A 143,397-nucleotide genomic window follows, 5' to 3' on the forward strand; every position below is an offset into this window, starting at 1 on the left:
ATATATATATATAAGATGTTGTGGTGCTAGGGGAGTACCTACTCCCACATATTATAAATCATGGTTGTAGATTGTATATTATCATTTAAACCTTATGGATGTACTCACCATAGTTTATTTGATAGGAATCATGCTTTGGATTATATTTTTTGGACATAAATATAGGATTGTTTAAGTAATAAAATGTTGATACATTGTGTTGTTGATTTTTGATGGTCTCAAAACGCACACACACACACACACACACACACACACACACATATATATATATATATATATATATATATAATCACATGATCCAAAACTTGTTTTGTAGCAACTTATGCTTAGCAATCTAAACCTTCTATTGGGTGGGAGTAGGTACTTTGTGAGCACAATATGGTTACTATATATATATATATATATATATATATATATATATATATATATATATATATATATATATATATATATATATATAGAGAGAGAGAGAGAGAGAGAGAGAGAGAGAGAGAGGCTCGTAACAGTGGACACACAAAGCATCCAATTATCGGATGCTTCTCCGCCACTGATCTGGTGCACATGAGCGACTACATGTTTTTTAATGTATAACAATAATTAGTGGTGATTGTGACAGTTGCTAATGGTTGTTTTTTTGCCTAAGTCATTAGCGGCATCGTGACAGTTGCTATTGACTCTAATTAGTGGTCATGTCCCCATTAATAACTCTAAGAATTGTTCGATGCTTGTTCGTGGAGTCTGTCCACAGTTACAAGCTCATTATATATATATATATATATATATATATATATATATATATATATATATATATATATATATATATATTAGTAATGATAGGATGCTCCCAGAACACCTAAGTTTCAAATATTGATCAAACCACCGATATGATATAAAATCATTATTTAGTGAAAAACAAGTTTTGAATCATGTGATTATGGCATACATGTAGGTTTTTAAGATCGCTTATAATGTACTAATATTTTATGACTTAAAAAATTTAATTTATGTCCAAGAAACATGATTTCTATCAAATAAACTATGTTGAGTACATCTATAATTTGATTGAGAAGATGCAACCTACAACTATGATTTCTAGCAATTGAGAGCAGGTGCTTGCACACAGTAGCATTATATATCAAACCTTATAGATGTGCTCAACCTAATTTATTTGATAGGAATCATACTCCCCGAGTACCTGCTCCCACATAATAGAAGCTTTAATCTTTTTAAATTTTTTGGGTTTTTGTTGATAAGATCTTATAGATATGATCTACAATTATTATTTAGTGGAAAACAAGTTTTGGATCATGTGATTATGGCATACATGTAGTTTTTTAAGATCTTCAACATCAACGCCTTACAATGTACCAAAATTTTATGACTTGAAAATCTTATTTTTATGTCCCCAAAACATTATTCAAAACATGATTCTTATCAAATAATATATGTTGAATGCATCTATAAGGTCTGATTGAGAATATCAAACCTAAAACTATGATTTCATATATTTTTTGTTCTTTTCTCTTGAAATCTCTGCATAGTTGGTTTTATAAGAACCTGCTATTGAATCATCTGGTTTTGATGCATAAACTAGATTTTTTTAAGGCTTTAAAATCAATGACTAATAACCATCGTAAATATTCAAGTGTTAAAAAATCACATTTTTTTCATCCAAAACACACTATCCAATGGTTGATTCCAAGCACATTCCTACTGTTGGATTTGAAAAAAAAAAGTGTTGGAAATGCTCATCTTTCTAGTTCTCATGCTTCCGTTCTCATATTCTAGCGGGATAATGCGGACCATGCTTTGATATGCATTATAACGATAACAGCAGTAAAAACAATATAAAAAGGATGACGAAAAAGGATGGTATCGATGTAGATGGCGACTAGTAGCAGTATTACAGCGACGATGACGCAGGGAGAAAGAAAGAGAAAGAGATTGTAGCTCCACTTAACATGTTGCTAATGTAACAGTTCAGGACTCGTTGAAGACGGACCCTCAGATTCTGTGGAGTTTCTTTTAACCCTGTCGGCTCACCCAACTCCTTTGGAGGCAACCCAACAGGACAACACGCAACAGAACTGGCCCCATTCCCTCCTCCTCCTCTTCTTCTTCTTCTTCTTACTTGCTAAGCAAATTGTTATAACCAAAATCTGGTGTCTGAAAAATCGTCCGACATGCTCTGTGGAGGCAGATTCCTCAGATACACCGGTCCTTCATCGTCCCCGTGTCCTCCGTATCCGTCTATTGGCTTGCCGGGATTGCTGCACCTTAAGCTCAAGGGAGCAATCCGGGAGCCGTCCCTTCGATGGCGGCGATGCGGTGCCGCCATCGATCCCGACTCCTCGTCTCCTTCGACAAGCCTGCAGATGGATTCCGACGCAGTCGACAGAAGCTCAGCCGGGTACGCTTCTTTTTTTTTTTATGCAAAACCCGCATGCCCCCTTCCTTCTTTCTCTTTTCTGTTGGTTTTCATCCCACCAACATGATTCAGAGTGTTTTTTCGGTCGTTTAGTTGGTCGCCGCGACAGCCGAGACCGATGGAAAACGGGGAAATTTGTGAAATTAGGAAGACTTTTCTAATGAATTTCTTTGGTCTGATTTTGGTTTATTTCTTTGAATACGTGTGGGATGGTTGTTCTCCCGATCGTGCTTTCACGTTGAGCGTGTGATGGGGCTTGATCTCACTCTGGTAAATTCTCAGATTTTGAGGATTTGTTGCACAATAAAAAAGTATTGGGCAACAAGATTTGAAGCTCCTTTTATTTTTCAGTGAACGATTATTTCTTCTTTATTTTGCGTGAAGTGCATTACTGAAATCGTCTTCCTTTCATCAAGGACTCTTTTTATGCTTTGGTGGTTTGGGTTTAAATTTCTTTTGGTAGGACGAATGTGAATTTCTTGGTTTGAGATGGAAAGAAGAAAGAAAAAGTGACGGTTGTTTTGGTTCATGAGCGGTCTTTACTAGGTAGACTTGGTAGACAGGTCTTGTTGCTTTTAGTCTGATGCGAGTTTGATGTGCTTCTTCTATTTGTAGATCGTTTTACAGTTGAAATTCACCAGGCTGACATGATAACCACCATTCGAATGTTCAATCTCTCAGTAGGTGTTTGTTTCTTCTGTCAACTGGCCTATTCAATATCTTTCATTACTCTATTCATTAATTTGTAGGCTTTTGACTTGGTATTAATGATTCTGAGCATGTTTGTTAACGCAATCCGTGATCCTTTTTCTGTTTTTGGTTTTTTGATAGCAACATGACATGATAGTGTTGTTAAGTTTAGCAAAAAGAGAATTTGACAAACTCCATCCGATCCTAAAATTTTCTTGCAAGTGGCTTGAAAGTAATTTGCATTGTTCTTAACCTTTGTATTTGTCGCTCTAGAAGGAGAAACAGTATTTTCTTTCAGCTGACTATGTGCCGTGCACTTTTTACTGGATTTAAGTGATTTTGAGGATGCATGATTTGATTATTTTGTTTGTAATGGTGGTATATTTGAATGTGGCTGCAGTTTTTGTATCATAGAAGGACCTGAAACAGTCCAAGATTTTGCAAAATTGCAGTTGCAAGAAATTCAGGGCAATATTCAAAGCCGGCGAAACAAAATCTTTCTGCACATGGAGGAGGTAGGTTTTTAGTGATCAAAAACCTTTTTTTGCTGCACAGTTATTATTGTGCATAAGAACGGACAGCTAGGTATTTTCATGTTGTATTAATTCTGAGGTGTTACTTTTGCTTGTACTTTGTTTTACCTATTCCTGGTAGATACTAAACTGTAGCTACTCACCTTTAAAGAGGTTAAAAGGTGTTGTTTATGAATCTACTTTAAACTCGGTAAATTTAGATGTGGGACATCTTTTCCTTGAAGATAAGTGTGACAGTCCGTTAACTTGTGTACAGCACCAGCGGTAAAAAGAACATGACATTTGTATGTCAGTTATATTCTGTGCCCTGCCTATGTATGAATAAACTCTTGGAGTTGATCGTGTGCTAGGTTAACTTGGCACATATAGTAAGATCTATATTGAATGAGAAGATGAAAATCTCACATCGTGCCATGAGATGTTAGTCATCTCCAAACTCTCTCTAAAGAGTAAAAAATGACCACTCTTATCAACTATGTCACATGGGTGCGGGGATGCGGCACTTCCAAAAAACCTGGGTGCGGGGGTGCAGCAAAAAAAAAAAAAAAATATATATATATATATATATATATATATAAAGTCCAAAAGTTGGACATAAATGACCCTGGGTGCGTTGACTGCACCCAGGGTCAGGTTGACCGCATTGGGTGCGGGTGAGGCACCTAGTTGGAGAATCCCTGTGACATATATTAAAAAAAAAATCTTGGCAATTTTTTTTTTAAGTCCGAAAAATTGGACCAAAATGACCCTGGGTGTAAAGCCCCTGAAGAAAAAAAAAATCGTGTCCGACTCGCGTCAGACACGTGTCCGGCACGTGTCAGACGCGAGTCAGGGTCTGAACCCCCGTGTCGGGCTTGGATCCGGGCTGGACCCGAGCTCGAGCCGACCCGCGCCCCGGGTTCTCGAACTCTCGAGAACCTGCGTCTTTTAAAAAGACGCAGGTGTCTCGGGCGAGGGGCAAAACCCTCGCCCCTTCTCTCTCTCCTCTGCTCCGATCTCCCCCTCCTCACGCTGTCGCCGGCGATCAGAGACGCCGACGAGCGTTCCCGTCAGGCCGCCTCCCCGACGACCGACGATCCTCGCTGCCGACCTCCATGCGGCTACTGCAGGGAGGTGCTGTCTCCCCTTCGGTTGCCGGCGACTCGCAGCCGGCATCCTCAGCCGTCGACGACCGACGATCCTCCCTGCGGCCACCTCTTCGCCTTCGCTCTGAGTTTCGGCGACCTTCGAGCCGACCCTCCACCTTTGCTGCTGCCGACGATTAGAGTCCTCAGCAACCCTTCAGCCTTCGTCGATCCTCGGTTGCTGGCGATCGACGCAGGCGGCCACCTTTCCTCGATTCGGCAGGTTTCCCGACGGCGCTGGCACCTGCGTCCCTCCCCTCAGTCGCTGACAACTCGCTGCCAGCTTCCTCGGCCCTCCAGCCTGCAGACTCCCCTGTTGCTTTCGTTCTCGGAGGTAAACCCTCCCCTTTTCCTTCTTTGTGCAGGGTGGATCGACACGGGGGCTGGGCCCCTGTCGTTAATGCTTGTTGGCAGGGGGTTAAAAACCCCCTGCCTCCCATTTTGCTGTTGGTCGACAGGGGGGCTGAACCCCTTGTCGATTGACTCTTCTTGGCAGGGGGTTCCACCCCCTGTCATTTTCCCTTGTTTCTCGGTAGGGGGCGGAGTCCCCCTGCCTTTGTGATTACCTTCGGCAGGGGGCTTCGCACCCCTGCCTTCTTTTTGCTTCCCGGTGGGGGGCGAGCCCCCCTGCTCTCCTATCATCCCTCGGCAGGGGGTTCTGCCCCCTGCCTCCTTTTGGTTTGCTTGGCAGGGGGTTCCACCCCCTGTCACCTTCTCCTTTTTGCTGTGGGTTAGCAGGGGGGCTGAGCCCCCCCTGCTCCTTTGTTTGGTTCTCGGTAGGGGGAGGGGTCCCCCCTGCCTTGATGTTGCCTCTTGGCAGGGGGCTTTGCCCCCCTGCCTTCTTTTGTTTGCCGGCAGGGGGCTGGGCCCCCTGCCTTCGTTTGTTTCCCCTGCAGGGGGCGGAGCCCCACTGCACCTTCTGTTGCTCCTCGGCAGGGGGCTCTGTCCCCCTGCCTCTTGCATTGTGCCGGCAGGGGGCGATGCCCCCTGCCTCCTGCGTTGTGCCAGCAGGGGGCGAGGCCCCCCTGCTTTCTTGCTTTTCGGGCAGGGGCTTGCCCCCTGCATCTTTGCTGTTCTCCGGCAAGGGGCTTTGCCCCCTTGCCTCGTTCTTGCTGCCGGCAGGGGGCTGCGCCCCTGTCTCATGATTCTGACAGTGGGTGTTTCCTCCCCTGCCTCGTTGTGGCAGGGAGCTCCTGCTCCCTCCCCTGCCTTCCCTTGTGCTAGCAGACAGGGAGCTCCTGCTCCCTGCCTCTGCTGCTGTTGCCAAGCAGGGCTGAGGCCCCTGCCTCTGGCACCCTTGTCTGCAGGATGCAGAGCTCCTGCCTTTGCCTTCTGCAGGCAGGAGACCTTGCTGTGTTTGCTTCTCTTTTCTTATATAGCATATACTAATGTTCTAAGATCTCCAGGTTGAACGGTGAATCCAGCTCGCCCTCTGTGGCTCGAGCTCTTCTTTGCCTACGCTGCATGCGTACGAGGACCCGCAACCCCTTAAGGTAGGGGATTCTTGCGTGAAAGGACAATGAACTGATAAATGCTAAAATAAGGAAGATAACTAAAAGAGGATGGTATATGTATACGTATAATATATATACGTATGTCTTTACCTTCAAGGACGCGGTTTCGCGATCCTTGTCCTCTTTACTTTCCTGCACTTTCCTTTCTGTCGCCGCCGCGCTATATGTGCCTAGGCTTTCTATTCCTGTCTTTACATTCCATGTCTTTTAACTCAAGGACGCGGTTTCGCGATCCTTGTCCTCTTTACTTTTCCGCACTTTACTTTTCTGCTGCCCCGCGCTTTGCGCCTTGGCATTTACTTGCTTATGTCTGCTCTGTTCTCCAGGATGCAAGTCCTGGTCCTTCTTTACGTTCTTGCACTTTACTTTCTTGCATTTACTTGTTGCCCCGCGCTTCATGCGCCATGGCCTTTGCTTCTCGCTTTACTTTCTTGTACTGTCGTGCTTGCTCTTGCACTTGCCTTTTTCTTGTGTTCGTCCTTACCTTGTGGTTGTCTTGCTCATGCATGTATTCTTATCTCTGTCGCATGCTCCTTTTCCTGCTTGCGCTTATTGATCTATCGAGGTGCAACCCTATGCCTCGTGAGTCGTTCTTTACACTTGCGTAGTCAGTATAGGATCTCTTACCTCACGAGTCGCTTGCGTAGTTGCCTGCTTGTGCGTTACGATGATCGAGGTATGATCTCATACCTCGTGTGGAGCTTTAGCGTTCTACCCTCGCGGTGCGGCTTCGCCCACCGAGTCTTGTCCCTCGTTTTGCCCTGGTATGTGCATGAGTTTGCCTCTTGTCAGCTTGCACTCCCTGAGTGCAACTTCGAGTGCATAGTGTATATCGTCTCACTTGGCTTACAAGCCATGACACACCCTTATGCACTTCAGTTCTCAAAAGACATCATCATAGGTGTAAACCTATTTTCAAGATGTACAACTTGTAAAGCAGAGGTAGCGGTCGGACCTCCCAAATTGATGTATTTGGGATAGATGTGTTACAACCTTAGTTTGCCTATTCGATACGACTTAGATAACCTCGTTTAGGATCCTGTGCACGAATAGGGGCGGGGATCCTAGCGAGGTACTTGCGCCATCTCTAGATCGGCGTTACCTCACCTCTGATGTGAGACTTAGTTTCTAGGCTTTCTGGTTCAACCATGATTGTAGCGCCTTCCTTCGTGAAGGTATTGCTGGATCTCTTACCAGAGAACCATGTTCTTCCTCTTGTAGTTATACCTTTAGTTACGTATGATATGTTTGGACTACGAAGAGAAGGACGAGAGGTTTATAGTAACCTCTAAGCGTGTATTGACACATTAAGCTAATCCTGTTACGTTGCTTTCGCTTAATAGGCAGTTTGCTCGCGATTGTCCAAAGGACCCGAGCACGATCAGTTGGAACTGGAATGAGTTCATTGTAGGCTTCTATAAAAGTAGAAGCATTGGGATTTCCTGCGAGAGATCCATACCCCTCTCATCGTGGTGGTACTTTTGAACAGGTACGTTGCGTACTACGATGAGTAGGATGAGAGGCCTATGTCTGCCTCGAACATGCAATGGCATGTGTTTGAGATCACAAGAGTGATGTTTCTATCCTCAGTGGGGATTGATCCCTTTCATCATGATTATACATTTTGCATAGTCACGATGCGTACTGCGGTGAGTAAGATGTGAATTATGTGCTTGCCTTGAACGCGCAATGGCGCGTATAACTCACCTAAATAATAATCATGCGCCTTCACAGGCAAGATGCTCGTTTGGGTTGAAAGACCAGAGCATGAGAATGGGACGGCGGTTAAGAAACCCTCCGTCGTGCTCATTTGGGACGGTTCATCAAGAGAGAGGATGGATGGTACAAAACTTCGATGGACAGTCATATATGGCAATCTCGGGCAAAGATCCGACCTTCCCCAGTCATCGGAGGTCAGGGGAAATCCTTCGGGCCATTTCTGCAGAAGTACGAATGCGCATCCATTGGGCCTTTGTTTGCCTTTGGGGATTTACTCTCTTGGTCACAGACCGTCCCCTTAGGAAGCGGACTCAGTCAGTCATTCGGGGTATAATAAAATACATAGCATAATGGACCCCCGAATCGATCTCGACTGTTTCTACGTTTTGCCTTGTGCGTACCCACAACGGCCTGCTCAGTAATGAGACAAGATATAACTTATACACATGATCGTGAGATACACATGTTGTGACGTACTTTGCTTGCTTGCTTGTTAGCTCGGTAGTTCGGTATGCTATTCGTTGAGCTAGGTACGCCCGTCGAGGCGTTACCCTTGTTGGTTAAACCGCTTACGCAGTTCCTTGCTTGGTAATAACTAGCTTCTCATACTAGTTGATTGCTTATCTTGTATTGCTTATGAATTGCTTATGATGCAATAGCTGGTGCCTCACTATTAAGGAAATCACTTGTCGATGGACTGAGCCATCCTATGGTACTCGTATGTATTACGAGTGTTGTTATGAATACCTGTCTTATGAAATTGCTTTGCTTGGCTGGTGGATAAAGTTAGTTATTCTTCACCTATTATATCAGTGGGATTGCTATAGTTGTTTGTTTAGCACTTTGATCCTCCCTGCTCTTGTGTGTAGCTGTTTGCTTTACTAGAGCTTTGCTTACTCCACAACACATTTGGTTAGATCTGCTAGTCTTGCTTGTTTTTGTTTGAGCTAGCGTTTATCTTACTTATTGCAGCTTCTGCTCTTTCTTGTCCTTTGCACCCCTACTAGTCTGTTGTGTGACTGACCCATTTTCATGGGCAGGTGGTGAACAGGTTGAGACAGCTTGCGATGGCCTGATGACGCGATGCATTCAAGGCAATGCCCTTTCTTGACGTTGCGCTCCTGGGGATACTTTTGATAGATGCGGTATAAGGTTTCTTTGAAAGTATCTCTTTTGATTATAACTCTGGATTTCTAAAATTGTATTACCAAAATGTGGTTCTTCTTTTCATTTCAATAAAATATATATTTGAACTGCAAATCGGTTTGTAAGGGGGAATCTGCTTTTGGTTGTAATGTGCCCAAGGTCTAGGGACTTGTTGTTTTGAACCTGATCTTCCGCTAAACTTCTGTTTTTTTTTAAACTCTGATAAATAATTGATTTCAAAGCTTTAAACCTTTTTAATAAAAGGTTTCAAGTCCATGATTTTGGGGCGTTACACTGGGTGTGTTGACCGCACTGAGGGTCGGGTTGACCGCACCCGGTGCCACACCCGCACCCGCACCCGCATCGCGTCTCATCGACGTGGGTGCGGCACCCTGCTAGCCGAATCCCTGTGACATAGCTTATCAATATGTGTGCTTTTCTATAATGAAAATTTTCACAATGTTGTTTTGTAGGCTTGTTGTATCCATTCTGCTGAATGTTGGCCTTGAAATTGGAATGGTGATTCTAACTGCGGTGTAATGGTATGGTTCTAGTGAAAAGTGAGATCTTGATCAATTTTTTTCTGAAGATGGATGTTTCCTTAATATTGAAGGACAACTACAGCAACACACACAAAGCAAATATACTAAATACAAAAGATAATAATGTCCCCGACAAATAGCAAAAGGACCAAAATTATGAGACAACAATACGCATAAGCACCCTGTGAGATATAAAGAATAAATAACTGTACCTTTTAACTTACAATATATATACTAATACTTTGCTTCAAACACATGATGAAACCAACAATAATTTGTTGAGAAGAAATTGAAAAATGAGCATAAACTATAAAGAACTTGGCAATGAAATCAGCTATCAGTAGGTTGCTTCGTATATATATCAAGGTAATAAATCCATTCAACTTCTTTCTGACAAAATTGCTGTCCAGGTAAATGTTCTGTGATGAGCAACTTAGGTGTTATATCATCACTATGCAATGGATGAGTGATGAACTATGTTACTGCAACACGGCACTTAGGGTGCCGTACCCGTGTCGACACGGGTACTGGTACCTGGACACAACATTTGCCGTGTCCTATATTATATTACATATTATATTTCAATATATATATATATATATAGCCGTGTCCCCGTACCCACATTTTTTGGAATTGCCGTGTCGTACCCTCCGTACCTGTACCCGCACCCGTACCCAGGTGACATAGGTGATGAAGGTCATCCCAAATCAGTAAATGTTGTAGATGAGTAACTTCAACAGTACTGTGAGTCATAACTTTGTCTTCTACTTTTGTAAATGAGTGGGATGCATGATCTTGTGTCTTACACCACCATAAATCAAGGGTGATAGACTGTCAATCAGAATTATCTTCTTCCAGTCCACAGTTAAATATGCTGACAACTGTAAATAAGAGGAAAAAGTAACAGTGCATCCTGGCGATTACTATGTATATAAGTTGTAGTGGGAGCATGTTGAAATTGACTAACAGAGTGAACCATGTGGCCAATCTGCTGATGAGTAATTGTATAGTATATACATCACCAGCTGTCAAAATGTTGTAGGATATTCAAGGATCCTATATTCAGATGCTCCCTTTTCTACATTCAGTTGCTAAGGAGTATCAGCAATCTTATTATCCAAAATACATGATCATGTGACAAGATCAAAAGCAAACTTCATCTGGGACAAAAGATGTCCTCCAAGAGAATATGCCATTTCAATCTCTATGAGCCACCAAAACCAAAATTAGTCAAATCGAACTTCATGACAGGACTATTTTTTTCTTAAGCTAATTTCCTCCTCAACTCCAATAATTGTATCTTCAATAATCACCAATATCCAGTATGAGAATAACAATCACAGTAGAAGATAATTTAACAGATATAGCTATAGTGGGTTACATAAGCCAACTTGCCTCATATCAGAGATGAACCCCTCAAATCAAGCACAATGTGCCTACTCAAGACCTTACGAAGCTTTCATTGATGGAACAATACAACTGGATACAATTGGCTTTTAGAAGTTTGGTTTTGTATTGCTAATATCTGTGTCATACAATGTCCGATGTCTGTATTAATCTAAATGTCAACTAATTTAATGCTGAAAATAGAAATTCTATATTAAGATAGATGTCCTTACAAAATGTAATGTGTAGAAACATGGTCAAGCAACATGGAAAATGAGATTTTCTGTTTCTGTTTGTATATGCCATTATGTGAGATAACATTGTGCTAGTTTATTTAATCCAAAATTTGTTATTTTAAGTCATGCAGTTTTTTTCTCATCCTAACATGCATTTTTTAATCATTTTCTTTTGTTTTCTTCTGTTTCATTTTTGGGCTGTTGTAGGTTCGTAGGTTAAGAATCCAACAAAGAATTAAAAGTGCTGAGCTTGGTATTTTGAACGAGGAGCATGAAAGTGAACTTCCAAATTTCCCATCTTTCATCCCCTTTCTGCCTCCATTGGTGAGTTTTCTCTTTTTTTTCCTCAAGGTCCAATAAAGCAAAAAGCAAAAATATCAAGGCATGTTTCCAGATGTGTATTTTGTTGGATTCCTGATTTATATACTTTGCTCTATCAAATGCTTTTACTTCATTTGAAAGTGTGTTAAATTCAGAGAACTGTGTGTTAAAAGCAGAGTGCAGCAAATCTGAGGGTGTACTATGCTACTTGTTTTTCTCTCATTGGTGCAATTATTCTTTTTGGTGGCCTACTTGCTCCGACTGTAAGTATTTTTGCAATTGTATTATACATCATAGATATGGAATTTCATGTTGTACTTCATGTGTTTCATGTTCCCTTCTTGTTTCTACCATTTGGTTGAGCATGTCTTTTTCTGTGGCGACCTGGCACTATGATATTTTCTCTTTTTTTTGCATTATCATTCCTGTCTTATTGCAAGGTTTTGAAGCATAGGATGGCATAACTTATTTCATATGTGCTTGACTAGATCTGAGAGCAGCAGTTATGATGCAAAACTTTTGCAACCCAACTTGCTGAACACTTCTTGCATTGTTTTTTGAGTCCACATTAGAGCATTGAGATTTTCATGTAGTTGAATTCAGCAGTATCAATCATTAGTTTTTGTATATCTTGATAAACTGCAAAATATTCATCAGCTGTGTCTTGCTACATAGGAACTGCATTTAATATATTGTGGATTCTTTCCTCGTTTACTCAATAGAATGCCCAAGTGCTTGTTCATAGACAATGCTAAAGTGTACATATATATACATTTATGTATATGGTATTGTATATACGTCTATGTACATATATACATGTATATATATATATATATACTTGTATATACATACTATATGTATATATTTTCTTTTTGTAATATATTATATATAATATAGTTGGGGGGAGTCAAACTGATTTGACTTTGACCCCAATGGCTAGAAATTCTAGTCGTTGGAGCAAGTTAAATCAGTTTGACTTGCTCCCAATGGCTAGAATTTCTAGCTGTTGGGAGTCTCTCTCCCACCTTGTAATGCTCTCTCTCTCTCTCTCTTTTCGAGTGCTCTCTCCTCTCCTTTTTGTGTATAAATAGGGATGTTCTCCCTTTTGTAATTTATGCTTTTGGGTACATTCATTTTATTGAATAAAATATATATTTTTATATTGTGTGCCTGTTATGTACTCTCTTTGTAGGATTTGTGAGTGTGTTCTTTAGAACACTTGTGTGGTTCACTTTATGGGATTTGTGGGTGTGTTCCTTAGAGAACACTTTTGTTGTTACCCACTCAAGTGGAACATTGGTGGACATTTTGGTTCGTAATTGAAGGCTCTTTGGTTCTTTACATGGTACCAGAGCTTGGCTCTTTCTTATGCTCATTCAAGTGTGATGCAGCCCACGTCGGAGGAGGAGTGAAAACAGAGGCCCACCGTGAATCGGTGTGGCTGAACTTCTTTATTAATCTCAATAAGTTTCAATAAACAATGGGAAACAACTAACAGTAAATAAATTAAGGAAAAACAAGGATGCAAGTAATGAGGAATAAACAAAATGCAGAAAGGGAATGACGGCTGAAGCTTTCAGAAACTGTCCCCCACGCAACCCTAGGAGTGGGCCTTTTAAAGGCTATTTACTGGACCTGGGTCGCGGGTCCAGACTTGGATCCGAACCGCGATCCAGGTCAACTTCTATCTGCAGCTGGTTCTGGGCGTGCGAACTCCACCACACCTGGAGTAGGTGCGCAGGGGTACCTCCCTGCGTCGTGGCTCCATCCCTGCAAGTGAGTCATACACGCGAGGTTGCTCATCTGCCCTTTGTGGCGGATCAGGTGGCACGATGGGCCCAATCGAATCCTGCCCTGCATCATTCTCCCCTGGTTGGGAAAAAGTCGGCTTTGACGACTTGTTGTTGCCACAGTAAGCATATAGATCAGCCACGTTGAAAATAGGGGAAATATGCCAATCATCGGGTAGCTCAAGGAGGTAGGCATTCGAACCCAATCGCTGAAGGATCCTAAAAGGGCCATACTTCTTAGGACTTAATTTGCTATAGGTGCCTACAGGAAAACGCTCTGGACGCAGATACACCCAAACGAGTTGACCGACCTGGAAATGGACATCACGACGACCCTGATCTACGAAAGCTTTGTAGGTCTCGTAGCTTTCAACAAGTTTGTCCCGGACTTGTCTGTGAATGTCACACATGCATTCGACGGCATCAAAGGCATCCAGAGCTGGGGCTGAGAGATCTGACAGAGGGGCTAGGTCAACGACATGGGTAGGTGACCGACCATACACTATTTGGAACGAAGATTTACCAGTAGAACGGTTAATGGAGTTGTTATATGCAAACTCTGCTTGGGGTAATACGAGATCCCAAGTTTTGACATTTTCCCCCACTAGGCTCCGTAACAAATTTCCTAAGGTGCGGTTCACAACTTCGGGTTGGCCATCAGTCTGGGGGTGATACACACTACTGAACTGAAGCTTAGTCTTCAACAGGGCCCATAACGATTTCCAAAAGTGACTCATAAAACGCGTGTCACGATCAGAAGTGATTGTGTGAGGTAGACCATGGAAACAGACAACGTCCTTGAAATAATATGAGGCGACTAAAGAGGCATCGGTGGTTCGCTTACACGGGACAAAGATAGCGATTTTGGAGAACCGGTCAACAACTACTAAAATTGAATCAAAACGACGTGGTGTGCGGGGAAGGCCCACGATAAAATCCATGGACACGTGCTCCCACGGCCGTTCATGAATGGGTAACCGAGTATACAGACCACTATTCTGACGATGACCCTTGGACACTTGACACACATGAAACCCTTGGATGAACTTGACAACATCTTTGCGCATTTTGGGCCAAAAGTATCGTTCATCTAAGAGAGCGAACGTCTTATCATGCCCGAAATGCCCCGCTAAACCTCCTTCATGTAATTCAGAAATCAACTGAAGCCTAAGGGAGAAATCGGGCACACATAATTTGTTCCCACGGAAGAGGTAACCATTATGAATACAAAAACGGGGGTCGAGGGTGCGATCTGAAGAGATGCACCCTTCCCAGACTTTGTGAAAATCAGGGTCCGTGGGGTATAATTCCTTGCATTGTTCGAAGCCAATGACCTGCACTGACATAGTCATCAGAAGGCTGTTCTTCCTACTAAGAGCGTCAGCCACCTTGTTCAGGGTACCAGATTGATGGCGAAGCGAAAAGGTGTACTCTTGCAAGAAGCTGACCTACTTGGCATGACGAGCACTCAACTTCTTTTGACTATTCAGATACTTCAAAGCCTCATGGTCCGTGTACAAGACAAATTCCTTATAAATGAGATAATGTCTCCAATAACGAAGGGCTTGTACCACGGCATAGAACTCAACATCGTAAGTGGAGTATTGGCACCTGGCCTGAGTCAGCTTCTCACTAAAGAAGGCAACGGGTCTACGATTCTGACTCAAGACAACTCCAATCCCTACTTTGGAGGCATCACACTCAACCTCAAAGATTGCACTAAAGTCAGGGAGAGCTAAGACAAGAGCATTGGTAATTTTTTCTTTGATGATCGTAAAGGCTTTTCCAACCGCGAGCGTCCAATGAAAACTAGTACCTTTTAGGCACTCCGTGATGAGGGCCATGAGGGTACTAAAATTTCTCACGAAACGTCGGTAAAAAGTGGCTAACCCGTGGAAGCTACGGATCTCTCCTATAGTCTTTGGGGTAGGCCAATCGACAATCACGCAGACTTTTGCGGGGTCGGCCTTGACGCCATCAGATGACATAATAAAACCTAAGAACACGACACTGGACGTCATAAACTCACACTTTTTTGCATTGGCATACAATTTTTCCTTCCTCAAAATACCTAAGACTTGACGTAGGTGACTCAAATGATCGGACAATGATGAACTATAGATCAAAATGTCGTCAAAGTAGACAACAACAAACTTCCCAATACACAGACGCAAGACTTGGGTCATCATGTTCATGAAGGTACTTGGGGCATTAGATAACCCAAACGGCATGACTAACCACTCGTACAATCCATCACGTGTCTTGAATGTCGTTTTCCACTCATCCCCTTCACGTATACGAATCTGGTGATACCCGCTTTTTAGATCTATTTTAGAGAAAATGGAGGCACCAGATAACATATCAAACATATCATCCAAACGAGGAATGGGAAAACGGTATTTGACTGTGATGCGATTGATCGCGCGGCTATCGACACACATGCGCATGGACCCATCTTTCTTAGGAGTGAGTAAGGCAGGTACTGCACAAGGGCTAACACTCTCGCGAATGAAACCCTTTTTCAGTAATTTCTGAACCTGTCTTAATAACTCGGTGTGCTCGGAGGGGTTCATGCGATATGCGGGAAGGTTGGGTAGACTCGACCTTGGCACAAAGTCAATGGCATGCTGAACTACCCTTGTCGAAGGTAATCCATCAGGTAGGTAGGTCATCCGGCATAATGTCGCGGAACTCCTCTAGAAGAGGGGCAACGTCCGCGGGAATGAATACTGACGAACTCATCACCGGCTTTGCCACCAGGGCATAACAATAGCCATCTTCCTGACAATGGTTCAGGAAAAGCCGGTACGAGAGGCCTGCTAGTCGGGGGACTCGCTCAGGTTTGTCCACGGTGGGAAAACTAGTCTCCTTGATAGGTAGAAGGACTATCTTATGGCCATTAAAGATAAAAGAGTATGTGTTCTTGCGGCCATCGTGAGTTGTCTGGCGATCAAACTGCCAGGGACGTCCCAAAAGAATGTGACACGCGTGCATAGGGGCTAAATCACACCACACCTCATCGTGGTAGTGTTCCCCCATGGAAAACCGGACTAGGCATCGCTGAGTGATGGGAACCTCGTTTCCTTTCTTGAACCAAGCCATCTTATAGGGTTGGGACAACTTCTCGGTGTTGAGTTTCAAGGTAGAAACCACACTCTCAGACACCATGTTCTCGCATGCTCCGGTGTAAATGATGACATCACAAGCGTGTCCCTCACAGTTGCACCGGGTCCTAAAAATGTTATTCCTTAACCATTTCGATAGGGCCGATTCTCGGGGTGTAGTCAACACATGACGGATGGACAACAAACTTTCGACGTTGCCGTCGAACTCTATAACTCTCCTCTCATCCTCGTCTTCAACTAATGACTTGTCATCACTATCACTCTCACTTGTGGATGCATACTCTACAATTCCTTCAACAAGATGGGTGTTCCGGCTCACGGTGGGACACTTGGACGCGACATGCCCTAACTCTTGACATCTAAAACAACGAAGGGTCGACTCACTAGGTTTGGCTTTGGACTGGGTGTGGAAAGCTGGGCCTGACTGGTCAGGTTTGCTAAGGTCTGTTCTAGGCTTGGAATCACTAGGGGAGCTTGCTCCCCTGGTTGGGAAACCCGACTTAGGTCGACTGGTGGGTTCACTATGGGTCGTCCTATATTCTTGCCTCCGCTTCAGCTTGTCCTCGATGTTCATGGCGTAACTGCTGGCTTGATTTAATGTCTCAACTGTGACACAACTAAAATCATCAGAGATAGCAGGACGGAGACCCGAAATGTACCTTGTGACCTGCTGACGAGCTGTTTCCTCGATCTGCACACGCAGGGAAAGTCGATGGAACTTCGCGGTGTACTCCGCTACAGTTCGGGAGCCTTGGCGCAGGGTCAGGTATTCCTTGTAGGCTCGCTCAGCGTGATCCGAAGGCACGAATTTTGACTGCATCAATCTTTGCATTTCCTCCCACGACTGTACGCGCTCTAATCCCTGCCGCTCCCTCGATCGTTGTAGCTCCACCCACCATGTCTGTGCTAGGCCTCTCAATCGAGTAGACGCTAGAGAGACACGACGATGTTCAACAACGGTGTGATAGTCGAAGAAGAATTGCACGGCATAAGACCAGTCGAAGAACTGCTTCGCGTCGAATCGCCCCGTAAACTCCGGAAGATCCAATTTCACCCCATAAGTGGAGGAGTGGTCTGGTGCTCTCTGTTGTCGCGGCTCCACCATTCCTGCAGGATGCTCGTTCCAGAAAATATCGTCGTCCCATACTGCTTCATTGTCCGTAGTGCGGGATTGCTCGTCGGGATGTTGGTGCTGTCGAACTCTCCCGATGGGGGGTCGGCGGTCAGGGTGCGCCGGTTCCTGCTGACATTGCCTCGGTCTGATTTGCCCGTGGGCGGGCACCATCTGCGGCCGATATTGTGGTACTGGTATGACGGGAAGTCCAAGGTAGGGTGGAGGGTGCGGGTGGGGTTTGGGTTCCTGGCGGGTAGAGTTGGTATAATATGGTTGTGGGTTAGGAGTATGGTGTTGGGTCGGATGTTGTATTGGGTTTTGGGCCAGGGTTGGGTAGACAGGTGGGTTTGGGTATGGGGCCTGGTGGGTATATTGATGGGTTGACTCGCCCGATGGGATATGGATCGGGCCCATTCCTACACTACTCGTCGGACCCAGATATGGATGGGCTGGATCGAGGTTCGAGCTGTGGGGATAATAGGCTTGGTTTGAACTCGATCCCCGATCCATAAGATTATGGGTCTGGTTTTGACCCGGCTCAAATCCAAACTGGAGCTTCGTCCGGGTCCGATATGGGTTAGGGTCGGCATGTGGTCTAATTTGAGAGTCAAAATTATTGGGTTGGTTCTGGTTCTGGTTCTGGTTGGGGGCTACCCGCGAACCTGAACCAACTAGGTAGGTTGGGTAAGGGTTGTCTAGACCCAAACCTGCTCCCTGAGACCCAACGGTTGGTCCCAACGAAACGGGCATGTGCCCTGCTGTAACGAACACTGGGCTGGACCCTCTTGGGTCAGGTCCACCCCAATGGGTTTGGCCTGCTCCTGCTCGTAGAGGTGCAATCTCGGAGCCTCCCCGCGTGGGATCGGGAGAGAGAGATGGATCTCTCCTGGTTTGGGCAGACGAACCCGGGTCTACAACAGGGCCCAGCGTGATGCTGGGGCCCTGCCGACTCAGCTCCATCTGCAGCGCCCCTTGCGTGGTGCCCTGCCATGAGCCAGGGCCTGCAGGTGGGCCCAGCGCAAGGCTGGGGCCCTGCAGGCTCGGGTCGACCTGCAGCGTGGCCACAACGCACTGCTGGGGTCCTGCAGGCTCGGTCCCACCTGCGAGCCCAACACAGGAGGACGTTGTTTGGGTTGAGGAGCCGTTACCAGGGAGTTGCTGCTCATCAGGGCTCTCTGGTGTTGCTGCAAGTTGCCCAGATCAGGGGCGATGCCTGTCGCCAGCAAGAACGTAGTCACGCAACCCTGCTGGAGTTGCGTCGGCTGCAGGGGTGCGGTAGCGCTGGGAATCAAACCTGCGGCTGCGCCCTCGACGAGGTCTGTGCCCGGTATTGCGCACGGCTCTTTGGGTGATTCGAGTGTTGTTACGCGCTCTTCAAACCCATCCATCCTCTTTGACAGGCCGGCGAGATCCCTGCTCATTCGCAGCATGTTCTCTTGGATTTTCGTCAACATGTCCATTACGCGTAGTAAGGGGTCTTCGCTGCCAGCCTCCTCACGGTCCTCGCCTCGCACCGGATCGGTCCCTGCTTCAAGAGCCATCTCGCTGATGAAGATGGGCGCAGACTCTGATACCACTTTGATGCAACCCACGTCGGAGGAGTGAAAACAGAGGCCCACCGTGAATCGGTGTGGCTGAACTTTATTAATCTCAATAAGTTTCAATAAACAATGGGAAACAACTAATAGTAAATAAATTAAGGAAAAACAAGGATGCAAGTAATGAGGAATAAGCAAAATGCAGAAAGGGAATGACGGCTGAAGCTTTCAGAAACTGTCCCCCACGCAACCCTAGGAGTGGGCCTTTTAAAGGCTATTTACTGGACCCGGGTCGCGGGTCCAGACTTGGATCCGGGTCAACTTCTATTTGCAGCTGGTTCTGGGGCGTGCGAACTCCACCACGCCTGGAGTAGGTGCGCAGGGGTACCTCCCTGCGTCGTGCCTGCAAGTGAGTCATACACGCGAGGTCGCTCATCTGCCCTTTGTGGCGGATCGGGTGGCACGATGGGCCCAATCGAATCCTGCCCTGCATCAAAGTGTCCTTGGTAGAGACATTGGTAGAGTGGTTCGAGAGGCCGTGATTGTGCAAGTGCCTGTGGATCATGGTCGTGCATCATTTGAAGATTAAAGTGCTTGTGCTATAATGGTGGAGTGCTCGTATTCCATTCTTCTTGTTTTATTTTTCTTTTCTTCTCTCTATTAGGGGTGGCAATCGACGGGTTGGCGGGTCGGGTTAACGGGTTGGCAGGTCAGAATACCTCAACACGAACACGGCCCATTTATTAAACGAGTAACCCAACACGACACGGTTAACCCGTTTAATAAACGGGTCGGGTCGACACGACACGATTACACAACACGGCGACCCGTTTATTAAACGGGTCGACCCAATAACATAGACACGATAACCGACCCGAGTAACTCGAATAACCCGAATAACACAATTAGAAACACAAAAAAATACATATTATACTTTTTTTCTGCAAATCTCAATATGGAATTGTACTACCAACATTAACATAAAACTTCAACATAAAGTCATAAACATAAAGACAACATCAACATAATTGTCTTACAAGTTACAACCATACTACAAACATATCCACCAAGTTGTCTTACAATCATTAAGATAAACATAAATAATTAAACGGGTTGACCCGCCCGCCTAACCCGTTTATTAAACGGGTCAAACGGGTTGGCAGGTTGGCATACCCCTAACACGAACACGACCCGTTTACGACACAAACCCGTTTAAGCCAAACCCTAACCCGGCTAAGAAGCGGGTTGGCGGGTCGGGTCAGATTTTTCCACCCTTACTCTCTATCCCTCTCTGTCCATTCCTTGTAAAATGGATGACAATGAAAATGTTACCATTAAACCCATAAAACTCAATGATTTCAACTATGTAACATAAACTTCTATTATGAAGCACCTTATTTAGGGAAACAAGTTGTGAGGACTAGTAGATGGGTTCGATTCAGAACCCAAGCTAGTTCTCACCAAGGTAGAAGGCGAGAAAGAAATTCCACTTACCGAAAGTGAGAAAACCAAAATCATTACCAACTATGAGAAGAAGTCAAAAGAATGGAGAATGAGACATGCCAAGAACATGTCTTGACTTATTAGTAGTGTGGATGTTAAAAAATGCTCTAGCCTTGCAAAATTCGAGCATGCAAACAAGGCTTGGGAGTACCTCAAGAGAATGTATTCTCTTAAAGATATTGCATACGTGTGTAATGTGCAAGATAAAGTTTGGACTATGACCGAAGGTGAAAAAAGTATTAGAGAATACTATAATGATTTGTCCGAACTTTGGGAAGAATTGACTCTTTTAGAGCCAAAATAGCATTGCCCCGAAGATATTGAATTCCGTCAAAAACAAATAAATAAATGCATAACACTTTTATCAATTTATCAATGGTTTAAGACCGAAATTTGAAGCCACTAAGTCTATTCTCCTTCATGGAGGAAAAGTTTCCTCTATTGAAGACACTATAGAGGAGTTGAGCATGGAGAAAAATATGTTGAAAAAGCATGTGGCAAGAAATAAAGATGACTCGGTCTTGGTCGTCTCTAGACCGAGAAATTATGTTCGTACATATAAACCACCTCACTATAGAAGATAAGGAAATGACTAATAAAAAGAAAGTCATTTGTTATTATTGTCGTGAACCTGGACATACTAGACCTCAATATCCTAAACTAAAATGGACATTTGAAAAGAAGGTTGCTTCGGTTGACTCTCCACAAGAACCAAGGTACATTCTCATATCTCAAGAATCATCCATTGAAAGCATGTCTCTAGCTCAACTAGTGGAAGTTCTTCAACTTCTTTTCAAAGGAGCATCGTCTTCAACTAGAGTCGCAATTTCATCTTTTTTCAATTTTGGTAAATTTCCTTGACTTCTTGATTCCAGTGTATCGTTTCACATGACCCCAATGTTAAAATACATGTAATCATGTATATATATATATACTCCATTATACCCAATTGAGGGTATTTCTGCAATTTTGCCCAATAGGGGCATGTTAGTCTTTTTTTTTATTTTTTTTTTCCTTTATTTTTTCTCTTTTTACTTTTTGTTCTTTTTTAAACATGCATTTAATGCATGTGACATTGGGGGTCCCAACTAAGAGTCGTTGGACCCCCAACGATCACAAATGTGATCGTTGGGGGCCCAACGACTCCCTGTTGGGCCTCCCAATGCCCTCACTCTCATCTTTTCTCACTCCCTCTCTCACTTCTTTTGCTTATAAATAGTGGGGTAAACCCCTTTGTAAAACCGTGGCTTTTACAAGCCCATTCTTGCTTTATAAGATTTTTCTCTTTTGCAAGTCGTGTATGTCAATTGTGGACTTGTTCTTTTTGTTTGCTTGTGAATGTCTATTATAGGACATTGTATTTATTTCCGCATATTTCATTACATGGTATCAGAGCGAGATTGTGCTCTTGTTCTTTAGTTCGGTTTTTACTTGTGTCTTCTTGAAGTTTAGCTCTCTTGTCTAGTTTCTCCTATTTCTATCTCACCATAGAAGGTGAACAAAAGATCGACCTCTCCTTCAAACTAAATGGTACCAATTACTTGGTATGGGTGTCTGCTATGGAGAACAACCTTAAAGGCAAAAAGCTTTAGGGTTATGTAATGGGTACTAGGGGTGGCAATCGGGTCGTGTCGGCGGGTCAGCATACCTCAACATGAACCCGACCCGTTTATTAAACGGGTCGGCTGTGGTAAACACGAACCCGACCCATTTATTAAACGGGTAACCCGACACGACATGGTTAACCCGTTTAATAAACGGGCCAGGTCGAGTAAACGGGTTGGCGGGTCGGGTTCGGGTAAACTGGCGGGCGGGTTGGCGGGTCAGGTACGAGTAAACGGGTTGGCGGGCGGGTCAGGGTCGAGTAAACAGGTTGGCGAGTCGGGTTCGGGTAAACGGGTTGACCCGCCCGCCTAACTCGTTTATTAAACGGGTCAGCCGGGTTGGCGGGTTGGCATACCCCTAACACGAACCCGACCCGTTTAATAAACGGGTTAGGCGGGTCGACCCGTTTACGACATGTACCCGTTTAAGCCAAACCCGAACCCGGCTAAGAAGCGGGTTGGCGGGTCGTGTCAGATTTTGCCACCCCTAATGGGCACCATTCTGGAACCGCAACTTCAACTCACCAAAATGGAGGGAGGCCAGGAAAAAGCTTTAGAAGGAGGAGCTCGAATTAAAGCCATTGAAGATCACCAATTCTTGATTGAAGATTGGGAGAGTAAGCATGCAAAAATTCTTGCATGGTTTATGAACAACGTGGAGCTAAAAATTTGTGCGAACATTGCCAAATTTTGTAAAGCTAATGAGACATGGTTCTTCATGAAAGGTATGTACACATAAAAAGACCTCGTTAGACAATTTTTTCTTCAAGAAAAAATTCACACCATTAAACAAGGGGACATGAGTGTCTGTGACTATTTTAGCTCTCTTAGTCCCGTATGGGATGAGCTATCCCTCCTAGAACCCAAATGGGTAGATAATGAGGACGTTGAACTTAGAACACAATAAATGGAAAAAGAACACTTTTTCCATTTTTTGCATGGGCTTAAACCCGAGTATGAGCAAGTTAGATCTTCTCTATTCCATAGATCTAAGCCTCTTCGCCTAGAAGATGCGGTTGTCGAAATATGCCAAGAAGAAACTCGTTTTGGTACGGTAAAAGGAAGAGATGAAGTTTTAGCTGTCTCCAAACCCGAAAATCATGTTAAGACATAAGCCTCCTCATTTTGGGAGGCAAAATGGCTATGGAAAGTATAAAAAAGTCATATGCCATCATTGTCAAGAATCGAGACACATAAGGCCCAATTGTTCAAAGATAAATGAAGCCCCCAAGCCAAGAGTTGCTTCAATTGATTCAACAAAAGCAAAAGATTCCTTCTCTTTAGCTCAACTATCCGAGGCACTCCAACTTCTTCTCAAAGCTCCATCAACATCGGGTGTCGCAGTTGCCTCCTCATCTTCTTCTACTCCAGGTATGTCCTCTTGGATACTTGATTCTGGAGCTTCATTTCATATGACACCTCATGAGAATGGGTTATCCGACTTATGTTCTAATTAAAAAACCTCTTATGTTTCAGCTGTCGATGGCACGTCTTTGCAAGTTAAAAGTTTTGGAACCTTAAGTTTTTCAAAAAAAAATCTCGTACCAAATGTGAGGATAGTACCTTAACTTAATTTAAACCTTCTTTTTGTTTCTCAAATATGTGATCATGGATGTCAAATCTCTTTCTCAACTAAGGGTTGCTCTATACAGGATCTCCAGTCCGGGAAGCAGATTGGGCAAGGCCATAGGAGGGGAGATCTCTATTACATGAGCAACTTGAATCTCCCTACAAACTCTTTTTGTAACTATGTTAAAGAAAAAAATATTGAAACTTGGCATCAAAGACTTGGACATCCAAGTTTCTCAAAAATGTACTCTTCTCCTTTTGGAAAGAAATTTTGTAATGAGAAACATTTTGTTTGCAAGAATTGTATTTTTGGAAAGATGAAATCTACCCCTTTGCCAAATAGAAACTTTGTGTCTAAAAGGCCTTTTGAGTTGGTTCATTTGGATGTTTGGGGCCCTTCACTCGTCATATCAAAAGGAGGATACTTCTATTATGTTACCTTCATTGATGACTTTACTAGGTATGTATGGATTTATTTTCTTAGCTTAAAATTCGATGTCTTCACCTTTTTTAAGAAATTTCATATGATTGTCAAAAATCAATTTTTAAGTAATATCTCTATACTTAGATCCGATTTGGGTGGAGAGTACTTATCAAATAAATTTCAAAACTATTTAGAAACAAATTGAATTTGCCATAAAAAATCATGTCCTAGAACTCCTCAACAAAATGGTTTAGCTGAAAGAAATTCCAAAAAGTTATTGAGCCGAAGCCGCTTTAACATCAACCTACTTAATAAATAGAATGATTTCATCATCCTTAGAAAATACATCTCCATATGAAAAATTATTTGAAAGAACACCCGATTTTAATAGATTAAGAATTTTTTGATGCAAATGCTTTGTTCTTTCACATAAAAGAGATAAGTTATCTTCTAAGGCTATTGAATGTGTATTCTTAGGATATGGAAAAAATAAAAAAGGATTTAGATGCTTTGATCCTAAAAGCAACAAATTGTATGTTTCGAAAGATGTAACCTTCTTGAAAAATGAAAGTGTTTTTGAGAAAATTAAATATATTGATGAAAGCGAATATGCTTTCTTATTTGATTTTCTTCCTCAAGAAGAAGTGACTCCTCAAGAAGAGGAGATTTCCAATGAAAATTTGTTAAATGACCAAGAGGATATTCCTCTTAACAATGTTGAAAACGAAAATGATGTCATTGATAATAGACCAATTCAAACATATGTTCGGCGTGGTCAAAGAAAAATATTCTCAAGGTTCCAATATAGAAGAAACCTCTTTGAGAAGATCCGGTCAAGTCTCCAACCCTCCAAATAGGTTTGTCTCCTATGAGTCTCTAGCATCAAACTATAGGTCATGTCTAATTGCGTTACACTCTTTTCATGAACCATCTCACTATAATGAAGCCAAAAATATTCCCGTGGGTTTGAAAAGGCAAAAAAAACTTGAGAAATAACATCATTGCCCACTGGAAAGAAATCTATCGGATGTAGATGGGTCTATAAAGTCAAAACTAAGAGCGATGGGTCATTAGAACGCTACAAAGCTCGACTTGTAGCAAAATGATACGCTCAAGAATACGGTATTGACTATGAGGAAACTTTCTCTCTCGTAGCTAGAATGACCAGTGTTAGGACTCTCATTGCTGTTGCTTCGGTTAAAAAATGGCCTATCTATCAATTAGATGTTAAAAATGCATTCTTAAATGGTGAACTAAATGAAAAAGTCTATATGGATCTTCCACCGGGAGTATGTATTGGTAACGATAAAATTCTTAAACTTAACAAAGCATTATATGGATTAAAACAAGCTCCAAAGGCTTGGCATGATAAATTTAGTAATGTAATGACAAGTTTGAATTTTGGTTCTTGCTATACTGATACTGCTCTGTTTGTGAAAAGTGCAGGGACTTCAGTAGTTATTCTCCTGCTTTATGCTGATGATATGATCATCACCGGAAGTGATTCTAGCTACGAGAGACATAGTTTTGTGTATGTCCATTGTGGACTTATTCTTTGTGTTTGCTTGTGAATGTCCATTATAGGACATTGTATTTATTTTCGCATATTTCATTACACCCAAATCATGATATATTGCTCGAATATCATAACAATTTAAGTGTATCAAATGTTTTTACGACCGAATATCTCTTCAAATTGAAAGAATAGGGAATTTTGAAAAAGATTCTTCAAAATCCAAAAAGCTTTTTATTCTAAAAATTTGACACATTTTTAATTTAAATCTAAATCTTTTATCCATATCTCAAATATCTGATTATGGTTGTAATATCTCTTTCTCTTCAAATGAATGTTTGGTGCAGGATTGCCAGTCAGGGAAGCTGATTGGGCAAAGCCATAGAGGAGGGCTATACTATATGAATTTTTTAGAAATACCTAAAGTTTTTTTTTGTTGTAATATCCAAAAGTTAGATTTGAATGTATGACATAAAAGATTAGGACATTCAAATATATCAAAATTCCAATATTTTTCGAAACTAATTTTTTTTTATAATCTTAATGATTTCTATTGTGAAGACTTTGTTCTTGAATAAATAAAGAGATTACCATTTAATGATAGAACTTTTGTTTCATCTAAACCAATTTAGCGAGTTTATTCGAATGTTTGGGATCCAACATCTGTGTTATGTAAATATGCATACTATGTCATATTTGGGGATGATTTTACTAGACACACTTGGATATACTTAAGCATAAATCTGACGTCTTCTTCCATTTTTAAAATTTTCATAAGTTGGTTAAAAGTAGTTTTGAAAACAAAATTTCTATACTTTGTACTGATTCAAGGGGAGAATTTATATCAAATGATTTTAAAGATTATCTTAAACTTCATGGCATCACACATCAAAGATCTTGTCCTCACACACCACAACAAAATGATTTAGCCAAAAGAAAACATAGGCACATCATGGAAACTTTAAGAACCTTGCTTATTGCTAGTCATGTGCCTAAGATTTTTTGGGGCAGAAGCTGTCTTGATGGCTGTTTATCTTATAAATAGAATGCCTTCATCCTCTTTACAAAATATTTCACCTATTGAAAAACTTCTTAAACTCTCTCTTGACTATGCAAGATTAAGATTTTTTTGTTGCAAATGTTTTGTATTAACCAATAAAACTGACAAGTTTTCTCCTTAAACTATTGCTTGTGCTTATTTTTGTTATGTCGACAACCGAAAGGGGTAAAGGTGTTATGATCTTAAGACTAAAAAATTGTATATATCCAGAAATGTAACTTTTTTGAAAAAAACATTTCTTTGATAAAGTTCAAGCAAAAGAAGTAATTGAATACTTGTTTTTATTTGATCTTGGTTTCAACCAAGATATTGATGATTGTAATTGTGACTATGATTTTGAAAATGTCATTGAATCAAGAGATAAGGAGACTCTTAATGTAAAACCCGGAATTTTTATTATAAAATATTTCAAATTATGCAAATAGGGCCTAGATCCACATTTCGGATCTAGGACCCATAAAGGGGTATTTACGCTTAAATATTTGCGTTATACTAAAATAATATTAATATTGGTAATAAAATAGAAATATACATATATATATATATATATATATATATATATATTAAGCAAATTCGAGGATCCACAGTTGGATCCACTTGGATCCAACTTGCGGATCCATTTTGATGGGGGTAAAATTTTATTCGGATAGAAAAGATAATTTTGGGACAAATACTTAGACAATCTAAAAAATTCCCAATTTTTGGGAAATGATAGAGGAATGGGTTAGAAACAACTTTGGTGTTGAAAGTTTTGATAGATGACTTATGGGTTGAGCGGACACAGCACATTAGGGTCGGTCTATACCCTGACAAGGAAAAATCAAGGTTTTCCCAGAGGTCTGAGAAAATCAATTTTTAATAGAGGTCAAATCTACATATAAAAATCCCAAAATTTTCAGACAATTAGTAGATTCTATTGTGAGTCTACTGCAGTTTTTAGGGAGAGATCCAGATCTCCCATCTAGGAAATCTCAGGCCGACAAGTCTGCTAAAACAGAACTTGGAAATTCTTGAAAATAGAAAACCCGATTCAGGGTTTGATTTGCTAAAAGGGGTTCCAAAACCCAAATTGAATCAAATTTTTGACAGTAGATCACGTATAGATATACACAATTATAATAAAAATTCCAGGATTTATTGATAACATTTTTTTTACATAAAATGATGATTGAACTTTTACTCATAAAATCAAAACTTATAGCAATAAATGAAATTTCAATAGGTTAAACTAAATAAATGGGATAAACATGAAATCTATATGAATCTAATGATGCAACTAAAAAAAATGATCAGAAAGGGATGAATTTTCATTTTTTGTTTAGATTAGTTGTTGAATGAGGGGTTCAATCCATTTGGACGGATGAACCACCTTATTCACCTAACCTTGTCATAACAAAAACCAATATTTTCATATTGTTTAAATCCTTAAAGCAAAGTTTTTCCTTAATTTTTTTGACTGATGTGAACCCAATTTCAATTGATTTCACGTTGTATTGGTAACATAATACAAAAAAAAGAGAAACCTTGTAACGACCCCAACTCATCCCCTTTGAAAATGCAGAATTTTTTTTTTCTAAAACAGTGCGAAAAACTTCCCAGAGACCCGGGGTCCTCACAGTTCCAATTCCAACTGGATAGCCACAAACCACAAAAGAACTTGCAATTAACATCCATAACTAACCATTACCTTTATTCATGAATTAAAAACTAATCTAAAAAATAAAGTGTCTGACTCAAGTAACTACTGATGACATTAAGCAAATAACCAGAACACTAGACTGAAAAACCGAAATAAAGAGCCACTCTGTCCACAAAGAAGACTGTCAAACTCGTTGTGACTCTCGCGTCCTCGCAGTAGCTGTCGACTTCACTGATCACCTGTTCCTGCGAAAAACCAATGAAGTAGGGTGTCAGAATCGAAATCCTGAGCACAGCTACTTCTTAATTAAACAAGTGAGATAAAGAGTCAAGATGAGATATCATGCAACAATTAATGGAAATACATACAAGACAGTTTATAACAATTGAGAATATATTAATGCAACAATCCTAATTGCTAAGCACGCAGAGACAGTAAAGCAGTAGCATCTACTAAAATTTCAGCATGCAACAAGAATTTAACATTCAACATCTACCCTCATGTACTGAGTAAGGAAACCATTAAAGTATGCATGATCTAATGCATAACAGGAAAAATGCATGTCTTTTATGCAATGCATGAATCATTTTATTATCTTCCATTTAAGTCTTTTGTTTCCTTATGCATGCCCTATTAAATGCATACAACTTTAAGTTTCTCTTTTTAATTACCGTTGCCCGCGGATACACCAAACGGGTACAAACCCCGAGGTTAAGTTAGGTTCCCAGGGTAGCTTAGCACACAATTTATATTTTATTACTGGGTTCCAACTTATCCCTCGACCGAATCACCTTTGGAACATTAGACCTCCACATCTAATGTCGGGGACACAAGGGACACCCCACGCCCACAAGTGTCACTTCCTTGGTACCAAAAACAACAAAAATACAACCTACACTAATGGAATCACGGTGGAAATCGAGGGTCCACTGTTCCTCTATGGATTTCCACTAAAAGAAGCATGGAAAATCCAATCTTTACCCTATTTCTCATTTATTTCAAGAAGAAGTACCCGTACCTTTTTGGAAAAAGAAAAGAATAGAGGCTATGGGGGCGTGTGGCTGAGCTCCAATGCTTCCAACCTCCTCTTCTACCTCCTTCACTCCTCTTTGCTTTCTCCTCTTTCTCTCTCTCTCTCTCTCTTCTCTCTCTCTCTCTTTCTCTCTCTCTCCTGTTTTTTTTTTCTCTCCAGCCAAAAGAAAGGAAAAGGGCTGCCCCCCCCCTTCCTTCTCCTATTTAATGCTGGAAACTCATTAGTGAGTTTCCAGATTTGGGTCTCCCACATTAGGGAGTTTCCAAATTCTAGACTCCTTCCCTAATGTACATTTGGTTGACTATTTGACCTCCTAATCCTAAAAGGTATGGAATCCTCAATACCCTTTTTTAATTAGGGAAGAGGGCTAACCCTAAACCCTCTTAACTCTATTTCCGAAATTAATAAAAATCATTAATTTAATAAATACAATTTTTTTGAATTTACTTATTAATGGGTACTCAAAAGTTCCCAAAATTGGTCATGTTGACCCTGGAGACTTTTTATATAATAATAACCCCAATTTAAAACTCCCAGCTGAATTTAAAGTCATAAAAATGTTAAGCTTGGATTTTGGATCGGATCCGGATCCAAGATCCAAACCCATACTCATACAAGATTTGGATTAAGACTTATATCCATTCCAGATTTTTGTAGGACCTAACTAGGACCCAAATCCATAAAAATTTGGATCCTATACCTTGGATTCAATCCGATCCAATTTCGGATCCGTCCCAACAAACTGCTAAAATTTTAGAAAAACGTGATTTCTGGGCCAACCGGAACTCGGATTTGAAAAAGTAAAATACCATTGCACTCAGAATTTCGAGACGCATCCAACGATATATTACATGAATATCAAATTCCGAATTTCGCCCGAATATAACCTGAACTTCGCTTGAATTTCGCTTGAATTTAAAGGTTGAATTTAAAACTCTTTGCCACACATCGATTGGCTTGTCTAGACCCTGATGATGAGACTTGGGTCAAACCCAAACTCTAAGACCTTGGTCTAAACTCAAGCCTCAAACGATTTTCTTACCAGACTTAGCCAAATTTCAAAGTTTTTCATGAAGTGACTAAGGTCTGAAAACACGAGATCTTACAAACCTTATGTTATTACATAACAAAAGAGATAATCAAAATGATGAAGAGGGTAAGTGCTTTACCTTGGAAAAAGGGGAGTTTGGATGGGTTGGACCGGCTGTCACCAATGGAGGGGCTACAATTTGCTTGATGGAGATTGTACTGGTTTGCTGCCACGGTTGGAGGTGGAAGCAAGGTTGCAGCAGTGGAAGCCTTTGATGTGCTACCTTGGTGAAGATAAAGGTTGGAAGAGGTCCGGCTGGTGACGACAACCAAGGGAGGCGTTGGACTTGAAGTTCCTGGCTGGATCATTGGAGGTGGAGATGGTGGCTGCTGCACCTTGTAGATGAGGTGGCTGCTATTTGTAGATGGGGTAGCTGCTGCTGGAGCTAAAGGGGGAACCAAGAGAGAGAGAGAGAGAGAGAGAGAGAGAGAGAGAGAGAGAGAGAGAGAGGGGGGGGCTGAGCGTGAGTGCCTCTTGACCAAAAGCCCACCGTATGACTTTTCTTTTTTTTGTCATCCCTTGATTAATTTTATTTTATCATGTGAACACCCATGCATGTAGATTCAAGCAATAAAGCATTAGTTTCATGATTGCTCATGCCCATGAAAACAACTAGACAACGATATCCAAAATCAAGCACAACAAATCAAGTCTAAGCATATTAGCATTTTCATTCACCTGTATGCAAATAGCCAGGTCTAACACGATTAGCTAGTATTCTGCAAAAATTAGAGTGCTAAGCTAAGCTTCCATATGAGCCATACTATACAAGAACAAGGATTTAATCGACCTGTCCTTTGTCCACAAGCATGGACAGGTTAAGGGAATAGCATTTATTATATTTTCCTTTGTAAAAATATAATCCAACACCAATCGGCTGGGCTTGGCAGGGTACCACACAACCCATGATCTTATGCTCTCCTCCCACTCAATACTTATAACAAAACAACAAGACTAAAATTGTCAAAAACTGCACAATGGTCATGATAACTGGTTCTTACGCTAGTCAAAATAGACATTTCAGCGAGCAATTCCTTTGTCATTAAAAGATCAGCAATCAAATTACTGCATCAACAACAGTTAAAAAGAAAACATCTACAATTCAAACAACACTTCACAGCTAGTACTCCTAAATCAGTTGAATTTCTTTCCTCTCCCTTTTCAACTGATGGAAAGCTTTTTCAACAGGTTCAAATGAAGTTTAAGAGAATATAAACAATATTTTTGAAACTTTGACTTTAGTATGATAAGAGGTGTGCTTCCAAGTAAGTTCCAAGAGTGTATTTTACAACTACTTAATTTGTTGTAAAAAGAAAAGATGCATGGTTGGCAACAGTATTGCAAGAAACCAAAAATGCAATGCAAGCATAATAGTTTTTCTTTAATATTGCCACTTAGTATAAAGCCATTGATCTAGCCTACTGTAGTCAAATGTAAAAGAATTCTATGCATAAAACGATTTACAGCTCATTAACAAAAATATACCCAGCAACACGTTGGATTTTAAGGATAGCACAAATTCCAAATTTAATGGAAATCAACAAAAATTTCCTATATGCAGGCCATCAGACAACCCCTTTTTCCTCCTTTCAAAATACAGGCATAGACACTATGTCCCAAAAAAAACAGTGAGTGCATAAACAAACAGTAATAGGAAAGACAGGTAATGATTCAACCCGAAATAATCGAGTAGCAACAGGTCTGTAAATAGCTATCAACGATCCAAAGATTTAAAGATTTACATAGATGAATTTAAGCGATTTGGCTAACAAATATTCTGCCATTTAAGTTATATCCTGCCAACTTACTAAAATCATTCAAGAACCTCCAGCTTGAGATTTCACCTTTCTTTTTCTCATCTTACGCATGTTCACGGTATCGATTTAGGGCTGCACTCTAAATTTTTTTTTCTTTCCAAATCGGTTACCAGACCACCGAAAACCCCTTGCCACCCTTTTAAAAACGAAAGATACATGCATCGATGGGGTTTCCTGTGGACAATGTCTCAAATCACACACTGTGGGGTTTTCGGAAGCCATAACCCCCACCCCACCTTCGGGTTAGGGTTATACACGAAAACCCCCAAATCTGGGTCGTAACCACCGAAAAACCCGATACCCTTACCACCTAAGGATTTTCCGGCAGCCAAGAACTCCCACCTCTCAAATCGCAACCCGAAATCGAACTCAGGTTCGATCCCCCTCCCAAAATCCAAGAAGCACCGTACCTTATTTTCTCTGATTTTTCGGCAATTGGAGGCTGAAATTGTAATGAAGTGCCAAATGAAAAGAGCAACGTCTCCAAGCGAAAGCACGGAAGCACGCACATACACAAGATGCCACTAAAGGGCAAAATAAACCACAAAAGTGGTCAAGCACAAAAAGAAGATAAAAAAATATATCTCACTTCATAGAATGCTTCAAAAGAAGCTTAAGGAATACATGGGGCTGAGCCCCTTATTTATACACAGCAAGGGACCCAAGGAGGGGCTCACATAGAGTCGTTGGAGCCCCTCCAACGGTCATATTTATGACCGTTGGAGGGGTCCAACGACTCTATGTGGACCCCTCTCAAATGTAAAAAAGAAAAAAGTAAAAAATACAAAAAAAGGAAAAAGAATAAAGGAAAAAGAAAGAAAAGAAAAAGCATATCAAGGATATGCGTGTACAGGTGAAATGACAGAAATACCCCTGTGGGGTTTTACAAATATATATATATATATATATATATATATATATAGACACGTAGACATATATATATCATATATATGTATATGTGTCGTAATCGATATATATAGATATATATATATATAAATATACATCATATTTTAACACCCCCCCTCAAACACACGGTGAAATCACCGAGAGTTTGCTAAGGAGGAAATAGAAGCGAGGCGAAGGCAAGGCTTTGGTGAAGAAGTCCGCCAACTGATATTCGGTAGGAACATATGGGAGTTGAATGGTGCCACGTAGGAACTCATCTCGAACATAATGACAGTCCATCTCAATATGCTTCGTTCGTTCGTGAAAAGTGTGATTGCTAGCGATATAAATGGAGCTCTTGTTGTCACAGCATAGCTTTGAGGGAGTTGAGAATGAGACACCCATATCTTTAAGTAAGCTTCTTAACCATATAATCTCGGTTGTGGTAGTGGCCATCACACGATATTCAGCTTCAGTAGATGAGAGAGAAACTTTACACTGCTTTTTACATCTCCAGGAGATAAGTGACTCCCCAAGAAACACACAATAACCTGTGGTAGAAATACGATCATCGGGGTTACCCCCCCAATCAGAGTCAGTATACGCAAGTAAAGTAAGAGGTGAAGAAGAGGATAAGAATACTCCCTTAGTTATGGAATCTTTTAGATATCTGATAATCCTCATTACTGCTGCCATGTGAGTGGTGGTAGGAGCAGTCTGAAATTGGCTTGCACTATGAACTGCATGGGAAATGTCAGGCCTGGTAATAGATAAATATGTTAATGATCCAATCAATTGACGATAAGGCGTGGGATCTGCTAAAGGAGTGCCATCATTGGCTCTCATCTTGGCATTGATCACTTCTGGAGTCTCCACCCTTTTGTCATCTGTTAGCCCAGACCTAGCAATAATATCAGAGGCAAGCTTCATCTGAGATAGGACATACCCCTTGGGGGAGTATGCAACTTCAATTCCTAAGAAATACCTCAAAAAACCCAGATCAGACATATCAAAATTTTTCTTAAGAATATTTTTAATAAGATTAATACCTTTCTTATCATTACCTGTGATAATCATATCATCAACATATAATAACAAAATGGTTATGTATTCATTAGAGGATTTAACAAACAAAGCAGTATCAGTGTAACATGAGGAGAAACCATTATCAAGAACTACTTTGCTAAAAAGATCATACCACGCTTTTGGCGCTTGTTTTAACCCATAAAGAGCTTTGTTTAATTTTAGAATATTGCCTTTCCCAATTTCAAGACCCGGCGGAGGATCCATAAGAACTTCTTCACATAAAGTTCCATTTAAGAAAGCATTTTTAACATCAAGTTGGTATATAGGCCATTGTTTGATGGATGCTAAAGCAATTAAGGTTCGTACACTAGTCATTCTGGCCACGGGAGCAAAAGTTTCTTCATAATCAATCCCATATTCTTGGGCATAGCCTTTTGCTACCAAACGAGCTTTGTATCTTTCAAGAGACCCATCACATTTAGTTTTGACTTTATATACCCATCTACACCCAATTGCCTTCTTCCCTAAAGGTTGTGGAATAATGCTCCAGGTTTGGGCCTTGTTAAGAGCCTCTAGTTCGATTTTCATGGCTTCAATCCAATGTGGGTGATCTTTAGCTTCCTTAAAAGATGTAGGTTCGTGATACAAATGTATTAACATAAGACATGCCCTATAATTCGGAGAAAAAGATTCATAGGACACAAACTTTTGTGGTGGCCTATTGGTACGAGAAGATCTCCTAGGTAGATTGTTGTCAGTAGATTCTTCTAAAGAGAAGTCTTGAGAGTATCTGTCAATAGCAGGTTGATGTTCATTTCCTATCCGTCGGGTATAAACATTTATATCATTAAGGTTTTCATTTTGGGAGGTATTGTCATGTTGTTGTATATCATTATAATGTGAAATTCCATCACAACTAGTATCACAAGAAATAGCCTCAGGAGACTCAATTCTAGGAGCTAAGTCAAATAGAAAAGAATAATCGATGTCTTCCTTAGATGTGTGGATATCGAAACCATTTTGTTCTTCAATAAAGTTTACATTTCTCGACACATATAATTTATTGTTTCGAATATCAAAACATCTATAGCCTTTTTGATTCTCACCATAGCCAATGAACACACATTCAATAGCTTTAGGTGACAACTTATCTTGTCCTAAACTAAGTACAAAACATTTGCATCCAAAGATTCTTCAACTACAACAACAAACAACAACAACTACGCCTTCATCCCAAAACAATTGGGGTCAGCGATATGAACCAAAAAAGAAATTCATTTTGGGTCTTCCACATGAATCCTTTTCCTCCAATCATTTCTATCCAACGCCATGTCCTCGGTGAGGTTCAAAGCATTCATATCCTTTCCTATCATCTCCATCCAAGTCTTCCTAGGCCTACCCCGACCTCTTTTAACTAATATATTTTCCCATTTCTCCAACCTTCTAACTGGAGCATCATTAGGCCTTCGCCGAATATGTCCAAACCACCGTAAACGATTCTCTCGCATCTTATTTTCAATGGGTGCAACACCTACCTTCTTACGTATCTCTTCGTTCCGAATCTTATCTTTTATTGTATTTCCACACATCCATCTAAGCATCCGCATCTCAGCTACACTCATTTTTTGAATATGATGTCTCTTGGCAGCCCAACATTCCGTACCATATAGTAAAGCGGGTCTAATAGTCGTCCTATAAAACTTTCCCTTCAACCGCAATGGCATTCTACGATCGCACAGCACTCCAGTAGCACTTTTCCATTTCATCCACCCAACCTTTATCCTATGATTTACATCTCCATCAATTTCTCCATACTTTTGAATGATGGATCCCAAATATTTGAAATAATCATTCACCGGTATATCTTGCTCACCAAGCTTCACTACACTCCCATCACTACTTCGTTGCTTACTAAACCGACATTCCATATATTCAGTCTTACTCTTACTCAACTTAAAACCTCTAGCTTCCAATGTCTGTCTCCATAATTCTAACTTAGCATTAACCCTAGCTCTAGACTCATCAATCAAAACAATATCATTAGCAAACAACATACACCACGGTACATTTTCTTGAATTGATCTCGTAAGCTCATCCATCACTATCGCAAATAGGAAAGGGCTTAAATCAGATCCTTGATGTAACCCAACCGTTATCGGAAAATTGGTTGTCACCCCTCCACAAGTGCGGACATTGGTTACTACTCCTTCATACATATCTTTAATTATACTAATGTACTTGAGAGAAACACCTTTCTTCATCATTGTCCACCAGAGAACGTCCCTAGGTACTCTATCGTATGCCTTCTCTAAATCAATAAAAACCATATGCAAATCTTTGTTCCTCTCTCTATATCTTTCAATAAGTTGTCTAAGAAGATGTATAGCTTCCATAGTTGATCTTCCAGGCATAAAACCAAATTGATTCTCCGATATCATGACAACCTTCCTCAACCTAGACTCAATCACCCTCTCCCAAAGTTTCATAGTATGACTCATGAGTTTTATACCACGATAGTTTGTGCAATCTTGAATATCACCCTTATTCTTATATAAAGGCACCAAAGTACTCTTCCTCCACTCATTAGGCATCTTATTTGTTCGCCAAATCAAGTTAAAAAGATTTGTCAACCATTCTAAACCTTTCTCTCCCAAGCATTTCCAAGCCTCGATAGGTATACCATCTGGGCCAACTGCCCTTCTTGATTGCCTCCACTCATTAGGCATCTTATTGCATCCAAAGATTCTTAATCTATTAAAATCGGGAGTAATTTTAAATAAATTTTCAAAGGGCGAAACATTTTTCAAAGAGGAAGAGGGCATACGATTCACAAGATATGTTGCGGTAAGAAGAGCTTCGGCCCAAAAGTTTTTAGGAACACATTTAGACACAAGAAGAGTTCTTGTGGTTTCAATTAAATGCCTATGTTTCCTTTCCGCAAGACCATTTTGTTGCGGAGTTTTAGGACAAGATCTTTGGTGCAAAATTCCATTTGTTTTAAAATAATTTTGGAAGTCTTTAGACATGTATTCTCCTCCTGAGTCGGATCTAAAAATGGCTATATTGTGTTGAAATTGATTTTGAACAAGAGCGTGAAACTTTTTAAAATTAGTGAAGACATCAGATTTATTCTTGATAATATAAACCCATGTGTATCTAGTAAAATCATCAATAAAAGAAACATAGTAAGAGAAGCCTCCTTTGGACATAACGGGTGCCGGTCCCCATACATCGGAATGCACAAGTTCAAAAGGCCTTTTTGACACAAAATTGCTATGAGAATATGGAAGAGAGTGAATTTTCCCAAGAATACAATCATTGCATGTAAATGTATTTGTATTACAAAATTTTTCCAAAAATGGAAAAAGGTACAATTTGGAAATACTAGGGTGCCCAAGTCTCTTATGCCAAGTCTCAATATCTTTGGATTGAACATGATTACAAAATGATTTGGATGGCAAAGACAAAAAATCCATATAGTAAAGGTCCCCTCTTCTATAGCCTTGCCCAATCCGCTTCCCGGACCGGAGATCCTGCACATAGCAATGGGTTGGTGAAAAAGAGACATTACACTCAAAATCGGTGATTTGAGAGACGGAGAAAAGATTTAGATTAAGTTTTGGGATGATTCGGATTTTGGGAACAAAAAATTCTTTGTTTTGGTCATAAATTTTTTCAAGGTTTCCAATACCCTCAACATTTAAAGAAGTTTCATCAGCGGTGGATACATATGATTTAAACTTATTGAGACTTGGTTTTGACAAAAGTGATGCATTTGGAGTCAGATGGAAAGAGGCACCCGAATCAAGAATCCAAGAAGACATACCTGGGAATGAAGAGATGGCGGCACCGGAAGTGGAAGGTGAGGATGATGATGTAGAGGCGTTCATCTTCATAAATTGTTGGAGAGTTTCGGTTAGATGAGCGATGGAATCCTTTATGTCACCATCCTTCTTTGAATCTTCATTGATGATTGAAGGAGTTTCTCCCACGGAAGCTACCTTCTTGAATTTAGGGCAATCGGGACGAATATGGCCCGATTCATTACAATTATGACAAATGATTTTCCTTCCTCCACCATTGTTCTTCCAAAAATGTGGTGGTTTATATGATCTTACATTGTTGCCGGGTCTAGACACGGCATGTACTTCATCAACATCTCTTTTCAAGGCCAAACGGGTTTCTTCTTGACATAAATCGGCCAAAATATCGCTTAGAGGAGTAGAGGCTCTATGAAGTAGAGATCCTCTAAGTTGTTCAAATTCGGGACGAAGCCCATGAATAAATTGAAAGAACCTCTCTTTTTCCATTTGCTCTTGTCTCATAGCAATAGCACTTCCTTCCCATTGCGGTTCGAGAAGGACAAGTTCATCCCATAAAGAGGATAGGGCACTATAGTAGTCCCTAATGCTCATATCACCTTGCTTGGTAGCTCTTACCTTTTCTTGAAGAAAAAAATGCCTAGCAAGGTCTCTTTGAGTGTACATACCTTTCATGAAAAACCATGCTTCATTAGCCTTCTTGAATTTAGCAAGATTTGCACAAATCTTCAATTCGACGTTATTCATGAACCATGCTAAGATTTTAGCATGTTCACTTTCCCAATCTTCCATTTTAGAAGAGTAATCAAGAATAGCCTTTTCTTTTTCTTCTTCATTCAAGGCCTTTTCTTCACCTCCTTCAAATTTAGTTAACTTAAGTTGTGGTTCCGGAATGGTTCCACATACATAACCCCAAAGCCTTTTACCTTTGAGATTATTCTCCATAGCGGCCGCCCACATGCGATAATTGGTCCCATCCAATTTGAATGAGAGATCGATTTTTGCATCTTTGTTGGCCATTAGAAGAAAAAAATTTTAAGACAAGAGAGAGGAGAGGTATTACTTGTCAATGGAGGATCCAATGAAGCCTTCTTAGCCAAGGCTTTGATACCATGTAATGAAGTGCCAAATGAAAAGAGCAACGTCTCCAAGCAAAAGCACGCACATACACAAGATGCCACTAAAGGGCAAAATAAACCACAAAAGTGGTCAAGCACAAAAAGAAGATAAAAAAATATATCTCACTTCATAGAATGCTTCAAAAGAAGCTTAAGGAATACATGGGGCTGAGCCCCTTATTTATACACAGCAAGGGACCCAAGGAGGGGCTCCCATAGAGTCGTTGGAGCCCCTCCAACGGTCATATTTATGACCGTTGGAGGGGTCCAACGACTCTATGTGGACCCCTCTCAAATGTAAAAAAGAAAAAAGTAAAAAATACAAAAAAAGGAAAAAGAATAAAGGAAAAAGAAAGAAAAGAAAAAGCATATCAAGGATATGCGTGTACAGGTGAAATGATAGAAATACCCCTGTGGGGTTTTACAAAAAAATATATATATATATATATATATATATTTATATATATAGATAGACACGTAGACATATATATATCATATATATGTATATGTGTCGTAATCGATATATATATATAAATATACATCATATTTTAACAGAAATCACGTGGGTAAGGCCGGCTGGGGCTGCTCCTTGCTGCTGCCGTGACGGGGAGCTCGCTGGAGGTCGGCGATGGCTGCTAGTTGCCGCAGCTCGCCGGCGACCTCTTCTTCTTCCGGCACGCCGAACTCGACAGAGAGAGGGATAGAGGGAGAGAGAGATGAGGGAGAGAGATGTCGAGTGATGAGGGAAAACCCCTCCTCCACTGCTTTTATCAGCCCAGACTCCCCCTCCTCTGCCGAGATGGGCGCGGGGTCGTTACGCTCTGCGTAACCCCCCTGCCCCCCTCCCCCTTTCTATTTCCTGTTAGGTTTTATCGGGCAACCCTTATCGGGTTGCCCTTTTTATTTAAAAGGCTGTTATATGGGGCTCGGGTCCGAAATCCTTGCACATGAATCTTTGAAACCATGCTTGTGAGTGTTGTTGTTTCATGTCCATGGTTATATTGGCATATGTGGATGCGCATTTGGAAACACTTGTCGTGGAGGTTTATGCTTTCACTTGACTGTTATGATTATGGTACTCAGGAGTGTGAGCATGATTCAGTTATTAGTAATTCTTCTTGAACATGTATGCTTGATTTATATGTGAAATGGTATATGTACACTCACACACTTAAAGAAACCATGGATTGGTTAATACCCATATGTGATGTAGGTAACACATACATATTGAAAATGCATATGAAGGAATTATGACATGCATATGTTTGGGTGTATGATTGCATAAGTGCACATGCTTTTGGTACTATTGGCCTAGTGTTACGAATGAAACACTAATTTGGTTTGTGATGTGGTGCATTGATGACCTAAATGGACATCATCGGCCTGGAGAGCCGTGGGTTTGGTTTTCTGTTACTTATGTTTTTAAATGCATCACTTGAACCACATAAGATGATTTGGCACATTACTACACTGTTCTACTGGTTTATACGGGCTGGAGTCCCGAATGAGTCCCCGCAAGGGAAGATGCGGGTTTTTCACTTTACTTTTGCATATTGTGTTGCAAACTTAAAGAATGGAATTAAATAAAAATATAATGAATAAGAACAATGTAATATACATTCTGGGATATCTCATCTGGAGTATGAGAATCTTAGATATCTAGTCTTGGGGAGACTGTGAGGATACAAAAACTCCGTGTGCGTTGTTGCCCCTGAACCCGATATTGAGGTTCTTCTCCTGGCCACGGTTTTAGGGAGAATCCGCCACTTTACCCGGGAGTGGTGTGTTAGTCACAGCTGTGAGTTTGTTTGGTATACCAAGAAAGTGGCGCCAGTGGATGCTGTTTTCCATGGTGTCCCTGACTTTGGATGCTGTTTTCCAAGGTTCCGATGGATGGTGCTGTTTCCTGATATCGGTCGAGGGCTAAGTTTGGAACCCGATAATAAAATACAAATTGTGTGTGAAGCTACCCCGGGAACCCTACTTGACCTCGGGGATTGTACCCGTTTGGTGTATCCGCGGGCCACGGTAATTAAAAAGAGGAACTTAAAGATGTGTGCATTCAATAGGGCATGCATATGGAAAGATGGAACTTAAATGAAAGATAACAGAAGAAATCATGCATTGCACATAATCATGCATTTTTCTGTTATGCATTAGATCATGCATGTTTGAATCATTCTTGATATCATGACATGATTTGGTAGTAGCATATGATTTACTTCTTGAAATCATGCTGCAAAGTTTAATTATTTAGTTCCTGATATATATACTGTTTTACTATTCTTGGCTGCACTCACTCAAATCACCGCATGAAATCTTATCCATGTTCTTTATCTCACCTGATTTCTTTAGAAGTAGCTGTGCTCAGAATTTCGGTTCTGACACCCTACTTTGTTGGTTTTTCACAGGAAATGGTGAACAGTGAAGTTGGACATGCATCTGGGGATGGATGGGTTATACTTGGGCTTGTCAGCTTCAGTAGAGGACTTAGTGGATCTTTCTTTTGTCTTTTAGTTCTTTTAATTTCTGCAATTGTTACTTTACTTTTAGTTGACAAAAACCTTGTCTTTGAAATTTTCTTACTCATTAATAAAAGAGTTTTAGTTGGTTGATATGGATGATAATTGCAACTTCGTTTGTGGTGTGTGGTTATCCAACTGAAATTGGAACTGTAGGGACCCCAGGTCTCTGGGAAGTTTTTCCGCAACTCTTAGAAAAAAAAAATATTCCGCATTTTTAAAGGGTCTGGATTGGGGTCGTTACACTTAATGAAGCTCCTCATGATGATCAAACTTGTTTACAATACTCTAGACGTGAATGTCCCAAACCTCCATTGCACTTGAAAAAATTTCTAATTTAGATAAAAAGCTGCAGACTAGGAAATCATCTAGAGTTTCAAAGCCTCCATCAAAATTTGTTTATATGATTCCTTTTTGTCTAAATATCAAGCATGCATAGCCTTAATTCACTCATATGTTGAACCTTCATCTTATGTTCAAGCCAAAGAATACTATGAATGGGTTAAATCCATGCAGATAGAACTAGATGCATTAGAAAATGCTCAAACTTTGTCTATTCATAATCTTCCTTAGGAAAAGAAACCTATAGGTTGTAGGTGGATATATAAGATTAAAACCAAGAGTGATGGGAATCTTGATAGATACAAAGCTAGGCTAGTTGCTAAATGATATGCAAAAATATATGGTATAGATTATGAAGAAACCTTTGCATCTGTTGCTCACATGACCACAGTTAGAACCCTCATTGCAGTTGCTTTAATTAAAAATTGGTTCATATACCAAATGGATGTCAAGAATGTCTTTTTAAATGACAATCTTATGAAAGAAGTGTACATGAAGGTGCCTCCAGGTATTTGTATATCTTAAGGAAAGACTCTTTATCTGCATAAGGCAGTATATGGTTTGAAACATGCTCTCAAAGCTTGGTATGATATATTTAGCAATGTTATGCTTGATATTGGCTTTAGATCCTGTGTGACTGATACTGCTTTATTTGTTAAGAATTCTAATGCAGTTTTTGTCATTCTGCTGTAATGAAATATGCGGAAAAGCAAAGATTGCATTAAGCACTTACAACATCCACTAAGGAACAAACAAAAGGGCTAACACCCAAACCCACAAGAGACAACACAACATAAAAATATAAAAGTCTCTTATTAAAAGAGAGAGAGCTCTCTTAAGTGAAAAATACAAGAGGGGTTCACCCCTGTTTATACACAAGAGAAGGAGAGGGAGGATGGCCAAGAGGCCTTAAAAGGAGAGCCACCTAGGGGCTCCCCATGTAGTCGTTGGGAGCCCCCAACGGTCACAAATGTGACCGTTGGGGGCCCCATCGACTATATGGTGGGCCCCCTTTTGTGTGAGCAAAAAACATAAAAATTAAAAATATAATTTACAAAAAATAAACATGAAAATAAAAAAAGAAAAACAAGTACCCCTATCGGGTACTTGTGAAATGACTAAAATACCCCTATCGGGTATTTTAGACAATTACATATATATATATATAAATATATATATATATATATATATATATATATATGAATTACATGTATTTTAACACCCTCCCTCAAGCTTTACGGGGATATAACCGAAAGCTTGTTAAGGAGAAACAAAAAGCGAGGAGCAGCAAGAGCCTTAGTGAAGAAGTCCGCCAACTGGTACTCTGATGTGACGTAAGGTAGTGCTATGGTTCCTCTTAGGTATTCATCACGTACGTAATGACAGTCCATTTCAATATCTTAGTGTGCTCATGGAAGGTGTGATTGCTTGCAATATAGATTGCGCTTTTGTTGTCGCAACACATCTTCGAAGGAGTAGAGATGACAATGCCCATATCACTGAGGAGGCTTCTTAGCCACACAAGTTCCATGGTTGTAGTGGCCATAGCAAGATATTCCGCTTCCGTCGAGGACAATGATACTTTGTGTTGCTTCTTGCATCTCCAAGAAATCATAGAGTCACCTAAGAAAACACAAAATCCGGTAGTTGAGACTCGGTCATTGGGATTTCCTCCCCAATCTGCATCAGTATAAGCAATTAAATCAAGTGACGAGGCAGAGGAAAGAAAAACTCCCTTAGTTATGGTATTTTTGATATATCTGACGATTCTTAAGACTGCACTCATGTGCACGGTTGTAGGTGCATGTTGAAACTGACTGACAGAGTGGACGACATGAGCAATGTCTGGCCGAGTGATGGATAAGTAGGTTAGAGACCCAACAAGTTGCCGGTAGGGAGTAGGATCCTCGAGAGGTGTTCCATCTTCCAACCTTAAATTTGCATTGATGACTTCTGGGGTTTCTGTCTTCTTATCATCGGAGATACCAGATTTGGAACAGATGTCAGCAGCAAGTTTCATCTAAGAGAGAATGTGCCCTCGAGGAGAGTACGCCACTTCAATTCCTAGAAAATATCTTAAGAAACCAAGGTCAGACATATCAAAATTTTCTTTCAAAACCTTCTTAATATCATTAATGCCTTGCTCATCACTTCTTGTGATGATCATATCATCAACATAAAGTAGTAAAATAACTACTGAAGACCCTGCACTTTTCACAAACAACGCAGTGTCAGTATAACATGAACGAAAATTCAAACTTGTCGTTACATTACTAAATCTATCATGCCAAGCCTTTGGGGCTTGTTTTAAACCATATAATGCCTTTTTAAGTTTGAGAATTTTATTTTTACCAATACATACTCCTGATGGGGGATTCATGCAAACTTCTTCATTTAATTCACCATTTAGAAATGCATTCTTAACATCGAGTTGATAGATAGGCCATTTTTTCACTGACGCAATAGCAATAAGAGTCCTAACACTAGTCATTCTAGCAACAGGTGCGAAGGTTTCTTCATAATCTATACCATATTCCTGAGCATATCCTTTAGCTAGTAACCGTGTTTTATAACGTTCTAATGAACCATCACTCTTAGTTTTAATTTTGAAGACCCATCTACATCCAATTGATTTCTTTCCAGAGGGTAACGAAGTTATTTCCCAAGTTTTTGCCTTTTCAAGGGCACTAAGCTCTAAGTTCATGGCTTCAACCCATTGGTGAATATCTTTGGCCTCATTATAGTGTGAGGGTTCATGAAATGAATGCAACGCAATTAGACACGCTCTATATCTTGGAGTTAGGGACTCATAGGAAACAAACCTATTAGGAGGATTGGAGATCCGATCGGATCTCCTTAAAGAGGTTTCTTCTATGTTGGATCCTTGAGAGTATTTTTCTAAGGCGCTCATCTGAGTTTGTTGACCACGCCTAACATAGGTTTGGATTGGTCTATTATTTTCATCTATAACATTATCAAGAGGAATTTCCTCTAGGTCATTCAAAGACTCATTAGAGATTTCCTCTTCTTGAGGAGTCTCATCTTCTTGAGATAGAAGATCAAATAAAAAAGCATATTCACTTTCGTCAATATCTTTAGTTTTCACAAAACCATTTTCATTTTCCAAAAATGTTACATCTTTGGATACATAGAGTTTGTTATTTTTCAAGTCAAACATCTAAAACCCTTTTGATTTTCTCCATATCCCAAGAAAACACATTCAATAGCTTTAGGAGATAATTTGTCCCGTTTATGAGTAAGGACAAAACATTTACATCAAAAAATTCTTAATCTATTGAAATCGGGTGTTCTTTCAAATAGTTTTTCATATGGAGATGTATTTTGTAAGGATGAAGATATCATTCTATTTATTAAGTAAGTTGAGGTTAAGGCCACTTCGGCCGAAAAACTCTTTGGAATTTCTTTGGAAATAAGGAGTGTCCTAGTGGTTTCCATGATGTGTCTATGCTTTCTTTTGGCCAAGCCGTTTTGTTGGGGAGTCCTAGGACACGATCTTTGATGACAAATTCCATGTACTTCTAAATAGTTTTGAAATTCATTTGATAAATATTCTTCACCCGAATCGGATCTAAGAGTACAAATATTACTTGAAAATTGATTTTTAACTATCATATGAAACTTTTTGAAGAAGTCAAAGACTTCAGATTTTAAATTAAGAAAGTAGATCCATACATACCTAGTGTAGTCATCGATAAAAGTGACGTAATAGGAGTACCCTCCTTTAGACATGACGGGGGAAGGACCCCAAACGTCCGAATGGACTAACTCAAAAGGTCTTTTGGACACAAAAGTTCGGTTTGGAAAAGGAGTAGATTTCATTTTGCCAAAAATACAATTCTTGCAAACAAAATGTTTCTCATTACAAAATTTTTTTCCAAATGGAAAGGAGTACATTTTTGAGAAACTTGGATGTCCAAGTCTTTGATGCCAAATATCAATATTTTTATCTTGGACATGGTTACAAAAAGAGTTAGTGGGGAGTTTCAAGTTGCTCATGTAATAGAGATCTCCCCTCCTATGGCCTTGCCCAATCTGCTTCCCGGACCGGAGATCCTGTATAGAGCAATCCTTAGTTGAGAAGGAGATTTCACATCCATGATCACATATTTGAGCAACAAGAGGTACAACTCTCACGTTTGACACAAAGAAATCTTTTGAAAAGTTTAAAGTTCCAAAACTTTTTACTTGTAAGGATGTACCATCGGCAGTTGAAACATAAGAGTTTTTATAATTATTACATAAATCGGAAAGCTCATTTTCAAGTGGGGTCATATGAAAGGAAGCTCCAGAGTCAAGGATCCAAGACGACATACTTGGAGGAGAGGAAGAAGCTATGGCGGCACCCGAGGTTGATGGTATCTTGAGTAGAGTTTGTAGTGCTTCCGATAGTTGAGCAAGAGAAAAAGGTTCCTTTCCTTTGATGGCTTCCTCTTTCTTTTGAGTAGCTTCTTCAACGGAAGCAACCTTATTTTTAGGTGTTTCATTCAACTTAGGGCAATTAGGTCTTATATGACCCGACTCTTGACAATGATGGCAAATGGCTTTTCTATAGTTGCCATTATAACTATTTTGCTTTCCAAAATGTGGAGGTTTGTAAGCTTTCATATGGTTGCCGGGTTTTGATATGACCAAGACATCATCTTCTCCTTTAATCATGCCAAGACGAGTTTTTTCTTGGCATATTTCGGCAATGACATCTTTCAAGGGAAGAGGCTTAGATCTATGTAGGAGGGAAGATCTAACTTGTTCATATTCGGGCCTAAGCCCATGTAAAAATTGAAAAAAGTGCTCTTTTTCCATTTGTTCTCTCCTTAATTCCACATCCACACTAGAAACCCATTTTGGTTCTAGTAAAGATAGTTCATCCCATAGAGGACCAAGAGTGCTAAAGTAATCCCTTACACTCATTTCTCCTTGCTTGATAGTCTAGATTTTTTCTTGAAGAAAGAATTGACGAGCAAGGTCTTTTTGAGTAAACATACCTTTCATAAAGAACCATGCTTCATTCGCCATCCGAAACTTGGCAATGTTGGCGCAAATTTTGAGCTCCACATTGTTCATGAACCAAGCAAGAATCTTGGCATGCTTGCTTTCCCAATCTTCCACTTTAGATTGGTGATCTTCAATGGCCTTCATGCGGGCAATGCCTTCAAGAGCTTTTTCTTGATCACCATCCATCTTAGTTAGTTGGAGTTGTGGTTCCGGAATGGTGCCCATAACGTATCCCCAAAGTTTCTTACCTTTGAGGTTGTTCTCCATAGCGGCGGCCCACATCATGTAGTTGGAGCCATTGAGCTTGAAGGAGAGATCAATCTTTTGTTCTCTTTCTATTTCAAACACTCACAAGAGGGTAAATGGAGAGAGAAACAACAAGAAAAAAATATAGCTATACGACTAGCTATATTAAGAAGAACATAAACAAGGCTCTGATACCATGTAATGAAATATGCGGAAAAGCAAAGAGTGCATTAAGCACTTACAACATCCACTAAGGAACAAACAAAAGGGCTAACACCCAAACCCACAAGAGACAACACAACATAAAAATATAAAAGTCTCTTATTGAAAAGAGAGAGAGCTCTCTTAAGTGAAAAATACAAGAGGGGTTCGCCCCTATTTATACACAAGAGAAGGAGAGGGGGGATGGCCAAGAGGCCTTAAAAGGAGAGCCACTTAGGGGCTCCCCATGTAGTCGTTGGGAGCCCCCAACGGTCACAAATGTGACCGTTGGGGGCCCCATCGACTACATGGTGGGGCCCCTTTTATGTGAGCAAAAAACATAAAAATTAAAAATATAATTTACAAAAAATAAACATGAAAATAAAAGAAGAAAAACAAGTACCCCTATCGGGTACTTGTGAAATGACTAAAATACCCCTATTGGGTATTTTAGACAATTATATATATATATATGAATTACATGTATTTTAACATCTGCTTCTCTATGTTGATGATATGATAATCACTTTAGGGGACATACATGGACTTCGACATATTAAAAATATTCTTAAAGCTAGCTTTGAAATGACTTATTTGGGTTTTCTGCATTACTTTTTAGGAATAGAAGTTGCTTATTCACCTAGAGGGTATTTATTATCTCAGCCTAAATTTGCTTCTAATATTGTTCTCTGGTCTGAAATATCAGATGATAAGAAGGTTGACACTCTTAATGTAACAAATGTCAAGATGAAAACCGATGGTGGGGAGCCTCTCAATGATCCAACTCCTTATAGACAACTTATCAGATCTTTGAGTATCAATAGATTTGATATAGCACACGCTATACACACAACTAGTCAGTTTCGACACGCTTCCACATCTATTCACATGAGTGTTGTTTTGCGTATTATTAAATATTTTAAAACTTATATTTCTAGAGGTTTATTTATGTCTTCCTCTTTTGCATTAGATCTACTTGCATATACAGTTGCAGACTGGGGAGGTGATCCTAATAATAGACACTCAACCACAGGTTTTTGTGTTTTCCTAGGTTAATCATTGATCTCATGGTGGTGCAAAAAGCAACAGAAGGTCTCTCTTTCCTCAACTGAAGCTAAGTAACGGACGATGACTACTACCACAACGGATGTGGTGTCGCTGAGAAGATTGCAGGCTAATACGAGATCAAAATTCTAAGAACTTCAAAGATGTGCTGCGACAACAAGAGTGCTATCTACATTGCCAACAACAATACTTTTCATGAACGTACGAAGTACATCTAGATGGACTGCCATTATGTTCGAGAGAAATATCTTTAAAGAACTATTGATCTGCCTTATGTCACATTAGAGTACTGGTTGGCAGACTTTTTTACCAAACCTCTCTTTGCCCCTAGGTTTCACTTCCTTTTAAGAAAACTTTTGGTTATCTTACAGTAAGTTTGAGGGGGAGTGTTAAAGTCTACATATATATATACATTTATGTATATGGTATTGTATATACTTATATGTATATATGTACTTATATATACATATTATTTGTATATATTTTCTTTTTATAATATTTTGTGTATACATTGGGGTGTTCTCCCCTTTATAATTTATGCTTTTGGGCATATTCATTTTATTGAATAAAATATATATTTTTATATTGTGTGCCTTGTTGTGTATTCCTTTGTGGGATTTGTGAGTACACTTTGTGGGATTTGTGAGTGTGTTCCTTAGAGAATACTTTTGTTATCCATTCAAGTGAAACATCGATGGGCATTTTGGTTCGTAATTGAAGGCTCTTTGGTTCTTTACAGACAACTAGGTACCCAATTTGATGATTGGATTCTTCATGTATGTATAAAATGTGAAATTCATGTACATCCTTGTGATGTTACTATTGTTAATTTGTATGATAAATAAATTATATATATACCTCTTGTGACGTTATAACGGCTAGTTGGACTAGCCCCTTGTTCCTTTCACTCTCTCTATATATGGGACTTCTCCCATAGTGTAAAATTTGCTTCTCTTGAGCATTTTATGATAAATGAAATTATTTATTTTTTTATGATTTGTAGCCCTTTGGCGGCTTGTGCTTATGGGTTTTTTTGTGTTTGTATCTTGCCCATAAGTGGCTTATTGTATTTGTGCACACTTGTGTAACTTTGTAGCCCTTAGAGGCATATATTTGTGCACATTTTTGTTTCATTACATGGTATCATAGCCTTTAGCTCTTGGAGTTTGTGGGTCCGTGTTTGTGCTTGTGGATTGTGTGTTGGAGGCTCGGGAGCTCGTGTGAAAGCTTCTTGGTGGAGCCTTCATCATCTATTCTATTTTTATCTTCTCTCACCTTATTCTTATCTTCTCACTTCAATGGTCTACAAAGAAGTTACGATTGTTTGCATCAAGTTTGATGGAAGCAACTATAACATGTGGGCCATGGCGGTAAAGAGAATTCTCGTGGGCAAAGATTTGTGGCAATATGTTGATGGCTCCTCTTTGGAACCTCAACTATTCTCACGAAAACCATAGTGAGAGAAGGTAGAGCATCTAAAGAAAAGCCACTTAAAGAAAATGAAAGAGAGAAGGCATTGTTGGACTACAAAAAAACCCATAAAGAATTGGAGGTTGGACATGCCAAGGTCCTCTCTCTCTTCATGAGAAGCATGAATGAAGAACTTTGTTCCAACATCCTTGAATTTGAAAGAGTTGACGAAGCATGGGAGTTTGTCAAGTAAACTTACAAACAAAAAGATGTTGCACACAAATAAGATTTATGAGATCACATCCATAATTGCAAGCATGCAGATAAATCCGTTAGAGAGTACTATAGTACTCTTAAAAGACTTTGAGATCAAATAGATAAGTTGGAGCCTATTTGGGAGACTCTAAATAATACTCTTCAAAGGAATAAGCAAATCCTTAAGGAACTCTTCCAATTCATGAGGGGTCTTAGATTCGAGTTTGAACAAGTCTGGGTGAATATTATTCATAGGGAAAAGACTCTTCCCTTGCATGAAACTTTAGCTGAAGTTTGTATAGAGGAAACAAGATTAAGGTCTATGTCCAAATCTAAAGAGACTAAAGATGATGTGTCGGTCGTTTCAAGACCCAGAGTCAACACAAATACCTATAAGCTTCCTCACTTCACCAAGCCTTATTTTGGGAAGCCACACAATAACAACGGGAGGAAGATCATTTGCCATAATTGTGGAGAATCGGGGCACATTAAGCCCTATTGCCCAAAGTTCAAAGAAAGAGATGAGAAGAAAGTGGCGTCAGCCGAGACTTCTCAAGAGGACAAGAGTGAGACCGATGGAGATTCCAAGTCCATTAAAACCATGAGATTGTCTCAATTGATGGAGGCTCCATAACCACTCCTCAAGAACTCATCTTCCTCCATCTCAGGAGCCACAATTTCTACATCCTCACATCTCAGTAAGGTTTCTTGACTTTTGGACTCTGGGGCATCTTTCATATGATCTCAAACGATTTTTTGTTCTTCGATTGTGACACTAATTCAAGTAAAACACATTTTTTACCATCGTTGGGTATTCTCGACATAGAAGGAATTGAGGATTTTAACAAATTTTTAAACTTTTTCATTCCCAAAATTAGATTTGTTTTAAAACTTAACTTGAATTTACTTTCGGTTTCCCAAATTGTTGACCATGGGTTTAGTGTCTCCTTCTCATCAAACCGATGTTGGGTGAAAGATCTCCAATTGGAAAAGTCACAGGGAGGGAGATCTCTATTATATGGATCGGTTGATTATTTTAGATGTAACGCCCCAAAATCTTAACCCAGATTTTTTTGAGGATTTTTTTTTTGAAAGGCGGAAACCAGTCATACCATAGGGCTAAGCATTCCAGAACATTACAGGTGGAGCAAGACCAAAACATTCTTTTCATTTCAATAACAATGAAAATTAAGATCATAGTTTCTCACACTATCCTTGGAACAGTAAATCCAAAATCCCGATCGAAGCCTCATCCCGCGGCTGCTCCTAACTCCAATTCTTTACCTGAGATTTATAGGAATTAGACTACAACTGTCTAAGTAGGAAATCCGTAACTTTTAATGTGGTACATCATGGATTCAGTATGTGATATGGGTGTCATGTATGATGTTCAGTATATACCAAAAATAAACAAAGGTCTATGCTACGATAGTCAACAATTTATCAGAAGTTAACTGGGAGGTAACATCAATAGCAACATTTATATATCCCACAACCACAATATGAATCCACACAATTATTCAGAAAAAATGCAATTATGACAATTCACAATTTAGGTACGCATTCATACCACAAGATACATCCATTATGCATAAAGAAACGTTAAACCATACCATGATGCACAATTTTAGTACAACAAGACATTTAACATACATTGAAAGTTAAACATCACACATCCACCAAACATATAACAATTAAGGAAACCGATAACATATGCATGTTCTAATGCATAGCAGAAAAATGCATGACTTATGTGTAAGGCATGAATCCTCTTATTATCTTTTCTTAAGTTTCCCTTTCCATATGCATGCCCTATTAAATGCATACAATTTAAGTTCCTCTTTTTAATTATCGTTGCCTGCGGATAAACCAGACGGGTACAATCTCCGAGGTTAAGTAGGTTCCCAGGGTAGCTTAACACACAATTTGTATTTTATAACTGGGTTCCAACTTAGCCCTCGATCGAATCACCTTCAGAATATTAGACCTCCACATCTAATGTCGGGGATACAAGGGACACCCCACGCCCACAAGTGTCACTTCCTTGGTACCATAAACAAACTCACAGCTGTGACCAACACACCACTCCCGGGTAAAGTGGCGGACTCTCCCTAAAACCGTGGCCAGGAGAAAGAACCTCAATATCGGGTTCAGGGGACAAAATTACAGCACACGGAGTTTTTGTATCCTCACAGTCTCCCCAAGACCGAATCTCTAAGATTCTCATACTCCAGATGAGATATCCCAGAATGTATATTACATTGTTCTTATTCATTATCTTTTTATTAAGAGTCAATTATTGAGTTTTGCAGTTCCACATGCAAAAACAAGGCAAAAGCTCGCATCAACCCCTGCGAGAACCATCACGAAACTCCAGCCTGTGGAAACACATTGAACAGTGCAATATAGAACAATAATATAAAGTATGATTTTTACAATGCATTTAAACAATTAAAGAAAAAGAAAACCTAAGCTCAAGGCTCTCCAGGCCTATGATGATTCATCTAGACCATTGATGTATCGTATGCAAAAATCATAACTTGCAATGTATGCAATAATACCCACATGATTCCAAACACACATTCATTCATACCATTTTAACAATGTGCATGAGCTTCAACAGCCATATGCATGTGTTCACCATCCATGTGTAAGTGCTTTTATGTAATCACTTAACACACATGCATTCATCCATAATTCATAAGTACACGAGAACATTTATGCATGATCTTACATGCTAAACACACATTGATTTCATGTATGCACTTTCCAAAACCAACTTTGCAATAATATGTTAACAGACACCAAATACCTCACATGTTGCAAACTATAAAGCATACTAACACGTACCATTAAATATTCACAAACTCAAATTTATGTATATAATAATAGATAGAGTTATCAACATAAATTTGTTAACATTGACTTAACTATGTATGTCATGTACATGCCTAAACACTAACCCGTGCCAAAACCCAAAGTTTCTCCACATAAACCAAATTTCGTCTTTCTGTCTCGGCCAGACAGACCATGCTGCCACACAGTTCTGATTAAGTACATATATAATCGTTCATACACCAGTTGACGATTTTAAAGGGCATTTTGATTTTCAAACAAGACATATTCTCAAAAAGCTACAAATCATGATTTTCGTCAGGGAATAAACAGTAACAATTTAATGATTGTGTAAAGCAAGATTTTCATAACCTAAAAGAAAATCGAAAATCATCTAACACTATCCACCTAATAGTGTCACCTAGTGATGTAGCCATACAAACACTTTCTACCATATATATATATATATATCATGTTTATTCCGTTGTGTAACTTTATAACAATCATGACAGGTTTCCTATCTGCTTGATGTGACTCAACTCTGTCATAGTAGTGCCTTGGGGATTCAAATCTGAAGGACTGTCTTAGAATAGACAGAAAATCATGTGGAATCAGTAGCACTATCCACGAAATTGAATGAACTACAAAATCTATTCTTTCTCAAAGAAAGAACTTTCTATACAAGGGTCGTTCGTCCATGCACCAACCTCAAAGGGACATTACTTGAGATGAACATACAATAGTTACAAGCATGTTTTATTTGCACATCACGACTCAAGAATGGGTTCGTTCCAAAATTTTACGGACAATCAGTTATATGTTACTGTTTCAGTAGTTACGTACTATTGAAGTGACCAACTGAGCATGCCAAGTTAGTTTGGTGTAAGTGGTCATAAATCCTGGCAAAATTTCCTAATTAAACAATTATATTCCAATAGACTAGTAACGCTAACAACCAGAAATTAAATAATATTGTGTAGAAGAATCAATAGAGAACAATTCATTCGGTCACGTAACAGTAATACAAAAAGAAAAGAACTTAATATGTCAACAGTCAATAACAACGTACAGTAGGGTGAGCAATATGCATAACTCAAATGATACCTCAACCGAGATTTTCCATTCTGTATCCAATAAAGATACAGATAACAAAAAGAAGAGGAAATAAATTGACCATTGATGACCGACTCAGACTCTAACCCTTCAGTCTGCCAATAACCCAAAAAAAAAAGAAGAATCAGAACCTCTCACTATCGAAGATCCAAAAGCAACCTATGTGCAACACCTAACCTGCTTGAACTAGAACACACAAAAAAAATACAGATATAAAACAGAGACACGGTAAGATACTACTTCTCACTATGCCTTTCATTTTGGATTTCACAACTGAAATCCCCAAATCTACCGATTTGGGGTTTACTACAGATACCCTACAGGCTTGCAACCAAGTAAAGTTGCAAAAACATAGCAACCCAACGCACCATGCTCGATTCACAGAATACCCAAGGGGAAAACACAGGAAATCCTACCTTTGAATTGAAAAATCCCAAAACAAGCTCGAACAACAACACAATGCATGCTGGAAATTTACGCATATGCAAAACCACAAGAACCCTACCTCAGAAATCACAAACCCCTAAATAGGAAACCCGCAAACTTGGGGTTATCAAATCCGAGTAATCGAAAATCCCACGACTGAGTCCATCTAATGCTTCAACTGAAATCCCAAATTTGTTTGATTTGGGATTTTCCAAGTTAGGGTTAAGCAAGAAAACCCCCAAATTTCTATCGTCTCCCCTACAAGAAATCCCAACCCACAGCGTTGGGTTTCTGTCAAGCAAGAATGTAATGAAGAACATATTAAAAGGCTCGGCAAGTGAAAGGAATCGGGTTTCCCCCTTGACCGACCCAACCACAGACTAATTCAATCCATAGCCATCAAGAAAAGTCAGAATCCTACCTTAACTGGCGAGAGGAGGAGGCTGACGTTGCTGGGAGGTCGTCGGCAAGGCTACCGAAGAGGGGAACATTGGCCGATAGTGGTGCTTGGCCGCGGGTCGCCAATGGGGACTGTCGTCGGCGTCAGCAGCTGTTGGGGAAGGCTCGTGCAAGGGATCAATGGAGATGCAACAAAGAGGGTAGGAGAAGACAGAGAGAGATGAGAGAAGGTGTATGCCGCAGGTGGGAGGTCGCCGGCATCGTGGACCTGCTGTTGCCCGATGAATCGAGAGAAAGACGAGAGGCGGAGGGAAAGAGAGAGATGAGCGACCGAGACGAGGAGGAGAGACCCCCCCCCCTCCAGCCCCCTTTAACGAGCTGAACCCACCCCCTTCTCTCCGAGAAGGGTGGGGTTGGTTACTCTCTGTAACCTCCCCCTTCTTTGGCTCTCTTGCAAGAATCGTGCCCTAGGCACGATTCTTGTAATCGGCCCTTATTTAAAATGGCGTCGGGTCCAAGTCCGAACCCCGTGACCCGCTATGCCGGATCCACCATTGTGTGGATCCGGGTTAGCTCTCCCCTAGATCCACAAATGGATTCGGGTCAGCCTAAAATGAGGGATGCAAGTGGATCCGGGTCGGCAATAAACGGTAGGATCCACTGGCTAGGTCCATTTGGCTCCAGTGTGGGTCCAAACCCAACTCACCCACAATTATTATATGGATCCCGGTAATGGATCCTATGCCCATAATGCATAAAACTACCCTTTTCTATGGGTATTACATTAGAAGGCACCTTTTGTTGCAACATACAAAACTTGAATATTTTTTTTTTGACATCAAAGGCTAGGTCATCCTAGAATATATAAATTATCTCATGTGCCACATTTGGAAATTTTTTGTAGTGAAAAATTCCATTGTATTGATTGTATTCTTGGCAAAATGAAAGACCTTCCATTTGCAAAAAAGAGTTTTTCTTTATTTAAACCTCTTAAATTAGTGCACTCTGATGTTTAGGGTCCTGCACCCGTTGCCTCTAAAGGTGGTTATGTTTATTATGTAATATTTGTGGATGACTTTTCTAGATATACTTGGATTTACTTTCTTAAGCACAAATATGAAGTTTTTAAAATCTTTAAAACTTTTCATAACCTCATTAAGGATCAATTAAAAAATAACATATTGATTTTTTATTCGGATTCAGGGGGAGAATTTATGTTAAAGATTTCAAAGAATATTTGGAAACCAATGATATTTTACATCAAAGGTCTTGTACCAATACACCCCAACAAAATGGTTTGGCCGAAAACATACATAATCAAAACCACCAGGGCACTTCTCATTTCGAACCATGTTCCAAAGGAATCTTGGTCTTACCGCCTTATATCTCATAAATAGAATTCCTTCTACCAAACTTCAAAACATCTCTCTCTCTCTTTGAAAAACTTTTTAAAATCTCTCATGATTATTCAAGACTAAGCATTTTTTAATGTAAATGTTTTGTTGTTACCAATAACAATGAAAAACTTTTACCTAGGGTCATACCATGTGTTTTTTCTTGGGTACGGTGAAAACCAGAAATGATTGAGGTGTTATGACTTCAAAAATGACAAACTTTATGTCTCAATAAATGTTTCATTTATAGAAAAGGAAAGTTTCTTTGATCAAAATGTGCTTAAGGAAGTTACTGAATATTCATTCTTCTTAGAATTGTTGTTTAAGAGCAATAATGAATGTGTGATTGATGATGTTGTTACTAATGAAGAACCACAACTCAATATCCAATATGGTGAAAATATTGATATAACTAAACCCATAATAGTCCAATATAGTAGGCGAGGAAATGATAGACAACCTAGTGCCCTAGAAAAATATTTCAACCTAGAAGGACAACAATAAAGTGATTTGAAAATATTTGACAAAATCTCTAGACCTCATGATAGATTTGTATCATGTGAATAATTCTCTCTCCAATATAGAGCTTGTCTAGCCAAGATTCTATCTTATTTTGAACCAACCACCTATAACCAAGCTAGAAATTGCCCTAAATGGATAGGAACTATAAATGATGAATTAGGGGCACTCGAGAAATCCAAAACTTGGGAAATAAAAGATTTACTCAAAGAAAATAAACTATAGGTTGTAGATGGGTTTACAAAGTCAAAATTAAAAGTCACGAGACATTAGAAAGATAGAAGGTGAGATTAGTGGCTGAAGGTTATTTCCAAGAATAGATTATGATGAAACTTCTCCCCTTGTGGCAAGGATGACGTTTGTTAAAACTCTCATAGCTATAGTTGTTGTCAAAAGATGAGCTATTTATCAAATGGATATAAAAATGCCTTTTTATATGGAAAACTAAAAGAAGTTTATATGGATTTACCTCCCGGATATATGATTATGTTTGGAATGGTCCTTCATTAAAAAAAGCATGAAACTTGGATTTAAATCTTGTATTAAGAAATCAGATACAACTATGGAGGTATCATTATTTTGTTTTTTTTATGACGATGACATAATTATTATTGGTGGAGACAAACAAGGGGTTAACTATATTAAAATTTTTCTTAAGGAACATTTTAAAATGATTAACTTTGGTTTTCTTAGAATTTTTCTAGGAATTGATGCGACTTATTCTCGATGAGGATATTTGCTAACCCAATCCAAGTTTACTACTGTAATTATCGATAGGTCAGATTACTGATAAAAAGAGGGTGGACATTCCAAAAGTAATTAACGTCAAGATTAGGAAAGATGACAAATCACTTCTAGATGATGCCACTCTATACCACTAGATGATTGGAACATTGACATATTTGACTATCACTCAACACCTATCATAGTTTATGAGTATTGTGATGAGAATAATTAGATATTTACAAAATTTTGTTTCTAAGGGTCTTTTGTTATCTTTCTCCTTCTCACTTGAATTAATTGTTTATTCTGATTTAGAATGGGGAAGAGATCCTAATGACAAACACTCAACTACTAATTTTTATGTCTTTTAAGGTGATTCTCTAGTGTCTGGAAGTACAAAAAATAGCTGAAAGTATCCTTGTCATCAACTGAAGTTAAATATCGTACTATGACTACTACATTAAAGATAATGTGACTGAGAAGATTACTTGAAGACATGGCGGTTTACTTGCAGACATTCTCAAGACTGTTGTGACAACAAAAGCGCGATATATATAGCTGGCAGCCATACATTTCACGAAAGAACTAAACACATCGAAATGGATTGTCACTATGTGCGTAAAGAATTTTTTAAGAAGACTATCACTTTGCCTTATGTTAGCTTTGAATATTAGTTGGTTGATTTTTTCACCAAGGTGCTTCTGTCACCTTGTTTTCACTTTCTAGTAGACAAACTTTTTGTAATGCCCCAAAATTTCGAACCTTATAATTTCCTTGAAGTAGTTGGAAAATTCCTTTTCTTTACAGAGTTTATTTGTAAAATCAGCGGAAACGATTTCTTTTAAAAGAAAGAGGACAGGTTTGACAACCTTGGGCACGTTAGCGAGAAAACAAAGATTTACCATGGACGATCTGCAATAATACTTAGGAAACCATTTCTTCTATTTAAAGAGAGTATCAAGTTTGTACAAAATTTGGGTTTCCTCATGAGAAAACCGTATCAAAAACCAAAATGTCCAGGAGAAGAACTACGAGCAGAAACAGTGGATCCTTAAATCATCTCGCAGTCGCGCCATCGCCTGATGCACCTAATCGTCACCTGTACCCATGAGATGGGTTAGTTTTGCGAAAAACTAGCAGGAGAGTATAAAGACAGAAAGAACTAAATTAGGCATAGATAATTTATGCAGCAGGTAGTAACGAGCAAACTAAGCAGATAGACTGGAGGAATAAGCTAAGTACAACAAACTGAAAAGGGTGTGCATGCTCAATTTAGTTATTACTTGATAACCGGTCATGCGGGTACATACATGGCACGTGAGTCGAAACAATCGAGTCCAAGCCGAGTGTTCATTATGTTAAGTATTTTAATATACCTCGGTTGTTTGACTGAATCCTATTCCTATGGAGACGACCGATGGTCGAGAGAGTAAGTCCCCAAGGCCTGATAGGGATGCATCCAACTTCTGCAGAAGTGTTAGGCTAACTTATGTAGCCCCTATCCCTCCCCCCCTAACCTCCGATGACTGGGGAAAAACGGGTCTTTTGCCCTTCTTGAAAGCCATAAATGGACTGTCTATCGGAGTTGGTACCCTTCGTCCTCTCTCTTGACGAAGCCAGGTTGAATTGAGCGCGACGGGGTTTCTTAGCCGTTGCCTCATTCTTCATGCTCTGGTTCATTAGACCGAAACGAGCATCTTGCCTATGAAGGCGATCCCACTCTTATATGTGTTTTCAACAACCTGCACTAAGCATTAATCGAGGTCATAAGACTCTCTCATCCAATCGTCGTAGTACTAACATGTCTCGCATGTTTAAGAAGTACACTTACGAGAAAAGGGATACAGGTCCTTAATAGGAGCCTCAAGAGTGTGTTTCGCAAAGATATAATGTTTTTTAAAAACTATTTTAACATATCAAATCTTTCGAAACGACACACAACTTGCCAACATAAGGCATGTGATTTTCTCGAATCTGACATCCGATGACGCAGTGTCTGGGTGCTATGTAAGTCACGACACTGGTTTTGGTAATGGGCTTCACAAATGAACCCATCACCTAACAACTTGATCTAGCCCCAGATCAAGGGTTCTCCCAAAACATATCGGGTAGAAAGAGGAATAGGTATTCCTCCCGAGTACATTGAGTCTATGGCAAGGCAAAAACAAAAGACAATAATGCGAAAACAAAGAAGTGCCTGGGCGCGAAGCGCGACGGCAAACAGGAACTGCGAAAGCAAGGGACAAGGATCGCGAAACCGCGTCCTTGAATTAAAAGACAGTAAGTAGTAACTATGAAAGCAAAAGCCTGGGTGCAAAGCGCGACAGCAACAGAAACAGAAAGTGCGTAAGCAAAGGACAAGGACCGCAAAACCGCGTCCTTGAATTAAAAGACAATAAGCAGTAAATACGAAAGTAAAAGCCTGGGCGCAAAGCGCAACGGCAAACTGAAATGCGAAAGCAAAGGACAAGGATCGCGAAACCGCGTCCTTGATTTAAAAGTGTACTTATATACATATAAGTATATAAATATATCATTAAGTCCTTTCGATCATCAATTATTTAAGCTTGATTTAATTATTTAAGTCCTTGTGCAACTTCTTCTACCTTGGAGTATTGCGAGAATGAAGCCGTCTACGAACGTAAGTGATCGTCGGTTTAGTTCGCGGGGCGCGAACGGGCTCCGTTGCGTAACACTGCAAAAGTACGTAGTTTAGCATGTATAAAATGAATATAGGTAGGGAGAAAGCTCGGTTTCTCCGCAACTCAATGCAGGGGTCATCGACCCCTACCGTTATGAAAGAGAACGGGGTAGGGTCCAATGACCCATGCCATTAAAGGAGATGGGTGCAGGGGCCATCGGCCCCTGCCGTGATAATAGTAAGAGGGGCAGGAGCCTTTGGCCCCTGCTAAGTCTTCAAAAGGAGGGGCAAGGGCCTTCGAGGCCCTTGCTGGGTTTTTAAAAGGAGGGGCAGAAGCCTTCGGCTCCTGCCAGCCTTCTTAAAAGAAAGGGGCAGCCCCTGCCAAGGGAATGCATAGGGGGAGAGTGCAGGGGCCAAAGGCCCTTGCCGAGCCCTTGCTCGCCAGAAAAAGAGACAAGGGCCTCTGGCCCCTGTCGGTTAAAAGAGGGGCAGGGGCCAAATGGCCCCTGCTTGGTTTCCGAGGGGTGGGGCAGGAGACTTCGGCTCCTGCCTCCTCTCTTAAGGAGAAGGGTAGCGGCCATCGGCCCCTACGTGGAAAGGGAAGGGCAGGGGGCTTCGCCCCCTGCCTGCTAAGAAGAGGAAAGCAAGGGGGGCGGAGCCCCCTTGCTTGTCGAAAAAGAGGAAGGCAAGGGGGCGGAGCCCCTTGCCTGTCGAGATAAGAGGAAGGAAAGGGGGCGGAGCCCCTTGTTTGTCGAGAAAAAGGAGGAGGAAGGATCGGCAGGGGCCGCCGGCCACCTGTCGGCCTTCCGACGAATCAGGGGGACGAAAAAGGGGGAAAAAGAGGGAGGAAAAAGAGGGGGGAAAAGAGGGGGCTACCTGGGCTGCCGTGAAAGGGGGGGGGGGTTCGTCGGAGAGGGTGGCGCCGTGAAGGGGGTTGGCCGGCGTCGGCAAAGAGAGAGAGAGAGAGAGTCGGGGGAAGAGAGAGCAGAGGGGAGAGAGACGAGAGATGAGAGAGAGTCGGGGGTCGGGGGAGGCTCGTAGGCCCTCCCCTCTCCCCTCTCGTCTTTTAATAGGGAGGGGGCGCACACAGGGCCCGCCCCCTGTGTCGCCGGAGGCCCGCCCCCTGTGTCGCCGGAGAAGCCCCCTGCCGTGGGCTGCCAGTCCCTTCGAAAAGGGTTTTCGAGGGGCTGGCACGGGTTGGATCCGGGTCGGGTCTGGACCCGACCCAGGTCCGATCTTTTTTAATTTTTTTTAACTGGTTTTTACATCCAATCCTCCTTAAAATAATTTCGTCCTCGAAATTAAATTGAACTTAACGATCAAAGTACAAGTCCGGGTATTTCTCCCTAATATCACAGTCAGGCTCCCAAGTACATTCCTCTATTCCATGGTGCTTCCAACGCACCTTTACAAGAGATATCGTCTTTGATTTAAGCACTTACTCTCAACGATCAACGATCTCGACTGGTCTTTCCTCGAAAGACAAATCCTTCTGAATGTCTACATCATCATAATGGATGATGTGTGATGGGTCGTGAACGTATTTCCGAAGCATGGATACGTGAAAAACATTATGGATCTGAGCGTACTGAGGAGGTAAAGCCACACGATACGCTGTTTCACCAATCCGTTCCAGGATCTCGAATGGTCCGACAAATCTAGGGCTTAGCTTTCCCTTTTTCTTAAAACGAAATACGCTCTTTGTGGGAGATACCTTAACAAAAACCATATCTCCTGTCGAGAAGGTGAGCTCTCGACGACGACGATCCGCGTAACTTTTCTGCCGACTCTGTGCAGTACGGAGTCGCTCTCGTATCATCTGCACCTGCTGAGTGTAGTGTTGTAGCACTACAGGAGATTCCATCCTTCGCTCGCCAACCTCGTCCCAGTAGAGAGGCGAACGACAGAGCTTTCCATACAAGGCCTCGTAAGGGGCCATCCCGATGCTAGCGTGATAACTGTTGTTGTACGCGAATTCGGCCAGACTGGTATGAGAATCCCATTCTCCCTTCCAGTCCATCATGCACGCACGCAGCATGTCCTCCAAAGTCTGAATTGTGCGTTCAGACTGTCCGTCTGTCTGAGGGTGAAATGCGGTGCTGAACTTTAAACTCGTACCCAAAGCGATTTGAAGTTGTCCCCAAAACCTTGAGGTAAACCTCGGATCACGATCGGAGATGATAGATACCGGAACACCGTGCAACCTCACAATCTCACGAATGTAGAGATCCGCCAAACTGTCTAAGGACTGACTAATTCGGATAGGAAGAAAATGAGCCGATTTGGTGAGTCGGTCAACGATCACCCAAATCGCATCGTTCTTTCTTCGTGTCCTTGGCAAACCGACGATAAAGTCCATAGTGATGTCTTCCCACTTCTATTGTGGGATCTCCATCTGCTGCATCACTCCGCCAGGTCGTTGATGCTCGATCTTAATCTGCTGGCAAGTCAAACACTTAGAGATGTATTCAGCCACGTCTCGCTTCATCCCGCTCCACCAATATCGGCGTTGCAAGTCTTTGAACATCTTCGTGCCTCCTGGATGAATCGTATATTTGGATTTATGGGCCTCTACGAGAATTTCGTCTCTCAAAACGGGATCATTTGGGACCCAAAGACGATTTTTGAGCCAAATGCTTCCATCGTCCTTAAGTCGGAAAGGAGTATCGGTTTGCTGTGTACAAGCCTTCAACTTCTCGTACTGCGCATCAGTCTTTTGCCCAGCAAGGATCTTGGCTAACAGCTCAGGTTGAGCTATCAGATTAGAAAGACGGATAGAAATTGATGAGACTGCAAACGGTTTCCATGAAACCAAATCCTCAATCAACTTCCAACCAACGTATAATAGGTTGACGGAAATGCTATAAGCCTTACGGCTGAGAGCATCAGCTACCACGTTCGCCTTTCCTGGATGGTAGGCAAGGGTGAAATCGTAATCCTTGAGAAATTCTAGCCACCGTCGTTGCCTCATATTAAGCTCCTTCTGTGAAAACAAGTACTTGAGGCTCTTATGATCCGTAAAAGCCTCGAATTGTTCCCCGTACAAGTAGTGTCGCCAAATCTTTAATGCGAAAACCACAACCGCTAATTTCAAATCGTGAGTCGGATAATTCTTCTCATGAATCTTAAGTTGACGTGATGCGTAGGCGATTACCTTACCATTCTGCATTAGGACGCAGCCCAAGCCTGTCCCGGAAGCGTCAGTATAAATCACGAAGCCGCCTTGTCCTGAAGGCAAGGCCAAGATAGGAGCGGTAGTAAGTCGTTCCTTCAGCAACTGAAAACTGTTTTCGCACGAATCGTCTCACACGAACTTAACATTCTTCTTTAGTAGCTTTGTCATAGGCAGGGAGAGTTTGGAAAAATCTTGGATAAATCTTTGATAATATCCAGCTAATACAAGGAAACTTCTGATGTCACGAACATTCCTCGGTTGCTGCCAGCTTAGTACGACCTCCACCTTTGCAGGATCTACGGATACGCCTTTCTCGGATATAACATGTCCCAAAAACATAACCTCCTTGAGCCAAAACTCGCTTTTAGAGAATTTAGCAAACAAACGCTCCTTCCGCAAGGTTTCCAAAATGATGATCAGGTGTTCGCGATGTTGATCTCAGGTCTCTGAGTACACCAGGATGTCATCAATGAACACGATGACGAAGGTATCTAAAAAGGGTTTAAACACACGGTTCATGAGGTCCATGAAGGCTGCAGGAGCGTTGGTGAGTCCGAAAGGCATGACAGTAAACTCGAAATGCCCATACCTGGTTCGAAAAGCCGTCTTGGAGATATCATCTCCCTTAATTCTGAGTTGATGGTATCTTGACCTAAGGTCGATCTTTGAGAAAATCTTGGCATTCCGCAGTTGATCGAACAAATCTTCGATACGCGGTAACGGATACTTATTCTTTATCGTGGCCTGGTTGAGCATTCGATAGTCGATGCACAACCGCAATGATCCGTCCTTCTTTTTAATGAATAAAACAGGAGCTCCCCAAGGCGAGACACTGGGGCGAATGAATCCTAGATCCATCAATTCCTTTAGCTGCTTCTTGAGTTCCTCGAGCTCGGCTGGCGCCATACGGTATGGAGCTTTAGAAATTGGCGTTGTACCTGGTAGCAACTCGATGTTGAATTCAACCTCTCGTGGTGGGGGAAGTCCTGGCAGCTCCTCTGGGAAGACGTCTAGAAAATCCCGAACCACCTCCAGATCTCTAATCGAAACTAGCGTCGGCTCGGACTGGACGACACTGACTCAAAAGGCAGTGCATCCCCTTCTCAGGTAATGTTGTGCCTTTAGCGAAGAAATCATCTTGCTTGCACGGACCGACTTCACGAACTTGAATTCCACCTTAGGCATCCCTGGTGGAGATAACACAATCTTGCTTTCATGGCAAAAGATTTTGGCATGGTACTTGTGCAGCCAATCCATGCCTAGGATGACGTCAAATTCGGTCATATCTAGAAGGATAGTGCAGGCCGGATAATGTCGATCTGCCAAGACTACGTCCAAAGTTGGCACGTAGGTCGCACAAATAGTGCTCTTCCCAATCGGGTTATAGACGTTGAGAGCATTATCTAACGAACTTACAGGTACGTGCAAGAGTTCAGCAAATTTTACAGAAATAAAAGAATGAGTGGCACCGCAATCAAAGAGTACGAAAGCTGCTTGGTTAGCAATCAAGATGGTACCTTGCACAAGCTCGCCCTTGGTCAGTTGTTCGACCGTGGCAGTGTAAACGCGTCCTGGTGCTTTCTTCTGGCCGCTGGACTGTGGTTGTTGCGCCTGGTAAGAATGTTGTTGTTGTTGTTGCGGTTGCGGCGGTGGTCGGAGGAGCAGAGGTGCTCCACTATTCCTTCTGAGGTCGTCAGCCGCCTTCTTGCGGCACTCGCGTGCAAAGTGGCCCATCTTGCCACAGTAGAGGCATCCGCCTGTAAGAAGAGGGCATGCTTGCCCGGGGTGAGGTCGTCCGCATTTGGGGCAGACATCGCCCGCCTGCTGCCGGGCGGGAGGGTTGCCCTAAGGACGCTGGCATTTGGAAGGAGGATAAGGCTTTCTTCCACCTTGTTTACGAAAAAGGGCGGTCGCTTGGTTTGACCGCCAGAGGGATATTTCTTTTGATCGTTACCCGCAACGGGTGGCTTCTTGCTTTGGGTGCTCTTGGAGCGTTCCCAATCCTCGGTCAGGAGAGTGGCTGCAGCAACAGCTGCGGAGAGAGTCGATGGCATGCTGTTTAGGACCCTTGGTCGGAGTCCTTCCTTTAATCCGCGGATGAATTTCCCCGTCCGCTCCCGATCATCAGCAAATAAGTTGGGGCAATGACGCTCCAACTCCTGGAACCTGGAGATGTAGTCTACCAGACTTGACGAGCCTTGGCAAAGTTCCAAGAACTCCACCTTTTTCCTCTCCCTAGCATGGGGAGGAAAATAGTTCTCTAAGAAAACCTTTTTGAAGGACTCCCAAGGAATAAGCGAATCTGCTGAGAACTGGTTGTTCCGAGTCATGTCCCACCAATGGCGGGCGACACCCAAAAGTCTGAAAGTACCGAAAATAGTCTTGTCTTCTGGGACTGTCAAAACTTGGAAAACTCGTTCTACTTCCAAAATCCAGTTTTCAGCTGCATCGGGGTCGGGTTTGCCTGTGAAGGTTGGAGGATCGAGCTTTAAGAACTTTTCATATGATACTGCCGCAGGGTGGCTTGGTTCTGGGGTAGGTACTTGGTTGTGCGCTTGATTTTGCATGGCGCTAGCCAATGCGCTCAGGGAATCCATGATGAATCTCCGCTGATCTGACCATTCGTCAGATGAACCTTCGTTCGACCCTCGAACCATCCTTAAAATAACCAGATGATACACAAGTCAATACTTGAAGGAGAAGAATGATATCAAAAAGTTTATCGTATTTTCGAGTAATAGAGATTACAAAAGCCCAACAGTGCTGGTATAAGAGGGCACTTACAAAAAGTTAAAACAAAAACTGTCCACGGGTATAAAAACCAACGAGTTTATATCCTTTAGGGATGATGAGAGTACTTCCTCAAGTACTCTCTTGCGATACCCGTGCGCCTTAACCCGCGCAGAGGGGGAAAATGATGCAAATCCTCATTTGGGACTCCTTGCCCTTGAAGAGGAGTAGTGGGGGAGTAATGTGGCGAGGCATCCGGTGCATAGGGCGGCGAAGCCAGAGTGTACACCGGAGAATCCGGTATGTACTGCGGTGGGGCTGGTGTGTATACCGGGGAATCCGATATGTACAGCGGTGAAGCCGGAGTGTTTACCGGGGTATCTGATATGTACTGCGGTGAGTCTGGGGTTGGTGTATATATTGGTGAGTTGTGGGAAGGCATATGAGTGGGTGGAGCGACGTCCTGAGCACTCTCTAAGGGTAATATTTGTCCATCATACGATGGTGTGTCATAAGTACCCTAGACTGAGGATGCTGTGTCCTCCAGATCTTGTGCTGCAGTCGCCCTTCTATCGTATGCTTCCCTGAGTTGACAATTATCTATCGTATGTCCTTCACCACAGAATTCGCACCCTATCTGGGCTTGCCAGGGGGATTCTGCTTCAGAGGATTCCAGAGAAGTGTGTCGATTAACTAGGACATGGTTTGATATACGACTTCCTTCCCGAAAGTGCATTGCTGCCCATGTCGCGGCTAGCGGTGCCTGGTAGGCATCTGGAAGCGTAAAGCCCCATGAATCCGCAAAAGTGGGAGGGGGCGGCCTGCTGGTCCAATGATCTGAACCGGTAGTCGAACGCTCAAGTCTTCCTATCACAGAACTTCTGCCCCTTACAGAACGACAGCGCGTTCTTCTTGCGCCTCTTCTGCGTCCCAATCTTTCACCATCCGGAGGGTTCATTTTCTTTGAATCAAGAAAAAACCCAAAAACTCATGTAAGGTATACTCTAGTCTAATAGAGTAGAAAAAGAGAAATAAATTACTTACAGCGTGATGCGGATGCTCGATGACCAAGAATCACTGTTTTCGATCTGCTCTGATACCAAGTTGTAACGCCCCAAAATTTCGAACCTTATAATTTCCTTGAAGTAGTTGGAAAATTCCTTTTCTTTACAGAGTTTATTTCTAAAATCAGCGGAAACAAATTCTTTTAAAAGAAAGAGGACAGGTTTGACAACCTTGGGCACGTTAGCGAGAAAACAAAGATTTACTATGGACGATCTGCAATAATACTTAGGAAACCATTTCTTCTATTTAAAGAGAGTATCAAGTTTGTACAAAATTTGGGTTTCCTCATGAGAAAACCGTATAAAAAACCAAAATGTCCATGAGAACAACTACGAGCAGAAACAGTGGATCCTTAAATCATCTCTCAGTCACGCCATCGCCTGATGCACCTAATCGTCACCTGTACCCATGAGATGGGTTAGTTTTGCGAAAAAACTAGCAGGAGAGTACAAAGACAGAAAGAACTAAATTAGGCATAGATAATTTATGCAGCAGATAGTAACGAGCAAACTAAGCAGATAGACTGGAGGAATAAGTTAAGTACAACAAACTGAAAAAGGGTGTGCATGCTCAATTTAGTTATTACTTGATAACCGGCCATGTGGGTACATACATGGCACGTGAGTCGAAACAGTCGAGTCCAAGCCGAGTGTTCATTATGTTAAGTATTTTAATATACCTCGGTTGTCTGACTGAATTATATTCCTATGGAGACGACCGATGGTCGAGAGAGTAAGTCCCCAAGGCCTGATAGGGATGCATCCAACTTCTGCAGAAGTGTTAGGCTAACTTATGTAGCCCCTATCCCTCCCCCCCTAACCTCCGATGACTGGGGAAAAACGGGTCTTTTGCTTTTCTTGAAAGTCATAAATGGACTGTCTATCGGAGTTGGTACCCTTCGTCCTCTCTCTTGACGAAGCCAGGTTGAATTGAGCGCGACGGGGTTTCTTAGCCGTTGCCTCATTCTTCATGCTCTGGTTCATTAGACCGAAACGAGCATCTTACCTATGAAGGCGATCCCACTCTTATATGTGTTTTCAACAACCTGCACTAAGCATTAATCGAGGTCATAAGACTCTCTCATCCAATCGTCGTAGTACTAACATGTCTCGCATGTTTAAGAAGTACACTTACGAGAAAAGGGATACAGGTCCTTAATAGGAGCCTCGGGAGTGTGTTTCGCAAAGATATAATGTTTTTTAAAAACTATTTTAACATATCAAATCTTTCGAAACGACACACAACTTGCCAACATAAGGCATGTGATTTTCTCGAATCTGACATCCGATGACGCAGTGTCTGGGTGCTATGTAAGTTACGACACTGGTTTTGGTAATGGGCTTCACAAACGAACCCATCACCTAACAACTTGATCTTTCCCCAGATCAAGGGTTCTCCCAAAACATATCGGGTAGAAAGAGGAATAGGTATTCCTCCTGAGTACACTGAGTCTATGGCAAGGCAAAAACAAAAGACAATAATGCGAAAAAAAAAGAAGTGCCTGGGCGCGAAGCGTGACGGCAAACAGGAACTGCGAAAGCAAGGGACAAGGATCGCGAAACCGCGTCCTTGAATTAAAAGACAGTAAGTAGTAACTATGAAAGCAAAAGCCTGGGCGCAAAGCGCGACGGCAACAGAAACAGAAAGTGCGTAAGCAAAGGACAAGGACCGCGAAACCGCATCCTTGAATTAAAAGACAATAAGCAGTAAATACGAAAGTAAAAGCCTGGGCGCAAAGCGCGACGGCAAACTGAAATGCGAAAGCAAAGGACAAGGATCGCGAAACCGCGTCCTTGATTTACAAGTGTACTTATATACATATAAGTATATAAATATATCATTAAGTCCTTTCGATCATCAATTATTTAAGTTTGATTTAATTATTTAAGTCCTTGTGCAACTTCTCCTACCTTGGAGTATCGCGAGAATGAAGCCGTCTACGAACGTAAGTGATCGTCGGTTTAATTCGCGGAGCGCGAACGGGCTCCGTTGCATAACACTGTAAAAGTACATAGTTTAGCATGTATAAAATGAATATAGGTAGGGAGAAAGCTCGGTTTCTCCGCAACTCAATGCAGGGGTCATCGTCCCCTACCGTTACGAAAGAGAACGGGGTAGGGTCCAATGACCCATGCCATTAAAGGAGATGGGTGCAGGGGCCATCGGCCCCTGCCGGATATCTAAAGGAGGGGCCCCTGCCGTGATAATAGTAAGAGGGGCAGGGGCCTTTGGCCCCTGCTAAGTCTTCAAAAGGAGGGGCAAGGGCCTTCGAGGCCCTTGCTGGGTTTTTAAAAGGAGGGGCAGAAGCCTTCGGCGCCTGCCAGCCTTCTTAAAAGAAAGGGGCAGGGGCCGAAGGCCCCTGCCAAGGGAATGCATAGGGGGAGAGTGCAGGGGCCAAAGGCCCCTGCCGAGCCCTTGCTCGCCAGAAAAAGAGACAAGGGCCTCTGGCCCCTGTCGGTTAAAAGAGGGGCAGGGGCCAAATGGCCCCTGCTTGGTTTCCGAGGGGTGGGGCAGGAGCCTTCGGCTCCTGCCTCCTCTCTTAAGGAGAAGGGTAGGGGCCATCGGCCCCTACGTGGAAAGGGAAGGGCAGGGGCCATGGCCCCTGCCAGAAAATTAAAAGGGCAGGGGCATGGGGGCGGAGCCCCTTGCCTGTCGAGATAAGAGGAAGGCAAGGGGGCAGAGCCCCTTGCCTGTCGAGAAAAAGGAGGAGGAAGGCTCGGCAGGGGCCGCCGGCCACCTGCCGGCCTTCCGGCGAATCAGGGGGAGGAAAAAGGGGGGAAAAAGAGGGGGGAAAAGAGGGCGCTACCTGGGCTGCCGTGAAGGGGGGGGGGGGGGGGTTCGCCGGAGAGGGTGGCGCCGTGAAGGGGGTTGGCCGGCGTCGGCAAAGAGAGAGAGAGATAGAGTCGGGGGAAGAGAGAGCAGAGGGGAGAGAGACGAGAGATGAGAGAGAGAGTCGGGGGTCGGGGGAGGCTCGTAGGCCCTCCCCTCTCCCCTCTCGTCTTTTAATAGGGAGGGGGCGCACACTGGGCCCGCCCCCTGTGTCGCCGGAGAAGCCCCCTGCCGTGGGCTGCCAGTTCCCTCGAAAAGGGTTTTCGAGGGGCTGGCACGGGTTGGATCCGGGTCGGGTATGGACCTGACCCGGGTCCGATCTTTTTTAAAAAAAAAAAATTTAACTGGTTTTTACACTTTTAGTTTGAGGGAGAGTGTTAATTTGTATGCTATATATATATATATATATTAATAAATATATACTTTATGTATATATATGTAATAGGTTATGCCCTCTGGTAGCATTTTTGTTTTTTTTACTTATGTAATAGACCCTGCCCGTTAGGGCCACTTTTGTATTTATTTTTATTTTTTGTATTTCTAGCCGTTGGGACTAGCGGTTGACTAGCCCTTTGTTCCTTTCACTCTCTATATATATGGGACCTCTCCCATAGTGTAAATTATGTGTTTCTTGAGCATTTTGTGATAAATAAAATTATTTATTCTTTATATGTTGTAGCCCTTTGGTGGCTTGTGTTTGTGCTATTTTTTGTGTGTTTGTATCTTGCCCATAAGTGGCTTATTGTATTTATGTACACTGTATCTTTGTAGCCCTTAGGGTATGTTTGATGGTTTTTCCATGATTTTACATAACAAAATAACAAAACAAACATAACACATGTTCTGTCTGTTCTATAACAACTGTACTCAGTCCATTGTTTGCTTCGATGGCACAAGGAAGTTGTGTTCCAATATTCATTGTTTGATTACGATGTGCGGACAACTTGGACAAACATGAATAATGTGTCGGATTACTTCATTTTGGATCGTACTACCCGATCCACTCATCATTATTCATGTTTTAACAAGTTTATTATGGATTTTAATCTTGAATATAGATCTCAAATTGGATCCAAATATTAAAAAAATAAAACATGTAAAAAAATACGCAAACCATTTTTTTGAATTATGTCGAAAATCATGGATTTTTGCTCTGAACATGGATCTCAAATTGGATCCAATTGTGAATGTATGTCAAAAATCATGGATTTTTTTATCTGAATATGGATTTCGATTTGGATTCAAATGCGAAATCAATATAAAACTTATATAAAACAATTACCCAACAAATGCTCATATATACATTCATTTCATTAATTAAAAATTCAACATTCTCACCATTACCTTCATTTAATGTTTGCATTCATTCCATTCATTCAAAAATCAAGATTCTCGTACATACATTTATTCAATTCATTCAAAAACTCATATATATACATTCATTCTATTCTTTAAAAAATCAACATTCTCACCTCTACATTCATTCCATTCATTCAAAAATTCATACATACATTCATTCCATTCATTAAAAAATTAGCTTCCTCAATCATACATTCATTTTATTCATTCAAAAATCAGCCTTCTCATATATACATTCATTCCATTCACTCTACAATTAACCTACTCGTATATAATCATTTATTTCGTTGAGTCAAAAATCAAGATTCTCATACATACATTCATTCAAAAACTCATATATACATGCATTCCATTCATTCAAAAATCAACATTCTCACTACTACATTCATTCCATTCATTCAAAAACTTATACATACATTCATTCCATTCATTCAAAAATCAACCTTCTCGTATATACATTCATTTCATTCATTCAACAATCAACCTCATATATAATCATTCATTCCATTCATTCAAAAATCAAGATTCTCATACATACATTCATTCAATTCATTAAAAAGCTCATATATACATTCATTTAATTCATTAAAAAATCAATATTCTCGCCACTACATTCATTCCATTCATTCAAAAACTCATACATACATTCATTTCATTCATTCAAAAATTAACCTCCTCAATCATACATTCATTCCATTCATTAAAAAATCAACCTTCTCATATATACATTCATTCCATTCACTCAACAATCAACTTCCTCATATATAATCATTCATTTCATTTATTCAAAAATCAAGATTCTCATATATACATTCATTCAATTCATTCAAAAACTCATATATAAATTCATTCCATTCATTCAAAAATCAACATTCTCATCACTGCATTCATTAAAAAACTCATATATACATTCATTCCATTCGTTCATAAATCAACCTCATAAATACATTCATTTCATCCATTAAAAAATTAACCTGCAAAAGAATATCATTCATTCATTCATGTCATTCAAACCAAAATAAACCTGCAAATACATGTACTCCTGCAAGAGAGTATCGCAGTATACCTAAATCCAAAATGTTAGCAATGAATGTGAGAGTATCATAGTATGCCAACCACCCACCTAGGCCTCAAAAAGTGTACATCAACCAGCACGAAAATACATCAAGGTACTAAAAAAATTAGAAAACCAGGAAGAGTAACACGACCAAAAAAATGCAGCATCCCTTCGAACATCATGTACTTGGTCCTTGGTGCACCTCTCGTTGTTGCACCTTCTCCTGCACCCCATCTTGTCTTCGCCATGTCCTCCTGCAACCAGCTATTAGCTTCTTCAAAAACGTCTGTGCAAGAAATCTAACATCCACCATACATTCTTCTTCTTGCTAGGCTATGTTTAGAGGGTTAATAAAGAACACTCGAGAAGAAACAATTACAAAGAATGCATCAAAAGACAAGAACATGCACTGAACTGTTACAGGTAAACTAGCCTAGCCACTTCCTTTCAGTTCCTTCTCTTTCCCAACTTCCACTTGCACGATATATGGAACCAGTGCATCAGTTGGAATAAAGTGGATACATCATCCCTTTTCACTTGTAGAGGGATCCCAAGAAGCCCCCAACCAAGGCCATGGCAGCAACTAGAAGAAAGCCTCTCTTTCCTTTTAGACCACCTTTCTATTTTCTTTACTAGGTGCCCATTTCTCATTAACCCAACCACATAAATATGTTCTGCCATGCAAACAACTCCACAGACCACAAAAGAATAAGTCTAACATAATTTTGCAGGGAAACCATCTTTTAATCTTCATGGTGTACCCTATTTCAGATAAAAGCTCATCATCAAGAAAACACTTCCCAATAGAAAAACAGAACAAAGCAACAAGAAGGGTTTGTCCAAATGAGCTCAATAGAGACAAAAACCAGGAACATAGAATCCGCTTCTAATCCAACAAATTCAAACAAAACAGAAAAAACAAATATACTACAACTGCATAAAGAAAACAAAAAAGATCAGAAGGAGAAGAAATTAGAATGGGAGCATCTCTTACTCGATTGCAAAAGAAACTCCCCACTAGCATACTCGAAAACCCCTAAAAAAGTTGCACAAACAACGATTATAATACAAAATCATTAAAAAAAATCGGATTGAACAAACCCTAACATGCTTGAGGTGCAAGAAACCCTCACAAATGCTTGAATAAATCGGATTTAGCATACATTCACTATAAATGTTGCAAAAATAGGGTTTCAAATGTACAAAACCCAAATAATCAAACAACAATAGAGAGAGATACGTGCAAAAACAGGCTCACCGGAGAGAGAGAGAGACTAGCCGCAGAGTTCTCGCCGAAGAGAGGGTCGTGTAATGAAACAAGAACAAGAGTAAATGAGTGCCTCTTATGGGCTTACAAGAACACAACCAAATCACAAAGGACCACTAATGGGTCAATGCACATTACCCACGCAATATAAAACCCACGTTTCATTTAAAAAAAAAATTTATTGTATTGGACCCGGGTCGGGTCGGGTCGGGTCCGGACCCGACCGGGGCCCCTTTTCATTAGGGTTTTAATAACCCGACTCAGGAAGAGGATTTTAAATCCTCTTCCCGAGCGCCCCCCCCCCCCCCCCCCCTTCCACCTTCGTTTTCGGAAGGATTAGGGAAACCCCCATCGGGGTTTCCCCTTTCATCGCCCCCTGGGGCCTTTAAGTTCAACGTGGGAGGGCGAGGGGAGGCACGCCTCCCTCTCGAAGCCCTTCGCTCCCCCCCCCCCCCTTGCCGACCTCCTCTTTCCCTGCGCATGCCATTAGCGCCATCTCTGCGACCCATGCCGACGCCGGCCACCGCCTCCCAGGTACGCCTCACCTCCTCCCTCTTCTTCTCTCTCTTCCCCCCCCCCCCCCCCCCCTCTCCTCTGTGGCCTGCGAAGGGGTCGACAGGAGGTTGGTGGCTCCTGTCGCCCCGGTCTCTCTCTCTGGCAGGGGTTAGTCCCCCTGTCGCCTCTCGATCACCGATAGGCAGGGGCAATGCCCCTGCCGCTTCCTGTTTCCCGGCAGGCAGGGGCTCGCCCCGCTGCCTCTAGGGTTTTGGCGCGCAGGGGTAGTGCCCCTGCCGCTTTCTTGTCTCGGCTGGCAGGGGCAATGCCCCTGTCGCTCTTTGTTTTGCTCGGCTGGCAGGGGCAATGCCCATGTCGCCCTTTGTTTTGCTGGGCTGGCAGGGGCTCGCCCCCTGCCGCCTCTTGGCTTCTGGGAGGGCAAGGGATATCCCCCTGTTGCTCCTTGATTCTCGGTACGCAGGGGCTTGTCCCCCTGTTACCCCCGTCCCGATTTCTCCCTCCCTCTTGGGGCTGTCAAAGAGTCGGCAGGGGTCCAGTCACCCCTGCGGCACCCTGTTTTTCCCTTTTTTTTGGTGTCGCTGTGGCTCTTTCAGGCAGGGGCTGAGACCCCTGCCATTGGTCGGTTCTTCGGGCAGGGGCCGAGGCCCCTGCCATCCCTTGTTTCTTTAGGCAGGAGCTGAGGCCCCTGCCATTTCCTTTTCAGACGAGCAGGGGCCAAGGCCCTGCCGTTTATATTTTCGCCAGGCAGGGGCCGAGGCCCTGCCATTTTCCTGTTCTGTCAGGCAGGGGCAAGGGCCCCTACCATTATTCGTTCTTTTGGCAGGGGCCTCGCCCCTGCCAGTTCCTTATTGGGTCAGGCAGGGGCCGCAGTCCCTGTCGATTGCCGCTTTGGCTGGCAGGGGACTAAGGCCCCTGCCATTCATTGGGTTGCAAGGGCCGAGGCCCCTGTCATCCAGCTTTGTTAGGCAGGGACCGAGGTCCCTGCCATTTTGTTACTCTTGTGAGGCAGGGGCCGAGGCCCCTACCATTGCCTGTTGTGTCTAACAGGAGCCGAGGCCTCTGCCATTCACTGCTTGTCAGGCAGGGGCCGATGCCCCTGCTGTTCGCCGTTTGGTCAAGATCGTCGGCCACTACCGTTCAATTTCTTTTTCTATTATGCAGGAGCCTTGACCCTGCCATTCATCAGTTTCCGCCGACAGGGCGGGTCTTACCATTGCCCTTTTGTTCTTTTGACAGCTATGTCATAATAATACTCACACTTTTGCAAACTTCGCATCGAACCCCGCTCTGGCTCCGCGGTCTGAGCCTCGTATCATCTACACTCGTAGACGCATGCAGCTGCACGACATCCCGAGGTAGGGGAAAGTCGCACGAGGATTTTGGATGAATAAAATAAAATCAGACTTCTGAGATAGAATAATTATTTTACATACCTGCTTATCTGAAGAAGTATTTAATTTATGATTGGCTGGTCAGTGTTTTATTTGTTCTGATTCTTTTGAAATTACATGCTCTATGGGTAGACTCATTCTAGAGAGAATCAAGTAGTTTAATTGGCATACCTGCTTACCTGTAGGATTTCTTAACTTGTGATTGTCTGTTCTGCATGCTTATTCTTTTGAAATTGCATACTTAATGTAAACTTTGTAAATAGACTCATTTCTAGGGAGAAACCCACCGCAATTGCTATTGTAACCGGACCTTATGACAGGAACGGTATAAGTTTTACAAGAGGTAATGAAGTACCCTGAAGTGGGCAATCAACACCCTATAGATATTAATGAGATAATGTCGGCCTTCACAGGTCAATTGCTCAAAGAGAAATACTTGTCATGTATGAACCAAAAGAATCATAAAACATTAATTGTTACGCTTATCATAGTCGTACCTCTAGGGAGGTACAATCGTACTTTTTAGACAAGTACGTCCCATGTAGGTTACGATGGTTGGAGGATGAGGTTGTAGCAACCTCGATGCGTGCAATTAGCACAATGCTGAGATCACATAAATGGTGACAACTCGCCTTCACAGGCAAGATGCTCGAGTGGGTCTAATAGACCAGAGCATGTAGGATGGGGCGGCGGTTAAGAAACCCCCCGTCGAACCCATTCGACCTTCACGGTTCATCAAGGGAGAGGATGGATGGTACAAAAACTCCGATGGACAGGTTCACAACCACCCCACGGGCAAAAGACTCAGCTTTCCCAGTCATCGGAGTTAGGGGAATTGGGATTACCATAAATTATCCTAGGTGGTAACTCTCAGGTACTTCTGCAGAAGTTGGATGCATCCATGGGCCACGAATGCCTTTGGGGATTTACTTTCTTGGTCACTGATCGTCCCCTTAGGAGCGGACTCAGTCAGCCATCTGGGTTAATGAAAATACCTGACATAATAAACCCCCGGATCGGTCTCGGTTGTTTCTATGTTTCGCGTCTGTGCGTACCCACAGGCCAGTTAATATCAGAACTTAAGAATATCTTCTTGAATAGTTGTATATGATTGAGACTTACACTACTTGAAATGATTCAAACAATAGTTCTTTGGACATGTTACACTTGTTAGAATAGATTATAATTATATTGATTGTTTTAATATAATAACTGCTTATCTCATGAATGTCCTGCTTTATTTTCATTCTACTTATCTATTCGTGCACCTACTGGTTTGTTATGAAACTGACCCATTTCATGGGCAGGTGAGGAGTAGGACTTCACAGGCGGCCGATGGCGTGGTGCAATATAGCTCAAGATTTACCTTCTTTCTGTTGGCGGCTTGGTTTTGAGTCTTTTTTGAGTTTTTCTTTAGATTATTGAACTTTGGGAAAATGCTCATTTTGTAATAAACTGCAGATTTTTAATCTATTGCCTTATTTCCTCAATTCCTTTAAGTTGTTGTTCATGTGAATGATGGTTTTTCAGCTAACGTACCCAGGATTGTTGACTGGTGCTCCTTTCTAAATGTCTTTCGATATCGTTTTTAAAAGTTAAAACTTTAAATCTTTGAAAGGTTTTTCGATAATGTTTTCGAAATCACAAGTCGAAATTTTGGGGCGTTACACGCAATGGTCAAGAGAATGAAAATAAATGCTCTTTGTATTACAAATGCTTGAGAAAGCATTGAAAATATACAAGGGGAGAACCCCTATTTATAACAAGAGAGAGAGGCAGATTGGGAGCAGCCCAACTAGTTGTTGGATTGGCTCCCAACGGTCAGCTCCAACAGCTAGTTGGAGTTGTCCCTATCATGCTCAATCACATATGAGCAAAAAAGAAAATTATATACAAAAAGGCACAGTCAACCCCTAATGGGCTGACCATTTATTACAAAGTGAAATGACCAAAATACCCTTGATGGGTATTTTGGTTTACATGCATTAGAATATATATATATATATATATATATACACACACACACACAATCTTAACACCCCCCGTCAAACTCACGATGTAACTGGGAGTTTGCCAAGTAGGAAGTGAAATCTAGGTGATGAGAGCACTTTAGTGAAGAAGTTTGCCTATTGATACTCAGATGGTACATATGGTAATATGACGGTCTTCTTCAGAAATTCCTCACGAACGTAGTGATAATCCATTTCAATGTGTTTGGTCCTTTCATGGAATGTATAATTGCTTGCAATGTATACTGCGTTCTTATTGTTACTGTTGAGATTAAGAGGTTTTAAGTTTCAGGTTTCTTAAAAGTAGGTTATTTGATATTTCTTGTTTAATAAGGGACTTGTATGTAATTTTTTATATTGGCCTCTCTATTTAACATAGAGATTAGCCCTAATCAAAGGTTAACGAGTTTCTCATCTCACTGTCATCTTCTCTCTCTGCCTCGGTTCCTGTACACCTCATTGGAATTTCTACATGGTATCAAAACAGTAGATCTCGAGAGCGTGAGCACGTGATCGATCTACACCAACAAAAGGCTAAAAAAAAAAGATTGGAAACAGGTGTTCTCATTTTTTATTGCATAGATCTAATAACATATCTGGTGTCTGACTAATGTCATGACACAAATCTGTAATCAGATCTTAAGGACACGGTGACAGCGCGTCAACAGGATCGGGATACGGCAGAGTTGAGTGGTGCGCAGAAGAAACAAAAGAATTTTTTTTGTGTGGAAGTAAAGACAACCTATATTGATAAGTAGTAGATCTGGATCTGGATGTTGAAATTTGGTGTCTTGCCGTAAATCTTGTGTTGTGGAGAGCAGCTGTCGTGATTTCTGTGTCGTGGAATTTTTTATGAAGCTGTCGTGATTTCTGTGTTGGGGAGCAGTTGTCGTGATTTCTGTGTCGTGTTTTTTTTTTCTCATATCAGATCATAAACAAAATGATCTTATCTTTGGTCATGAACCTGGATGCCGAGTTCGACGTGGTTCTGGTTTTTTCAAATCTAATTTCCTAATCCGATCCATCATCGTTTCTGATTTGGGTTGAATAACCCTGTGTAGTCGTGAAATAGGTTGTCGTATGAGTGTATACACTGTTTTTTGTCTGCTGGCGTGATTTTATCCCTGATGTGGGTTGAACAACCTTGTGTGGTCGTGAAAATTGACTGACACATGATCATGAAATATGTTGCTCCTGTGTCAGCTGGCGTGTGGTTGATGAACATCCCAGATTTTAATCCTAAGTGATTAAGAGAGTGAATCTGTTTTTTTTGTTTTTGTTTTTTTTTTGCAGTAGTTTAGCATCAAATATCTCTCATACCCTATTAGTATTATTCATTATGGGTGATGTTTCAAAATTTGATTCCAAAATTGAGAATATTGAGGAATATAAGGCATTTGCAAAGCCCTTTGCGTATGGTTCTTCTGTGAGATTGAATGAAACAAACTATGCCAGGTGGTCCATAACTTTTATGATGTCGGTATCTGGACATCGTAGAAAATATATTTTGTTGGAAACTGAACCAAATGAAAAGGTGGGAAAATATATTACTTGGGACAAAGATCATTACATTGTTATGTCATGGATCATGAATAGTGTCGAACCTTATATTGCAGATGGTCTAATTTACTATAATACAGCCAAACAGATATGGGACAATCTTCGAGATACATATTCACAAGAGACTAATGTGAGTCGTATCTTGCAAGTCGAACAGGAGATATATAATTTGCAGCGGGGAGATCAGACCTTGGCCCAGTACTATGCCTCCGTCAAAGCTGTGTTTGAAAGACTCAATGCTCACAGGCCTCTTTGTTGTTCAAAACAAAAGGATCATCAAGAACATACTATGGTTGCTCGGTTTCTCACAGGTTTATCTTTAGAATTCTCTGTTGCAAAAGTCCAAATGTTGAATGGATCTGATGTACCTACTCTTGCTGATGCGTACAATCGTTTGAGTAGACTTGCGATCTCTCTTCCACAATCTCACCCTGTGTCCCAGTCATCTGCTCTAGCTGTCTCATCTGGTTATGGGCATGGAAATATTCAGAATATTAGAGGACGAGGTCATGGCAGAGGTATGGGAGGTAGAGGAAAACTTCAATGTACATTCTGTGGAAAATCTGGACATTTAGAAGATCGTTGTTGGGATAAGCATGGCCGACCAACTTCTTCTTCATCAAAGTCAAATGCTCCAAAAGCAAATGTTACTACACTAGAGGTAACAAATGCACATGATAATACCTCTGCAAGTGACAGTATCACCCTCAGTCGAGCAGAATATGATAAGCTAATAGCTCTTCGCCCTTCGAGCTCCTCCTCTCTTGTAGTTGTAGCTGGTGTTGCCTACTCAACAAGGAATGATAGTAAGTGGATTATTGACTCTGGTGCATCCAGACATTTGTGTGGAAATTCGCTTTTCTTTTCAGATCTAAAGGATATTACTGTTCATCGAGGAGTCTCATTAGCCGATGAGAGTTCCTCACCAGTTGTTGGTCAGGGAAATATTTCTATATCCTCCTCCTTACAGTTGAAAAATGTTCTTCATGCTCCCAATTTTCCTTAAAGTTTACTCTCTGTTAGTTGTCTTACCAAAGAACTAAACTGTAGAGTGATATTTGATCCGATGGGTTGTCATTTTCAGGATTTACTGACGGGGAAGAAGATTGGTGGAGGCTATGAAGAAAATGGAGTCTACTACCTACATCATCCAGTGGGTAATGTTTATGCTGCAGTGAAACACTTATCCAGTCTTGTTCAATGGCATCGTCGTCTTAGTCATCCTTCATTGTCAGAGCTTCGTTATGTCTTTCCTCAAATTCCTTCTACTACATCATTTCAGTGTGAAGCATGCCAGTTGGGCAAGCATCATTGAAGTTCGTTCCTTTCGAGTCAGAGTCAGTCCAGTCATAAAGTTCTTGAACTTCTTCATGCAGATGTATGGGGTCCTAGTAAGATTCCTACTAGGACTCAATGTCGATATTATCTTGTTTATTGTTGATGATTTTTCTAAGTTATCGTGGGTGTTCTTAATAAAAGAAAGATCTGAAGTTTCAAGTATTATCAAATCCTTAATTCTTGAAATAAAAACTCAGTTTGAATCTGTTGTCAAGATTATTCACACTGATAATACTCTTGAGTTTAAATCAAAAGCCCTGTTACAATTTTACCAAGATCAGGGCATTCAACCCCAAACTACCTGTGCCTATTCATCTCAACAAAATGGTGTGGCTGAGCGAAAACACAGGCACCTGCTTGATGTCGCACGAACCCTTATGATACAATCCATTGTTCCTGCGTTATATTGGGGTGATGCGATTATCACTGCTTGTTATCTGATCAACCACATGCCTTCATCTTCTGTGGGAGATCAAATTCCATTACATATCCTAAAACCTAATGCCGCACTCTTCTCTTTCTCACCTAAAATATTTGGATGTGTTTGTTTTGTACACAAACTTGGCCCTGACCGTGATAAATTAGCTGCTCAAGCTACAAAATGCATATTTATAAGTTATCCAAAAAATCAAAAGGGATATCGATGTTATGATTCAATTTCTCGCCGAGAGTATGTCACTGCGGATGTATCTTTCTTGGAATTCATTCCATATTACTCTAGTACTGGTTCCCAGATGCAAATTGATCCAGCTGAGTCTTTTTCATTACCTATACCTCATTTTCCTTTGGAATATGTGCCCTCATTACCGAACCAAACTTTATCCTCTTCACGATTTAATAATCCTCCATTGGTATATATGCGTAGAGCTCCACCTCCTCCAGTGCTTTATCTTCTTCTTCTCCTGAGGCAAGTACTACTGACAACAATGATCTTCATGATGATGATAACAGGCCAATCGCTCTACGAAAGGGGACACGACAATGTACCTTATATCCCATATCTCATTTTGTATCCGATGTCAGAATTGGAAATCAGATGAAAACTTTTATTTCAACCTTATCTGCTTAAACTATTCCTCTGAACTATCAACAGGCAGAGCTAGATAACAGTTGGAAGCTGGCTATGCAAGAAGAAATGGATGCTTTATTGTCTCAGCATACATGGGATCTAGTTGATTCCCCAGTGGATGCTGACATTGTTGGATGCAAATGGGTATATAAAATAAAATACAAATCAGATGGTTCTATTGAAAGGTACAAGGCCAGATTAGTAGCAAAAGGGTATACTCAGACTTATGGTATTGATTTTTTTGAAACTTTTTCTCCTGTTGCACGGATGGGCACCATTCGTCTTGTTCTCTCAGTAGTTGTTCATCATGGTTGGAGTTTATGTCAATTAGATGTGAAAAATGCATTTCTATATGGGGATCTATCTGAGATAGTTTACATGCAATAACCTCCTGGATTCGAGATTGAGGGGGAGTGTCAGAAGGTGTGTAGATTAAGAAAGGCGATATATGGCTTGAAACAAAGTCCGCATGCATGGTTTCAAAAGTTGTTTGAAGTGATCTCAAGTTTTGACTTTAATAGGTCAGCGACAGATCATACATTATTTATCAAGAAAACCAACTCAGGCATAGTTGTTATGGTGGTATATGTGGATGACATCATTCTTACAGGAGATGATGTGAAAGATATTGAAGCCACAAAGTCTCATCTTCAAAAACACTTTGTTACAAAAGACCTTGGTTCACTTAGATATTTTCTGGGTATAGAAGTTGCCAGGAGCCGTGAAGGGATGATTTTGTTTCAACGGAAGTATGTTCTTGACTTATTAAAGGAAACTGGAATGCTGGGAGCTAAACCAGTTAATATTCCTATGGACCATAAAGTTCAGTTGTTTGAAGAAGGGTCGAAACCGGTTGATAGCAAAAGTTATCGCTCACTAGTAGGGAAGCTACTATATGTAACTGTGACCGGGCCTGATATTGCTTTAGCAGTAAGCAAAGTTAGCCAATTTATGAACAAACCAACTGAGGTACACTGGAATGCAGCTATAATGATTCTCAGGTATTTAAAATCTTTTCCTAGAAAAGGGTTATTATTCAAGAAAGGTGGAACTCTTGAGATAGTGGCTTACTCTGATGCTGACTATGCAGGATCTGTAGTGGATAGAAAATCTACCACATGATTCTGTGTGTTTTTGGGAGATAACCTAATTTCATGGATAAGTAAGAAGCAAAATGTGGTTGCTAGGTCAAGTGCAGAATCAGAATATAGGGCTATGGCCCAAACAACTGCTGAATTAATGTGGGTTTGTACTGTTCTAAATGATCTTCAGGTGAAGGTTTCCTCTCCTATGACCATGATGTGTGATAACAAGGCTGCCACATATATAGCGAACAATCATGTCTTTCATGAGAAGATAAAGCATATTGAGGTTGATTGCCACTATGTAAGAGATATGGTTCAAACTGGTCATATCACTACCAAATATGTTTACAAAGCCTCTTGCTAGACCAAATTTCTCAAAATGTTGTGACAAGCTGAGCATGATCAATATCTATGCTCTAGCTTGAGGGGGAATGTTGAGATTAAGAGGTTTTAAGTTTAAGGTTTCTTAAAAGTAGGTTATTTGATATTTCTTGTTTAATAAGGGACTTGTATGTAATTTTTTATATTGGCCTCTCTCTATTTAACATAGAGATTAGCCCTAATCAAAGGTTAACGAGTTTCTTATCTCACTGTCGTCTTCTCTCTCTCTTTGCCTCGGTTCCTGTACACCTCATTGGAATTTCTACAATCACAACATAATCTCGAGGGTTCTGCAATGTGAACTCTTAAGTCTTCTAACAATTGTCTCAACTATACTAATTCAGACGCAATTGTCGCCATGGCCCGACACTCTACTTTAGTGGAAGAGAGGGACACCTTCTGTTGCTTTTTCTATCTTTATGAAATTAAAGAATCACCTACAAAAACACAAGAACCAGTGGTTGAGAGTCTATCATTCACATTCCCTCCCCAATCAGAGTTAGAATATGTAATAACTTCTAGCAGAGAAGAAGATGAAAGAAATAACTCATACTTAATAGAATTTCTAAGATATCTAATAATCCTCATTACAACACTCGTGTGCACGGTAGTGGGAGCATCCTGAAATTGACTAACAGAATGAATAGCGTGAGAAATATCAAGACAGGTAATAGAGAGATAAGATAAAGCTTCAATCATTTGTCTATATGGAGTTGGATCCTTCAGAGGTTCTCCATCATCTTTCTTCATCTTTGTATTGATGACCTTTGGAGTATCAACTCGTTTTTCATATGAGAGTCCCGATCGTTCCATGATCTCTACTGCATACTTAGTCTACGACAACAAGTAACCACGAGGTGAGTAAGCCACTTTTATTTCAAGAAAGTACCGTAAAAAACCAAGGTCTGTCATATTAAAGTTATCTTTAAGTACATTTTTTATATGACTAACTCCCTGCTTATCACCTCCTGTGATAATCATATCATCAACGTAGAGAAGTAATATCACAATTTTTGCATTAGAAGACTTAACAAACAATGCAGTATCAGTATAACAGGATTTAAAACCAAGTTGTGTCATCACACTGCTGAATCGATCATGCCAAGCCTTGAGGGCTTATTTTAGGCCATACAAAGCTTTTCGTAACTGAAGACTGTGTTAAACTCAATCCTGGTAGGGGATCCATGTAAACTTTCTCATTGAGATTACCATTAAAAAAATAATTTTTACATCCATTTGAAAAATAAGTCGTTTTTTAATTGATGCTATAGAAATAAGAGTTCTTACAATAGTCATTCGAGCAACTGGGGCAAATGTCTCATCATAGTCTATTCCATATTCTTGACTATATCCTTTGGTTACTAGTTTAACTTTATATCTTTCTGATGTCTTATCACTTTTAGTTTTAATCTTATAGACCCATCTACATGCTATAGTTTTCTTCTCTTTGGGTAGTGTTTTAATTTCTCAAGTTTTTGCCTTTTTTAAAGCTTTCAATTCATCATTCATTACTCTAATCCATTCTTAATGATTTTTAGCATCATGGTAAGACGATGGTTCTACATACGAATGTATAGCCATTATTACATGCTTTATATTTGGGTTCAAAGGAATCATAGGATACAAATCTACTGGGAGCCTTTAAAATTCTCATGGTTCTTCTAATACTAGAGGAATCTAAATCTTGATTTTGAGAATATCTTTCTAAAGCACATGAAGGATGGTCTTTAGTATGTCGAGTATAAATGTGAATTTGACTATAAGGGTTGGTCTATATTATCAAGACCCTCATTCTCATTCCCATGTGCATCATGAGTGTCCTCATTGTCACTCTCATGCACATCATAAATGTCATCACAACCTACATGCTTATTGGCAAAGTAAAAAAAATGAAGTCACAATGCTCTTGGTTTTTTTCTTTTCCAAATTCATTTTCGTTTTCAAGAAGTGTGACATTTCTTGAGACATATAGTTTGTTCTTTTTAATTTCATAACATCTATATCCTTTTTTATTTTTGGCATATCCTAGAAAGTTTGTCATTTCTGTCGGTCAGGACAAAGCATTTATAACCAAAGACTCAACCTTTCGTAATTGGAAGATGTTTCAAATAAATTTTCAATGGGAGAAATGTTTTCGATAGTTTTTTACGGCATGCTATTTATCAAATAAACTGCCGTAAGAGCAGCTTCGGCTCAAAACATTTTTGAAACATTTCTTGATATAAGAAGTATTCTAGTAATCTCAACAATATGTATATGCTTCCTTTCAGCTAGTCCATTTTGTTGAGTATAAGGACATGATTTTTTGTGAATAATCTCATGTAATTTAAGATAGTTTCTGAAATCCTTTGATATAAATTCTCCTTCAGAATCAATTCTAAATATTTTAATATTGGTTTTCAATTGAGTCTTTATATACAATAAAATTTTTGGAAACAATCAAATACCTCGACTTTGTGTTTAAGAAAATATATTCAAAAGTGTCTACTATAATCATCCACAAAAATAGCATAATAAAATACTCCTCCTTTGGATATAACCGGATCCGGTCCTCGTACATCTGAATGTACCAACTCAAATGGTTTCTTTGATATAAATGACTAGACCCAAAAGGTAACGATTTCATTTTTCCAAGGATGCAATCTTTAAAAACAAAATCCTTTTCTTTATAATTTGTGAGAAATGAAAACAAATGCAATTTTGAAACACTAGGATGTTCTAGTCTCTTGTGCTAATTTTTTATATTTTTCTTTTCTATAAAATTATAAAAAATATGTTTTGATTATTTAAGATTGTCCATAACATAGAGATCTCTTCTATGACCTCGCTCAATCGGCTTCTCGGACTAGAGATTCTGTATCAAACAATCATTAGGTGAAAACAAGATTTTGCATCCATGATCCACAATTTGAGAACCATATAGGAGGTTTAAATATAATTTTGGTACTATTCTAATATTTGGTACAAAAAAGGCTTGATGTTTTTGTAAAGTCTTAAATTTTTTTATATTTAAAGAAGTTTTTCATTAGCGGTTGAAACATAAGAATCATTTGGGTTAATATGATATTCAAATAGTATGAACTCATTAAGAGTCATATGAAAAGAAGCATTGTAATCAAGAATCTAAAAAGTCTTATGGGGGTCAATGCATGTGGATACGACCGTGCTTGAGAAAGAAGCTTGATTCTTGAACATTGGTTGTAGTGCCTCCATGAGTTGTGCCAAAGACAATGAGCCAATGCTTTTAGAGTCATGTACACCATTTCTTTTAAGAGATGGTCGCACCGAAGCACCTTATCGTTTCTTTGATCTTCTCTCCTTTTAGGGAAAAAGGCCCTGATATGACCCGACTCATAGCAATGATAGCAAATTAATTTGCCTCTGTTTTTGTTTTCATGGTCGCTTCTTTTATCGTTTTGTCTCCTACCAGTCATTAAAATTTCTTTCATTCTCCTTACTTCCATAGTGAGGGGGATTATAAGCCTTTGTGTAGTTTTCGGGCCTTGACATAACAAGCACGGATTCTTCCTCTTTAGAGAAGGAGGGGGTTTTCAACATATTTTTCTCTATAGTTAATTTTTCAAGTGTTTCAACTATAGTAGGTACACCTTCTCTATGAAGAAGGGCGGATTTGGTCCCTTCAAATTCGGGTCTAAGCCCATTAACAAATTGGTGGAAATGCTCCGTTCTAATTTGTTTTTCACGGAGTTCTATATCTTAGGGGCAATGCTACTTTGGTTCTAAAACGTCAAATTCATCTCAAAGAAGAGAGAGGGCATTGTAATATTTTCTAATGCTCATCTCTCCTTGAGTCATAGTTCTCACCTTATTTTATACATTGCATTTGTGACCTACATCCTTGAGACTATACATATCTTTAAGATACTTGCATGCATCACTAGCAAAATCAAATTTTGCTAAGCTAGGGCATTTTTTGATGTCAACATTATTGATGAGCCATCCAATTATCTTGGAATGACCCATTCTTCATTCTTTACATTTTTTCTCATATTCGGTAACGACCTTAGACATCTCTTTTCCTTGAAGAACCACTTCCTTTTCATTTCCCTGAAGAGTATAAGTTTAGGCTCTCTTTTGGTGCCATTAACCAAACCCAATAGACCTTTTTTCTATATTTTATGTTTAACTATGGATGCCCACATCACATAGTTAGTATCATTGAGTCTCACGAGAATGGAGACGATCACTTCTCTTTTATCCTTTTTTTTTACAATAATGAGAGAGAAAGAGGGAGATAGAGAGAGAAAAGAAGAAAGGAAAAGATAGCAAGAATGTTGTTGAAGAGAACTTTGATGGTGCGCTTCCCAATGCAATGATTCCACGAACCAATGCTCTACCGATCTCACAATCCTCCTTTTGGTCTTTCTGAATGAATCACAATCTATGTCACATGGATTCATCTAACAGGGCACCGCACATGCGTGGCACTCGCACCCAAACAGGTGCGACACTTGGACACAACTTCCTTTGTATTAGGTGAAGTCAACTACATTGAGGTCCATTTCTATCCAAAAGTAGATTCAGTTAACCTTAATCAAGTGCATTTTTATCTATATGATATATATAAATACATAAATGCACACAAATAATGTAGTGTTAACATAAAACTATATATATATATATATATATATATATATATATATATATATATATACATCCTCCTCGCACCCCTGCACCCAAGTTTTTTTAAGCAGCCCAACTAGCAGTTGGGCTTTGTGACATTTGGGAGCAGCTTCAACAACTAGTTGAAGTTGTCCCTATCATGCTCAATCTCACATGTGAGCAAAAAAAGAAAAATATAAAAATTAAAAAAGGCTCATTCAACCCCTAATGGGTGACCAATTATTGCAAAGTGAAATGATCGAAATACCCTTGATGGGTATTTCGGTTTACATATGTTAGAATATATATATATATATAGACACACACACACACACACACACACACACAATCTTAACAGGTTGGTCGCCGGAGGCGAGTGAGAGTTGAAGCTCCAGGGTTGGGGGCGGGAGAGAGTGGGAGTGAAAAGGGATCGGGAGTGAGAGAGGCGAGAGAGAGTGGGAGGGGGCGAAACACAAAATATTTTCGGGATATGTCCCCCCGTTTTTTTTATTTTTGGTAAATCATGTTCCCCCCATCCCTGTTCTTTTCGTAACAGGGGGGTTGATGCGCATCTGCCCCATCCATTGTTTGATGGATTGGGTGTCCCGCAGGATGCAAGGGACGTGCGGGAAACACCATCAAACAACCCCTTAGAGGCATCTATTTGTGCACATTTTTGTTTCATTAAAACTACTTACCACCACATTGCAGTGACTTGCTACAAATTGCCTCAAGATGCTGCAAACAATCCAAGGTGTACGGTAAAAGATGGCTGATGAGAATGATGGCTTGTTGACAATTAGATCAATCTTAAAGTTAAAATTTGAGATGAGATAATAAAAACAAATAGAAAGATCTTCATTAGTATACTCGACTACTAGTTGAGTTGGTTGATCTACAATGTCTTTCAATGATTCCATGTATCACAGTTTTTCCTATGACCATCTTAGCATAACTGAAATAGGATATATATGATATTCTAAATGCAGTTACCAAAATATTATTGAGAAGATATGTAAAGTATTTACAAAACTAGGCTTGTGTGCTTGTTTAACTCATGCATCTCAGAAATATGACACAGAAGTATAAACCTTTTAAAAGTAGACATTATGAGCATTCCAATTTCCAACAAACTTTTAATCACTGCAATCTGATGTCGCAGTAAAGTGATGCTCAAAATAATCCAAGAATATACATCATTCAGAAAGGTAAAATTTGCATTTTATTCGTCAACATAGAAAATTTATAATCTGAAAAAAGAACCTCTCTAAAATGACTTCCAAAAGCGAAGTTATGTGTGCACCCAAAATAAACTTTACTCATGAACAAGAAACTGCTATTCTTCAATTGCCTTTTGTATTCCCACAGTCATTTGTGAAGAGATTTTGCCCAATCTTCTCCTGAGGTAAAGAAGATAGACAAAAGGTCATCTTTGAAATTTTGAGTGCTGCCCCAATGGCAACAATTGAGAGTTGTAGCCCTTTATCCTCCGAAACTAGCTTTGCTTAACCAGAATACAGCCTGCCTCCACAAGCTTCACTAACTCTGGTAAAACAAGTCCCTAAAAATAAAAAAAATTTATGACAAAAGCTCCCCACGTCCCTTGTTTTAGCACAAGATAAGGAAATTATAGGCTCTACAAAATAAATCTGAAATAAAGAAAATGGACAATTTCTCACTTAGAAGCTGATAAAAAAGTAAGGGTGTACTGGATACTCGATTTAGACGTTGGTCAAGAAATGTTATAAGCTTACTAAATACTCACTTGGAGATTGGTGAACAGGGAGAAATGACAGAGTAAATACTCTTTAGAAATTGAAAAAATTTGCTGGATCAAATATAAATATTTAAAATATTTAAGTTTATTCAACAGAGGATTGCTTAAGAATTAAATTGAAAATTACAAATGTCTTTCATTGCCCTTGAAGTTTTAACTCTAAATGGATCATAATAATGTTTTTCATTTCTGAATACTATATTTTGTGATTGAATCAAGGACTATCTAATTTACCATTCCTATTTTTGGCTGAATGTGAACGAAGCATCTGTAGCAACTTTCAGATATACTCTGCTAAAAAATTTCCATTGATTAATTGTTTTTCCAAAAATTGTTGCCTTTAATGGAAGTTTCATGTTTTTCTCCAGCTTGAGCTTAAACTGGGATTAGGAGGCACATCATATGATGATTTTATTCGCAGTATGCATTTGCCACTTCAGTTGAGGTAAATATAGCATGCTTTCTTTATATCAATTATGGCCTGCTTTTCTCCTCATGCAACAGTTTGTGCTTATACTGTTTAACAGCTTATTTGACAGTTTATATGAAGTATGCAATTCATTGTTTCAGAGTTCCAAAACTTATTCCTAAAAGAAGAGAGTTTCCTCCTTTATACAGATAAAAGATTTTAGTCAGTGGCTGGTGGCTAGTGGCACTGTAACGCCTCAGAAGTTCGACTTGAGACAAAAAGATTTGAATGAAATTACCTTCGAAAGTCAGAGTTTGAAGCAAAGATTTTTAAAGATACCAAAGGTTTAAAATAAAAGCACAAGTCGATTCTTCTGAGCACGTTAGCAAAAAGACCCAACATAAACTCATTTCCTAACTAAGCCAAACAGTGAGCAAAAGATAGAAAAGATTTTATCCATAAAAAGATTTAGTTTGTACAGAAAAGGGGGAGTCATCCACCCTTAATAACAAAAGTATAAAACCCAAAAAGGTAGCTAGAATGCCGACGAGAGAGGTGAGGCTTTGATCATGTAGCATTGCACCGCCGCCAGTAAGGAGAGCTACCTGTCACCTACACCCATAAAAATAGGGTCAATCCTGAAAACTGGTAGGTGCGCAAAAAGAATAAGATGAACAACAACTAATCTAAAGCATGCTCAAATCTAAGCAAATAGAAACTGATGCAACAGGCAGTAAGCAGGTGAATAGCAAAGCTAACCAGGATATCATCATGAGCTCAAGCAAGCTAGTATTACAGTGATAACAATCTAACTGTAAACAGTCACAACAAGACTTATCATGCATACCTTCTAACTATCGCACATAGCAAACTGGTAGCAAGGTAAAACAGACAGTCAAAAGCAAGAACAAAGAACAGTTGTGAGCATGCCATAATATGATCTGATTATTATCTAAACATTGTGGGTACGCACAATGTATAAAACGTAAAAACAGTCGAGATCCATTCGGGGATTCATTATGCTATGTATTTTATTATACCCCGAAGGACTGACTGAGTCCGCTCATAAGGGAACGACCAGTGGTCATGAGAGTAAGTCCCCAAAGGCTAAATAGGGCCCAAAGATGCATCCAACTTCTGCAGAAGTGCCGAGCGACTACCACCTAGGATACTTATGGTAACGCTAGTCCAACAGCTAGTTGAGCTAGCTGTTATCTAGCCAACGACTAAAAGGAAAAAGACATAAATGCCCCTAATAGGCATTTACTAAAAAAAAAAATAAAAGAAAAATACAAAAAAGAAAAAATACATAGTTCCAAAATACATTTTAAATTATATGCATATTTACATAATTACATACAAGTGTATATATATAATATTTAACTTTTTATACATTTAGAAGCTATTTAAAGAGAATATATTTGCTACAGTCGTTTGTATGTGACTTAGGATTTTCCTCCCTTTTTTCTTGTCTTTTGGTAAACCCTGTAGATGTGATCTACATGGTCTGTTTTGTGAGGATCGACATTTGGATCGCAAATTCTGATGTGTGAGTGGGTTTTTCCAGCAATAAAAAATTGACATAAACACTTCAAAGTGTCTCAACTCTTCTTTTTTTTAAATACTTGATCCAGGGTCAATTCCTAATAAATGAACCAATTTGAATGCATCTACAATGTCACACTGAGTCAAAACAACGTGCATCATGAGATCCAAACTTGACTGTGCACACAAACAATTGTATTTGCAGCAAATATATTTCCTTGTTTAAGTGTCAACTCTGTTGAGTATTCTTGCATTTGTAAATAGTAGTAATTAGTATCCTCTGGGCAGGTCACACTTGCTTGTCAATTTATTTTATTTATGCTACAATATCTTTTATTCCGAAAACCCAAGTCCAAGAATATTATCATACCCTATGGTGGATTTGATTTGTATAAAGTTCACATATACCAAACACGAGGATATATGTCTCTTATCATCATTTTATTTACTGTTGTAATTCTTTCTAATGATCCAGTCAGGTTGATCCCATAGTGGCATCATTCTCTGGAGGAGCTGTTGGAGTTATTTCAGCTTTGATGGTTGTTGAAGTCAACAATGTCAAACAACAAGAGCATAAACGATGCAAATACTGCCTTGGAACAGGTCCTCCTATCAATCCTTGCATAAGAGATGCATATTCTCTATAGCTAGAAGGGTTGCATGGACATTTTTCTGTCCTTTTCTAACAGAATGATCTTAATTCATATTGACTAGAATTATTATGTCTTATTTTTTCTTAAAAAAAAAAGAATCTAATGTCTCTTCAAGAAAATGAGTTACTAATGATCTAGGTGCAGTCAAGTGTACTGGTGGTAAGATTTATAGAAGTCTGTTGATATTGTGAGATAATTCTTTAACGAACGCATTTGAGTTCAGCAACCATGAAAGCAATCTCAAACTGTGTCGGTACTTGAGCAGGTTTCAACTTTCATATTACAGTGGAAGCAACATTTTTTACTTGGTTGAAATTAAAATGATATGAAATAAAAAATGTGTTGAAATGAAATGGGTTAGGATGATGCATTGTGTCCTTCCTACACCATGATGAGCCTTGAAATAAGGTTCAGATTGAACCAAACTATGCCTCAAATTGATTGCCTTAACAGCTTGATGCACAATGGGAGTTCAAAATATTTCTACTTGTTGAACTTTGAGGGGAGAAAAGTGGTTACTAAGGTCCAAGGTTTTTCATTGTGACCATGTCCACGATTGTCAAGGTCTCCATTGTCACCCACCTAATGAACATTTTCATCTGAACTACTTGCTGCCTTTGTCACAGGAGTACATCATTATGTCTGATCTCAATAAGGACTTGCAGAGTTATTTCGTGTCTCACATGTTTGATCTCAACATTAAATTGCAGATATACTCATTAAAGCAGTCTGCAAATCAACTCTTGGAGATTGCTAGCAAGTTTGGGATGATTGAAATTTTCTTCTTAACTTGAGGGGAGTTTGACTAGAGTTATATTTGGGTTTTTCTCATTATATGGGTGTTGTTGTGCACACATATCATTTTTCTCATTTATTAAGTAAGGACATTTTTGTCATTGTAAACGTGGGATCGATTAAACACCCATCTAATGATAAATTGTCATTTTCCCCTAAACTATTTTGCATTTTTCTCTTCTCTATTTTTTTTGTCTTCTCTCTTCTTCATTTTCCACTTAATGTCTGCCTTCAAATCACTTCATAATCATCAATTCTTTCTCTCCTCTATCTCTATCTCTTCATCCTTCTCTCTACTTCATATTCTTATTTCTGCCCCCCAATCACTTCATACTCATCAAAGATGCAGAGCTAATTGATGTAAACACACTCTTGGGCATAGTTTTCAGCCATCAAGATGGTTTATTGGACCATAATGTGAGAGGAAATTGTGCTTCGATTTTAATGGCTGGATTCTGAGGAAAGTCCTTTTGGTGAAAGTGAAAATAATATTTTAGAAAACCACATGGGAGAAAAGTCTCAGGCCTTCTTTTGTTAGGGAAGGGGAACATGAGTTGCTCAGATTGTAGAGTGATTTTCTCCTCTTTAAACAAAAGTAAACCTTATAACTGGGCAGGTGGGTTGGTACATCAAGTAGCCTGAGTGATAAAGAATAACATCAAATCATATTTCGTAACAGAGAAGAATTATTCCCTTGTTTACTGCAAGTGTGATACACAGAGATCAAGCAAATTGTATCTTTGCTCTTTTTGAGAACTGGTGCAAATTTACTGAATGCACATTTGTGTAGAAATAGAATTTCATAATGCAACTATTGTTTTTCAGTTTGCAAGTCCGATAATTCAATTGGATTAGATCAACTTCCTTCTCATTTATGTAAAAAGCTTTTGTGAAAGAAATGCGAGAATAAATGGAGAAGGAAGAAGATCACATGAAATATGAACATCTCTGCAGTTTGATTGGCTTTTCTTTTAGTGCCAGCAGTTGATCACCTTATAATGCCCTCTGTCAGGTATCTCTTCAAGATTGTTACTTGAGAAAACATAGGAAAGTTGCATAAGTTGGCTGTATAGGCTGGTAAACTGTAGTTGCAGAAGTTTTTTCCATGGGGAATGTGAAATCTATGTATCCAAACTCTATATTTTTCCTTCTGGTTTTTGGAGTATAGGTCTTGTATGTATAGGCTTTTTTCATACACACAGATATGCATGTAATATCTTGTGTCAAGATTACCATAAATATGCTTGTAACACGTATGGAATAGATAGATTTTTCCTGTTCTCACTTCTCCATCTCTTCCTCTTTCTATCCATCTTCCATTGTCTTTCCTTTGTTCTCCCTCTGTCTCTTTCTCTCTTCTAGCCTTTCCTGACAAATCATTCACTTATGATGTGGCCTGTTAGTCTTTATAACATTGTTGTGTGTCAAACAATAAGATTGTTAAATGCATTTCAACTAAAAAGGGCCATGAGGTGAACCTAAATATATCTTCTTTGGAGGAAAATACCCACACTGGAAAAGATATCAGGTTAGGGATCACATGTTGAGTGTCAGTCGGTAGATCCATATATTCATGTATGATCACACATCAGGAGTTGTTCTATCTTGCAGTTATACCTTTAAATAATTCAGGTCATCCGTACCATTTATCTAGTTCCCAGCAATCAATATTAGAGATTCTATTGTTGTCAGGGGTCCCATACATTTCTTTGAGTTATCAGATTTTCTCAGAGCTATGCTTGATTCAGAAAATCTGCTCATGATATAATTATGAAGACGTTTCCCTGCAAGTGCATCATTTTTGGCACTGAAACATATTTATAGTTGGTGAATCCAAACAACTTGATATTAATGGGTTTTCTTTATACATCGGATCAGCTATAACCAAGTGATATGGTTTATGTGCCAGCCTGAAGTTGGAAAAAGTTTGAAAAGAGTGGTTGTTTGAGGGGATTATGATACAGGACGAGATACCAGAAAACAGTTATCTTGACCCCATGAGTTTCTTACACAGGAAGGAATCGGGTAAAAAAATGTAGATATCAAACATTTTATTCTTTTGACCAAAATTTTAAACTTATTTTGTTGCAAGCCAAGAAAGAATTAAAATGATATCTCAGTCAAATGTGGTAAAATTGCTCAACATTTTGAGAGGATAGAAGTTCAGAATTTGCTGCAGGAAGTACGAGTTAAATGATAATTGTATGATTCCTTTATGGAAAGAAACCATCTTACGCTATGGATAGCAGACTAAACCCACTCTCTACGGGGTTGCACTTATGATACCCATCCATCTTTCAAGATGAATGACTGTGACTAAGCAAACCTCTTATGACCGTCTCTTTAATGTTGCCCACTGATCTATTCTGGGCAATGTTAGGGATTAATTCCCATTTCTCAATAGCTTCCTGTGTGATTCGTTGATACTTTGGGGTGAAGTTTTTACTCTTCATTTAAGATGAAGCTCTTTATGAGATGCTTTGATTTTCCCATTTCTCATATTATTCTTCTAAAGGACCATATCTGTCTTTTGGTATTGATCTCAATCATCCGTCTCTATTTTACAACAGCTGAAAGTTCAAACAAACATTGTCCTGATGCATGAAATAGATATACATATATTAGCAAAAGGATGTACATATTATTTAATGCAATTAGGTGTGTGATCCTTTCTGGTGAGTTCCTTATGTGCTTGATCCTTTTCGTTGGTTGAATGATAATGAAGGTGCATTTACTTGGTTGCTAAGGGAAAATTATTCTGACTCTTTGCAGGATATTTGGCTTGTGCTCGCTGTTCAAGCACAGGAACCCTCATTCTAATAAAGCCAGTTGCTATAGCTGAAGGTTCTGATCAGCCTCTAGGTTCACCCAAGACAGAACGGTGTCCAAACTGTTCAGGTGCTGGAAAGGTGATGATTCTGCAGTCTTTCCCTTTTTATGCAACTACATATTCAAATGGTGGCTGGACATTTGTATAGATACCATCAAATACTGGGTTTCTGATAAAATGGAGACTTTTGACATTTATTTCTCACTGTTATGTGCATCATGTTAGAGGCCATCAATGTTTAGTTTTGCACTCATGTTGTTTATTATGCAGTTAGTAATAACAACACAACTAATTTTGTGCCATTTGCTGAAATTTCGTATAAAACCATTCTCAAAAGCTATGTCAGACGGACTCGGCTCCAAGGTCGACGCACCCGCGTCAACACACACCGACACGGGTGCGGCTCGGACTCAGTCAACCCAACCCTGGGTGCGGTCAACACACCCAGGGTCATTGTGGTCCATTTTATGGAATTTTTAAAAAAAAAAATTTCTGGGCTACAGAATTAAAAAAAAAAAATCTTGCGGGGGGGGGGGGGGGGGGGGGGGGGGGGCGGCGGCCCCCCCTGGACCCCTGCCCGCTGACCGCACAACTTTGACCGAGTCTTTTATATATATATATATATATATATATATATATATATATATATATATATATAGCCGAGTCCCCGTGTCCAAAATTTTTGAAATTGCGCTGCACCCGCACCCGCACCCATGTGACATAGCTCAAAAGGCTGAACTAAAGTGGAACTGATCAGATGTCAATCATCACCTGCAGCTTGGTTCAATGAAACATCAGGATAAAATGTTTTTCTAACATTATAAAGACAGGTGTTCAAATTAATACAAAAAAACTTGAAGGCCCTGTTTTTCTGATGTGTGTGTGTCTATGATGTTGCAGGTTATGTGTCCAACCTGCCTTTGCACTGGAATGGCTATGGCAAGTGAACACGATCCACGGATTGACCCATTTGATTAGTGATGTCATAATAATCAGCTTATCAGTTGATTCTAGTTGTCATTCTCGGGAAGATCTAGCACTTCAGTTTGACTCGTTCTTGTACATGGTTGTATGATGCAACTTTTGTAGTTTTTCTAATATATTTGGCCCTTGTATCATTGTTGGGATAAAGAGTGAGGATCACCTAATTATCTACTGTTCTTTCATATTGTCAACATAAATGACATGAGTTCTCTACCCTTAGGATATGCAAATAAACGTCAGATTGTTGATAAACTGCACTAGGTTGTACCTAGGCCTTGATGCTGAAGGATAAATTTGACACCTCATTGATCAGCTTTTTTACCTTCTGGTTTCTGAATGCCAAATGTAATCTTCATGTTAATAGTGGAAAAAGATATTTCTCATTTATGAGCCTCTAAATTTGGTGATTGCATATTTACTGGTTATATGGAGTTGATTCAGGAACAATGGCTTATAAGAACTGCTCTGGACAAGACATGGTGATCTGTGCGGTTTATCAGTATCAGTGATTTGCAAACTGATGGTAGTAATTGTGTATGTGAAAGATGTACATTTTGTTGCACCATTGAAAAAAAAGTCATTATGCTCTTCTGAGCATCTATGTGGTGACCCAGAACTCAAGTCTATCAACTCACTCTGCCAATTGTACAAAATCCTAATGATGCTTTCGAAATGAATAGAAAAATATTAAGAGGTTTTTTCAGGAAGTTTGATCATGTTGCACTTCTCAGCACTGTCGATGCTTCTTGCTCAAGCCTACAACCAGACCTAGAAATTATTTCTCATTTCTTTTCTTCTTCTTGTTGTGATACTTTGAAGTTTATTCTTGAAGTAGCAAGTAAAACATTCAGGTCTTGTCACCAAACCAATGTACCATGTATCTTGGGTCATTGCTTGATGCATCACCAGCCTTCAAGCAATTTATGCATACAGGGTGAAGAAATTCTGTGTTGTGATTTGGATAGAGAACTGAACCAGATTGAATCTAATGTTGTGATTTGCATGCATGAATGCACAATTCAGATTGTAGATCAGCTTTCAGATTTTTTTTTTTCAGTTTCTTTTCATTGCCAAAGATGCTATTTATGTGTTAGAGGGCGATTCATGCTTCGTCTTGCAGCTAAACTTTGAAAAGCCCATCTAGACAAAGGAAAAACTCAACATGATCTATGCCCTTGCAATCCCAGTTTCCACTTTCCAAAGAGGATTTTGCATAGGAACTAGTAGGGGATGTAATTGGGTTGGGTCCCAACCCGACCTAACTTCCCGAACAATTATACCCAACTCAACCTGATTTTAGTAGATCGATGGGTTCAGGTCAGGTCCAAAATATGGAACTGTAACAAAAACAGGTTGGGTTTTGGGTATTATAAATGAAGACCTGAACTCGCTTGGACCCTACCTGCATCTTACATCCGGCCCAAATGGTTCCACATAATGTAAAACCAAACTGACTCAAACCTGAACTGATTATGTGCCTGAACCCATTTTATAATTGAACCAAACTGAACTCAAATTTCCTTCATATTTGAACCGGCCTGAACCCGAGTTAATTATGTACTCAAACCCATTTTATACATGAACCAACCTGAACCAAACGCGTTGAAACCCAACCTACTATTGCTTAAAATAGTTAATAAGCTTCTCATTTGTTAACATATAATCTTCTTAATGAATAGATGTTTCCATTAATTACATATTTGTTGATTGGCAGGTAATTAGCTTTATATTACTAATCATATCGAGACACGAGTTGAAACCCAAACCCAACCATACCCGAACCCATTACCCCATACAGGACATCATTTTTTAGCCATACCCAAATCCGAACCTGGGCCCAAATCAAAATCAGTCAGGTCTGGGTCTAATTCTTATACCCAATTAAAAATGGGTATGTTGAAGACTTGAGCCGTAACCGATATGGGTCCACAAGTTTAAGCCATGCCCAAAGCCGGACCCAGACCTGAATTAGACTGGGTCGGGATTGGGTCTAACTTTTAGACCCGATTCAAAATTGGGTCTGATAAGACCCGAACCGACCCAGTTACACCCCTAGGAACTAGGAAGCTGCTTCTTAAATGCTTGTTAGTTCCTTTCTCATTCATTTTCTTGCTTCTCGCTTCCTATCAGGATTAAAAGAACTGTTTTTATATTTTGCTTTACTATTTCTAGTTTCTACACTCCTTGGCAGCTACATCATTCGTTATTCGAGGAATAAGGGTGAACACGGAAACAAACGACTACACATGCTCAAACGAGAAAGCATCCCAGTACCATCATCACACTCAAGTTGGCCAGCATATATTTTATTTTTACTCAAGAAACAGCCCCAGATGCATAGACATAGCCAGGCTGGCTACGCCGGACATACGGCATAAAACTCCAAGGGCTTATCCCTCAACACCAGGGAGTCGCCAAGCTTCTGATTACGCAGGGGGTTGGCGCCCATGGGATTTGAACCTAGACTGCCCATCAAACAGTCTAGGCCCCATCCCACTACACCAAACCCCTTGGGGTCACAAGTTGGCCAGAATGGTCACCATCATCTCTCACCTTTGCAAACATCATGACATTCACATCATAATCAAACCAGAATTATCATTATCGATATCAACTACTATCATGATCACTAAGTATTGCAAAAAAAAAATTGAAGACAAGATGTAAATTGTCAACAGTACAAAAGAGGAATTAACTAAATTCAAATATACTGCAAGCAAGCTCACCAAATGGAATCAGGGGAACCTCAATGAAGAGGCCTACTTACTGTGGCTTACCATAATCGCAATTTAGCATATCAGGCAAAGGTTCCGAGTCTTCAAAGGAACAACTTCGCTAGTCTAGCTAACTGGGTCTAGGATTCTGATGGTTATGAACTCAATAATGAACCATTGATACACATTAGCAGGATCCAAGAGGAAGTTGAGTTGCGGCATGCCCATAGCTGATGAATTAATAACCACCACCAATACCACAGAAGAGATGCAGATGGAAAAAACTGAAATACTGCCTATCATGTTTGTTTTGCAAAATCAACTTTCAAAAATCGCCTCAACATTGCAGAGAATGATAGTACAAGGCGTTCTTTAACCATAAAACCACACCAGCCAGTAAGCACAAGACGAGCCAACAAACAGCAAAAGCCAAAATACCTCTCCGGTACAACAGAAAAAACATAAGTGCCCAAGATTTTATTGTACTTGCTACATCCCAATGGAAAAAACGACAGAAAAAAGTAAACATTCTGCTAGCAATCCTTAGTCTGTCACGAACCTCAGCCCCAATCTAGAGAAATCTGTACCATGATGAACTGTCAAAATAGCAAGTCACGCCATATCTAGATGCATCAACTATATGCCAGGCTAAGCCATCACCTTCCAGCTGCTTTGATCTCCATACGCAGTTGATTGCCACATTTGTCCTGATTTTAGACAACAAATTAAAACCAGATTGTGTAGCAAAACTTGATGCACGCACCATGCTGTTGATAGGAGCTAAATGAAGAGGCAGACCAGAAAATTAAGCTTGAACGATGTACAGAGAGAACAGTTCTTAATCTAGATCCTAATTTTAGCATAACAAACTAAAACCAAATGTTAGCGAAAATACAAACCATGCATGCAGCATACTGTTAATAAAGCTAAAATAAAAACGCAAACTCCTTAAATTAAATGATAGGATGGAGCATAAATACTTCAGAGAAAAAACATGATCTAGTATCCACTGGTAAAGATGACTTTGAGAAACAATGTTCAACCCACCCCCAAAAAGGTAACACCTGGCTGGGCATAAGGTCTGGCAAAAAGGGTTTTCCATTGGCCCTGAAAGTCATAGAACTATTCAAACCATTTAAGGAGTTCCATAGCTCGGTCATCCTATGTTAAAGAAGACGTGAATATAAAAGAACAAAAGGATAAAGAAGAAGAAGCTACCCAACCTTGAGATTCGCAATTACAAAATGGATTATGTGACAACCAACGCCTGGGCGAGCACAGGATAATCCTGCACAAGCCCTGTTCTGAAAAAATTGATTGCTAGTCTGAATCCTCGTACACTTCTCCATCGTCAGACAGGTCATCAAATGACCTTATATCAAGCTGATAGCGAAGGATACCACCAATACCACCAAACCCTCTACAAAACTGGGACCCCTCCTGCGATTTGTTGGTAACAAACTCCAGGGTACAGCCAAAACGCTTGTACTCGTTGGCAAACCACTCCAACAGAGATGTTTTTTCTTGAACTTCTAACTCAGCACCAGAAGCCTGGTCCCGAAAGTTATTCTGGTCAGACTCTTGTTCTTTATTCAAATGCTTTATAACGATGTCACCAGACACACTGTTCTTGATCACATATCTGTTGACATCCAGATTCTCCCACACAATCAATGTCTCTACTGCACCCATTTCCAAAGCCTTCAAGGTGTCCTCGACTCCAAACACATACTTTCCTGTATCCTGGCTGATCTCTTCAAAATACTTCCCTATCAATTTTTTTTCCTGTATAAACTTTACATTTGAGAGTATCTCAGCTGACAATTCAATGGCCTGATTAAAACCATTTTCCCCTCCATAGGAAACGTCAACCACATTCAGTATCTTTGTCTGGAGACGTTGATCAAACATATCCGACTGACTCAACTCTGTCTTGAAGTCAGCAGAACCAGCTAATATCAAGCCAGAAACATTAGGTTGACTTGTGGCAGGATTAATGAAGAACTGTGTAGCAAGTTCTGCTGTCTTCCGAACATAATTGTGGCGCTTCTCCATTCGAAGTCGAGCAAAACGCAGAGCAGATTGCCCTCCTCTTCCGTGTTTTTTGGGAAGATCAACAGTAAACTTATGAAGCACCTCACGAGTATTACCACTTAAAGTGCCAAAAAGAGTCCCATTACCATCCATGACTATGAAACCAAATTTATCATCAGACTCCAAAAGTTCGTTCAGAGCTTCAGTATGGAACTTGTTGTCACAAAGATAAAGAGAAGCATTAATGGGTTTGAAAGGTTCAAAATCAATTGTAACCTTCTTTTCTTTTCCATCTTCAGTTACGATAGTTCCTGTATACAGCACCAACCCATTTGGAGGAACCTTATTGTAAAGTTTCAGCCTCTGCTGAGCAGAGGTGATGGCACCCAACACAGATTGTCGATTCACTCTACTCTTGATGTTCGATGCTGTCCCAAACTCATCACCTAACATCTTAGTAACCCGAGATATTTGATCCCGTGGTGGCATGATCAAAGAAATCATGCTGGTGCCATTGCCACGAGCAGACTCAAGTGCCTTAATTAGTTTCTTGATCTTCCATATTTCAATATTTTTATCAGTTTCATGCACATCAGCCATGGTGAGAGATGCTAATAAATTATCCTGCATTATCAAAAATATCAAACAATTGAAGAATGTTAGCATCGACAAGAAGTACTAGACAACAACACATTAAGAGAAAAAAAAGAAGAAAAAAGGAAACTTCCATGCTAAGTTTATCAAACCAGGGTAATATCCGTTCATGGTAAGTCAAAGACTCAAAATACAGGATGTTTCCAAACTGCACTTCATAGAAACAAAAACTGCATGATAACAAAATTCTGTTGCAAAACGTTACATAAATGGAAGGAGGATGGTAAACTATTAATGATACTGATACAAAATTTGAAGACCAAACAGTCCTCACTTGACTCCTAACATGATAGGAAGTTAAAGGTATCAGACTAAAGCAGAATAAAGAGCAAAAATACCAATATATATCATCCCTCTTGACTCCTAATGTGATGACGCTTACCAACTCCTTCACTCCCACTACTAATCATAATTTTGTAAAGAATCCCATGACTAAATAACTTCTATTTCTATATAATAAAAACTAAAACAACATATTAAGCCAACATAAGAGCAAGTTACCTCATATGTCATCAGTTTGATTTATTGAAGTATCATTCATGTAAATGACAAAGTCCAAATTAATAATATTTAATAGATACTAACAGTAAGTCCAAATTAATAATATTTAATAGATACTAACAGTACATGCTGCTGCTGCTATATTAGCAAGCCAATTTCTAAAAATGTACTTAGATCCAACTAGTTACTCTTCAATATTAGATTGATAGTCTTGATTACAGAAATCTACTTCATAATCTCTGTGGTACTTATAGAAAAGCAAGAATCAAATAATAGACACTAATATACACTGCACCATGATCATAACAAAATGACAATCCCTTCAGTATCTCGATGGTACTCTTCATCATGTGAAAGAAAACATGGAATTCCAAAAATTAGATATTTTCTGTTAGGGAATAGACTGTTTTTGGAAGGATTCCAATCTACCTTCAACAATCTGAAACCAGTATGCTTGCTGAATGAATTTTATTAAGCTTACAACTCTTCTAAATGGACCTTTCATAGCATTGGTTCTGCCTTCCATCAAGGTATGGCCAGGTGGAATATGTTCAAGCTTTAGGTTGCAAGGTTATTATAAAGGTTGGGAAACCCAGTTGGGCTAAGGTAAAATGCTAAATGACCTCCGTTCAGTTGAGATAGGGACAGATCCAAGCATGTGTAAGTTTAACCCAATCAGGTCCATGAGGTACCAGTTTGGATCCTGAACAAGTATGAAAGAAACCCATACTGGTGCAGGTCATATCCGGAGAAACTGACACACATAAAACATGGGACAAGTATGTGCTGCATCAAAGTGAGTCCATTGGATCCTGCTCGAGCTTATGCGCTAGTTCAGGCAATAGGGATTGCCATCGAGATGCAAGAATATTTCCATGATTAAAGTACAAATATTTTTTGTTCAATATTTATTTACAACTTTTAGCAGTATAGATACTATGAACAAGGCAAACAAAAAATATAATGCCAACAGTACACAAGCTATTAACATCAAACAATTCCACACAACTAAAGCAGCTTGTACTAACATAACATGAGGAGAAACTCACTTTTCTTCACGAAAACTCGCAACACAACTGAAAGAACAGATCTAATACATGAATGCAAAGAAAACGATACCACAAATTTCAACCAACATCAACGGTCGAACTTTGGAATGGAAGACAGAGATTGAACTAATTGTCACCGGATCCATTCCAGCCGCAACAAAAGCTTCAAGAGCTTGCAATCTACACATGATTAGGCTCATTGATTTGAATAAACAGAAAAGAGGCTCGGAAATCCGAGGAGCCGTCTATCGGGACAATAAGCGGAAACAATTCCGTCCAGAGAATCAACAATTTATAAATGGGAGAAAACAACAACAGATTCTCAATCAGAAGACCCTTCCAGCTATCCAGAAAATCAAACAAAAAAAAACGCTTCGTCTGTGAAATTAGCTATGAATAACAGAAATTTGCGACGACGTAACCATCATAGGCGATATCTAACTACATCCCGCAATACATCAAGCGATAGCGATCAGATTATAAAGAAATAGATGAATACTAAGAGTTCTGCATGGACATCAAAGCCAGATCAACAAATCAACAAAAGAAAGAAAAGAAATCGCATAATCGACAACAGAAAAGAGAGAATGGAGGGGAAGAAATCGACCTCTGAGACGCAAAAAATCCTAGCCAAGCGATGGGAACACACCCGCCTCTCTCTCTCTGGATCCCCAATTAGGGTTTATGTACGTGGCGCTGCAAGTGGTTCAGATCGGTTCGGATATAAAGGTAAAGACGAATCGGTCCGATACGAATTAGCACAAGCGTGTTCCTACTATGGCCTTGCACTCCACCGGAGATCTAGGCAAGGCTCTCAGTTAGGGATGCAAATGAATCGGGTATGGTGGGATATCCGATCCGACTTCGATATGTCATATGGAATAAGCGTTCAATCGGTGCTCATATCCGAATTCGCACTCGGATTGGTTCCGGATCTGTGAAATCGGGCTGTCGTGGATTCAGTTCAACATTATAGGCTGAATCTGATTCCTGATCAAAATCTTATCCAATCGCACTCTTTACATATGAATAGCTTGCATTGTTACTTTTTTTGACCTAGTTATAGTATTACCACATATATTTTGGATCCAGATTTAACTTACCTTATTGGATTGGAGATCCAGATTCATATTCAAATCTGCCGTTCACATTTGAGTTTTGTACTTGGAACTGGTATGATCCAGCCCAAATCCGATCAGTTTGCATCCCTACTCTCAGTAGAGGTGTAAACGGACTCAATACTGGATTAATCGTGCTTGGCTTGAATCAAAATCCAAATTGTATGCAGTACATTTGAGCGAGATCCCATGAAGGATGTAAACAGTTCAGATCCCGATTGGATGTGGCCAATACCAGATCCTACTAATAGGGTGTTGCCTAGACGGGTTTGGATAAAGATGGTGTAAAGATCTTACCAAATTTGTACATGTAATGGGATTAGGATATCCATTAAATCCGTATATCCATGGGATTTGGTAGCAAAAAAATTAAAAAGAAAATGACCATATTGTACTACAAAAATGACATGTTTTCTAAAATGCCCCATAATTTTTTAAATTTGCCACATGTCCAAATTTGAAAATGCCTGACTTCTTTAGGACCCTTTTACCCTTTGCACGAGTGAACCTCCTAGGTTTCTTGCGATATATATAGGTAGGCTCTCCTGGTATTACAAATTCTCACTAAAATATAAATTCGCACGATTTTTTTTGTGAGCCTCATGTAACTGAAATATGTGTCTTCACAAATATTGACTAAATTAGCATATATATTATGTCATTCGCGAGATACCATGTGAACTTCCTTTTAGTAACTAATCCGCAAATGTGGTAAACTACACAAATAACATGTTGCGAATTTCTGTGAAGTTCGCACTCTGAAATGACCATCGCAAATAAGATACTAAATTCGTATATATAGTAAAAAAATGATTCTATTGTACAACAAAAAATGATGTATTTCTCAAAAAACCCTACAATCTGCCAAAATTCGCCCGATGACCAAAACCACAAATGTTGGGTGCCAAAATAACTATTTTAACCTTCACATGAGTAGACCTCTTAGGATATGCAATTTTTCTCTATGGCAAACTTCACTACTAATTTTTTACCAAAAAATTGAAGGATTTCGATGAAACACAAAAAAGAACAAAGAAACTAAACAGAAACACATTTTCAGTGACATCTAAATCATTGTAAAATAACAAACGAGTGATGAGATACATCCTCGACAACATTCCAAAAAAAGATAATGAACGTGCACGGTTGTGCCAAACTCGATTATTCTATGTTATTTTCCAGCCACCTATGTCGAAAATCTAACAAACAATAAAAAGGGCAGATAGATCGATGCTTTAGTTTTTCAATGCCACCAAGATTGTCTTGTTCTGATGAGCGGTTTGGGAGAAACATCCTTTGAAAGATAAACTTTTTAATTTTATCGCACCCTCTAACTAAAAGGTAAATTCCCATGATTTTTTTTAGACCTCACGAAGTCCGCATAAAATATAAGCAAAAAATAATTAATATTTGCAAAAATGAGAAAGTTTGCATATATTTTATGCGTAGATGAGGAAGTCTACATATATTTTATGCGAGAATGATGTGGTCCATATATATTTTATACATGGATGAGGAGGTCCTTGCAACATCCCAACATAAGGTGACGTGCACTTGCTCATGCTAGGCAACAGGTGAGGTTCTCCAACCCACCACCACCCCTCTCTCCATGTTGTTCCACCATCAACCTTTAAAATACATTTTATGTTTTTATAAAAAATGTATTTTAAAGCCATTTTTTGACTGTTTGCCTATTGAAAAATGGTTGGAATGGTTCCAATCAGCAATAGGGGTGTCAAGGGGTCGGGTTTTGTATGGACCCAGGTAGAAACAAACTTGGACCAGATTTTTGGGTATTGTATTGGGTATGAACCCGAGTCTAATCGGGTTTACTATAAGACAACCCGTACCTAGACTTGATAAGAACTACATGAACCAGATCTGGACCATACCCGATAAAATAATATTTGTTATCATTTTTACATAAAAAAATTATGGGTCTTAATCGAAGCTCGGCTCAGACCCAAGTCTGATATAAAATTCCACAAACTATAACAATTGGACCTTTGGGTCTGAACCCGAGTCTTAATCAGGTTTTCTTATTTGTCACCATACCTGGACCCTACAAGGTTTGGTCCAAGTCAGGCCGGGTAAACCAGACCCGTTGACACCCCTAGTCAACAATGACAGAACTATCCATCCACTTTTAGACTAGTGGGTGGTCATGCATTTTTTCTTTTCTATTTTTGACTTTTAATAATTATTACAAACAAAATTTTGCCAAACACTTTAAAATCCAGGTTTACCAAAAGAACTAGTTTTGCCCCCATTCATCCAAGCAGGGCCTTACTTTTTGTATGGATAACAAGGAAAAACCATGTCACTTGGTCACAAGCTTATTTCTGTAAAAATTGTAGTAGGCTTTTGAGACTAGGGGTGTCAACAACCTAGTTTACATAGACCCGACCTGAACCAAACCCTATAGGGTCTGGGTACGGTGATAAATAAGAAGACCTGATTAAAACCTGGGTCTAGACCTAAAGGTCTGTTTGATACATGGACCCAAGTATAATTAGTGAAATTTTATACCAGACCCGACCCGAGTTCCAATTAAGACCCACAAATTTTCAATGTAAAAATGATAAAACATATGGTTTTACTGGGTATGGTTTGGGTTTGGATCATGTAGTTCTTGTCAGGTCTGGGTATGATTTTTCTTATAGTGGAAACCATACCTGAAAATCTAGTCCAAGTCTGGTTCCACCTGGGTCTAATAACTACCAAACTACAAGAGATAGTGCATTGAATCAACGAAGAAAAAATAACCAACTTTATTAACCAATTTAATGAATGTCATAAAAACAAAAATAAATAAATAGTCCTTAACATAGAGTCACTCTGTCAAGAACATCAAAACATGTCACGCAAACTCGCAGGCTCCATGTAGCAGTTACACCATCATTGAGCTCTTGGTCCTGAAAAACATTTTGAAATACAGGGTAAGAACTAGAGTTCTTTGTACGAATTCCTCTAAAAATCCAAACAGAATTAAAAGAGCATAAACCAAATTCATGCATAAATTCTAAGAAATATAACAACAACCATTTCATGATCAATTTACCATTCAAGCATTTAAAACAAGTATCATGCAATACCAAATTTTATACGAGACAAAATAAGTATGAATACATGAACTAATGCAAAACGATAAAGATGTGTGATTCAATACACATGCATAAATAACTTATTAAGTTATTATTAGAGTTTTTTTTGCATGCATGTCCATATTAAATGCACATAATTTTTGTTTTCACTTTTCATTAAACCTGTAGATACTCAAAATAGGCACAACAATTCCTGAAGTTCAAGTCAGGTTCCTAGTTGTAGCTTAACACAAAATTTGTATTTTATTACTGGGTTTCACACTTATTCCTTGATGGATATTAGGAATCAACATCATCCATCAAAACATTGAAAATCAATATCTAATGTCGGGACATCAGGAAAATCAATATCCATTGATGTCACTTTCTTGGTATACCAATAACAACAGTTGTGTCAACAACAACACCTCAGGCAAAGTAGTTGAAATCTCCTTAAAACCGTAGCCGGGAGTGAACTACCATATCGGTTTCAAAGGAACAATCACACACAAAGTTTTAGTATCTTCACGGTTTCTCTAAATCCGCTATCTAAGATTCTCACACTGTGGAAGGGACATATAGAAAGAATTAATTATATTGTTTGGTCTCTTTTATCTTTTTAGACACTTTCAAGTTCTTAACATAAGGACCGTTTTGCAAATCAACATGCAAAACTCAACTCGGGCTCTGGCCTATCACATTTTAATAATGCAATTAATTTTGAAAAGCTTATAATTTCAGAATAAATTTTCAAAGCAACACATGCTTCAGGCCTACATGGCCTGCAGTGGTTCACATCTGACCACAAAAGCATCTCAAGTGATATATGCATCTTATGTAAAATTCTTAGTGAACATATACACACTTGTGTAGAACATGTCTACAATGCACATTCCATCACAAAATAAGAATGTACACGAAATTAATATGCATATGCATGAAAACAGAAGCTTGCAATACACATTAACATGATCTAATTTATGTATAAGCTCTCAAACATGCACATGATCATATTTATGCAAATATCAAAATGAATTTCAAAATTTTTAATGTGTATGACATGAGCCATAGCAACACATTAATTGAATGCATAACATGCACGATTAATATTCAACACAAGTACATGGCACCTTACAGTCCATACGATTCAAATATGAATATAACTAAATATAACATAATATACCACACTGCCAATCTGATCAAAATCCATGTGCCACAAACCATGAAAATCTGATCAGATTACACAATACCTACCATTCAACAAATCTGATTAGAGTACACGTGCAATCATTGTCAAATCCGATCAGATTGCATGTGTTCAAGCAATGCACAAGTCTAGACAGCTTGTACACTTGCCAAGAATGGCCTGAACTGATTATAAATAAGTATATATTATCATGTACAATGACATGTTGTAAATCACCATGTCACTGCTGCACTAAGGCAAACAATAGCATGCTGCCAATAGCATGTTGTGCTTCTCACTATGCACAACAGTGTGTTGTCCACAAAGCACGACAGTGTGCCGTGAACAGAACCTAAGGCTGCACACAGGTGCAACTCGGCTGCCCTGACAAATCACCAAAATACAAACTAAATATGCAGTCAAAACAGGCTACATCAAACAGGGTTATAGGCAGTTCAAAAATAGCATAAACAAAAAAAAAAATTGGAATGTATATTAACATCATCAAATAGCTTTGGTATTCATAACAGTAAAGCATTTTTTTATATATGGAAAATCAATTTGATAAGCAAAATCAGACAAATAATTTGGTATGCATGATAGTAAAACAAATATTTATATGCTTAACAATAAACCAGCTGGATATGCATATTTGGCACAAATAGATCTTATATATCAGCACAACTATTAGCTATGTATAACCAGCAAATTGAATACATCTATTGCATGATAATAATCTTATTAGCATTAATGGGATATGTCCCAGTTTTTTTTTTTTTACAGTCATATAGGGCGTCAAAACAGAGTTTCATAAAGTGAAACTCAATTGATGACAAGCGGATAGAACCAACCCATCATACAACAATTCACAGTAAGATATGAAAAAAAAATATGTTTATCAATCCAACATTCATGAGTTAATAACAGTCCATGAATAGCATGTTAAAATCTGATTTTCTTCAGTCAAACAAACTGAATTTTTATAATAGTCCTCTATATGGTTTAACGAGTTTGATTACCAATTCGAAAAAAAAAATTTATAATAGTCCACAAATCTGCGTACATGAAGCATTTGGCAGATTTGCGCTAGATATACACGCATATAGATATGTTGCAGATCTATACTAGATCCACATACATACTATGTGTTGCAGACTTGTACTTGATCTACAAGCATGTGAGTATACATGTTGCAGGTCAGTTCACAACAGAAAAAAAAATCAACTATCGGTTGCATGCATGATCCATTAACAGAATAGCTAAGAGTATGAACATGTACAAAATTTTTTTGTATAAAAAAGATAACATAACCCATATATGTCGATTTCACATGAGAGAGAAAGAAATATCAACACGAGCATACAAATTTATTTTCTTTTATGCATGAACCATGAGATCTGATATTATGCATATCCAGTGATCACTAAGATTGATAGGTCTGAATGTGTAAATGTTTACACACATCCATACCTGTTTTTTTAACATAAGCGATTAAAAACCTATCCTGCCAAAATTGTCTGGGCTAAGAATTTATATTTATATATACATATATACACATACACACACACGTATTTAGCATGAAAACAAGGTTTAGAAATAGGAAATTAACAACATATATGTCAACTTAAGAATACATCATGTTAAACCCTTGATTAAACCTAGAAATTGCATGTAAGATTAATTCATTCAAGGATTTACAAGACAAAAATTTTAAAACATGAGTTTAAACATGATTTCAAAAATCAGATTTCATTTTTTCCTTGAAAATCTTACATGAAATTGATTTAAACTTGTTTCTTACCGTTCAAACCTAGAGAAGAAGCAATACCTTAATTTGGAAGTGAAAAGAGACCGAAAAAATGAAGGATCTTGGGTGAAAATGATGGATCTTTATCCTTTCTTCTTCTTCCTTTCTTTCTTTCTTTTCCCTTTTTTCTTCTCTCTCTCTCTCTTGAAAATGAGATCTAGAGAGAGAGAGACAAGTTAGACTCTTATATAATTTCTTTTAGGTCTTCTAGAGAGGGTGATGTCCCTTCTAAAGTCCTCTATCCTTTAGATGATAGAGTTCTACTAAAGTCTCTTTAACTTCTATTTATTATATATATATATATATATATATATATATATATATATATATATATATATATATATATATATATATATATATATATATATATTAGAGACCTGTCCAGAACACCTATCTAGGTAGAGTTCTACTTCATGTAAAACTCCACCTTATCCAATAAATATAATTTTGAAATTTAATTAATTAATGTTTTTATTAATTAATTAATTAATAAATAATTAAAATTTTTAAATATTCTAGAGGGTGTCACCCCTCTCCAACAAAATTCTCTCTTAATTTAACATTTAAATTGATTTTAAAGTTTTAAGTTAGTTGTACTTGGACTTTGGATCAGAATTTGGATTCAAGATCCAAATTCATATGGATCCAACTTGGACCAGATCCTAGTCAATATGGGTCCTGAACTAGGTCCAGATCCATATCAACTTGGATTAAACAAATCTGATCCAATCCAAAAAATCTAAATAATAGAGGGAGGTCATTTTTTTAAAATGTGATTTTTGGACTAATCATAACCCAATTTCAGAAAAACAACATACCAATATTCACAGAATTATGAGACACATCTAATGGTACACTTACCTGATTTTTGCCTCTAAATTTTGCATGAATTTAACCTAAATTTTGATTGATTTTAAATTTTAAAAATGCAAAGTTTCTCAAATATTATTTGCCTCATTTTGGTCTTGTCAATGGGCCCTAGGTCATGCTCAGACCCAGCTGAGTCACCTATAATTAAGGATATTTTCTATGATTTTTATCAACTTTATAAAGCACTTAGCCAAAATTTTAGAAATTTAGAATTTAAAACTATGAAAACACACACGATATTACACTAATTAGGGATGCCAATGGACTGGGGTGGGAGCAGGAAACAAGGTCTTCACCCCTTTCTCGTCTCAAAATTTTGCCCTTTATCCCTGCACGGTGGTGTAAGTTTTATAAATGATATTTTTAAAAGGATATTTTCAATAAAACTTTTGTGCAAAAACACCAAATAATAAAAATCGGTTCACACTAATGGTGAAGTCCAGGTCAAACTCAGGGAATAAGAGATAAATCTAAGTATTTCAGACAAAATCACACCTTTATTGTCTTAAAATAAAAATAAAAAGCATCAAACAAGCGCAAATGCTTGCATAAACTTACACCAAAATGGGCAAAGGTTGAAGCCCTATATCTCAAACCTTGGAGAGGGACATGACATTGAGTCCATCGATCTTATTGACTACGAGGGCTAGTAGTTTCTGAGTCTGGTTGAAGACTTAAAATGTAACGCTGCATAAGAGGCAACTCATGGTAGATAGAATGATTTTTTTTGTTTACTTTAGATAGAATTAGGATAGATACATGCATATATTATGATTTGATGTGCTTCAATGTGTATGAGTTTTTCTTTAGAATACAGGTCATTGAGGAGCCCTACATGCACATGGTAGTGCAGAATGAGGCATCTTATCAAGCGAGTTCCAACATAAATATCAGGTTGTATCTATCCTTTTTTCCTTTCATGTTGTTCTTTGTGTGCACTCATGCATTCATATAGTTTCGTTTAAGTATGGGGGAGTGCCACTGAGGACAGTGACATTCAAGCATGGGGGGAGGGTATGATGCATAACTCAATTTTTTTTGTCCATGTATTAATTTTATTAAAACTTATAAAGTTAGGCATTTTTTAAGCAATTTTCAACAATATATGATTGTTTTTTCATGTCTTTGGCATTTTGAGAGAATTTTTAAGCCCCATGCAAATATTTTTTTTCGAAATGGATTTAAATGAATAAGTTATTTATGTGGCTTTTGAAGAAAATACTTGTTTATAATTGTTAGATTCTACTTTAATTTCTACGGATATAGAGGCACTTATTTTTTTTTTTAAACGTGCAATGTTAGTAAGTAAAGAAAAGAATGAGCACATGTATAGTGTTTTGATTTTTTTAGTTGTATCATCCTTAGTAGCTGGGCTAGGACACAAGTTGAAGTGCCTGCACTCATGCGAATAGGATCCTTAATAGCTGGGTTTAGACACGAGTTGAAGTGTCTGTGATCAAACGAATAGGGCAGCTAGGACTATCAAAACTTTCTGTCTAGCCAACACATGAAGCCTTTTGGATTTGAGCAATTAAGTCTGAGAGGTGTTATATATCTGGTGCCCTAAAGCCATCTAGTGTGGGAGCTACCGGCCTAAAGCTCGCTACATGGATCCATTAGAAAACTCTGTCAGTGAAGACATTATATACGACAAGGAGAAAAACTACAAATAGCTATGAAAATCTAGGGTGTAGTAACTCGAGTGATTAAGTCTGAGGGGCACTGTGTCTAGTGCCCTAAGGTCGTCTAGCCTCGAAGTCACTAGCCTAAATGTAATGCTCCGAAATTTCTAACACAATTTCTTAAGGATTTTTTTTTTAATAGCAGAAACAAATAATAATTTCAAGGTTAATCAGTCTGGAATGATACAGGAAAGTAAGAGCAAACCACACCATTTATTTTCATTTCAATAATAGTGAAATTAAACATCAGAGTTTCCACGTTATGAGTCTCAAACAAAATCCAATCTGAAAGAAAGTAGGATAGCTCAGGAACAAGTAGATCAAGTCTCGATCAGCGCCTCATCCAGCAATCGCTCATAAACCCTATTCTTCACCTCAAAATAGTAAATTTATAGGAATTAGACTACAACAGTCTAAGTAGAAATTTCTGTAAAATTTCTTGCAGGTATAACAGGTGCCAAGCATGTGATGTGGGTACCTTGTGTGATTTTCAGTATTATTAAATAAAACAAGTAAGAACTACCCATATATACTAACATGCAAAATTTTCATATAACGATTACAACAGAAAATAAATCGTCTCACAATTACCATTTCTAAAGCATGCTGGGAGTAAAGAAATACATTCTACAAGATAATATAAGATTGGCAATATACTAAGTCTACTCAATGTGATACCTAAATTGTTCTAATTAGTGTTTATCTTTTCTTTCCTCAGCAACTTGGTCATGGGCATGGCAATTCGTGAAAAGTCTTGAATAAACCTTCTATAGTAGTCTGTCAGGCCGAGAAAACTCCGTATGTCGCTTATATTCTTTGGTTGACCCCAATTTAATACAGCTTCAACCTTCGCTAGGTCCACCGATACTCCATCTTTTGATATGACGTGGCCTAAGAACATGACCCTCTCAAGCCAGAATTCACACTTGGAGAATTTTGCGAACAACTGGTGTTCCTTGAGAGTCTCTAATACAATCCTCAAATAATCCCGATGTTGCTCTCTACTTTCAGAGTATATAAGTATATCGTTAACGAAGATGATCACAAAAGTATCCAAGTACGCTCTGAATACCCGATTCATCAAATCCATGAATGCGGCAGGAGCATTTTTCAATCTGAATGGCATAACCACAAACTCGTAGTGACCGTACCTTGTTCTGAAGGCCGTTTTTGGAATATCATCATCCTTAATCCGGAGTTGGTGATATCTAGATCTGAGGTCGATGTTGGAGAATACCTTAGCCTTTTGCAACTGATCAAATAAATCTTCGATGCGAGGTAAGGGATAATTATTCTTGACGGTTGCCTGATTCAACATTCGATAGTCTATGCATAGCCTCATAGACCCATCTTTCTTTTTTACGAAGAGAACTGGTGCTCCCCATGTTGACACACTAGGTCTAATGAAGTCTTACTCCATCAATTCTTTGAGTTGTCTCTTCAGTTCTTCCAACTCCACTGGGGCCATACGATAGGGCACTTTCAAGATCGGTGTCATCTCAGGCACTAACTGAATATGAAAATCCACCTCACATTGTGGAGGTAGTCCAGGCAATTCATCGGGAAACACTTTCAAAAATTCACGAACCACTTCTAGTTCTTCTAGTGGTGTGACCTTTGGCTCACAGGAAAATACATTCACTAGGAATGCTCAACACCCTTGTCGTATATACTTCTGAACCTTTAATACCGATACTATTCGGGCCTTTACGTAGGTCTGGAGAGTCTAAATTCAACCTTTGGCGATCCTGGTTGAGACATGACCACTTTCCCTTGGCGACAGAGAACATTAGCATAATGTTCATATAACAAATTCATCCCCAATATGATGTCATATTCAGTCATATCGAGTAGGATTAGGTCAGCAGGTAAATTCTGCTCCTCCAGAACAATTGCTATATCAGGGATGTAGTTTACACATATAGAATTATATCATATAGGATTATACACATCTAATACATGTTTCAGAGATTCGGTATGTGCACCGAGTAGTTTTGCAAACTCTATGGATATGAACGAATGTGTAGCACCACAATAAAAAAGAACAAGTGCAGCATGGCCATTAACAAGTATCGTACCTTGTACTAGATTTCCTTTTTCCAACTCTTTTGTAGTAGTGGCATATACGCGTTCAGGCGCCCTCTTCTGGGCATTTTTATGTGGTGTCTGCTGCTGCTGAAATGGTTGTTGTTGTTGCTGCCCTCCTCTGGTGTTTCGCTTCTGCATGTCTGCCAACTTCTTGTGGCACTGACGAGCATAAGGACTCATCCTTCCACAGTAGAGACATGCACTGGTGTCTCTAAGGCAAGGTTGCCCGTAGTGGAACCGATTGCACTTCTGGCAAACCCGATTCTGTCCTTGTTGCTGCAAAGGACAATTACCACCATTGTACCATCTTAACGACCTAAATTTCAAGTTTATTTATCTGATAAAATTCATGGGTATTACATCATTTTCTCCTAAAAAGAATTCTGTCCTCGAAATTCACATACAAGGACTACTCGAAAGAGACTAAGGTATTTTTCTCGCATACTAGCCTCCGGTTCCTATGTGGTTTCGTCGGTACCATAATATTAGCATCTAACATTGACAGTATATAACGTTGGCGTAATATTCAAATAACTCATCCATATCCAATATATCCTCATATTTAGTAATATCTAGTAGGACCAGGTCAACAGTAATTCCTTCACGTCCACTAATATTTACGTGTTTGGAATATCGTTTAAATATATATTTATAATCTATGAATTGTAGTATTCTTATAATTATTACAAGTACATATACACATACATCATATATATACTTTAAAGGTAACATGACCAAATAAAATGAAATATACTCACAGAGTGCTTGCAGGGTGTGGCACGACCGTGATCTTTGATTGATTATTCTCAGGCTCTGATACCATAATTATAACGTCCCAAAATTTCTAACACATTCTTGAGATTTTTTTTTTAACAACAGAAATAAATAATAATTTCAAGGTTAATCATTCCGGAATGATACAGGAAAGTAAGAGCAAACCACACCATTTATTTTCATTTCAATAATAGTGAAATTAAACATCAAAGTTTCCATGTTATGAGTCTCAAACAAAATCTAAACTAAAAGAAAGTAGGACAACCTGGGAACAAGTAGATCAAGTCTCGATCAACGCCTCATCCAGCAATCGCTCATAAACCCTATTCTTCACCTAAAAATAGTAAATTTATAGAAATTAGACTACAATTGTCTAACTAGGAATTTCTGTAAAATTTCTCGCAGGTATAACAGGTGTCAAGCATGTGATGTGGGTGCCTTGTGTGATTTTCAGTATTATTAAATAAAATAAGTAAGAACTACCCAGATATACTAACATGCAAAATTTTCATATAACGATTACAACAGAAAATAAATCGTCTCACAATTACCATTTCTAAAGCATGTTGGGAGTAAAGAAATACATTCTACAAGAATATGTAAGATTGGCAATATACTAAGTCTACTCAATGTGATACCTAAATTGTTCTAATTAGTGTTTATCTTTTCTTTCCTCAACAGCTTGGTCATGGGCATGGCAATCTGTGAAAAGTCCTAAATAAACCTTCTATAGTAGTCTGCCAGGCCGAGAAAACTCCGTATGTCGCTTATATTCTTCGGTTGACCCCAATTTAATACAGCTTCAACCTTCGCTGGGTCCATCGATACTCAATCTTTTGATATGACATGGCCTAAGAACTTGACCCTCTCAAGTCATAATTCACATTTGGAGAATTTTGTGAACAACTGGTGTTCCTTGAGAGTCTCTAATACAATCCTCAAATGATCCTGATGTTGCTTTTTACTTTCAGAGTATATAAGTATATCGTCAATGAAGACAATCACAAAAGTATCCAAGTATGCTCAGAATACTCAATTCATCAAATCCATGAATACGGTGGGAGCATTTGTCAATCCGAATGGCATAACCATAAACTTGTAGTGATTGTACCTTGTTCTGAAGGCCATTTTTAGAATATCATCGTCCTTAATTTGGCGCTGGTGATATCCAGATCTGAGGTTGATCTTGGAGAATACCTTAGCCTTTTGCAATTGATCAAATAAATCTTTGATGCGAGGTAAGGGATATTTATTCTTAATGGTTGGTTGATTCAACATCCGATAGTCTATGCACAACCTCATAGACCCATCTTTTTTCTTTACAAAGAGAACTGGTGCTCCCCATGGTAACACACTAGGTCTAATGAAGCTTTGCTCCATCAATTCTTTGAGTTGTCTCTTTAGTTCTTCCAACTCCACTAAGGCCATACGATAGGGCACTTTCAAGATCGGTGTCATCCCAGACACTAACTCAATATGAAAATTCACCTCACGTTGTGGAGGCAGTTCAGACAACTCATTGGGAAACACTTCCAAAAATTCACGAACCACTTCTAGTTCTTCTAGTGGTGTGACCTTTGGCTCACAGGAAAATACATTCACTAGGAATGCTCGGCACCCTTGCCGTATATACTTCTGAACCTTTAATACTGATATTATTCGGGTCTTTATCGTAGGTCTGAAGAGTCTAAATTCAACCTTTGGCGATCCTGGTTGAGACATGACCACTTTCCCTTGGCGGTAGAAAACATTGGCATAATGTTTATATAACCAATCCATCCCCAATATGATGTCATATTCAGTCATATCGAGTAGGATTAGGTCAGTAGGTAAATTCTGCTCCTTCAGAACAATCGCTACATCAGAGATGCAGTTTATACATATAGAATTATATCTTATAGGATTATACACATCTAATACATGTTCCAGAGATTCGGTATGTGCACCGAGTAGTTTTGAAAACTCTATGGATATAAACGAATGTGTAGCACCACAATAAAAAAGAACAAGTGCAGCATGGCCATTAACAAGTATTGTACCTTGTACTAGATTTTCTTTCTCTAACTCTTCTGTAGTGGTGGCATATATGCGTCCAGGCACCCTCTTCTGGGCATTTTGTTGTGGTGCCTGTTGCTGCTGAAATGGTTGTTGTTGTTGTTGCCCTCCTCCGGCGTTTCGCTTCTGCATGTCCGCCAACTTCTTATGACACTGATGAGCATAATGACCCATCCTTCCACAGTAGAGAATGCACCGATGTCCCTAAGGTAAGGTTGCCCGTAGTGGAACCGATTGCACTTCTGGCAAACCCGATTCTGACCCTTTTGCTGTGGAGGACAATTACCACCATTGTACCATCTTAACGACCAAAATTTCAAGTTTATTTATCTGATAAAATTCATGGGTATTACACTAAAGCTCGTTACATGGGTCACGAAATCTGAAAATTGACATAGTGCTCAGAAAAATAAATAAATAAAAATATAATAAGAGCTTAAAGAAAAATATTGCTTTGAAAAATTTTATACAAAACTATTCAAAAGCATTTGTGTAATGATATCAGATGATGACATGAGTAGGCGAGTTTCTCTAAGAATAAATCATAGATAATCTTGAATTCTAAAGAAATAGATAGAATTTCTACTATGGAGGCGTGGTTAATTCGAAAAATGAGAATGAATGTAAATTCATGAAATATACTTGTTGAAAATAGCTCCAATTGTCTGATGTTTTTGAAAATTGTATAAGTATACATGACAAAGATGTTTGGGAGTATCATCACTGGAAACCCTCACGAGACCTTACTCGTTCACTAGGGTAACCCATGGGTTTAAAGGTCTTGTTGCATACGCTAAATGCAACCGTGATTCCTATGAAAGTGAGTTAGATATTGTACATTAGTTTTGCATTGTTGCTTTTGTTTATGCATGCAAGTTTTACTTTCTTTGAGTTTAAGAATAAAGTTTGCTCGAAGACTAGCAAATGATAAGCATGGGGGAATTTGATAATGCATGAAATGCATTCATATTTATTATTAAATTCATGCATTCATGTGTCTTTTACTGTTTTGATGTCCATGTTTATGTTATTTCAGGTGTCAAGGAACTATGGTTCAAATTTCGTTCAAATCAGAGTTAAAATGACAAAATTATAGTTGATTTATGGTTTTCGATCGAAGATCAAGGAGAACTGGTTCTAGATCCGTCCCAAAACACCATTCTATGGATCTTAAATGTGATCCACACATGTTCAGCAGTCCATTCAACCCAAATCCATTGTAAAAATTTCTAAAATGCCCCTCCTCCTAGGCGCCACCTTTGTTTTTGCAAATTAGGATAGATTTAGGTACTCTATTGAAATAAGTTTTAAATTAAGTATGGTTTTGGTAATTATTTATTAAAACCTAGAATTCTAATATAAATAATAGCAAGAGAGGGGCGTGAGGAGCAGTTTTGGCCCTCTCAACCGACCACCCCTTATTCTTTTTCCCCTCTTTCTTTCTTTCGCACGTGAATCCATCTTCTTTTTCTTCTTTTTCCCAATGTTTTCTTCTTCTTCTTCTTCTTCTTCTTCTTCTTCTTGTTTCTTCTTTTCTTTTCTTTTTTTATCTCATTTTCTTCTTCTCTATTTTTTCTTTTTATTTTCTGCAGCATGCATGGAAACCAATCTTGCACCTTGAATAGATCATCCAAGGGCGCTCAAAGAGATCGACCTCCTTCTAGCCTCTCGGATCGATTTCTATCTCTTCTTCACCACCGATCATCGCCCCAACCACATTCCAGTCATGCAACATGATGTCCAACAGTAAGAACACGTGAGAAGCACCTCTGGAGGTTGTCTGCATGCTTCATGAAGCCAAAGTCCGCTCTCTCCTCAACCCTATCCATTGGGAGATGCCGGATCAATATCATTGTGATATTATTGTGATACATATGTTTAAAAAATTTCCTATATTTCAAAAATACCTTGAATTTTCACCCATCAGCAAGTCTTTCTCATCTATACTGGATTTCAGACTTCTAGATCATGTTGGAAAGTATCTATAACCATCACCATTGGCATTAATAAATGTGTTTCCATCTATGTGGGTAAATTTTGAGGCTTTCTTTACAGGCATGCAAGCATGGCAGCAGTATACTGGAAGTCTGGAAAACACCAAGAATATCATGGCTGAGATATTCTGCTTCCAACCAGCTTATTATTTTATTGTCATGAAAGTTATTTGGTATTTAATCATTTATTTGTACTTCCAAGCAGACCACTGTTGGATTGTTTTCTAAGCAACTATTTTATTCAACATATTCTTTTTGCAAGCAACAACAACAACAACTAGGCCTTCATCCCAAAACAATTGAGGTCGGTGATATGAACCAAAAAAGAAAATCATTCTGGGTCTTCCACATGAATCATTCTCCTCCAATCATTTTTATCCAATGCCATGTCCTCGGTGAGGTTCAAAGCATTCATATCCTTTCCTATCATTCTTTTTGCAAGCACATGGAAATGTTTACATTTAACCATTTCTGAAACCAATTATATGTTAGCTGAGAGAATATGTCGAGGACTACATCAACATATGTTAGATAACAAACAGAACCAACTATTGCAGATGGGGGTGATGATCAGTACAACAACTTTGTTAATAACTGCAATTGTAGTTGTTGCAGGTATATTTGACATGAATATCCATATTAGCCTTTTTGAAATTATTATGACCCAGTTCATGCAAACCATTTCATGGTTGTGGCCTGGGGTAAAAAGAAAGGACTGCTAGGATAGCTCATCTAACGGTTCGCTGAACTATCAGAGAAGATACTTGATTTTGAAACCCATGTACTATCAGTTAATTCAAATTTTCAAATATTTCTGCCTTCATTATTGTTTTACAATGTCAACTTCCAAGAATGTTTTGGAACATGCACATGGTAGCAGAAAATTGAAAAAGCATTATTCTGCTTACATTTTATTTCGATTCATACTTTTATTTACAATGATGTGTTGGAATTGTGTCTCAAAATTATGCATTTAATTTAGCATATATCATGTTTGACTTGACCAAGCCACCTATCTAGGCTAAGCTTATGGTCATGCTTGATTTTACTTTGACTTTCAAAATTAATTAGTAGAGGTATTAATTAAGGATGGCAGTGGACTAGGGGAAAATGAGGCCCCGCCCAGCCCTGTTTGGATCAGTGATGGAGGACATGAAACGGGAAATGGACCAGGAATGAAGGGTAAATCAAAAGTCGTGCAGGGATGGAGGTGAGGATGGACTTACTCTTGCCTTTGCCTCACCTTGTCCATGATCCTCGTTAAGAAAATTACTATTATACCTTTATACATATTATATATATATTCTTAACCCTAACATAAAACTCTTTCTAGAATATTTCCTGTCTCTTTTCTCTAACGAGTTGTACAAGCTCCCATTTTTCTCATCTCCTTCTTCTAAAGAGCAAAAGGCGGCAACAACAGAAGGGTTAGAAAAATGGGACTCTGCCCCCACCTTGCCCCGTTTGAATCGGGGATGGAGGACAAGAAACGGATAATGGACCATGGATAGAGGTTGAAGAAGCCAACAATTAACTGGTATCCATCTTAAAAGCCAATTTTATCTTAACCTTCTACAGTTCTAACTATGTATGAAACAGGAACAACGTTGAAGAAGCTAACAATTAACTGGTGTCCAACTTAAAAGCCAATTTCAACTTTATAGTTTCTTGACAGACTTGAACACCCCAAACAATCTTTTTCCTTTTGGCCAGGGTTCAAAACATTTTACACTTTAATTGCAAATTTTTTCAATTGAAATGGTGGAAAATGCAAAAATGATACATTTTAAAAAATGCTTCATAATTTATCAAATTCATCAAATGGACAATTTCACAGCTTTTCATTTTTTTGACGTGTTTACCCTTCACAATTACAAATTTTCAATTTTCATGGGTCACGATGCTGAAAGTAGATGGACCCACGAAACTCATCAACAAAATCGCATCTGAGGTTATGATATTCCAAAAAAGATTGCAAAATTTTAAAACTCAAATGTGATTTTGTTGACGAGTTTTGTGGATCCATCCACTTTCAATGTTGTGACCTGCAAAAATAAAAAAATTGCAATTGCGAGAGGTAAAAGCATAAAAAAAAATGAGAACCTACAGAAGATTTGATAAATTGTAAGCCATTTTTTAAAAATAGGTCATTTTTATGGTACAGTATAGTCATTTTCTATTGAAATGGGTTTCCTAACCATTGGATATGGGTTCATCTTCATATGGGAGGATCCATTTATCCCTTGTTTCTCTTTGTTGTAGGAAGTCAAATGTGAGGTTTGACTGAGAGGTCTATACATGTCCATGTTTTGTGCAGTAAGTTAGGCATTTATATCTCTTTTATTTTTGTAAAAGAGAGAGAGCTTTTAATTCTTTTGTTTTTTGGTGAGTGGTTCCTCTACATGCTTGTGACTGTGTGAGACAGAAAAGAAAACTTTTTTCTTTATCTAAAGAGCAAATGGGTGATTTTGTATGCAAAGAGAGAGTGATTCCTCAAGTTAAAGGCTTGAGAAGAAGTTATTGTAACCGATTTCACATAGTGGACTTGTTGTGGTGGTCTCGTGGGTTTTTTCTCTTCTTCAAGAGAGGTTTTTTCACGTAAATCGGTGTGTTCTTTATTTTGCTTGATCTCCTTTATATATTTTTTTTTATTGTATGTTATGTGATTGTGGTGGTGGTGGTTGCACAAGTAATGATGGAGTGAGGTCATTCTTATATGTGCATGCCAAGTGTTTGTTGAATTTCCTAAGTGATCTACATAGAGAAAAAGTCTTTTGCACCTTTGCGTTTCTCCCCAACAAGTGGTATCAAAGTCATTTGGCATTGTTTGTGTTTGATATTCGTGTGGACTGAGATGGAAAACACAACACAAAGGATGGTTAGTCTCAATGAAAGAAATTGGCAAGTATGGAAGGCTAAGATAGGACCTTCTTTATATTAAAGATTTGCATGAGCCCATTAAAGAAGATAAACTCGCAACCACTTTGGATGAAGATTGGAAGAAACTTGACAAGAAAGCTATTGTAACCATTAGGCAATAGTTAGATGAAGTGATATTTCATCATGTATCAACCGAATCTATGACAAAGTATATATGAATAAAATTGCATGATTTGTATGAGAAGAAGACCGCGGTGAATAAAGTATTTCTCATTAGGCAACTAGTAAATATGAAGTTCAAGGAAGGATCTTCGATGGCGGAGCATTTAAATGAGATGCAAAATGTCATGAACCAATTGACATCAATGAAGATGGCATTGAATGATGAGTTTCAAGTCATTTTGTTGTTTCATTCTTTACCAAAAAATTATGAAACATTGGTGGTTTTCTTGAGCAATTCGGCTTCTGATGCTGTGTTGACCATGAGTCATGTTACTAGTAGTTTGATGAATGAAGAAGTAAGAAAAAAATTTGTCAATTCCTCTACTCCACAAATCTTATCAAATGAAGATCGTGAAAGAAGTCATCATAAAGAGTCACATGGAAGAGGCAATTATAAGCCTATATCAAAATCTAGAAGCAAAGTAATTTGTCATTATTGTGGTGGTGTCGAACACTTTAAGAAGCATTGTAGAAAGTTCAAAAAGGACAACAAAGAAGAAAAGTCAAAAGAAAAAGAAGAAACTTTAACATCTTTGGCAATCCAAGATCCTCTTGTTATAGTAGAAGAGAGAAATGATTGTCTCCAAGTTGGGAACACTGACTCCAATTAGATTGTTGATTCGGGTACTTCTTATCATGCCACACCACATATGAGTTGTTTACATCTTATAAGTCGGGAAAGTTTAGGGTTGTTCATATGGGCAATCAAGGCACTTTAAATATAGTTAGTATTGGTGATGTTTGTATTGAGACTAGCATAAAAGTGAAGCTTGTGCTAATGAATGTGCGTCATATACCGAATTTGAGAATGAATCTCATCTTTACGAGCAAGTTAGATAATGAAGGATATACCAACATATTTTAAAAGTCAAAATAGAGGTTGACTAAAGGTGCTCTTATAGTTGCAAGAGGTAATAAATGTGACACCTTATATCATATAAAGAGATTTCCACTCAAGGGGGAGCTAAATGCATATATGGATGATTCTCTTCCCAATTTATGGCACAAGAGGCTTGGACACATGAGTGAGAAGGGGATGAAAGTCTTGTCAAAGAAAGATTTCATACCTAATATGAAAGGTACGCATTTACATTCATGTGATGCTTGTTTAATTGATAAGCAACATAGAGTTTCCTTTATAAGAGATGATCATAAACTATGTAAAAGACTCATACAAAGAGTGTACTCCAATGTATGTGGTCCTATGACTACTAGTGCCGGAGGTGCATCTTATTTTATTACTTTTATTGATGATGCATCTAGAAAAGTTTGGGGTTATGTCATGAAAAATAAGAGTGATACACTTGACATTTTTATGAAGTTGTATGTGTTAGTTGAAAGGAAAACTGGTTTGAAGTTGAGATGCTTGAGGACGGACAATGGTGGTGAATACACCTCAAATGCTTTTGAAAGCTATTGTGCCAAACATAGAATTCGACATGAGAAGATGCCTCCAAAGACTCCACAACATAATGGTGTCGCCGAGCGCATGAACTGAACCATAGTGGAGAGGATTTGATGTATGTTGTCTATGTCAAGATTGCCCAAGACATTTTGGGGTGAAGCCATGAAGATCGCATATTACTTGATCAATTTGTCACCATCAGCTCCATTGGATGGGAGGGTTCCTCAACAAATTTAAAGAGGTAAAGATCCATCTTATAAGCATTTGAAAGTATTTGGTTTCAAAGTCTTCATGCATATATCCAAAGAATTAAGTTTTGCCATGCATTTCTTTGGGTTATGCGGATGAAGAGTTTGGTTAGAGATTATGAGATCCTGACACCAATAAGACTTATAGAAGCCGAGATATTGTCTTTCAAGAAGATAAAACCATTGAAGACTTTAAAGAAAGAGTTCGGCGAAAGGTTGTTGGAGAAAGAATTGAAAAGGTGAAGCCTATTGTTTATGAAGATCAAGTTGAAAGTGATGATGTCATTCCACATAAGCATAGTGAGAATGATGAATTAGATGAAGATTATCATGAAAGTGATGATGTTGAAAAATGCCCATGAAGAAGATCACCATAGTGAAGATGAATCCCTTGATGGCAATCAAGTTGAAGGAGAGCAAACTTCGCATGATGAATCGGTTGTAGAAGAGTTGAGAAGAAGCTCAAGAGTTCGCAAGCCATCCACAAGGTACCCTACTTCCGAGTATATTATGCTTACTGATCATGCATATATTTTAGGGATTTTTCATATAAAAATATGCATGATTTCATGAGAAAATGATTTAAAAACCCAATTTTATGTTAGTTTCGAGTAAATGTGCTAAAATGATTTAAAAATAGAAAATGCATGAAAAATAGTTTTATTTTACATTTTAATGCCTATTTTAGTGTTTGACATAATTGTAGTAGTTTAGTTTTTGAAAATCATAAAAAAATTAGAGTTAAAATAGACTTAGTTTTGTATTCTCTAAAACATAGTCATTTTGAGTTGTTTTGTAAATAACTTTTTGAAGAGAGGTTTTTGAAATGTAATTTTACAAAGAAGAGGGACTTATGGAGAAAAGTTCAAAATTATAAATATCATACGTAGGGGGAAGAGAGGCTTGTCTTCTCTCTTTTGCCCAAGCCCTCTCTTCTTCCCCTTCCTCTCCACCTCTTCTTACCTCTTCTTCTTCTTCTTCTCCCTATTTTCCCCTCTTTTTCTCATCCTCTTTCCGGTGGAGAATTCCGGCAATGGCTGAAGCAAGATAGAGGATTCCAACCTCTTTTCCCAACCAAAACTGTAAGTCCTCTCTTCTCCTCTCCTTCTTTCCTCTTCTTTGTCTCTCATTCTTTCTCTCTTTTGATCTCAGGTAGTGTAATAATGTGTTGATTTTACATTCATATTGTTTTTTTTCCATTGCATATGCTTTTCATTATCCTGATTAACATTTTGTTTTGCATCATACATTTGTGCATTACCTCATTTGCATTTGCCGTGAAAGTAATCTTCATCCATCATTTAGCAACATCCAGCATCATCATAGCATGTTCATAGTGAAATCATCTGCAGATCTCACTAGATCTGTCATGAAAAGCTGATTTACATATGTCGATGAGTTGAATTAAAATTCACAGTAAAAATCTGGTAGATCAGAGTTGATTTTCACGGTGAAACTTTGGTTAATCGTGAAAACCACTTTTGGTTCACTGTGAGACCAGTGTAAACAGTGAATCCTAGAAGCAGATTTGTATTTGCCATGAACCACAACGTGGAAACGTGAAATCAAATTTTGCCAGAATACATTTCCTGTTTGTTGCCGGAATATAGTCCCTGTTTTTCCAACAGCCGTGAAAATCAGATTTCATCCGTCAGGAGTAGCATTTGCTGGGAATCCCGGCAAGCCCAATATCGGCACCTCAGTTCAGCAAACTTGATTAGCCGGAATGTGAAGATCAAATCTAAATCCGATCAACTCTGTCGACATATTGCTCCACCGGACTTGCTCTCTTTCTCTGCTGGATTACCATCTTTTGCCGGAATCTACTCCAGATTTGTTGGTTGTGCTTTGTCTGTGCCAGAATTAACGTGTAGCTGCCGTAATCCTCTATTCTGTCAAGATTGCCTATTCCTCTCATCCATGATCTTCAGATCTGCCAGAATTTTAACTGTAAATGCATATTTTTCAATGAATTGGACGGTCGATCTACCATGAAGTATTTGTCTGAAATTGTTGTTCACAAAAAAAAAAAAGTTGAAATTCTGCAATAACCGTGAAAGCATTTTTCACAGCAGCTTGGAACACGATTTTTGAATTATCCAGCATTTGAACTCCACTTCACAATACTCCGACAACCTCTATGAAGGTCGTCGGGCTTCAGTTGTTCAACCGTGAAAAAGGATTTTCACGGCTGTTTGTTTTAAAAAAAAAACATTTTCACGGCTGCTTCATTTTGAATTTCACGGCAACACTTCACATTGCATTTTAGATATTTTTTTATTTTTGGCATCGCATTTTTAGGCATTTTAGGTATTTTTGATTTTTACGTTTGGCATCTCTTTTCATTTTGCATATTTTTACGTGTCTTACATTTTTTTTAGCGTAGTGTTAGTTTGTCGTCTTTCGCTGCTTGTGTACTTGTGTTTCGCAGGAAAGCGCGAAGTGAAGGCAAGCGAGCGAGATACATGGTGGTGCGCATCCGACACGTGACACGAGGCACGAGCGCAGAAGACTCTTTTACTTTTCTTCTAGAATTAGAAATTTAATTCAATTGTTGGTTTGTAATAAAGTCTTTTTACGCCCTCTACGTAGGGTATTCATTCATTGTAATAGCTAAGTAGCTTAATTTTCCTCGTACTTTTCATTTTGGCAATAAAGAATAGTTTAGACTTGTGTGTTTGAATACAACATATTCCCGTTCCCTGAGTTCGACCCGGTCTCATCCACTAGTGAGAACCGGTTTTTATTATTTGATGTCTGGTTTTCACATGTTTTTCATATAAAAATCTTTTCAAAATTACAACGATTTAAAAGAAGACATCAAATTTTTGGCACCGTTGCCGGGGAACGGCGTAATATTAGTATTCGCTTTATTGCCTAGTGTTTGTGTTGCATTTAGGTTTAGAACCACATATGTGCATATCTTAGAGACGAGCTTACTTTTCTGCACAGCCCACCTACTAGGATCCCCTTAGAGGTGACTGTGTACGATTGGTACCGTACACATAGATTTGATATTTCTTATGCATAATCTCTGCTATGTGTAACTGCGTGGTGTTTGTTTAGTTTTTGTTTTTTTAGTTTACTCGCTTTATGGTTTGCGTGGTTTGGCCGCTAGCGCGTTAGTTAGGTAGAAAACCCAAAATTAAGATGGGTGCTACATCGGTCTACTTCAAGGTGTATGCACAAGCAACGATCACTCGACCCGAGCTAATTGAGTCCCGAGTTTCTTGTTAGGAGAACTCCTTGTCCTATCACCATGGCCGAAAATCGGTCGTTGTTCCGTACTCTTAAGAAGTACTTCATGCCCACCATATACACTCCCACCTTCTGCATCACGAGACCTGATGTAAGAGCCAATCAATTTGAAATAAAGGCCAGTATCATTCAAATGCTACCATCCTTTCATGGCCTTAGCAACGAAGACCCATATAGTCATATTGATGATTTTTTGGAGATCTGCTCGACAGTGCGGATCAACAATTTTGGAGATGACGCATTGAGGTTGACGTTGTTTCCGTTCTCTCTCAAAGATAAAGCTAAACATTGGCTAAAGGCTCTCGATACGGTTCAAATTACCACTTGGGAAGAAATGCAGCGCGAGTTCCTTAAAAAATACTTTCCAATTGGTAAGACGAAGCAGTTTCGTAAAGCCATAATCAGTTTCTCGCAGATTGAGGGAGAACAATTTCACGAGTCTTGGGAGAGATTGAAAGATCTTCTCCACAAGTGTCCCCATCACCAAGTGCCTCGTTGGCAGTTGGTGCAGTATTTTTATGACGGGCTTACTGAAAAGCACCGTCAAATGGTTGATTTGTCTTGTGGGGGCACTTTTATGCTCAAGAGTGAGGATGAGGCATGGTCTCTATTCGAGACCTTGAGTGAAAACACGATGCATCATGCTTTGTCTTCACGGCTCGATAGGACTACATCTCTGTCTAGTGGTCCTAGGAAAGTTGGGATTTCCGAAGTTGGGTCTGAGTTAGATTTGCATAACAAGGTTGACCAGTTGACTAGGAAGTTAGATCAATTCCTAGCAAATTCTTCGAGAAGTCAAATAGGAAGAGTGTGTGAGCTATGTGCTAGCCCTGCACATTGTGTTTCTGCATGTCCGGCAGCGCCATTATATCCTGAATTCGTTCAAGAGCAGGTGAATGCTGCCCAAGGTTTCGCTAGACCCATGCCTGATTCATTTACACCATCATATAACCCAGGTTGGCGAAACTATTCCATTTCCCCATCCCATCAGCCCTCTCAGACACAGTGTAGACCCAGTAACTCTTCACAAGGTTACTCGCATCTCATTTTTCCACAGGTTCATCCCCAGTCTAGTCTACCTTCTCTTCAGGAGCCCATTCCAAGTTCATCATTTCAAGAGAAGATGTTAGAAGCCTTTTCTGATATCAAGGCCACTCTTTGTTCCCATACGCAGTCAATAGCCAAGCTAGAGACTCAAATGGGATAGTTAGCTCAGACATTGAGTAGACAAAGTCAGGGGAACCTTTATAGTCAGTCTGTTGTCACATCCAAGGGAGAGGATTTCATGTCATTTGACTTGCAACCTACTTCACATCATGAGCCAGTCAAATCTGTTACATCCCTTCAGTATGGGAAGGCGTGTCACTCCACTCAGGAATCGACTCATGAACCTCATATCATTTCTACTGATGAGTCGATCTCCATGATACCTCAACAGAAGGGGCCTTACTCACAGCATACATTTTCATCATATAAAGCCCTATTTTCTCAGCCTTTAGGATCACCAATTTTTAGTAAGCAAGAGGTACAGATGCAGAAGGTGCTTGACCAAGTCAAGCCAGATCATATTCACCACTTGTCTGAAGTTACATTCATTGGTACTCGGTCGGTCCTAGACTCTCGATTCTTGACCAGTCTCTCAGATGAGACTAATCTCCGTTCTTCATGTCAAGAGAGTCATGGTGCTACATTTGGAGGTAGAAGGGATGGAAACACAGTGCGTAGTGTCACAGATGACACTCTTTTCTTCATAGAGCCCGGTTAAGTCTGACTTCATGTCCATTGATCTCATGGACGATGAAGGTTTTTCCAGGGATCCGTCTGGCTGGGGACGTGAAACTTAGCGCTTTATGGGAGGCAACCCATATCTTGTAGATTTGTTTAGAATTTATAGATTTTATTTTCTTTTTACTTCTTCATGAGTTTTTCATGTTGTTTTGTTTCATTCATGAGTTTTATGTTTTGTCATGTATACATTGCATTCATTACATTCATAGAACGTCTATTTTTAATTCATTCTACTCTTTCCCTCATTTAATTCTCTCATGTGCATTCACTTAGTTTCATTCAAGCATGGGGGAGTGCCACTGGGACAGTGTCATTCAAGCATGGAGGAGGGTGTAGTTTGCATACCTGAATATTTTTGTCTACGTTCTTGCACATGTTTACACATATCTCATGAAAAGTAGATTTTTAAAGAAAGAGTTTGAACTTATATGAATGTTATTTCAAATCTGATGTTTTTAGAGGATTTTTAAGCCCCACGAAATTTTTTTTTCTCTGACAGAGATCTAAAAATTATGGTTGTTTATGTGGATTTCAAAGAAATGATGATAGATACATGTTAGAATTTATTTTGAATCATAAATATGAATATGCACAGTTTTATTTTTGAAAAACTAAGCAAATGAACAAAAGCGTAAAAAATGAGCTCAAAAGAAAAAATATAGCATGTGTTAGGTTGTTTGGATAATTTCGCAATCCTTAGTAGATGGAACTTAGATGTAAGTTGAAACTTTTAATTCCATTTTCGAAAAGGAGAGTGGAAAACTTTGTGATCCTAAGTAACTGAGAACAGATACAAGTTGAAATATTTGACTCTCATGTTATAAAGGTGAATGAAGGAAGTCACTTTTATGTCTTAGTTGATATCTTTTGGTATGCATTGAAAAAGTATAGAAGATATTGATATTGCACAAGGCATAAAAGCAGACCACACGCAAGCTATATGAGAAAAATAAGTGCGCAAAAAGAAAAAGCGTGAAAAGAAAAAAAAGAAAAGAGAGAGAGAGAAAAGAGCTTAAAAAGAAAGAAAAGTTCAATGCTTAGAAGTGTGATTGAGAAAACCTGTGCAGAAAACATATGAGTGAGGATAAGTAAATAATAATATGCTTTTATTGGATTTTCTAAGAATAAAACATAAATAATTGTGATTTTTAGAAAAGTGAAAGAAATTCTTTTTCTGTGGTGGTACATAAAAGATTCTAATTATATTATGATTTTGAAATAACAGGAAATATTTGTGAAAATAAAGTCTTTGATTATCTACTGATTGTGAGAATGTGTAATACTATGCATACATGACAAAGATGTTTGTGGGTAGCATCACTACAAACCCTCACGAGACCTTACTCGTCCACTGGGGTAACCCAGGGGTTGAAAGGGCTTGTTGCATGAGCTAAATGCAACCGTGATTCCTACGAAAGTGAGTTAGGTGATAGTTTGATTTCCTGCATTTTTCTAGTTTGCTCGAGGACTAGCAAAATATAAGCATGGGGGTATTTGATCATGCATATATTTTAGGGATTTTTCATATAAAAATATGCAGGATTTCATGAGAAAATGATTTAAAAACCCAATTTTATGTTAGTTTCGAGTAAATGTGCTAAAATGATTTAAAAATAGAAAATGCATGAAAAATAGTTTTATTTTACATTTTAATGTCTATTTTAGTGTTTGACATAATTGTAGTAGTTTAGTTTTTGAAAATCATAAAAAAATTAGAGTTAAAATAGACTTAGTTTTGTATTTTTCTAAAACATAGTCATTTTGAGTTGTTTTGTAAATAACTTTTTGAAGAGAGGTTTTTGAAATGTAATTTTACAAAGAAGAGGGACTTATGGAGAAAAGTTCAAAATTATAAATATCATACGTAGGGGGAAGAGAGGCTTGTCTTCTCTCTTTTGCCCAAGCCCTCTCTTCTTCCCCTTCCTCTCCACCTCTTCTTACCTCTTCTTCTTCTTCTTCTCCCTATTTTCCCCTCTTTTTCTCATCCTCTTTTCGGTGGAGAATTCCGGCAATGGCTGAAGCAAGATAGAGGATTCCAACCTCTTTTCCCAACCAAAACTGTAAGTCCTCTCTTCTCCTCTCCTTCTTCCCTCTTCTTTGTCTCTCATTCTTTCTCTCTTTTGATCTCAGGTAGTGTAATAATGTGTTGATTTTACATTCATATTGTTTTTTTTTCATTGCATATGCTTTTCATTATCCTGATTAACATTTTGTTTTGCATCATACATTTGTGCATTACCTCATTTGCATTTGCCGTGAAAGTAATCTTCATCCATCATTTAGCAACATCCAACATCATCATAGCATGTTCACAGTGAAATCATCTGCAGATCTCACTAGATCTGTCATGAAAAGCTGATTTACATCTGTCGATGAGTTGAATTAAAATTCACAGTAAAAATCTGGTAGATCAGAGTTGATTTTCACGGTGAAACTTTGGTTCATCGTGAAAACCTCTTTTGGTTCACTGTGAGACCAGTGTAAACAGTGAATCCTAGAAGCAGATTTGTATTTGCCATGAACCACAACGTGGAAACGTGAAATCAAATTTTGCCAGAATACATTTCCTGTTTGTTGGCGGAATATAGTCCCTGTTTTTCCAACAGTCGTGAAAATCAGATTTCATCCGTCAGGAGTAGCATTTGCTGGGAATCCCGGCAAGCCCAATATCGGCACCTCAGTCCAGCAAACTTGATTAGCCGGAATGTGAAGCTCAAATCTAAATCCGATCAACTCTGTCGGCATCTTGCTCCACCGGACTTGCTCTCTTTCTCTACTGGATTACCATCTTTTGCCGGAATCTACTCCAGATTTGTCGGTTGTGCTTTGTCTGTGCCAGAATTAACGTGTAGCTGCCGTAATCCTCTATTCTGTCAAGATTGCATATTCTTCTCATCCATGATCTTCAGATCTGCCAGAATTTTAACTGTAAATGCATATTTTTCAATGAATTGGACGGTCGATCTACCATGAAGTATTTGTCTGAAATTGTTGTTCACAAAAAAAAAAAGTTGAAATTCTGCAATAACCGTGAAAGCATTTTTCACAGCAGCTTGGAACACGATTTTTGAATTATCCAGCATCTGAACTCCACTTCACAACACTCCGACAACCTCTATGAAGGTCGTCGGGCTTCAGTTGTTCAACCGTGAAAAAGGATTTTCACGGCTGTTTGTTTTTAAAAAAAAACATTTTCACGGCTGCTTCATTTTGAATTTCACGGCAACACTTCACATTGCATTTTAGATTTTTTTTTTTATTTTTGGCATCGCATTTTTAGGCATTTTAGGTATTTTTGATTTTTACGTTTGGCATCTCTTTTCATTTTGCATATTTTTACGTGTCTTACATTTTTTTTAGCGTAGTGTTAGTTTGTCGTCTTTCACTGCTTGTGTGCTTGTGTTTCGCAGGAAAGCGCGAAGTGAAGGCAAGCGAGCGAGATACATGGTGGTGCGCATCCGACACGTGACACGAGGCACGAGCGCAGAAGACTCTTTTACTTTTCTTCTAGAATTAGAAATTTAATTCAATTGTTGGTTTGTAATAAAGTCTTTTTACGCCCTCTACGTAGGGTATTCATTCATTGTAATAGCTAAGTAGCTTAATTTTCCTCGTACTTTTCATTTTGGCAATAAAGAATAGTTTAGACTTGTGTGTTTGAATACAACATATTCCCGTTCCCTGAGTTCGACCCGGTCTCATCCACTAGTGAGAACCGGTTTTTATTATTTGATGTCTGGTTTTCACATGTTTTTCATATAAAAATCTTTTCAAAATTACAACGATTTAAAAGAAGACATCACTTACCGATAGTGGTGAACTGAAAAGCTTTAAAGAAGCACAAGGAGATGTTTGCAAGAATGAGTGGATGAAAGCTATGCAAGAAGAAATACATTCTTTGCATAAGAACCATACTTGTGACTTGGTGGAGAAGCTTAAGGGTAGAACCTTCTTGAAATCTAAGTGGGTGTATAAGTTAAAGTATGATGAAAAAGGCAACAAATGCTACAAAGCAAGATTGGTCGTGAAAAGCTTCAAACAAAAAGAATGAATTGATTTCAATGATATTTTCTCATCGGTGGTGAAGATGTCATCAATTCGAGTGGTGTTAGGTCTCACCGTTAGTTTAAATCTAAAAGTTGAGCAACTAGATGTGAAGACGATGTTTCTTCATGGTGACTTGAAAAAAGAGATCGACATAGAACAACCGAAAGGCTTCAAGGTGAAAGGCAAGGAACATATGGTTTGCAAGTTAAAGAAAAGTCTATACGGGTTGAAGCAAGCGCCAAGGCAATGGTACAAGAAGTTTAATTCATTCATGGTGGAGCATGGCTACCATAGATCATTGGCGGATCATTGTTTGTACACCAAGAAGTACTCCAAAGGTAATTTGTCATTCTTTGTCTTTATGTTGATGATATACTTATTATTGGCAAATATATGAATATGATTAGAAAATTGAAGCATGATTTGAGCAAGTCTTTTGATATGAAAGACTTAGGCCAGCTAAGCAACTCTTGGGAATGTAAATCTTTCGAGATAGGAAAAGCAAAAAGTATTGGTTATCGCAAGAGAAGTATATTAAAAAAGTATTAGATCAATTTCAAATGAAAGATACAAAACCGGTGACAACTCCTCTTGCAAGTCATTTTAAATTAAGCTCAAAGCAATGTCCTTCAAGTGAGAAGGAGAAGAATGAGATGATGAAGACCCCATATGCTTCTGCAGTGGAAAGTTTGATGTATGTGATGGTATGTACTCGATCGGACATAGCACATGCAGTTAGAGTTGTGAGTAGATTTCTTGTTAATCCAAGTAAAGAACATTGGGCTGCAGTTAAGTGGATTCTTAAATATCTCAGAGGTACTTCTAAGATGGGATTATGTTTTGGAAATGGTAAACCAGAGATTGAGGGATTCACAAATGCTGATTTAGGAGGAGATAGTGATTCAAGAAAATCTACATCGAGCTATGTGTTTACTTTTGCAGGGGGGAGCAGTTTCATGGTAATCTAAATTGCAAAAGTGTGTTGTGCTCTCTACTACTGAAGCCGAGTATATCGCCACAGTTGAAGCATTCAAAGAAATGCTATGGATGAAGAATGTCATCAAAGATTTGGGCTTAGTTCAAAAAGAGTTTGTGGTTAATTGTGATAGTCAAAGTGCTATACATTTAGCCAAGAATCTGGTGTACCATTCCAAGTGCAAGCATATTGACTTGGGATATCATTGGGTGAAAAACATTTTGGAGTTGAAGTTGGTGCAGCTGAAGAAGATTCACACCAAGAACAACCCGTCAGACATGTTGACGAAGACCCTACCAAAAGACAAAGTGGAACTTTGTCGAAGCTTGGTAAGTGTTTCCGCTAATTGATGATTGGCGAGATGGGTCAAACACTATGTGAGTTGATGCCTCCCTTGATGAGTATGGAAGGAGGAGATTGTTGGATATGGGTTCATTCTCATATGTGAGGATCCATTTATCCCTTGTTTCTCTTTGTTTTAGGAAGTCAAATATGAGATGTGACTGAGAGGTCTATATTTGTCTATGTTTTATGCAGTAAGTTAAGCCTTTATATCTCTTTTATTTTTGTAAAAGAAACGGAGCTTTTGAGTTTTTTGTTTTTTGATGAGTGGTTCTTCTACATGCTTGTAGGTGTGTGAGAGAGAAAAGAAAGCTTCTTCCTTCATCTAGAGAGCAAAAGGGTGATTTTGTATGCAAAGATAGAGTGATTTCTTAAATTGAAGGCTTGAGAAGAAGTTATTGTAACCGATTTTATATAGTGGACTTGTTGTGGTGGTCCCGTAGTTTTTTTATCTTCTTTAAGAGAGGGTTTTTCACGTAAATTGGTGTGCTCTTTCTTTTGCTTGATCTTCTTTGTGTTTTTCTCTTTTATTTCATTGTATGTTATGTAATCGTGGTGGTGGTTGCACAAGTAATGGTGCAGTGAGGGTATTCTTATATGCATGCCAAATGTTTGTTGAATTTTTTAAGTGATCTACCTAGAGGGAAAGTCTTTCGCACCTTTGGGTTTCTCTCCAATACTAACTACATATCTAGATTAATTGTTATTATACTTTATGAAAGGAAGATCTCTTGGGAAAATGATGATGTCAAGCAAAGTACCTCTAAACCATTGAACGGAAGTCAAACAAGGTTGTGCTGTTACATAAGAGGTATTTACTTTTTAACACTTCCTATCACTTTAGCTGCCAGCCATATCTCTCATATGTTTAATGGCTCAAGATGTAGAACCCGTGGTATTCTTGCCTTGATTGATATAATGGAAAAGTTTGGCTGTTTTCGTTAACAACTAACCATTTGGGGGTCAATTTTATCCAATTTGTGGGACATGATCCGAAAGTTGATTAAGACATTTTCCTTGATAGGCAAGCAGGATAACGTGGACATTTGCAAAAAAAAATATTATATATTTTGCTCAAAAGGAAACCAATCTAGATCTTTATCTTTTCAGATTTTCTCATGGCCCAACACAGCTAGCTTTGCTAAATTCCAAGCCAAGTTACTATAGACAAACTTTGAACTTGTCAACCAAGTTTTAATGCGATATCAGCGGTTGAGTTTTTTTCTCTAAAAAATATATTTGAGCAAGAAAAAATCCTATGCCAATACATGTTCTTTACTGAATAAACTGTGATTAACTCATCTACAGGTTTAGATAAAAAAAATCACCTACAACCTTGATTTTCAAAGGCTGTTAACAAGAGACTTAATGAAAAAGGTGTTTGACATTTTGGATGGGGTCCAACCATGAATGACCCAGTTTGACACAAGGCACTCATAATGAAGGCATTAGTGGGGAGGGGGTTAAATGTGAAGGGTTCACATACATAAATGCCATGCATGTAACCCCCCACTCTTCTCTCACTATAAATTGAGACATGGTTGCTTGATGAGTGCAACCAAAGTGCTCTCTTTCTCTCATTTGGGTTTAGGGTCCTACTCACCATCGACTTGATGGCTTGAGCTCATTATGGGCATCGATAGGATGGGGAGCATCCACGCTTCTTTCATTCATTTTCACTATGGTGGCTACCGGTATGTGTTTTTGTTTTTTTTTTACATTCCGGTTTACACCAACAAAGGGATCCTAAGAATATATATATATATATATATATATATATATATATATATATATATAAATAAAACAGAAAACACCATTTTTTACATATTGTATTTTCTCTTATGGATCTGACCTTGCAGATGAAGAAATGTGCATACATGCAGTAACCACATGTCCTAATTTTTAACAAAAATCTCATATTCTTGTCCATGACTTTTTTTTGAAGAAAGTGGCATAGGTTTTGTGAAACACATGCTGCATCCAAAACCCCATGGACAATTTAAGCCACATAAACTGGAAAGGATATTATGACACAAAAAATCAATTTGACGCCACCTTTAATATCTTTCAAGTTTTCTCCTTAAAATCTATATTGAACCTTGTTAAATTCAATAATTTTCATTATTTCGCCCAACCAGCAATGCTACATACTTTAACAGTAGACAGAGAAACCAATATTCAAGCTTCCATGGTTTTTTTTTCCTTTTTTGATAATCCAAAGGAAGAAAAAAAACCATCACTGACGGCACATTGGCTGGCCTATAATTGGTGAAACCCTTGAAGTCCCTCACACCCCACTGAGGAGTCAGCTTTGACCTTACAACAAGGATGTTTTTCACCTTTTTGCTCTGATGTATATACCTCTTTGGCACTCTAGAGTGCCCCACAAGGCCTTACGGCCTAAGAACCCCGTGTATTCGGATCCTCTCTCCCCCTCTTGATGTACTTTGCTTTCAAGTATCTATAAAGAAGCTTTTTGCATCTCTCTCTCTCTTTGTGCTTGTGCATACGCGTACTCTTGCTTCCGCTCGTGCGCGTGTGTTGTGCCTTGCTTGTGCGCTTAAAAGGCTTGCCTTCGGTGTGTGTGATTGCCCGAAGCTACGTTACGGGGGCCTTCGCTTCCCAGCCCGTGACAAGTTGGTATCAGAGCCTTGTCGACATTGGGAGTGACAATGGTGCCGAAGAAGATTGCCATGACTCCTTCAAGCAGTGTGGTTCCTGCTAAAGAGGACTTCATGGCCGATGATCGGGTGTCAGCCATCTCGCGCGATGTGGCGGAGCTGACTGGGTCAGTGACCAACATGGAGAAGTTGGTTAATGGAACTTGTGTTGCTTTCAGAGATCTCAATGCAGAGATCAAGACAGCAGTAGAGGGAGTGGAAGACTCGGTGGAAAGTCTTGCCACTAAACTTAACTACTCGGTGGAGGACTTTTCCATCAAATTTGATGATTTGTTGGGTTGGTTCAACATCATGACTGCTGAATTGGATGTTGTTCGACGAAAGAATGAACAGTTAGAGCGGCAGTTAAGAACTGCCCCGGCTAGCGGTGTTGCGACATATGTGGAGAGACCACGTTACAGGCTACCTGAGCCTGCAAAGTATAAAGGCACGCGGGACTCAAAGGATCTCAAGAATTTTATCTACGAGATGAACCAATTTCTAAAAGCTGCGAGGATAGAAGAGGACGCAGATAGGCTGCGCACCTCAACAATGTACTTTGTGGATGAAGCGACCCTTTGGTGGAAACGTCGCTTAGGTGATGTTCGACGGGGATTGGTTGCTATAGCCTCATGGGAAGACCTCCAGAAGGAAATGCAAGACTACTTTCTACCTAAAAATCAAGAGAAAATGGCCCACAAAAGGTTATTGGCATTGAAACAGACAGGGTCAGTACATGACTATGTCAAGGCATTCTCTTCGATAATGTTGGAAGTGGAGAGAATGGATGATGAGGATCGGTTGTTTTACTTTGGCAACGAGTTGCAAGGATGGGCAAACCAAGAACTTATCCGGCATGACCCCGCAACACTAGCTGAGGCGCTTGCGGTTGCAGAGAAACTTGTCGAGCTGGATAGGAATGACCCTGCATTTCAAGGCAGACAGCAGGGAAATGATTGCAACAACCGAAGGGACAATCGAAGAAATGACCAAGGACAAAATGTTGGTCGAGGAAACCAGCAGAATCATGGCCGTCAAGATGGCCAAAATAATAATCAGAATTGGAATAACTTTCAAGGTGGTAATTATCGTCGCCGTGACTGTCGTATCTGCCATGGGGATCATTGGTAGGATACATGTCTCAATAGAAACCGCGGTCAAGGGAATGGAGATAATCGCGCACCCCGAGTTGCAAATGTTGTTTAGGGTGAGGAAGAGGATCAACTTGCAGAGGCGCCAACAGTTGGCGCAATGCAGATGATGAATGCAGTAAAGGCCACAACCAGTGTGGAACCGACGGTATGCAAAGAATTGATGTATTTGGAACTTTTGCTCAACGGAAGACTTACCAAGGCATTGGTAGACACGGATGCCACGCACAATTTCATCTCGCGTGAAGAAGCAGAATGATTGGGATTACAGTGGGAACAAAAAGAGAGCCGCATGAAAGCGGTTAATTCAGAGGCTAAAGCCATCTATGGCGTTGCTCGGGATGTACCAGTGCGGATCCACAACTGGTCAGGAAGGATCGCGTTATCAGTCGCACCCATGGATGATTTTAAAGTCATCTTCGGGATGGAATTCTTGAGAAGCAACAGGGCAGTGTCGATGCTTCACCTTAACATTGTCAGCTTTAAGAGTGAGGGTCAGCCCTGCATGGTTACTGCGATGACAGGAAAGCCATGTGAGCGTTTGGTGTCTGCGCTCCAGTTGAAGAGAGGCATGAAAAGTGGTGACGAGACTTTTCTTGTCACAACCCGTGCTACAGATGAGGTAGAAAAAGTCGCGGATGTCCCAGAGGCCTTAGCGCCAGTATTAAAGGAGTTCGGTGATGTTATGTCCGCCGAGATGCCGAAGAAGCTACCTCTGAGGCGCGAGGTAGATCATCAGATTGAATTAATACCGGGTGCACGGCCACCCGCAATGGCTCCTTATCGCATGGCAATTCCTGAGCTGCAGGAATTACGCAGACAATTGGATGGTATGCTCGAAGCAGGAATCATCCAACCATCCAAAGCTCCTTTTGGAGCGTCCGTGCTCTTTCAAGCAAAGCACGATGGGTCGAAGCGGTTGTGCGTCGACTATAGGGCACTAAACAAAATAACGGTGAAGAACAAGTACCCGCTTCCTTTGATCGCAGACTTGTTTGATCAACTTGGAAAGGCGAAGGTCTTCTCTAAGTTGGATTTGAGATCGGGCTACTGGCAAGTGAGAGTTGCAAAAGGGGATGAGGCAAAGACTACTTGTGTAACGCGATATGGGGCGTTCGAATTCCTTGTCATGCCCTTTGGCTTGACGAACGCGCCCGCTACCTTTTCGACCCTAATGAATAAGATCTTCTACCCGCACCTCGACAAGTTTGTCGTCGTCTATTTGGATGACATAGTGGTGTATAGCGACTCGATGGAGCAACATGTTCAGCACCTTCAGATTATGTTTCAGACTTTGAAGAACCACGAATTGTATGTCAAGCGAGAGAAGTGCCTATTCGGTCAAAAGGAAATCCATTTTCTGGGGCATATTGTTGGAGAAGGCACTCTCAAAATGGACCACAACAAGATTGAAGCTATTCAAGCATGGGATCCGCCCTCTAAGGTTCTTGAGTTGCGCTCTTTCTTGGGGCTTGCAAATTATTACTGACGCTTCATCAAGGGATACTCGCAGATTGCGGCTGCGCTCACAGATCTGTTGAAGAAAGACAGACCATGGCTATGGTCCGATGCCTGCCAGAAGGCTTTTGATGGGTTAAAACATGCCTTGACAGAGGAGCCAGTGCTGAAGTTGTCTGACTGTCGGCAACCCTTTGAAGTGCAGACTGATGCGTCTGACTTTGCTATTGGTGGGGTGTTGCTCCAAGAAGGACATCCCATCGCATTTGAAAGCAGGAAGTTGAACGACGCTGAATGTCGATACACGGTGCACGAGCGCGAGATGTTGGCGGTCGTGCATTGTCTCCGCACATGGAGACACTATCTCTTGGGATCACAATTCGTTGTGCGCACTGACAATGTTGCGACAAGCTACTTCCAAACTCAGAAGAAGTTGAGTCCAAGGCAAGCACGTTGGCAGGATTTCTTGGCAGAATTCGATATGGTCCTCGAGTATAAGCCAGGCAGGACCAATGTTGTGGCCGACGCCTTGAGTCGAAAGGCGGAACTTGCAGCTTTGCTCGCTTGGGAGGGCAGTGTGAGCCAACCGACGAGCGATCTTCTTGAACAAGTGCGAGAATCTTCGAAAAGTGACCCAATGGCTCAACAACTGATTGCATTGGTGAAGGAAGGAAAGATGCGGAGATTCTGGCTAGAGGATGGTTTGCTCTGCGCTGCGGGCGGTCGTCTATATATTCCGCGACAAGATACATTGAGGAGGCGCTTGATGCACGAGTGTCATGATACTACTTGGGCGGGTCACCTAGGACAACAAAGGACCTTGGCATTGTTGGAACGTGCATTCTACTGGCCGCAGATGCGCGATGACGTAGATGCCTATGTGCGGACTTGCTTGATTTGCCAACAAGACAAGCCCATCAATCAGAGACCCGGTGGACTACTGGAGCCCCTACCTGTGCCTAGCCGCCCGTGGGAGTGCATAACCATGGACTTCATTGTAAGCTTGCCGAAAGCACAAGGTTGCAGTTCGATTTATGTGGTTGTGGATAGGTTCTCGAAGTATGCTATCTTCATGCCTGCCCCTGCCACCTGCTCAGCCGCGGATACTGCAAAGTTATTCGTGCAGAATGTAATTAAGCATTGGGGAATTCCAGAGAGCATCGTCAGTGATCGTGATGCACACTTCACTGGCAAGTTTTGGCGAAAAGTGTTTCGCTTAATGGGGACGAACTTGCATTTCAGCACAAGTTTCCACCCCCAAACCGACGGACAGACAGAGAGAATAAATGGCATGCTCGAGGAATACCTGCGGCACTTTGTCAGTGCCAACCAAAGGGATTGGGTTGATTTACTTGATGTGGCTCAATTCTGCTACAACTTTCAAAAGAGTGAGTCATCCCGCCATAGTCCATTTGAAGTCGCAACTGGACAACAGCCGCAAACTCTGCACTCCCTTGTTGCGCGAGGACGTGGAAAAGCACCTTATGCATACCAGTTTTTCAGGAACTGGCAAGATCAGACAGAGTTGGCGAAGGCATATCTAAACAAGGCAACCAAGCGCATGAAAAAATGGGCAGATGAGAAGCGTCGCCCAGCAGAATTTCGAGTGGGAGACAAAGTGTTGGCAAAGCTCTTTCCTGACCGCACAGCTATCTTTCGGGGCCACCACCGAGGCCTTATTCACAAGTATGATGGCCCCTTCACCATCATCAAAAGTGTGGGAAACTTGGCGTACCGGCTGGACTTGCCAGCAAACTTTCAAGTGCACACGGTATTCCATATATGCAACCTGAAGCCATTCCACGAAAATGAAGGAGATCCTCAACCGAGCATGCCTCAACGTGCTCCGATCCCGCAACGAGCACCTTCAACAGTTAGTGTACCAGGCAGAGATCCAGATATCATCATCAACCATTCCAACAACTATCTAGGGGAAGTCAAAAAGTACTTAGTGCAGTGAAAAGGATTGCCAGAATGTGAAGCCACCTGGGAGAAAGCCAGTAGCATGTTTCAGCATCGACAGCTTGTAGAAGACTACCATGAACAATTGGCGTCGAGGACGGCGCCAACTTAGGCGGGGGAGCGTGTTCCAGACCGCCATGTTTTTCACCTTTTTGCTCTGATGTATATACCTCTTTGGCACTCTAGAGTGCCCCACAAGGCCTTACGGCCTAAGAACCCCGTGTATTCGGACTCTCTCTTCCCCTTTTGATGTACTTTGCTTTCAAGTATCTATAAAGAAGCTTTTTGCATCTCTCTCTCTTTGTGCTTGTGCATACGCGTACTCTTGCTTCCGCTCGTGCGCGTGTGTTGTGCGTTGCTTGTGCGCTTAAAAGGCTTGCCTTCGGTGTGTGTGATTGCCCGAAACTACGTCACGGGGGCCTTCGCTTCCCAGCCCGTGACACCACCAATGGGTTTCAAATTTGTGATGTCCCGTCAACTTTGTGACAGTTACAAGTTGTCCCTACCAAGCTTCATCGTTTCTTCCTGGCAT

General features: G+C 39.6%; 1 protein-coding gene and 1 pseudogene across 3 annotated transcripts; one reads left to right on the forward strand and one right to left on the reverse strand.

The window, feature by feature from the left end:
- Window positions 1-1,780: 1,780 nt before the first annotated feature.
- On the forward strand, window positions 1,781-97,244 carry LOC149848756 (protein ORANGE, chloroplastic-like). 2 transcript variants are annotated; one of them, XM_089997258.1, is made up of 8 exons: window positions 1,781-2,410; window positions 3,519-3,633; window positions 11,526-11,642; window positions 11,816-11,902; window positions 90,012-90,088; window positions 92,073-92,200; window positions 95,818-95,954; window positions 96,776-97,244. In XM_089997258.1, exons 1-8 carry the CDS (start codon window positions 2,184-2,186, stop codon window positions 96,851-96,853), a joined length of 966 nt encoding a protein of 321 aa, XP_089853384.1. In that variant the 5' UTR covers window positions 1,781-2,183; the 3' UTR covers window positions 96,854-97,244. The 2 variants fall into 2 exon arrangements, with proteins under 2 accessions (XP_089853384.1, XP_089853393.1); XM_089997267.1 differs by lacking the exon at window positions 11,816-11,902.
- A 2,652-nt stretch (window positions 97,245-99,896) lies between these two features.
- Window positions 99,897-104,508, reverse strand: LOC149848757 (eukaryotic peptide chain release factor subunit 1-3 pseudogene; annotated as a pseudogene). The gene is made up of 3 exons (XR_016430406.1): window positions 104,419-104,508; window positions 100,797-102,231; window positions 99,897-100,280 (listed from the first exon to the last, which is right to left on the reverse strand). The product of XR_016430406.1 is annotated as a eukaryotic peptide chain release factor subunit 1-3 pseudogene (transcript).
- Window positions 104,509-143,397: the final 38,889 nt, after the last annotated feature.

Source organism: Nuphar pumila, chromosome 1 (assembly GCF_984573655.1).
Source record: "Nuphar pumila chromosome 1, dmNupPumi1.hap1.1, whole genome shotgun sequence".
Classification (NCBI taxonomy): Eukaryota; Viridiplantae; Streptophyta; class Magnoliopsida; order Nymphaeales; family Nymphaeaceae; genus Nuphar; species Nuphar pumila.

Bases quoted from the DNA above. Each gene is read 5' to 3' on its own strand.
- LOC149848756 (XM_089997258.1), top strand. From the start codon at position 2,184: ATGCTCTGTGGAGGCAGATTCCTCAGATACACCGGTCCTTCATCGTCC. The intron at 90,089-92,072 runs GTAAATATAGCA...CTAATGATCCAG, and splicing joins CATTTGCCACTTCAGTTGAG to TCAGGTTGATCCCATAGTGG. The intron at 95,955-96,775 runs GTGATGATTCTG...ATGATGTTGCAG, and splicing joins ACTGTTCAGGTGCTGGAAAG to GTTATGTGTCCAACCTGCCT.